General features: G+C 45.7%; 4 protein-coding genes, 1 long non-coding RNA gene and 1 other non-coding gene across 9 annotated transcripts in view; 5 read left to right on the forward strand and 1 right to left on the reverse strand.

Annotated features, from left to right (window-relative positions):
- LOC128109711 (uncharacterized) overlaps nt 1-4,089 on the reverse strand; it is an 11,786-nt gene extending 7,697 nt beyond the window's left edge. For both annotated transcript variants that reach the window (XR_008217911.1, XR_008217910.1), the window contains exon 1: nt 3,779-4,089. This is a non-coding gene — a long non-coding RNA (uncharacterized LOC128109711). The remainder of the gene's footprint in view (nt 1-3,778) is intronic.
- LOC128109709 (NADH-cytochrome b5 reductase 1) lies at nt 3,602-9,664 on the forward strand. The gene is made up of 9 exons (XM_052737005.1): nt 3,602-3,733; nt 3,971-4,120; nt 4,267-4,339; nt 4,820-4,926; nt 5,336-5,465; nt 6,127-6,210; nt 7,669-7,754; nt 8,429-8,528; nt 8,857-9,664. Exons 1-9 carry the CDS (start codon nt 3,719-3,721, stop codon nt 9,027-9,029), a joined length of 918 nt encoding a protein of 305 aa, XP_052592965.1. The 5' UTR covers nt 3,602-3,718; the 3' UTR covers nt 9,030-9,664.
- A 2,683-nt stretch (nt 9,665-12,347) lies between these two features.
- Adipor1 (adiponectin receptor 1) lies at nt 12,348-33,733 on the forward strand. Of its 2 annotated transcripts, none has more exons than XM_052737007.1 (8): nt 12,348-12,481; nt 20,232-20,465; nt 23,156-23,272; nt 23,908-24,079; nt 25,923-26,109; nt 30,269-30,456; nt 32,396-32,589; nt 32,888-33,733. In XM_052737007.1, the coding sequence occupies exons 2-8, from the start codon at nt 20,325-20,327 to the stop codon at nt 33,014-33,016; spliced, it is 1,128 nt and encodes a 375-aa protein (XP_052592967.1). In that variant the 5' UTR covers nt 12,348-12,481; nt 20,232-20,324; the 3' UTR covers nt 33,017-33,733. The 2 variants fall into 2 exon arrangements, with proteins under 2 accessions (XP_052592967.1, XP_052592969.1); XM_052737009.1 differs by lacking the exon at nt 12,348-12,481 and adding an exon at nt 12,583-12,885.
- A 23,297-nt stretch (nt 33,734-57,030) lies between these two features.
- Nucleotides 57,031-93,961, forward strand: Klhl12 (kelch like family member 12). 2 transcript variants are annotated; one of them, XM_052737010.1, is made up of 12 exons: nt 57,031-57,161; nt 60,007-60,245; nt 65,155-65,308; nt 67,813-68,030; nt 74,775-74,924; nt 80,060-80,174; nt 86,306-86,412; nt 88,022-88,217; nt 90,151-90,309; nt 90,587-90,685; nt 91,923-92,109; nt 92,389-93,961. In XM_052737010.1, exons 2-12 carry the CDS (start codon nt 60,051-60,053, stop codon nt 92,513-92,515), a joined length of 1,707 nt encoding a protein of 568 aa, XP_052592970.1. In that variant the 5' UTR covers nt 57,031-57,161; nt 60,007-60,050; the 3' UTR covers nt 92,516-93,961. The 2 variants fall into 2 exon arrangements, with proteins under 2 accessions (XP_052592970.1, XP_052592971.1); XM_052737011.1 differs by having other exon boundaries at nt 57,043-57,161; nt 60,045-60,245.
- A 2,115-nt stretch (nt 93,962-96,076) lies between these two features.
- Rabif (RAB interacting factor) lies at nt 96,077-111,854 on the forward strand. The gene is made up of 2 exons (XM_052737012.1): nt 96,077-96,249; nt 108,330-111,854. The coding sequence occupies exons 1-2, from the start codon at nt 96,124-96,126 to the stop codon at nt 108,573-108,575; spliced, it is 372 nt and encodes a 123-aa protein (XP_052592972.1). The 5' UTR covers nt 96,077-96,123; the 3' UTR covers nt 108,576-111,854.
- Nucleotides 98,194-98,263, forward strand: LOC128110204 (small nucleolar RNA SNORD19). The gene has a single exon (XR_008218159.1). It is a non-coding gene; the product is annotated as a small nucleolar RNA SNORD19 (small nucleolar RNA).
- Nucleotides 111,855-123,951: the final 12,097 nt, after the last annotated feature.

The raw sequence follows: 123,951 nt of genomic DNA on the forward strand, positions 1-123,951 counted from the left end.
CCCTAACCAGAATCATAAAGATAATGTCTCCCCGTGCGGCAGAGGTTGGGCAGGTTTAATAGCGGTCCTCTTATAAAGTCAGAGCTTTCCTTAGATTAGCATGACTCAGCCATGATGCAGGCCCTCTGTGTGAGCAGTGCCCATCCAAGCCTCAGTGAACCATCCCTCCCTAGATTCCCCCCCTGGGACTGGAGGGCAAGGGGAATTGTTGTCTGTAGTGTCTGCTCCACCAGGGAAGTCTGGCATGTCTGCCCAACAGTTAGCTCCCTGGTGTTCAGGGAGTGCAAGACTTCTTCACTTACCAGCAGCAGTGATTACATTTTCTTTTGTGTATTTTTCCCAGAACCCTTTCTTACCTCTTTATCGTTCGTACTGTTCAAGGCACTTAGGATGCATCAGTAAACAGAGACTGTCCCCCCCCCCCCCCCCAGGAGCATGCGTACTGAAGAGGGAGCAGAGATGTTAGACAGATATGTGAGGGTGTTCCAGAGGAGCTGTAGAGGTTTTCTATCAGGGGAGCGAGCAGCACAGTGTGCTAAAGTAACAGATGGAAGCCAGCCCCAGCACTCAAGGAAGAAGCAGGCAGATACCTGTGGGTTCGAGGCCAGCCTGGTCTACATAGTAAATTTCAGGTCAGCCAAGGCTACATTGTGAGATACCCCCCTAAGAAAAAAAAGTGAATTAAATTAAATCAATACATTGATTACTATTAAAGTGATTGAAGGAGGATGGAGGTGGAAATGAGATTAGTTAGTTAGGATGCAACTGCAGGAATCTGCAGAAAATATGGAGATGCCTTGGCCAGAGCAGTAGCAGTGGAGGTGATGAGAACTGGTTAGATGTGCTTTGCCATACAAGGGTCCTATTTTTGTCTGAAAAACAAAGGATTGAGACTGTAAAGTAAGAAAGCACAAAAGAGCTTTAGAGGTGGTAAAATTATCCTATATTGCCGGGCGGTGGTGGCGCACGCCTTTAATCCCAGCACTTGGGAGGCAGAGCCAGGTGGATCTCTGTGAGTTCAAGGCCAGCCTGGGCTACCAAGTGAGTTCCAGGAAAGGCGCAAAACTACACAGAGAAACCCTGTTTCGAAAAAAAAAAAAAAAAACCAAAAAAAAAAAAATTATCCTATATCTTGATTGTGGTGATTACACAAATCTATACATGCTCTAAAATTCATACAATAATACATCGAAAGCCTACTTTAATGTATAACCATTTGCAATTATTGTATGTGTGATAGTGGCATTATGGTTCTTTTTAGTGCCTTATCTTTTCAAGGTATTCGCTAAAATATTTAAGGGCAAATTATATGAAACATGGGGTTTGCTTAAAAATGATACTGGAAGGGCTGAGCAAATCAAATTGCCCAGTGAGTCAAGTGCTTGCCAGGCAGTCGTGAGAACTTGTGTTTTTCACCAGTGCCCGGGGGAAAAATGGATGTGGTAGTGTGTACCTACAGTCCCAGCTCTAGGAAGTGGAAATGAGAGGATCCTGGGGCTTACTGTGCAGCCGGTAGGCACAGGTAACCAAAGAGTTCCAGGTCCATTGACTGACCTTGTCTCAAAAAATATGGTAGAAGTTGGGTATAGTGGTGAACACTTTAAGCCCAGCAATTGGGAAGCGGAGGCACATGGATCTCTATGTAGACCAGGCTGGTCTCGGAACTCACAGCGATCCGCCTGCCTCTGCCTCTGCCTCTGCCTCCCTACTGCTGGGCTTGTGCCACCACTGCCCAGCACCCAACTATTTATTATTTTTAGGGTTTTCAGGGAGAAGGGGTCCATGAGGTGCTGAGTCAAATCATTGTTTAAGCCAATATAATGATGTTGTAGGGGGGATATTGAAGGAAAGCTTCAGTTCCCCCTTCCACACAAAACAAGGTCTCTTTTTCAAGGCTCCTTTGGAGGAGGCAGAGAAGGGTAGTGGTGCTCCACCATTAGAGTACCGAGCCTGGTGAATATGTGACCTATGGAATGACTGGAATGACCTGTGGGGTCTACAGGATGGTTAAAATGGGATACTAGTCAGGCTGCTACTCCCAAAAGACATGGAGGTTGGGCATGGTCTTGTCAGCCCTTTGTGGTTACGGCCTACTTACCTGAAAGGCCTGTTTTCCTGCCTATGTGACATGACAGTTGGGAGCACACAGTATGCAGGATAAGCCAGTCTCACATGCCTGATCCAGTGGTCCTCATTGTGTGCCCCTTTGACTGTAAGTACCCTCTCCTCTCGTTCTGTATCTCTCCCTGCTGCCACATCCCACCCAGGAAAAGGAGGAGGACCTGGAAGGAACCTCTACAGACAGAACCAGGCAGTGAAAAGGTCAGTGATGGTCAGCAAGGTGGGGACGTCGGGGGCTCCAGTGACATTCTCAGCTAGCCCAGAAAAAGGGAACAAAACTTTTCTTGGATCACTCGGAGTTGACTGGAAACCAAGACTTCATTGTCCCCAGTGCCCTGAAGGTGTTCATTTCTGATGTCGGTAGTGTCATGTATGGGCCTTTCATCCATCACTCAAACAGCAAGTGTCACTCACTCTCTTTGGGAAACTTGTGTGTGAGAGAGCATGTTCATCTTGGCAAATGTGCAGCCCCAGCGGCTTCTGGCGTCCATTTCTAATTCCTGTTCCATGTTTACGACGTCAGCAGAGCTGTGTCCTAAACCCTCATGGAGCCTTGGGGCTATCTTCTGACTTACAGCAGTGATGCTATCCAGTTAGCATTCTGCCCTCTGACAGACATTACACTAAAGACAAGCACATCTCAGCGCGCCTCAGAATAACCTTATGAACCAAATACCCAAAGATTACAAACTATATCACCTACTGATGAAGAATGCAGAGGAATGGAGTAAGTTGTCGAAGGTCACAGGGCCACTAGGGGCTAGAGGCATAATTCTTGTGTAGTATTACCTGCCTTGGTGAGGACCCACACGTGGTGGGAAGCTTGACTTGAAGCCCTTGCTTTTTAAAATACATTTGTTTTATTTTTGTTTTGAGTATGAGTGTTTTGCCTCCAGGTATGTATGTTTGTATGTGTGTGCACCGTGTGTGTCATGCCCGAGGATGCCAGAAGAGGACACCAGAACCCCTAGAGTTAGGATGACAGACGGGCTAGTATATGGGTGCTGGGAACCCACCCAGGGTCCTGCACAAGAGTGATGAACTCTTTAACTACGAAGCCATCTTCCAGCCCCTCTCGACTGAATCTGATGAACTGATGTCGTGAGCAGAATCAGTTGTTTTGTTTGAAGGACTAGGAAATGAAGTTGCCCTGCCACTTTTCCTTCCTGAAACATCAGGCAGACAGTACAATTGTCTGGCAAGGCAACCGGCTGGGAAAAAACCAAGAATTGCCATCTGATGACTTCCTGTTCTACTTTAAGCTTGTCTCTGGCTCAACACTCCACTTTCCATGAGGTTTTCAAACCGGCCAGAAGATTTCTTATCACTCGAATTAGCCTGGCTCCATGTTAGACAGAACTGTCATCCCTTCCCTTTGGGGTACTGTAAGTGGTGGAGGAGACCAGAAAGCTAGAAAGGAGTGGGTTGGGACGGCCTAGCTAACCGCATCCTTGGACCACCCAATCCGTAGGGAAGAGGCGGGCCACACGGGCCCTCCCCCCATAGACCACGCCCTGGAGAGCTCCGCCCCCGGGCCCGCCCCGCGGCGCATTATGGGATCTGTCAGCCCCACTGGAGCGGGACGTAGCCCTAGGTCATGGGAATCCAACCGGTAAGACCCTTGTTCGGTGCCCTGAGCCCGGGGTCCCCGCCTCACCTGGTTCTGGGCAGTCGGCTCCACGGGGCTGGGCAGCCCAGGCCTGGATGCCGGGGTCTCGCTGCACCAGCTGCGGGTTGGGGACGCTACTCCGCTCACTTCTGTGGCTTTGGCATTCTCTCTCGCTGGAGCTCGGAATCTTCATCCCTGGTCCCCCACCTACCCCCTCCCCGGCTCCTCCTCTACCCGTAGAGCCCGGTCCTGCTAGCCTCTCTGGGGGTGGGGCTGCTGACTCTGTTCGGACTGGCTGTGGGTACCTATCTGGTTCGAAGATCCCGCCGGCCGAAGGTCACTCTCCAGGACCCGGATGAGAAGTACCTGCTGCGATTGCTAGACAAGACGGTACGTTGTGAAGAAGGTGGATAGGGTGGAGAGGGGACCGAAGTTCCCCTACTTTGAGAGATAGCATCCACGGGGTGGTTGGATTGCTCCAAGGGACTTGGCAGACCAGACCTGCTTGATGAAACATCTTGTCATCCATCCTCTAGACTGTGAGCCACAACACCAGGAGGTTCCGCTTTGCCCTGCCCACCGCCCACCACATTCTGGGACTGCCTGTGGGTAAGGAAAAGGGAGTGGGCTTCTCTCCTTGGCATCCTATGAGAGCGAGTCACTGCTTGGCTATTTTCCCTGTACACACCATTCCCCTTTCCTCATTTGGCTTGGAATCCTTCAGCCTGTGAGAGACCACTCCTTTAGGGTGTGGCTTCTGTGCCCCTAGACACCTCTAACCTCCAGCAGCCCTCCCTCTTTCCCGTAGGACTCGTCATAACCCTCCTCCCACCCCAGCAAACACTCATTTCTTCCCACTGTGCAAAGCCTCTGCTCACCTGCTGCTGCTAAGATCCTGGCGGTAGCGGAGGGAGTTTCCCAGGTGGGAGGAGGCAGGAACTACTGCTGAGGGATCCTCCCCGAGAGACAGTCCCTTGGACCCACATCGGGAAGCAAAATATCCTTTTCTCTCAGATTTGGGTATTTTTGAGAGGTGGCGGGGACACAGCACATCCACAGCAGCTTATGTAACTCTCCCCATGGTTCCAGGCAAACATGTCTACCTCTCTGCCCGAATTGATGGAAGTCTAGTCATCAGGCCTTACACTCCTGTCACCAGTGATGAAGACCAAGGCTATGTGGATCTTGTCATCAAGGTAAGCGTAGAGAAAAGAAACCACAGGGCTGGGAAGATGGCCTACTCTTTGGGTAAAGCCCTTGCCACACAAGCCTGAGTTGGTATTCTCCAGCGTGTATGCAAAAGCTGAACACAGTAGCCCATGCATCTGAAATCCCAGCATGCCTCTGCTGGGAGATGGGAAATGGGTGCCTGAGAACTATCCACCATAAACTCGGAGTTTAGGGACCCAACTAGCCTTTCAAGAACAAGAAAGATCCTGTCTGAAACAAGATGAAAGACACACATCAACATCTGAGGTTGTTCTCCGACCTCTCCACCCTTGCTGTGGCAGGCATGCGCACACGCATGTGTGCGAACACACCCACTGCACGTGTGCACACACACACACACATTCACACACATTTTCCCCCTCTCTGCATCATCAGGTTTATCTGAAAGGTGTGCACCCCAAATTTCCTGAAGGAGGGAAGATGTCGCAGTACCTGGACAGCCTGAAGATTGGGGATGTGGTGGAGTTCCGAGGGCCGAGTGGGTTGCTCAGTTATGCTGGGAAAGGTGATTATCTGTCCTTTCCTTCCTGCTGCCTCACTTCTGTCCCTGCAGTCCCCGGTACAGTCTGTTTGTGGGCATGCTGTGTCCCCAAAGTACCTATGCTACTGAAAGGCAGGTTTCACCTCGTTCACCAGCCATGGCGGCCAGCTGTGGAGATTACCAAACCTCTGCTTCTCCTTCACTCCCTCAGAGTCTTCCCTCTGGCTAAGAACCTAAAGAGAAAGCTTTTCGCCCTTCCCAAGGGAACAGCTGGGTACTGTGCCATCCCCCTGGTGAGTCTCTGGACCACCAGGGAAACGAAATTCACTCTGGCACCATGCCTACCACCTTCACCAGGGAGCAGTTCTCTGCCAGAGGGTCTTTGCTCCACACACCTTCTCTTGCCCTCACTTGGCTCTGAATCTTGCAGACAGTGTGGGACCACTGGGTTTCTTTGGGGTGTGGCTTCTGTGCCCCTACTCTGAGAACTGATGGGAGGCAGACAGCCCAGCCCCTCTGTCCTTCACATGTAATTGTCAGGGCAGGTTTAACTCAAACCTCCGCCCAAGTCCCAGGATCAGATTTCATAGCAGCTGCTAAAACAGCCTAGGGCATGTTTTCAATTCTGCGTTTGTTTACTTAGTCGGAGTCTGAACTGACTCTAACCCTTCACTTGACTTCTCAGGGAATTTTAACATTCAGTCCAACAAAAAATCTCCACCGGAACTGCGAGTGGCCAAGAAATTGGGAATGATTGCTGGTGGGACAGGTCTGTATTGCTGGAGGGATACTTTTGCTTATCATTGCTGGGTTTTGCTATGCAGATTCCTATGTGATCTCAAGTTTTGTGATAGAGGACAAGCCATTAATCAAGGGACCCCCATCACTGCCTAGACTTCCCCAGTAGCTGAAATCATAAGCAAGTAGAAACAAAAATATTTTTTCACAGAATGGGAGCAATAAATCAGGAGGGTTCTCCACAAACTGAGTGGATTTAATGACTTCGAGAGAAACAGGTATGAATAGCTGAGGAGGAAAAATCCAGGCCTGGTGGTACAGGCCTGTAATTCCAGCGACTTGGGGTTTGAATCAAGAGGATCAAAACGTTTAGAATCAGCCTAGGCTACATACAGAAAAACAGAGTTCTAGCCCAGCCTGGCCACTTTAGTGAGCACGGTGGTAGAAGAGCACTTGCCTAGCATGTTGGGTGTCCTAGATTCAATCCTCTATATCACACAAAATAGACTACTACAGTACCACCATCTGTTACATACCCACTACTCTGTAAGCAGGTAACCGCGATCCCTTCTCATCTGCAAATGAGGAAATGGATATTTCCTAGAACTTAGGTTTCCACAGGGGTTTTTTTGTTTAGTTGGTTTTGGTTTTTTGGTTTTTAGAGACAGGGTTTCACTGTGTAGCCCTGGCTGTTCTACAGAATGAGACCAGGCTGGCTTCTGCCTCCCAAGTGCTGGGATTAAAGACGTGCACACCACCACTGCCCAGCTACCACAGGGTTATTTAGTTAGTAATGGCCACAGTCAGGATTTGAATCTGACTCTGCCTGATTCCAAAGAACATGTTCTTACCCTCTATAAGCAGTGTTCCAGGACTCTTTTTTTTTGGTTTATCGAGACAGGGTTTCTCTGTAGCTTTAGAGCCTGTCCTGGACTAGCTCTGTAGACCAGGCTGGCCTCGAACTCACAGAGATCCACCTGCCTCTGCCTCCCAAGTGCTGGGATTACAGGCGTGTGCCACCACCGCCCGGCAGGACTCTTATCATTGAAACTGAAGGGATGGTAGTGGTCTGTGATCTATGACTTTTTTTTTTTTTTGGAGGCAGGATCTTGTTATGTAGCTCTGGTTGGCCCAGAATTCTCTCTGTCCTCACAGAGATATGACAGAGTGCTGGGAATTGAAGACATGTGCTACTGTATCTGGCCTAATCTATAATGTCTGTGTTCCTACCCCCAAGAGACTTTCAGAGCAAGTGTCTTAGATTGAGTCCTTCAAAGGGCTTCTACACTGTGTTCTTAGGTGAATGTTAAGGCCCAGAAATGTAGGGCCTGGTGAACATGGAAGTGGAGGCCGAGGACTAGGACTAGATACAACAGGAAAACACAGGGAGTGTGAAGGATAAGCCTTGAGATGGTGGAGTTGGCCAGCGAAGGAGCTGGGCCAGAGCGGGGAGAACACATCTCACTATGTATGCGGTGTCCTCGTGCAGGAATCACCCCAATGCTGCAGCTGATCCGGGCCATCCTGAAAGTCCCCGAAGATCCGACTCAGTGCTTTCTGCTCTTTGCCAACCAGGTTGGTTTGCTTTTCTCAGGCCCAGCACTTTCAAGTTGGCTGTGTGAATAGACAGGACTGAGAGAGAGAACTGGCCCGGTGCCTATTGCAGTGTCTGTCCGGAAGCCCCTCTGGGAATACAGGGTTCTCTGTCACCATAAGAAGGAAAGAGGGGGACCGGCAAGAAGAAGATGCAGATTTGGTTTCCACTCCCCGCATGGCAGCTTACGACCTTCTCTCTCTCTCTCTAGTTCTACAGGGTCTGACACTCCCTCCCGGGTTCCAGGAGCAATGGGCGCCCATGCAATGCACTTACATACATGTAGGCAAAATACTCATAAAATAAAAATAAATAAATACTGGGAAAAAAAGAAAGAAAGAAAAGAAGGAAAGGAGACCTAATATTAAGCCAAATCTCTTCCCTGCCTCCCAGGGGAAGCAAGAGAAGATGGAGGTGTCTCCTGCTGAGCATAGGAACCTGGGCCTTCTTGGTCAAATACTCCTTTGTAATGTGTAAATGAAGGTCACTTCCTGATCCTTAGCACCTACGTGCACTGCCAGGTCTTCACTCTTCCTAGAACCTGAGCATGCTTTAGCTTTCCCTTTCCTTCTCGGTTAGAAGGTTGTCATAGCAAAGGCCTTTCCTGATGGGGGCCGGAGGGTTCCAAGACTCTGCTTCCCCATTTGCATTTCAGACTGAAAAAGACATCATCCTACGGGAGGACCTAGAGGAACTGCAGGCCCAACATCCTAACCGGTTTAAGCTCTGGTTCACTCTGGACCATCCTCCAGAAGGTATCTTGTCATTTCTGAACATCCGGATAGTCCCTCATTATCTAAATCAAGACCTTGCCCCTCTGCGAGTTCTGGTTTCAGTAAAACAGACCCCCCCACCCCGACACTGCCAGAATCCTAAATCTGTGTGCACAGACAAAATGATCTCCTGATCCCCCTCCTCGAGGCTCCTGTTTTTCAGGTGGGTGGCGGGATATGGCTATAGTGGCCACTCCAACCTGAGGCCTTCTCAGGAGCCCCTCTGGGTCTTCCCAGTGGTCTGTCCTGGAAACATCACCTTCTCTTGCTGACATGGATCGGAAGCATATGTTCCCTTCCTATACTCCAGGTTGGACCTACAGCAAGGGCTTTGTGACTGCCGACATGATCCAGGAGCACCTGCCTGCTCCAGCAGATGATGTGCTGCTGCTGCTCTGTGGGCCACCGCCTATGGTACAGCTGGCCTGCCATCCTAACCTGGACAAGCTGGGCTACTCACAAAAGATGCGATTCACCTACTGAGCGTCTCGAAGCCTCCCTGATCCCATGTGTGCATTTGTCCCTCGTCAGTTCTTGACCACCATGAGGCCTCCTCGTGCCTGGGCTGAGAGCATCAGCCTTTGGCGTCTCAGCCTGGAACCTGGATGCTTGCAGAAACGACACTCCTCTAGCTATGGTAGAGGCAGGTCAGGCTGAGTCACTCCCTGGAAGCCTCCCTCACCCTAATCTCCATGTGATAAAAGGTCCAGATGAAGCTCACAAGGAGCAGCCTCTTCTGTAGGGCCAGAAAGAAGGGAGTATATCCATTTGTCATAAGGCTGTCTAGTTCCTGAGAACATCCTGGGCGCACCGTCTTTGTGTCTGTGACGAGAGGAATGGGAAATGTACATTGTGCTCAATATTCAGCATTTCACCTACTACTTATGTGAGTACAGGTAGAGTGGGGCTTAGAGATATAGTCCTATGGAAACTGAAGGAATTATTTCCCAGAATTCTAAACCTCAGAGAAAGGGGTCTGACTATGTGTTTGCATGTGTGTCTCTCAGCCCCAGCCCAGGTTAGCACGAAATGTATACCCACAACTTAAGACTGCTGCTTGTACAAGAAGTCTCTGGCTGTTCAAATAAATGGAGCTGAGGCCCTGATGATCTCAAGGAGTCATTGTGTCTGGGGTCTTTGTCTCCTGATGCCTGAGGACACCGGAAGGGAACGGCTCCCAGCACAGCATCTCCTGGGTGTTTTAAAGAGCTTCTGAGGAGTTGTGCCATGTGCTGAAATGTGAGCCGCCACCAGACTCAGGGCTCATTCCTGCAGCTGCCCTGCAGAGCCACAGCCCAAGTCCTCCCTGGAGGCTTTAGGGGTGGAGGGAAGAAAACACGGCGAGAGGGAGCTTTTAGAGTATGGATAGCCCACCACCTAGTAGTCCCTTAACTTGGCTGGTCTTCCCCTCTTTCTGTGGGCCTGCCTTCACATTATTTACCCTTCAGGGTACCCAGCATACAAAACAAAGGATTGCCTTTCCATTTGGAAGGGACATCTGTCCCTTTAAAAAGTAACTTGACATCACCAGCTCTGAACAGATTTGGTGACTGGACAGAGTTGGCTTCTCCCAGCCCCATCAGTCCTAAATAGCCTTCTGTGCTTGAGAATTCAAGATTCAATCTACTCACTCCTCCCAGGACAGGACTAAGTCAGCACTTTGGCCTCTTTCTTAGTCTCATTGGGAGAAAACAATGCTTTGGATTCAGTGGGGAGGTCAATTTTGGGTTTTTTTTTTTTTCATTTTATTTTATATGTGTGGGCGTTTTGCCTGTATGCATGTCTATGCACCACATGCATGCAGCTCCCAAGAATACCAGAAGATAGCATCAGATCCCATTGTAACTGGAGTTACAGACATTTGAGAGCTGTGCTTGTGGGCACTGGGGATTGAACGCTGGTCCTCTGGAAGAGCAGCCAGTACCCTTAACTGCTGAGCCATCTCTCTAGCCCCTCAACATGTTTTTCTGCATGGAACTGGGTGTCTGCCTCTGGGGCTCCTGACAGAAGATTTATGAGGCCCTCAGAATTCACACACACACACACACACACACACACACACACACACGCACACGCACACGCACACACACACACACGCACACACACACACACCCTAGTGGCAATAGAACAGATTCTTCAGTAAATTTTGTTGGTGTTATTCCTTCTAATATATCTCGATTAAGTAGTATGTGTGTGCCACTGCTCTGTGAGCCACCTCACCTTCGGAAAGGAAATTCTTGGGAGGATTGTTGAACTGATCGAAGTAGCCCAGCAAAGACAGTTTCCTGTATGGAAGCTTACTAGTCCTTTTGTGCAGAAATGAGTGCAGACATTTATTAAGGACCCATCATGTGAGCGAGCAATGTACTCTGAGGTTACAGCTGTGACCAAGGAGAGTTGGTGGTAGATTTTTCTCCCCCAAACTCCTCCAGATAGACAAATAGCAAATCATCTCAGCACATGGTGATCAACTCTACTGCAGAGGTGTAGGGTCCTAATAAGAAGGAGTTGAGAAAGAGTCAGAGGAGGAAGAATTTATGTCTTGTTAACAGATATGTACCAGGTACCATGCTAAGAATTCTGACTGCATTGCACAATGTAATCCTTACGATAATCCTGTGAGTTGAAGATTAAGGATTTGCTGAAGGAAATACGGCTGGTCAGTAGCTGGGAGAGCCTGAAGCTGAATTTAGGATTATCTGCAGCCAAAGCCAAACCTAGAACTGAGCATTGTAAACTGCTTGGATCTTTTGGAAAACGGTGAGGGAAAGGCACTCCACAGAAGGATCCGAGTGCAAAAGCCAGAGGAATGAAAGAGAAGGCTGGCTAGGGAAGGAAACGGGGTCTACATGAACCCAGAGACCATGCTTTTAAACAGAACAAAATTGACTTCACTCTTCTGGGGCAGCCATCTAGCATCCGGACACCTTTCCCAGCACCTAGAAGCGTATTAGAGGTGCATCATTCTTTGGCGTGTAAGAAAATGGACAGTCCTCAAATTCTATATTGTGCAGTTCAGCTGCGGCAAGAAATACACCCTCTCTTGTCTTCCAGGTATGCCCTCTGGGTCACATGGGAACATGGACTGGAGCGGAAAATTGTCAAGCTAGGCTTGTTTGAAACAACTTCTCCTTTTCTGAGAAATAACAGGAACCAAAACTCAAATCCAGTTGAGTGCCAGACTCATGGTAGTCATTCCATAAATAACATACAGAAGGAAGAGGGGTATGGCGCGCGCGCGGTGGGGGGGGGGGGGGGTGGGTGTTAGGAAATTGGATATAGAAATGAAGAGTTTCGGGGTTGTGTATGGCGGCGCACGTTTGTAATCCCAGCATTCGGGAGGCCGAGACAGGAGGGTTGCCACGAGTACGAGGCCAACCTTTTCTTAAAACGAAACAAAAAAGTGTTTCGGTGCTAGATATGCAGTTCAATGGTACAGGGCTTGCCTAGAGGTTCAATTCCTAACATCGAGGGAAGGGAAAAAAAAAAAGTGTTTCGGAGCTGAAAAGCCGGGAAGTGGGGTGGGAAATTCAGCATTCCTTCCCAGGGTCCGCTCTTACTCTCCGGGCTCCCTTTTCCATCACGCGCGCAGTGTGTGCCCGGAGAAGCAGCTTTTGCAGTTGGCCAGCGTGAGGCCAAGCTGCGACAGCGCGAGCGAGCTATTGGTTCGGAGAGCGGCGAGGCGGGGCGTGCGCGGGAGCGCGCGGGTGATTGGCACGCGCAGGAATGCCTGGATCGGAGCGGGTGGCGGGGGGGGGGGTGAGGTAGCGCCGGGAAGGTGACGCGGCTGCGGAGGTGACGCCGTGCGGTCGCGCGGCCCTTCCGGCGCGGGCAGGGCGCTGAGGATCGGGCGCCCCTCGGCCGCAGGCCACCTCCAGCGCCGCGGGATGTAGCGCCCGGGCCCGCGGCCCCCAGCAGAGGCAGCCGGCCCGGCCGTAAGTGTCCCGTGGGCGGGCGGGCGGGCGGGCGGGACGCGGGCCCTGCAGGCTCAGGAGGGGACTGCCCGGGAGTGGCCCGCCCCTGGATCGCTGCTCACCGCCCGGCCCTCCGAGAAGTCCGCCGTAAACATTTCCGGCCCCTCCCACCGCGCGCCGCCTCCGTTCGGGGGGCTGCTCGCCGCGGTCGGAGCCCGGCAGTCCTGGACCAGCCGCGCGGGAGACGGCCGCGTTCCAGCCCTGCTGGCGACCCCCGGACTTGAGCCTGCGAGTTGGGTGCGGGAGCACCGGCCCCCGGTGGCCGGGATCCCCAAGGCCCCACCGCCATCCGCAGGTCAAACGTGACGGGGATCCCTCCTGGATAGGGTTGGAGGGGAGGTTGATGGACAGTCGACAGGCCTAAGGTAATACTCAGCTAGAATGTAAACAGATGCTGAAAGTGTTGGGAAAGAACTCAGATTTCATGTCAGAAATCTGGGGTTGATAGATGCTGTTTCGTTTGAGAATTTGCGTCTTCTAGCACTTGGTTTTAAGAAAATAAAGTGGCAGTCCCTCAGTTTCTGGTGCTTCGTGAGTGAAGAAGAAGAAGCTGGGCGAATTTCAGTTTACACAGTTTCAGATGTCAGCGGAGCACTAAGAAGCCACGGGATCTGCTCTATTAATCAGATTATTTCCCTCGAGTATTTAGCAGACGGGCCAGAGAACCCAGCAATTGCATTGCCGTGGTAAATCAAACGAAGATGGTAATGGGTAGCTCTTTTCCAAACCAAAGCAACGTTGGGATGTGTTTACTGCCTTTGCCTTTGATAGTGCCGGGCAGGCAGTGATGGTGTAACCGCTGTTCCTGGGGCTTTATAGCAGCAAAACACTGCCCGGAACTCAGGACGGCGCTAAACAGATTGCAATGTCAGGGTTCCCGGCTTGCAGCCACTACACATCTTTATTCCAGAAGTAGTTTCCGTGTCCCTGTTTTGTGTTAGGTCCTTGAGAAATCAGTCTTTAAAAAAAAAAAAAAAAAAAAAAAAAAAAAAAAGCTGGTGTTATCTGCGAAGTATTGGACTTTGGTGTGGACCTTCACAAAACTGTACCCACTTGCAGAGTAGAAATCTCAAGTGGTGTTCACAGTAGCCCAGAAATTACACGATTTCTGAGGAAGAAGCAAGTGACTACTCCCTGCTTGTGAGAGAGAATGCTGGGAAGCAGCCCCCACCGCGGACGGACACAGCGCGCCACCTTAAATAGGGTGTTGGGCTAACTTCTGTCTCTTCGGGGTGACCTCATTTTGTTTTTCTAAGATTCCCTGATGGAAAAATGGATTGTTCACTGCGCTGGGTGCCATGCTTTTTCATGCCTTGTTTAGATTACTGTGCCTCCCTGGAATGCCCTGCTACTACTATCTATACCCATCAAATCTTAAAATACTTCTGCAAAGCTTTCTTGATCGTTTCAGCTAAAGGGACGCTTTTCTTCTCAGCACCTGTTAGCTCTTAGCTTTATGGTGATGCTATTGGAAAGCAAATTATCCAGTAGACATCCCCTCCCCCTTGGTTCTTGGTTTTCCGAGACAGGATTTCTCTGTGTAGCCATGGCTGTCCACTTGCTCTGTAGACCAGACTGACCTCGAACTCACAAGAGATCTACCTGCCTCTGCCTCCTTGAGTGCCACTACGCCCTGCTAATATTTTTAATTTTTAAAAATGTTATATGTACAGCTGTTTGGTCTGCATGTATATGTATGTGCACCATGTGCATGCCTGGTGCCCACAGAAGATGGGTCGGATCCTTCAGAACTGTGAGCCAGCATGTGAATGCTGAGTGTTAAACCAGGGTTCTCTGGAAAGCAGCAAGTGCTTTTAACCACTAAGCCAACACTCTCAACTGGCTTACAGCCCTCAGTAATCCCTTCTCCCTTCTCTCTCTCTCTCTCTCTCTCTCTCTCTCTCTCTCTCTCTCTCTCTCTCTCTCTCTCTCTCGTTTTTTTTCGAGACAGGGTTTCTCTGTGTAGTTTTGGTGCCTGACCTGGATCTCACTCTGTAGACCAGGTTGGCCTCGAACTCACAGAGATCCGCCTGCCTCTGCCTCCCAACCACCCCCCGGCAGTACCCCCTTCTTAGAGGTGGTCAGTAACCATGCCAAGCTTCTTACTCTGCCTGCCTTCTCTCTGTAGCCAGAACTGTACGTTCTGTAGTACTCAATAGATATTCTCAGACTAAAGGATAGAATTTATCCTTTGTTTTAGGCCAGTAAATATTCTCTGCTTCTGGAGGAAGTAGTGTAAAGCCAGACCGAGACTCTTTGACACACCCCTGCTACATTATCTGCCCATCTACTCGTCACTCTGAGGAGCTGTGTCATCTTCACATCTAGGAGCTTTATTCAGTAACGTGTTTTTCTTGTCTGGTGCTGGTATTCAGCAAACTTGTTACATTTTGTCCTTAATGTCCCTTTGTCCCCAATCTGCTCATCAGACAGTTCTCATCATGCTGACTGAACTTAGTCCCATTCGCTGCTCAGAAACGTTGGGGGTATGACTAATGTTTATAAAGGTTGTAGCAGTCTTGAATTGCAAAGATACGCTCGAGCCAAACCAGTTCCCGGTGATTGGCTTTTCAGCAAGTACCTGCCAGTTTCCTTGTGCTTCAGTGGGGCTTTAGGGGCGCATAGTTTCAAGTGAGTTTGGGGATAGATGGTTTAAAGTGAATTTGAGGGTGCACGGTTTAGAGTGAGTGCTATATTGTGCTTCTGTATCGACCAACTATTTGTAATGTGCTCGATTTTAAAAAGCAGCTGGAAGGGCATGGTACATGCCTGTAAGTAATTCCAGCATTCGGGAGGCTGAGGGAGGAGGATTGCCAGAGTTTCTAGACCAATCTAGGTTACATAGGATGCCCCAAGCCAGCCAGGATTGCCTGGCAAGACCCTGTTTCAAGAAGAGTTGGGGTGGTGACATGAAAGTCCCCCTTATTGTTCCCTGTGCTCCTCCTCCTCCTTTTGCTGAGTCTTTAGGAAAGTTTACCCATCTCTGAGATTAAAGAAAGGCTTCGTTTCTTCAGTTGGGATAGCTTTAACTGGCAGAGGGCTACAGAGGAAGTTAGATTGTGACTTGCTTCCCCTTCACATTCTGAGTCAGTGACACTTGGCATCAAATAGAAGAGCTAAGGCCCCAAAACTGTAGTTTGGTAATGTCAAACATTGACCTTTGCCTTGACTCATTTTTCCCCAGTAGAGCTGTGAAATTAACCTCCCTAACAAAGACTGGGCGGAGGAGAAGTGGGTCTCTGTCTGGACTGCCAGGCTGGTCTTTCTCTAGCATGACGAGAATCGAGCTGCATACACAGACCCAACTCCCCTTCATACTCTCAGAGAGTCTAAAGCCTTAGGTCAAATCTGGACCCTTTGAGCCTTTGACTCCAGGGAAAGTGTGTGTCATAGCTTGGAAAACTTGGAAACTGCTTCAGAGAATAAATTATCAAAATCTCTAAGGGAAACTCTCCAGCTAATTGGGCGGTGATTAAAACTCAACTTTTTCTCCAAGTTTGGTGCTGGATTATCTTATTTGTAGGAACACAAATACCTCTCCTTCTCCAGAGCTTTACTCTGTAATAGCTTACATTTATCCAGTTGGGAAGCTTAGTGGTAAAGTTTATTAGCTTGAGTTGAAGAAATCCCAACAAAAATGCACTCTAGTTGGCTCAATTATAATTTGCTGTGTTGGGTGTAGCCCTTTGAGAGGAAAGGTGTTTCCTCTAAAATGCATAAGGACATAGAGTGTGGGCAGAAAGTTGTACTTCTTCTTGGCTCTCCTGGGTCTCCTGGAATCGGTCTAACACCTTAGGGGTTTGTGTTGAATTTAAATTGACAGAATAAGATGCTTGTAATTTCCTGTTGTTGGTGCGTGGTTCACCATACAGCAATGTTATTTTCAGGGCCTAGTGTTACTGCTCTTTTTTCTTTCCAGACCTCAGATCCCTCTCTCTTCCTTTCCTGTCTCTGTGTTGCTACAGTTTAGAAGACCAAACTGGACAATGGACTTTTCTCACTATGCTGTCATGATCTCCATTGACCTCCATTGTATGTACAGTAATGCATGATGATATGTTTTGTATGATGAATTGTAGCTGATGGCTGCGATGTGAGTTAGTTGGGATGGCTGTTAGGTTTAGAGACTCTGGGTCTAAGGAGATGGGAGGGGCTGGGAGCTAGTGATGGAGGAGCTGGACAGAATCGGTAGAATCAAGTGATTTGGAAGGAAAAGAGAATAAGACTTTGTCCAGTGGATTTGAAGTCACAAAACTTTTCTGGTCGATTAAAGAAACCAGTAAAAATACCATGTTGGATTCTTTTTCTGATCTTTGGACTCTTATAGTACAACTTAAAGCTTGTATTATCCTTGTGTTTCTTGTGGAATATTTGAACAGCACTCAACTGAATTAAGTGTGTGACCATTCTGTTTAAAGAGTTCTCTTCCTGCACTGTTCTCCTGGAGCAGTGAGATCATGTCACTTAATGTGGACATGTCACAAATTAACTTAAGCCATCTGATTATGCCAACAGTGATAGAACTTCTGTTTTGCACAGGACCTCATACTACTAAATATGTTTGTTAAATATTTGATGACTCAGTTGCCTTACTCTGAGGAAAAGGATAAGAGAAAGCCCCGCAGTAGAGGAAAAAGGCACAAACCTTAACCAGTGGAATAATGATAAATCATATGTTTGTTGGCTGGATTGTACCCCCTTCATTCGTTTGGAAATACAGATTCAGACCAAAACTGTGGATCTGCATCATTTTAGGACTCGTGTGTGTTATTATTGTGTTCCAGAATGCAAGTGCTTTTGTTTAGTTTCTCCCCGGTTGCCTGCTGCAACTGGTAGTTTAGTGTGCCCTTCTTTTCAGACTTCTCAAAGATGACCAAAGCTATTTGTTGGTTTGTTTGTTTGTTGCTCAATGTTACGAATTAATCTCTGAGGACTGTTTATTCGGTAGGACTTCCCTTTGAGGAAGTGCGTTTTGAGGTCAGCAGTTAAGATTTCCCAATATTTCTTTTCATGTGAGTTGCTTATCCGCTGAGGTTTCCAGGGGCCTCCAGTTTCCTGTTCTTCTTGAGCTCAAGTGTTGACTGTGACTGTGTATGTTGGCAAATGTCTTGTCACAGTCTTGCCCACTTGAAGGAGGAGGAACTGGCTGTGTTGACATAAAGGTGTGCTGTATAGTGAGTTATTGTTTGTGTCTCACTGGGACTAGATTTGACTCTTTCAGCTTTGCGTGTGTGTTAAGCAGAGGATGATGCATGAGTTCTGAGGATTGCCTTCACCTGAGGGCAGATTAAAATACTAGTCAGGCATCTCCAGAACCAATAGGAGGCAGGCAAGCAGGTAGGTAGGTACAGGCATTTGATAGGGGGAATTAGCCCACATGAGCGTGGAGGTTAACTCTCCAAATAGACCATCTGCAAGCTAGAGGACTAGGGAATCCAGTGGTGTCATTACCAAATGAAGGCTGAAGGCTTCAGAACCTGGAGGCCCTTGGTGCTTGTCCCAGAGTCCAAAGGCCAAAGAACCTAGATTCTAAATGTCTGCAAGAAGAAGCTTCCATCACTGAGAGAGAACACTTAAAATTTATTTATTATTTATCTACCCATCTATTTATTTATTTATTTGAGACAAGGTAGAACTGTGTAGCTCCTGCTGGTCTGGAACTCTATGATGTAGACAAGGCTGGTCTTAAATTCACCCAGATCCACCTGCCTCTACACACCCCCCCCCCCCCCCCCGCGCCCCCATGCAGATTAAAGGTGTGCAACACCACACTCCCTCAAAGTTCTCTTTTCTTCTGTCTTGTTTTGCCTGGGGGGCAGCCAGTTAGATGATGCTAACTCTCATGGGTGACAGCAGATCTTCCTTACTCGGGTCACTAAATCAAATACCAGTGTCTTCCTGAAACCCAGCACCCCAAAGAATGCTCTCCCAGCTATCTCGATGCTCCTTAATCCAGTCATTGATACCTAAGATTAACTATAACCTACATATGCCTAATTATAATCTCTGGGAGGGAATTGCGATTACTCTTGGGTAAAAACTGGTGCAGATGCCAGAGGTGTTTGTTTATACAGTGAGCTGCCATGGGTGAAGCAGTATGTCTTTGGGGAATAGTTGTGTTTACTTCTCCACAAGAAAGAGCCAGGCTCTTAAGTTTAAATTCCTCTACCATCATAAACCCACTCTGCTTTTTCTGCATTGTCCTGTGTTAATATTCTGGCTAGGGCTGTTGCTATAAGTAACAAAGGTCCTTGTCTGTGGAGAAGGAAGACTTGGTCATTTACAACGTAGTAGAAATCTTTGGAAACATTCCTTTCCCTTTTTATATTATTTATATCTCCCTGAGGCCTAATTTGAAAATACTACATCAAGTCCAATGCAGAAAATCCTAGAATGTTTGAGAGTTTTCTGAGAAGACTGAATCTGATTTTCCTAAATGATCTTGTATGTCTGTATCTAGTTCATAAAAAAGTAATTTGAGTGGGGCTTAAGTTTACGGGCTGTGGTGGTTGGGACATGCTCTTGCGGAGCTGGTGGTTAGGTATGTGTGTGGCAAAGGGCGAACTTGGGGTGCCTCCTGTTTTCAGCTTCCTGCTTCCAGGTAAGTCACTGTCTGCTGTTAGAGAAGTGTGATGGAAGCTGCTATTGGAGCCTTGAACCCAGACTGGACTGTATTCTTAAAAACACTGTAGCAGATTTTGCAGAGGAATTAACCAATGAGTGTGTGTGTGTGTGTGTGTGTGTGTGTGATGCAAGGCATATTTATCCAAATATTTGTAGATAAAGACTAAAGGCCAAATGAATTCAGTTATTTAATCCATTACTACGCCTGTGTGATCTTTTAGTAATTGTAGCCATGTGTGTGTTTCACTTAAAAAAAAGTTGGGGAGGGGTTGGGCATTTAGCTCAGTGGTAGAGCGCTTGCCTAGCAAGTGCAAGGCCCTGGGTTCGGTCCTCAGCTCTGGGGGAAAAAAAGAAAAAGAAAAAGCTAGGCCTGGTGGCACAGGCCTAAAGCACTCTCAGCACTCTGGAGGCAGGGGCAGGTGGATCTCTGAGTTGAAACCAGCCTGGTCTACATATCAAGTTCCAGGCTAACTGGAGCTACATAGTAAGGCTGATCTCAAACCTCCCTACCCCCTGGCCCAAAGAAGAAACTAGATTTAGTAAGTACACTGCAGTAGCCAGCTGGACAGTACCAAGAGTACAGTCTACAGCAAGTCTTGGTATTCTTGTTGTTAGTTTCACATCTAGGCCTCTCATGGGGAGACGGGGTTTGAGGAGGGAGTGGTAGGCATTACTGTCCTCGCTGAATGGGCTCCGTTCCTGTGGGAGAGCCTTTTCAGACTGGGTACCCACTTCGTGGTGATGACAGTTTGGTATAGTAACAATAAAACCTGTGATGGCAAAGAAAAGTAGGTGTTACATTTTTCATATATGTGTGTGTGTGTGTGTGTGTGTATGTATATGTATATATGAGATCATATATGTATATAATGAGATTCTATATGTATATGAGATTTTATATGTGCATATATCTGAGATTAGAGTTTCTGGTGAAGCATAATATTCTAAAAAAGACAGTAGATTTCATTTAAACAATGAGCTAGCCTTTACAGTTAGGGAAGGGTGAGCTGACTAGCTGTGTCGTATTCAGTTAGAATTACAGAAATGAATTCCATGCTGTCAACACCCCTCACGTTCTTGTTTGCAGGTCCACCATCACAGGAAGATCTCTGCCCCCTGGGGCCGAGAGACCCCAACCTTTCCTCAAGCTGAAGCTGCAGGGTATTGAGGTGGCAGCCAGATGTCTTCCCACAAAGGGCCTGTGGTGGCACAGGGCAATGGGGCTCCTTCTAGTAACAGAGAAACTGACACGGTGGAGCTGGCTGAACTGGGACCCCTGCTGGAGGAGAAGGGCAAACGGGCAACCACCAGCCCAGCCAAGGTAAGCTGTCTTCCAGAATTGTTCCCGCCCGGTACCCTCCTGAGCCTCTTCAGCATGTTAAGATCAGTGTACCAGACTCTGCTGACTCCCCATGGGAGGGCATACCATGTTGGAGGAGGGAATGGGGGAATGGGTTGGGGCGAAAGCTGGAGGGGCTGGAGGAGGGAGGAGAGGGGGAATCTGTGGTTGGTATGTAAAATAAATAAAGAATTCCTTAATAAAAAAAAAAATTAAATCCGCCGGTTGGTGGTGGCGGCGCACGACTTTAATTCCAGCACTCAGGAGGCAGAGCCAGGTCGATCTCTGTGAGTTCGAGGCCAGCCTGGTCTACAGAGCAAGAAATGTTGTCTCGAGAAAAAACAAAAAAGAAAATAATTTAAATTAAGAAAAAAGAAAGATCTCATCTTACTCCCAGAATAACCACAGTTCCCTGGGAACGGCTCTATGCGAGTCTTTATCGCGCTGACTTGTAGGTCTCTTTGTTTTTCTCACTGTGAGCTTTCGGGAGTTAATTCCCCAAAAGAGCACCAGTCCTTTTGTAAACTCAGTGTTCGGCAGAAGAACTGAAGTAAAATAATCACTAAGTGAACATGAATTAATGTAATAGAAGAAAACTCCTTCAGCTTTGACTAGTGGAAATCTTTCAGGTAAAAGGATCCTAGAAGTAACCAATCCAGAGGTGATGTGGAGACTCCCTGACACACACCTCTCTTGTTCCTAGTCCTGGAACTCACTCTGTAGACCAGATTGGCCTCCAGTTCACAGAGATCCTCCTTCTTCTGCCTCCCAAGTGCTGGTGGACTTTTCTTTTTTTAAGGCCAGTACTTTCCTGGGAACTGGGTATGGTAACATATGTTGGTAATTTGAAAATTTGGTAGGCTGAGGCAGGATGATTGCAAATTTGAGCCTATCTTGGGCTCTACAGACCTTTTCTCAAAAACAACATCAGCAACAGGAATTGCTGTGCTTAGTCGGGTGTGCGGCCCACGCCTGTGATCCTTTAATCCCAGCACTTAGAAGGCAGAGGCGGACAGTCTTTGTGAGTTCCAGGACTGCCAGGGCGACGTAGACCCTCCTTAAATAATTAGTAAGTGACTGTTGCTGCGCTGGGTGTACTTGATTGGCCTAGGGATGAGTGGACCAGTTTGGAGGCCCCACATGCCTGAGAGCTGCTGTAGATTCAGAGTGGTTGACACTTGGACTTTTTAAGAAAATATGTGGCCGGGCGGTGGTGGCGCACGCCTTTAATCCCAGCACTCGGGAGGCAGAGCCAGGTGGATCTCTGTGAGTTCGAGGCCAGCCTGGGCTACCAAGTGAGTCCCAGGAAAGGCGCAAAGCTACACAGAGAAACCCTGTCTCGAAAAACCAAAAAAAAAAAAAAAAAGAAAAGAAAATATGTATTTTATGAGACAAGGGAGTGTGTGTGTGTGTGTATTGCACACACCACATGCATGTAAGAACCTGTGGAGGTTTGAATAGGGCATCAGATCCCCTAGAACTAGAGTTACAGGCAGTTGTGAGCTGCCACGCCGGTGCTGGGAACTGAACCCCAGTCCTCTGGAAGAGCAAATAAGTTTTCTTAACCACAACGCCGTTTGCCCTATTTTTATTTGTTTTTGTTGTTATTTTATGTAGCTCTGACTGGCCTAGAACTTAACTAATTTACCGTGTAGATGAGACTGGCCTCCAAAGTCTCAATGATCGACCTGCCTGCCTGCCAGTGCTGGGATTAAAAGTGCGAGCTATCACCCCGGCCACAGCTGTCATGACAGCAGTCCCAGCGTAAGTGACCAGAGAGAAGCAAGTAACAGTGTCCGCATAGTCACCAAGGCGGCGGCGGGCTTTCGGTTTGTTTTGAAAATTAGTGGACTGGAGCTCAGTGTGATGGTGAGGTTTCAATCCCAGCTCTCAGGAGGAGGAGGCAGGTGCATCTTCCTGGGTTGAGGGGCCAGCCTGGTCTATATAATGAATTCCAAGCCAGCCAGGGCTACATATTGTAAGAAACCCTGTCAGAGTGAGAGAGGGGGAGAGGAGGAGGGAGGGGTAGATAGATAATTATTAGATAAAAATAGTAGACTGGCAGATAAGACTGTTTGGGAAATTGGGGGAAGTTGTGGACTACTTGTCCTCCAAGAGATGGGGGCTGGCAGGATGGCTCAGTGAGTGAGGTGCTTGCTGCCAAGCCTGAGGAGCTGAGTTTGATCCCTGGAACCTACATGGTAGAAGGAGAGAACCAACTCCCTCAAGCTGACTTGAGTTCTGTATGCCTTGACATGTGTGCTCATACACACACACACACACACACACACACACACACACACAAATAAATTTAAAAAAATGCTTTAAGAGAACAGGTACAAAACATCTAAGGCAACATGTGCCTGTAATAATATTGAAGTAAATGAGATTAAATTTAAAAAAAAAAATCTAGGGCTGGTGTACTAAGCCTGTGTCCTTCCAAGGCTAGTCTCTGTCAGTCTGCCTCCTCTGTGCCCAATAGAACTTTACTCTGGTATTGACGAAGCGTGAATCTCAGGCAGCAGTGTTGTGAACTCAGTGTGTTTGGGAGAGGAGGCACTGCTTTACAAGGAGGCTGGGTAGGATGCCGTGACTTTGAGCTCCTTTGGATCTCCCCAGAAACGGTCCAGGTTAGGAGGTGAGGTCTAGCTCATTGTGTTGGTTGTCCTTAGGCTGAAGAAGAACAGACATGCCCGGTGCCTCAGGAAGAGGAGGAGGAGGTGCGGGTGCTGACACTTCCTCTGCAGGCCCACCATGCCATGGAGAAGATGGAGGAGTTCGTGTATAAGGTGCAGCCTAGAGCTGGGAAGGGAAGAGTGGGGGAGGAGGGGATGGGGGCGGAGCAGGCTTGTCTGGGATGTTTCCAACTGGCAAGCTTACCTGGGGTTGAAGAACATTTGCTTGATGACCTGATTTCAATCCCTTGTTCCTTGTGGTAAAAAAATGAACGATTCCCACAAGTTGTCCTCTGCTTCACAGGCCCACTCTTGAACATGTCTGAACACATAGATGCATACAAAATAAATACATTTAAAAAAGAAAGAAGAAAGAATTCCTGCTTTAAAAGATGTAGTATTAGCCCAGTAAGAACTGAGAATGTAAATGGGGGCAGAGGAGCAGGAGACAAAGGGTCTCTCTAGGAGAACATCAGAGGAAGGATTTGTCTATAATTTGAAAATTCAAGGAGCCTAAGGAGGTTCACCATAAACTGGTCAAAATATGGTCAATACCCCGATAGTCCCTTTTTTTTTTTTTTTTTTTTTTATTCTGTCTTTGGTATCTCCAAGTCTAGGCTTATTTTGCTGTGACTTGGGACCATCTGAAGCCTGAGTGACAGCCTCCTAGACAGGTTCTTCTGCAGTGCAGTATCTCAGAAAACCTGCTCTTCACTGTGGCCCATCTAAAGGTGCTGTGTGTATTGTAGGTCTGGGAGGGACGCTGGAGAGTCATCCCATATGATGTCCTTCCGGACTGGCTGAAAGACAACGACTACCTGTTACACGGCCATAGACCACCTATGCCCTCCTTTCGGGCTTGCTTCAAGAGCATCTTCCGCATCCATACAGAAACTGGCAACATCTGGACCCATCTGCTTGGTGAGTGATTTAGATGAGGAAAATACACAGTTTTTATTGACAAGTGCTATACCACTGAGCAATATTCTCAGCAAGAGCTCTAGTCTTCAATTAGTGGTAATGATGCACACTGTAGCAGTTTGAGAGAAAATGGCCCCATAGGAATGCCACAGGAAGTGGCACCATTAGGTAGTGTGGCCTTGTTGGAGTAGATGTGGCTTTGTTGGAGGAAGTGTGTCACTGGGGGTGGGCTTTGAAGTCTCAAATGCCCAAGCAAGGCCCTTTGTGACACTCTCTTCCTGCTGCCTGCCAGTCCAGATGTAGAACTTCCAGCTCCTTCTCCAGTACCATGTCTGCCTGCATACTGCCATGCTTCCTACCATGATGATAATGTGAACTGTAAACCACCCAATTAAATGTTTTCCTTTATAAGAGTTGCCGTGGTGCCTGGTAGTGGTGGTGTGCACCTTTAATCCCAGCACTTGGCCTACAGAATGAGTTCTAGGACTGCTAGGGCTGTTACACAGAGAATCCCTATCTTGAAAAAAAAAAGAGTTGCCATAGTCATAGGTTCTTCACAGCAATAGCAATAGAAACTCTAACTATGACACGGAGTCTCACCATGTAGCTCTGGTCAGCCTGAAACTCCTATGTAAACCAGGCTGGACTCAAACAGAGATCCCAAGTGCTAGAATTAAAGGTGTGTGTCTTAGTTGGGGTTTCTATTGCTGTGAAGAGACACCATGACCACAGCAACTCTTATAAAGGAAAACATTTAATCGGGGCTGGCTTACAGTTCAGAGGTTCAGTCCACTGTCATCGTGGTGGGAAGCATGGCAGCATGCAGGCAGACATGGTGCTGGAGAAGGAGCTGAGAGCCCTACATATGGATCTGCAGACAGCAGGAAGAGATTGTGAGCATGACTAGGCCTGACTTGGGCATCTGAGACCTCAAAGCCCACCCCCAGTGCCACACTTCCCCCAACAAAGCCACACCTGCTCCAACAAGGCCACACCTCTAATAGTGTCATCCCGGGTGAGCCTATGGAGCCATTGTCTTCCAAACCACCACACCAGAGACACAAACAACAAAAAAGGAATTCCAGTCTTACTTGCTAAGGAATTCTGTAGTGTTTGTCCATGGGGAGAAATAAAGTTTCTCTGAATAATTGATATCAGGAGTCTTGCCTTTAAATCACTGTTGACCTTAATTGACATTTGCTTGCTGCTCTTTACAACAGAGTAGAAGCCCCAAAACAAGGGAAAATGGTACCGTATGTCCTATTGGATTCCTGGTAGAACATTCATGTGGTGGGAACTTGCCGCTATAAAAACAAAATGCCAACATTTCACAGAATGTTATTTTTGTGGCCTGAGAATGTACGTTTGCTGATAGTATGTTTGCCTGTCTTCAAGAAGCCCTGGGTTTGATTCCTGGCATGATTACACTGGGCATGGCGGCACATGCCTGTAATCCCAGTCCTCAGGAGGTGGAGACAGGAGGATGGGAAGGATCATCCTTAGCTACACAGGGAATTGGGGGCCAGTCAGAGTTACATGACACCCTGTCTCAAAAATAAAATGTCTTGCTGGGTGGTGGTGGCCCACGCCTTTAATTGCAGCATTTGGCAGGCAGAGGCAAGTGGAGCTCTGAGTTTGAGGACATCCAGGCCTACACAAAGAAACCTTGTCTCGAGAAAATAAGAAGAAGAAAAATGAAATGTCTTTGTTTGGGTTGGTTTCTCGTGCTGATGGCAGTTCTCATGGCTGGTTCTCCTGGGTGACTGATAGAAGCAGCAGCTGTCACAGCGCAGACATTCCACTTTTCCTCATGGGTTTTGTGTTTCCTTTTTTCCTTGTGCAGGTTTTGTGCTGTTCCTCTTTTTGGGAATCTTGACCATGCTCAGACCAAATATGTACTTCATGGCTCCCCTCCAGGAGAAGGTGGTTTTCGGGATGTTCTTTTTGGGCGCAGTGCTCTGCCTCAGCTTCTCCTGGCTCTTCCACACCGTCTATTGTCATTCAGAGAAAGTCTCTCGGACTTTTTCCAAGTAAGTTGAAAGGACAGCAGTAGTGGGGACCATGTGCATTATTGTCACATCTTGTCCCAGTGCCGAACAGGTGCTTGAGCTGCTCTAACGATGACTGAGCCCCTGGTGTCCCCAAGGGAGTGAAGTCTTCTCTTCTGTTGTTATGACAAGATGATGAGGTTTTTCTTGAAAAACTTCATGATAAACTTCCCACAGCCTCCTCAGCAGATGGAAACAATGCTGGACTGTGTTTTCTACTGAGACAGTACTGTCTTTTGTGAAACTTGAGGTGTCGGTGGGTTGTCTTCAAGGCCAAGTCCATAACTGTAGCTTATCTTTGTATTGGCTCAGCCAAAGTCGCGTGTGCAGGCAGTCTGTGCTTCATACGGCTAGTGCTCTTCACCCCCACCCCCGGAAAAGCTTATCTTTGTTGGCCAGGCATTACTAGACCCATCAGACCAGCTGCCTGTCAGGCGCTGTTGATGTCCCCGGCTCAGCCTGGGGATTTGTTTACTTGAGTGGTGGTGGTTGTTCCTGCTTTCTTAGTAAGGGTGGTAGATGATGTCATTTCTCCCGGTAACACCAGTGACTAGAGTACATCGTTATTACCTTGGTCAGTGCCAAGCAGGATGGGATGTACCTGTGTTCTCAGCTCCTCGGCGGGATAAAGGAAAAGACAGGTCTGGTAGCCAACATTTGTAATCTCAGCCTCAGGAAGCTAAGGCAGGAGAATTGCTTTGAGTTTCAGGCTACCCCAGGCTACATAGTGAGAGTTGGTCGGATGGCTCAGTGGATAAAAGCATTTGCCACGATGCCTAATGACCCAAGTTTAATCCTGGGAGCCACATGTAGAAGGCAAGAAAGAACCACCTCTGACCTCCATACTCAGGCGATAGTGAACATACACACATATACACAGTAATTTAAAGGGAAAAGTAATGTGAGAAACCCAAGGATGTCTGGGGAGAAGACTTATTTATTAAGGGATGAAATGGACCACACCCTCACAAATACAAAAATGAAATGATGCCATTGCCTCTTCATCTCCCAGAGACAGATGGGGAATGCTCCAGACCAGTTCACTGAACCATGCATCAGGAAGCCTTCCACGTCCAAGAGGTCTCTCAGCTCCAGCCCTCTTCCCTGTTAAGAGCTCATGGAGGCAGGCGAGAAGCACCGCCTCTATTGGGCCACATAGCCCAAGGTCATGGGTGGAACGAATTCCCACTACCCTTCCCCTTTTTATCTAAATAAGAAGGTTCTAAACCTAATACAAAACTATAAAACTATATTCAGTAAGAACGATTATCAAGTATTTTCCAGGAGAAAGAAACAAAACAAAAGTGGAACTACAACCAACAAGAACCTTAAGTAAGAAACATACTAAATGTCCAGATCATAGGTAAATGGCAAATTATAGAGATTACTCCAAAAGCTGTCCTATCCTGAAGAATCTAAATCTAGTACCTGATATGCTCTTAGCTAAGATACGAATTGGTTACAACTGTAACCATCTAGTCTTCAATCCCATCAAAGACCTGAGAAGAAAAATAATATTACCTGGGTAAACAGGAAATGCAAGTAAGCAACTTCCGAAAAAATGCAAGAAACGACAGAGACAGCTGGCTGCCTGGACAGTCACCCAGAGTTTCTCTGCAATGCTTGGGCATCCACTTGGCTATAGACCTAGAATATCTGACAGACCATTTTCAGAAGCAGGATATTTTGAAACATTGTCCTACCCTGTCTTGGTAAGGTTCAATAGTTACTTTTCCTTGTGTCCTGCTCATCTGGAATGAACAGACTGCTTACTGTCAGCAGCTGAGGCAAGGGCAGTTCTTTACCCAACAGCCATTTTTTGCCGAGAAGAAGACAAACTCCATATGGAGTGTCTTTAATGCCCAACATCCTCTTGGGAGTAGATCGATGCTACCAGGAGCAATCGTGTCTAACATCAACAGAATTCTAAGTTATCAAAACATTTAAATGCCATATTTTCTAGGTCTATGACATGTTTGAAGATCACCTATCTATCCAACATGTATTTCTGTGTACCTAGAAAACCTAACTAACATGATTATAAGTATGACAAGCGTGGGTGACTATTGACCTGTAATATTATCAACCTGAAAAGCTTAAAGACTAAGGCTTCACATTACAAAAACAATCTGTAAACAGATGTGCAGTATAAAGACAATGACCTTGAATTTGTGACAATATACAAAAATATCTTTTTTTTTTTTTTTTTTTTTTTTTTTGGTTTTTCGAGACAGGGTTTCTCTGTGTAGCTTTGCGCCTTTCCTGGAACTCACTTGGTAGTCCAGGCTGGCCTCGAACTCACAGAGATCCGCCTGGCTCTGCCTCCCGAGTGCTGGGATTAAAGGCGTGCGCCACCACTGCCCGGCTTATACAAAAATATCTTAATCAGAGGTAGAAATGTATAGTATAATTTGGCAACAATATCTTTAATATGTATCAATATACAAAATAGCCTAAACAGGTAGAACATACATACAGTATGACAAATGTAATTTTATATTTGCATCAATATACAAAATATTTCAAATAGTAGGAACATAAGTACAATATGACAAATATAGTTTTGTATTTGTATCAATATACAAATTATCTTAAACAGGAATAGAAAAATAATTTTACATTTGTATCAATATACAAGAATCCATACCAATGCAAACTATCTAAAGCTGGTAGTTACGGATTTAGTTTATAAGTAAATACAATAATCTACCTTATTATAGTTCTCTTTTTTCTTTTCCAAAAGAGAATCCTGAGTCTAAACTTTATTGTTCCACCCCCAACCCTTTTACAACTTATAATTACAACTTACGACCAACCTCGAGCAGATGACAATTATCCATAACCCTGAAAAAACAAAACCTGTTGGAAGAGGGGGGCATCGTTTTCTTAAAATTGCTTCCTGCTGTGTAGGGAACGACAGCTTCTGTGTGGGATTCCGTAAGAAAACCAAAACAATGGTTAAGTCTCATAAGGACTAGCTGTAATGTTAGTAGCCAGTCTCAGAGTAATGGGCAAAGCTTATATAAAGTTCTGGCTAGAAGCCGGGCGGTGGTGGCGCACGCCTTTAATCCCAGCACTCGGGAGGCAGAGCCAGGTGGATCTCTGTGAGTTCGAGGCCAGCCTGGTCTCCAAAGCGAGTTCCAGGAAAGGCGCAAAGCTACACAGAGAAACCCTGTCTCGAAAAACCAAAAAAAAAAAAAAAAAAAAAAAAGTTCTGGCTAGAGGTGTAAGATGGTGGACCATCACAGCCACCTTGGAATTGTCTTGGGCAGTTTGTAGTCCAAAGCCAATCTTTGAGTAGTATTTATCAGCTTAATAGCATCATTACGAACCATAAGAACAGGAGAAGTGAAAGTACCTTACACCAGGCATGGTGGCCATAACTGTAATCCCAGCACTCAGGAATAGAGGCAGGAGAATGAACTACACATTGGAGACCAGTGTAGGCTACCTAACACAACCAAAATCCCCTATGCTCTTAATCTAAGGGTTTTGTTTTCACAACTCCATCAGATTGGGGAAATAACTCAGAACCCTTCCTGAGTGTGATGCTGAGAACCAGCTGGATTGTGGCAGAATTTCTAAAAGTGTCTTATGCAGCCCAGGATGGCCTTAAGGTCTCTGTGTAGCCTTGAACTCCCCATCCTCTCCCCTCCACCTTCCAAGTGCTAGGATTATAGGTGTGCTCAATACACCAGGCTTTCTTAGAGAATTTTTTACTGGAAGGTAAAATGTGCTTAACCTTGTGGAGTCGGGAACTACAGAGTGAGATCCAGGACAGCCAAGGCTAAACAGAGAAACCTGGTCTCAAAAAACAAAGACAAACAAAAAAATGTAGGTTTTATTGAGAATTTCATTCTTGTATACAGTGTGTTCTGATTCTATCTATCCCCCACTCCAGCTTCCTTCCAGACCTTCCCCGGCCTGTCCTCTCCCAGCTTCATGCCCTCTCTTTTTTTTCTTTCTGTTTTGTTTTCAAATGGTCCGTTGAGTCCAGTTTAGTTCCCAGGATAGATTGTGGGGAAGGTTGAGCTGGAGAAAGTCAAATCTGGGTGCAGATGAAAAATAGTAAACTGCAATGAGCCACAGGAATTCTTCATTTCTCCCATTCATGCGCTTGATTTTTGTGGCTTGTTTTTAGACTGGACTATTCAGGGATTGCTCTACTGATTATGGGGAGCTTTGTCCCCTGGCTCTATTACTCCTTCTACTGCTCCCCACAGCCACGGCTCATCTACCTCTCCATCGTCTGTGTCCTGGGCATTTCTGCCATCATTGTGGCACAGTGGGATCGGTTTGCCACTCCTAAGCACCGGCAGACACGAGCAGGTGAGTAGGACTGACTGGGCTTGGTGCTGCATGCCTAATCCAGTGGTTCTCAACCTTCCTACTGCTGCTGCCCTTTAATGCAGCTCCTCACATATGACCCCAACCAGAAGATGATTTTTGTTGCTACTTCATAACTGTAATTTTGCTCCTGTTATGAATCACAATGTAAATATCTAAGTTTTCCAATGGTCCTAAGTGACCCCTGTGGAAGGACTGTTGAACACCACCACCCCACCCCCCACCCCACACCCCCCACCCCCCACCCCACACCCCACCACCCCACCCCACACCCCCACACCCCACACCCCACACCCCCCACCCCACCCCACACCCCACACCCCACACCCCACACCCCCACACCCCCACCCCACACCCCACCCCACACCCCACACCCCACACCCCACACCCCCACCCCACACCCCACACCCCACACCCCACCCCCCACCCCACACCCCACACCCCACACCCCACACCCCACACCCCCACACCCACACCCCACACCCCATACCCCACCCCACACCCCCACACCCCACCACCCCACCCCACACCCCACCACCCCACCCCACACCCCACACCCCCCACCCCACACCCCGGAAGGGGGTTTTGACCCAAGATTGAGAACCACTACTCCAATCCCAAGTACTCAAGAGATTGATGTGGCTGGATCAGAAGTCCAAGGCCAGCCTGATGACCCTGTCTCAAAGTAAAAGATAAAAGGGCTGGAAAGAATAGTTCCAAGGAAGAGCATTTGCTTTTTGCCTAGTATTTACCCTAGTCTAGGGTTCAGTCCCTGGTACTAGAGAGGGAGGAGAGAGGAAAGAAAGGGGGCTGAGCAGGTAGGAAGACATGTTGTAAAGCTCAGAGGTGTTAGACCATGGGATGAATCAGCCCAACCCTATTGTTTTGTCTTGGGTTTTTTGTTTTTTTGATTTTTCGAGACAGGGTTTCTCTGTGTAGCTTTGCGCCTTTCCTGGAACTCGCTTTGTAGACCAGGCTAGCCTTGAACTCACAGAGATCCGCCTGGCTCTGCCTCCCAAGTGCTGGGATTAAAGGTGTACGCCACCATTGCCTGGCATGTGCAGGTGTTTTAATGATCCCTTAAAAAAAGATTTATTATTTATGATTATGAGTGTCTTAGTATGTATCTGTGTATGTGCCCATGGAAGCCAGAAGAGAGTGTCAAATCTCGTGAAGCTGGAGTTCCAGGCAGTTGTGAGTCGCCTAACCTGGGTGCTGGGAACTGAACTGGGAAGTTTCTGGAAGAGCAGCAAACACTGATACACACTGGCCATCTCTTCATCCCTTTCTATGGTTTTAGTGGCGAACCCGCTCTCCTGGCTGTGGAGCCACTGAGCCCTAGCCATCTATGATCTGTACCAAGTCAGAGATGAGTTTTGAAATAACCTTTTGTGATTTTTCAAATTTTGTTTATTTTGAGAAAGGCCTCACTAGGTAGCTCTGGCTATCCCAGAACTCAATATGTAGACCAGGCTGGCCTGAAACTAAAAGAGATCCACCATCCTCTGCCTCCCAAGTTCTGGGATTAAAGGAGTTCACCACCAGCTAGTCCCACCCCCCTTAGTTATTTATTTATTTATTTATTTATTTATTTATTTATTTATTTGTGTCTGTGTGTGTGTGTGTGTGTGTGTGTGTGTGTGTGTGTGAGTGAGTGAGAGAGAGAGAGAGAGAGAGAGAGAGAGAGAGAGAGAGTCTGTGTCTGCCATGTGTGTGCAGGTGCCCACAGAGGCCAAAAGAGGGCATAGGATCCCCTCCACCCGCAAGAACTGTCTGCTGTTAGTCATCTTTGCCTAAATCCCCTAAACGTGTACTATTCATCAGAAAGTAGTTGCTTTTCATAAACACATAAATTCCAGATTCAAATCGGAGCCTTCCACATAGCTCTCTCCTGCTTGACAGTCATGTCTGTTCCATTCAGGAGTGTTCCTGGGACTTGGCTTGAGTGGTGTTGTACCCACCATGCACTTTACAATCGCTGAGGGCTTCGTCAAGGCCACCACAGTGGGCCAGATGGGCTGGTTCTTCCTCATGGCTGTGATGTACATCACTGGAGCTGGCCTGTATGCTGCTCGGATTCCTGAGCGCTTCTTTCCCGGAAAATTTGACATATGGGTAAGAAATGACTCTTAGCAGGGCCTGGGATGGGGAGGGACTGACCCAAGGTCAAAGCTCCGAGGAAAAGGTGTTAAGCGATTTTGGTCGTGAAGCATTTGACTGTACACTGTGTCTGAAGGACGAGGATAACCAAAGTCAACACTGGTGTCTCTCTGGTAGTTGTTTATAATGTTCTCTAGCGAGCATCCCTTTTGTGATATCAGACAGTTCTTAAGCGGAAACCAGAAGAGGCGAATGCTTCCTCCGGCTCCTCCCCATCCTCCTAATTTAGGTGGGTCTCTGTTTATTCCTACAGTTCCAGTCTCATCAGATCTTCCACGTCCTGGTGGTGGCTGCAGCTTTCGTCCACTTCTATGGGGTCTCCAACCTTCAGGAATTCCGTTACGGCCTAGAAGGTGGCTGTACCGACGACTCCCTTCTCTGAGCCTTCCCACCTGAGGGTGGAGGAGGAACTTCCCAAGTGCTTTTAAAAATAACTTCTTTGCTGAAGTAAGAGGGAGAGTCTGAGTTGTCTGTTTCTAGAAGAAACCTCTTAGAGGATTGAGTACCAGTCAGCCTCAGCTCACTGTCACAGCCACCTGGCAATAAACCTCCCCTTTCCATTCCCTGGCTGGGATCCACTCCTCAGCAGGCCCCTCAGCAAGGACTACTGGTCCTTCTGGGATAGGACTTTGAAGCTCATGTTGAGATTTCACCCATTCCTCCAGCCATTTTGGGGAAAAAAATTATGAACTGGGATTCTTCAGAAATTATGTTTTGTTTTTTCTTGAAGAAAATATCCCTCCCTTACCCCCATCCTTACTTTGTAACCTGGCTGATAACAGGCCACCCATTTTTGTAGCTCACTTTTCAAAAAACAATTATAACCTGGTCCCGTCTTTCTAGGGCCTAGATCTGCTTATATGGCAGGACAGACGAAGTCACCGCCTTGATGTAGCCCGGCTAATCATGGAAGTATGTCCAGGCTTCGAGTAACTTGAGTTTAAAACCTTTTTTTTCTTGGCAGAGTAATGTAAAATTAAAATGGGGAAGATATTTAATATTTAATACTAAGCTTTAAAAAGAAACCTGCTATCATTGCTATGTACCTTGATGCAAAGACTATTATGATAATAAAAGAAAGTACAGACAACGCTTGGCATTCAAAGAGTTAACGTGTATTGTCTCAAGTGCTTGCTCACAACTCCAAGGAATTGAGGCTTATGATGACTCCAGCTTCTACTGAGACACAAATCTGAATTGTGCTGACAGACATACGTGGTCAGGGAGTCAGCACATTTCGGTTGCCAGCCTCTGATCTCCAGTACAACTTACACCACACAGACATCGGGGAGGAAAATGACTGTGCAGGCTGGGGCTGCCCCTCCGACTGGGAGAGTGTTTGCCTGTTACGAGACTGGTATTCATGAGACTCTGTCTCAAAGATAAAGATCATTGTGCTATAGTAGTACTGAATTATTATAAGAGTCTCAAAAGTGTTGAGATATGTACACCCTAGAGCTTGAGTGCTAGAGAACGCTTCGTCAGTTCAGTGTTAGACATTAAAAACCAGGGAAGGGTGACATGCTCTTGTCATCCCGGAGCTGGGGAGACAGACAAGTAGATCACTGGGCCTCCCTAGCCAGCCAGCCTAACCTAACTGGCTAGTTGCAGGCTAGAGAACCTGCCCTCTCTCCCCCAAAAGTGGACAGTGCGTGAAGAACAACTCCTGAGGTGGCCGTGTGGCCTGCATGTCTGTGTCCCCTCACACATAACCCACCCACAAACGCCTACCTCGTTTGTTGTGATTGTCCCACCAAAGGTGATTTATGTTCTCTGATACTTTGTGAATTATATTGAACTTGACTAAGGGCTTCTGTTCATTGGGTACGCCTGTAAGCTATAGTAATTCTCAGCAAATAAGCAGTCAACAGAGAGCCATGGGTTACACAGTGTGTTCACTTTAAAGTTGGTACAACTGAGGACAAATGATCTTTTGAAGAAACAATTAGCCGGGCATGGTCATGCATGCCTTCAATCTCAGCATACCAGAGGCAGAGGCAGGAGGATCTCTGTGAATCTTAGCTAAGACTACATAGATCCTCTCTCCCAAACAAAATAAAAAAATAGAAAAGAAACAATTCACGTAGACAAAGAAATAGAATTAAAACCAAAAGGAGAAAGGTGGACACGGTGATTTGTGCCTTTCATTCCCACAACCAGGAGGCAGAAATAGGTGGGTTGCTATAGATTTAAGACTAGCTTGGTCTCCATACTGAGGCCTTGAACTCACAAAGATCTGCCTGCCTCTGCCTCCCAAGTTCTGGGATTAAAGGCATGCACTGACCTGCCTCCCAAGTTCTGGGATTAAAGGCATGCACTGACCGCCCAGCTCCAAGTACCAATTTTTAAAATTTTTTTTTTTGTGTGTATGTGTTTTGTTTTGTTTTTGGAAACAGGGTCTCACTATACAGCCTTGGCTGGCCTGAAACTCACTATGTAGACCAGACTAGCCTTGAATTCATAGGGACTCATCTGCCTCTGCCCCCGAGTACTGGGATCAAAGGGGTGCACCACCACCCCTGGCTAATTTTTAACATATGTTTTTAAAGGTATGCCCTTTATTATTTTTAGCAAATTTAGCTTGTTCTCAAATAGTCTATTATGCCTCCAAAGAGGTATCTTTTGGCTCCTGCATTGGGTCAGTTTGAATTTTAAAAAAGCAAAACAAAAACCACAATCAATGTTGCCATCGGAATCTGGTTGTTTTGTGTGATTTGGATAAAGAGAACCTGGAATTTTGGTGTATCTCTAATCAGAGTCAGTAGAGCAGTGTTATGTGGGAGGTGAAAGTATTACAGGGCCTGGAAAGAACCGGCAGTTGGAGCCCTTGAAGCTGAAGGCACATGCGGTTGTGATGAGCTGCCAGGCACGGTGCTGGGAACCAAACTCAAGTCCTCTTGAAGAGCAACAAGCGCCTTTAAACAGTGAGCAGCCTCTCCAGCACCCTGAATAACTGAATAATTCTTTGTGACATAATTTTTCCTACTGCTTCAATGGTACTTTTTCTGACAAAGGAAGATTCAACCCAATCAGAAAACATGTGAATTTAACACTGAGATCCATTTTTATCCTTATCTAGGAAATATTTGGATAAAATCTAATCATCAGGCCGGGTGGTGGTGGCGCACGCCTTTAATCCCAGCACTCGGGAGGCAGAGCCAGGCGGATCTCTGTGAGTTTGAGGCCAGCCTGGGCTACAGAGTGAGATCCAGGAAAGGCGCAAAGCTACACAGAGAAACCCTGTCTCGAAAAAAAAAAAAAAAAATCTAATCATCAGGTATCAAATAGGAAAGGGGTAACACAGAAGTCTTGTTCTTCAATTCAGTTTTTTAAAATGGGAAGATAAGAACTTAGTGTAGGTAGAAAGTTGCGCTGTACCTCTGTGGTGGTTTGAGTAGGAGTGGCCCCCATAGGCTCACACATTTAGATGGCTGGACATTAGAGAATGGTGTTACTTGACAGGGATTAGGAGGTGTGGCCGTGTTGGAGGAAGTGTGTCACTGGGGGCAGGCTTTGAGGGTTCTGGAGCTCAAGCCCGGCCCAGTGTCGCTCTGTATTCCTGCTGCCTACCGATCCAAATGTAGAGCTCTCAGCTCCTTAATCCCGGTTTTTAATTTTGACCTAAGAAATTGTTTTTTACTTTTTATTTTGAGAGAGGATGTCACTACATTGACCAGGCTGCCTTTGAACTCACTCTGTTGCCCAGGCTAACCCTGCATCAGCCTCAAGAGTAGCTAGGATTACAGGTGTGCACCAGGGATTTTTTTTTTTTTTTTAAAGTTGGTCTCACTATGTAACTCGGGCCCAAAACCCTATGTGGACCAGGCTGGATTTGAACTCACAGAGACCCACCTGTCTCTGCCTCTGGGATCATAAGTTTTATCTTTCACTAATGTTTTTACAGCCTATTTGGACTTTGTAGTTTTACCCTCACCCTTTCCATTTTTGGGGGAAAAAAATTCCTTTCCTTTAGGATAGAAGTAGTTTATAGTTTAAAAACCCTTTCCCTCCAAAAGCATTTTTTATTTTAAGAGGTTCTCTTGCCGGGTTGGGGATTTAGCTCAGCTCAGTGGTAGAGCACTTGCCTAGCAAGCGCAAGGCCCTGGGTTCAATCTCAGCTCCAAAAAAAAAAAAAAAAGAGGTTCTCTTGCAACCCAGACTGGCCTCAAACTTGCTATGTATTAAAAATGGCCAAATGTTGGGATTACAGGCATCTTCTGCTACAATCCGTTTATAAAACTTTTTTTTGTTGTTCTTTTTTCTTAACAAAGTTACTATATTTTCATAAAAATTTATATCTGCAACAGGCAGAAGACATTAACATGGATGGTGTATGTTCGGTTGGGAGAGTACCTGCGTAGCGTGGATGCAGTCCTAGGGTCAATGCCCAGTACCACATAAACCGGGCATGGTTTCTTGTAGGCATGCTGTCTGTAATACCAGCACTCGGGGGCTGGAGAGATGGCTCAGAGGTTAAGAGCACTGGCTGTTCTTCCTAGAGGTCCTGAGTTCAATTCCCAGCAACCACATGGTGGCTCACAACCATCTGTAATGAGATCTGGTGCCCTCTTCTGGCCTGCAGGGATACATGCAGGCAGAACACTGTATGCATAATAAATAAATAAATCATTAAAAAAAAAAATACCAGCACTCGGGAGTTCAGATGTAGGTGGATCAGAAATCAACAAACTTAGATTCATTGATTGAAGATTTAAATCTTACATAACAGGCACTCAGAAATGGACCTTGCTCAAAAGCACTGACTTCTCATTTGGGTTCACAAAACAAAACGAAGCAGCCTTGAAGTCTGGCGTCTGTCTCCTCCTGTGTTTTTCTTTTTTCTCACAGGACATTTCCTTAGCAGAAAGATGTGTTTCTATCCCTCTGAAGGAGGTGTTTGGATAAAATCTAACCTGTTTGGATGTGATATAGTTAATATGTAAGCACATTAACTCACTGAGTTGCCGGTTTTAATGAAAACATGAAGGTAAATAATTATCTTAAACCGTCAGTCATCTTGGACTCCAGGGACAGCAGAGCTTTCCAGGATAGACCTTCCCTCATATGTGGGCAATTATCTGTGAAAGTGCCACTGCGTTCTGAGACAGAAGACGTCTTTGAGAATCATCTTGTCTCCTCAAGCAAAGGACTTCTTCTGGCCTTGCAGAACAGGAACTCAATGATCAAGACCGTACCTCGACTAAGGCTCTCTCAATTATGTACACCTCTTGACCCTTGTCCCATTTTCTTTTTCTCTACTCAAATTTAAAACTCACATCAGTACCTCAAAAATGGACTTGGGGACCACTGGCCCCCTCCATTTGTCCCTCCCAACATTGCTATATTGATGAAATTTCCTCTTTGACCCTCAGTATTACTCAGCTCCTTAATTGGCACATTGAGACAGGTGACCAAGCCCAGTAGGGCAGTCAGACCTGGAGATTGTGCCCTAAAATTCATATCACAGATCACATTACAAAGTGAAAGGATTTGGACTAAGTCTATATGAGTGCTTAATTACTTATAAGTCAACTTGAGTCAAACCTTGTAAGTAGAGTTTTCCTGTCCTGGGAGCCACTTCCAAATTACCACACAGAGGCTTGTATTAATTGTAAATGCTCAGCCAATAGCTCAGGCTTATTACTAACTAGCTCTTACAACTTAAATTAACCCATTTCTATTAATCTACATTTTGCATCATGGCCTGTGGCTTTACCTGTCCTCCAACATATCCTGTACCCTCTGGCTCCTGGTAACTCCCCTGACTCCGCCCTCCTTCCCATCATCTCAGTTTGGCTTTCCCACCTAACTTCCTGCCCAGCTACCAGCCTGTCAGCTTTTTATTAACCAACGAGAGTAATACATATTCACAGTGTACAGAAAGATTATTCCATGGCAAAACCTTTTTTGGGGTAAGGGTACTATATCATGTGAGCATACCATATAACATGCCAAGACGTAGTATACAGATACAACAAAATGAGCTACCCTTTATGTTAAAACTTGTAAGAAAGATGAAGGGCTAGAAAGATGGCTCAGTGGTTAAGAGCACTGACTGGGGCTGGGGAGATGGCTTAGAGGTTAAGAGCACTGACTGCTCTTCCAGAGGTTCTGAGTTCAATTCCTAGCAATCACATGGTGGTTCACAGCCATCTGTAATGAGATCTGGTGCCCTCTTCTGGTATGCAGGCATGCAGGCAGGCAGAACACTGTATACATAATAAATAAATACATCTTAAAAAAAAAAAAAAAGCACTGCTCTTCTAGAGGACCTGGGTTCTATTCCCTTCAACCACATGGCAGCTCACAACTGTCTGTAACTCCAGTTCCAGGATACCTGACACCCTCACACAGACATACATGCAGGCAAAACACCAATGCACATAAAATAAAAATAATCAAAAAAAGAAAGAAAACTTAAGATGAAGCAGGGGCTGGGAAGATACCTTAGTTGGTAAAGTCCCAGAAGATATGAGTTTGAGCCCTAATATCGATGTAAAAAGTAGGACACAGAGGCACAGAAGTAATCCCAGTGCAGGGGAGGTGGAGACAGGTGGATTCCCGAGACTCACTAGCCAGTCGTCTTAGCCCAACTGGGGAGCCATAGCTCCCAGTGAGACTCTGTCTCAGAAAACAAGGTAGATGCTCCTGAGGAATGACTTTGGGCCTACACACACAAAATGAAGTAAAGTCATTTAAAAAGGAGTGTGAATCTAAATTTATAACAGATTGAAACAAATTAAGATTATCTGCTCATTTAGTCAAACTCTAGATTACGTAAAATCAACAATTCCTATAAATAGGGAGCTTGTGGAACAATTGCATCAGATCACAACGCACTCAGTAGAAACAAAAACACATTTCTTTAAAACATAAAGGCCCCAGTGAAATGGGGGCCAAAAGCTGGTGCTTGTTGTGTAGACATAGACTAATATCTCTCTGTTTTAAAGAGCTAATCAAGGCCAGAGAGGTGACTCAGTAGGTGTTGGTGCTTGTACACAGGCCTGGTGACCTGAGTTCAATTCCATCATCCACCCAGGCGGCAGGAGACAGCTGACTTCAGGACAGACAGGTATTATGGCTTTTGTCCTGTGCATGGATTACTAGAGAAAAGAGTAAGGAAAGAAGGTAAAGCTGGGGGGCTGGAGAGATAGCTCAGTGGTTAAGAACATGTATTGTTCTTGCAGAGGACTTGAGTTCGATTCCCAGCACCCACATCAGGCAGCTTACAACTGCTTGTAACTCCAGCTCCAGGGGATGGCCCTAACCTCAGGTACATGCACATATACAGATATATACACGTGTACAAATAAATAATAATAAAAATATTTTTTTAAAAAAGATGGTAAAGCTGAAAGGCAAGGAAGACAGATGAGAATAGAGTTGAGAAGTTAGATTCCCCAAAATTTATCTTGAGTTTGACACTTCTAATTTTTTTAAACGTTTATTATTGGGGGTGGGGGGTGCCAGGGCACAGGTGTGGAGGTCAGTTCTTTCCCACCTCTGAGCTTCGCATGCATTCCCTGGCACAGGGTGCCTAAAGGAACACGCAGACAATGAAGCAGCCAATCAGTAGAGCTCATCCATGAGAGGAAGATCCCTTTACAAATGGAAAATTTCAGTACAGGTCAGGATGTCCTATTAAACATATTTTTAGGTTTATTTGTTACGGTAAGTTATGAGTGCCTTACCTATATGTATACATGTGTGCCACATGTGTGCAGGAGCCTGCGGAGGTCAGAAGAGAGCATCAGATCTCTTGGAACTGGAGTTACAGGCCGTTGTAAGCTACCATGTAGGTGCTGGGAACTGTAACTGGGTCTTCTGCAAGAGCAGTAAGTGTACTCAGTCACCAGGCATCTCTCCAGCCCCAGGGAACACTATTGTGTAGGTCTATAGGGTGGTCAGAAATTTATCAACAAACCCCAGAGTGCTGACATGGCTCAGGAAACCTCATAATCACATTTTAGCCCAGTTTTTGCCCAGGGAATTTAGGTAATAGCAAAGGCATTCCCCCCTCTTTAAAGAGGCCTTAGGGCTGGAGAGATGGCTTAGAGGTTAAGAGCACCGAGCACTGACTGCTCTTCCAGAGGTCCTGAGTTCAATTCCCAGCACCCACATGGTGGCTCACAACCATCTGTAATGAGATCTGGCGCCCTCTTCTGTATACATAATAAATAAAGAAATCTTTAAAAAAAAAAAAAAAAAAAAGAGGCCTTAGACCGTTTTCCACTGACAGAAATTTGTTCTCTTTATGGATTACTAGTGAAAGAGTGAAGGAATGGTAAACCGGCAGGCAAAGGACAGACGGCAGTAGAGAAGTTAGATTCCTCAGAATTCATCTTCAGTTTGACACAACTTCTAATTTTTAAAAATATTTAGTGGGGTGTGTCTTGGCCACTGTTCTATTGCTGTGAAGAAACCCCCATGACCAAGGCAATTTTTTCTTTTTCTTTTTCTTTTCTTTTTTCTTTCTTCTTTTTTTTTAATCCTAGACAGGGTTTCTCTGTTTAGCCCTGATGTCTTGGAACAGACTCTGTAGACTAGGCTGGCCTCGAATTCAGAGATCCACCTGCCTCTGCCTTCCGAGTGCTGGGGTTAAAAGTGTGCGACACTCCTGTTCAGATTGACCAAGGCACCACTAAAAGAAATTATTTAGCTAGGGGCTTGTTTACAGTTTCAGAGGCTTAGTCCATTATCATCATGGTCACGTGATAGCAGGCCCGATGGTGGAGAACTGAGCATGTGTGGAGGCTGGAGGGGGTCAGGGGAACATAACTGGGGCTCTCTTCCCAAAATCACGCCATACTCACCACTTCCCACTTCGTCTCTCCCTCTCCAGAGAGTTGGTAAGTTTGCTGTGACCTTGCAGCTCTCACAGTCTCCAACACCGCTACCCCCACTTCCCACTCCCACCTCTGCAGCTGCAGACCCCACTAGGGCCCAGACCCAAGACAACCTTGAATTGCAACTTTATTTTTATCAGTGCCTGGTGGCATCTACCATGTGGGCTAGGTGCTTTGTTATCAACACTCCCACATCCCCAGCTTATGAGAGCATGAAGCCCCTTTGTTCCCTGGAGCTGGAGGGTCTGGCTCCCCCTTTAGGGTCCCATCGCTATCTATGGTGTGGTTCTGTAAACTCTCCTAATGTTCCAAAGCTGAAGAGACTAGAAGGCTATTTATTTCTCTTTAAGACCCCAGGCATGCTGTCCATGATGGCTGTCTCTGCTAATGAAGCTCTTTCTGAGTCCTGAAGTCCTGCTCTCTTTGAAGGCCTTAGCATGGCTGCCCGTGGCCATGATGCTAATAATTCTAATAAAACTTACCAGAAGGGCAATTTATCTGGCTTACTTTCCACAAACCTGTAACATCTTTAAGTCCATTGCCCTCTGCCCTATTTCCCAGAAACAATGTTTCTCACTGAACCTGGAGCTCACCATTTTTCTGGCTGGCTGGCTAGGAAGCCCGGTACTCCTCCTTGCTCCCTCCACCTGCAGCTCTAGGGTTATTGCCAGACTTCTAACCTTTTTTTTTTATTTGCTAGGGATCCAAACTCAGCTCTTCCTCATTGGGAAATCTCCCCAGTTCCAATATCTCTTTTTGCATACAGTCTCTAAAACTTTCATTTCTTTTTGGACAGGGGTTCATATACATATTTCATAATTTCTTATTTCTTTTTCAGTTCCAGTTAAAGTCGGTTGTACATTCACTATAGTTTGCTTTGTTGCCTGGGACTTGTAGCTTAGCACACACAAAACAATCAAAACTGGTTTATGAATATCAAATACTCCCCTTGAGAAAAACATAAGCCAAGCATTCCTTCAAATATTTGCAGGTTGAGTTGCCCTAATTACCAAAGGCAAATGTAGCTACTGTGCGGAAGCGTAGCCCCGCCCCCTCTGGGATGCGTGAACCTTCTTCGAGTTTGTTTCCCATTATTATCTCTTTTCTTTCTAGAAAATTGCAACCTTCTGCATTAGCTGGGGGGATTCCTGTGTGGGATGGGATTTAAGTGCTATTTCAGAACTAGTAGGTCTCTCATGTCTCACCCAGAGGTGGCTCCTTCCCCAGGGTCGTGGGTTTGTCCTACACATGCACAGCACTGTCGGGGGATCAACGCAGCAATAACTGTTAGAGTATAGGTGAGAAAGTTACAGACCACCATGTATAGGAAGCCCAATTAGTTCGTTATCTTTGGCCAGTGACCAAGAGGGAGCTAAAGCCTCAGAAAGACTCTTGGTGCTTTAGTTCAGGGGTACAGTAATTTTTTTAATGGTTTATTTTTAGTTTATGTTCATTGGTGTTTTCCCTGCATGTGTGTCTGTGTGAGGGTGTCAGATCCTCTGGAACTGGAGTTACAGACAGTTGTGAGCCACCCTGTGGGTGCCAGGAATCGAACCAGGGTCCTCTGGAAGAGCAACAAGTACTCTTAACCACTGAGTCATCTCTCCATTCCCCCAAAGAAATTTTCGTTTTGTCTTGTTTTGCTTGTGTTTTGAGAAAGAGTTTCTCTGTGTAACAGTCCTGACCATCCTGGAACTCACTTTGTAAAACAGGCTGGTGTCAAACTCAAAGATCTGCCTGCTCCTGCGTCCCAAGTGCTGGGATTAAAGGTGTGTGCCACCACTGCCCAGCATGGGGTACAGCATTTTTTTTTTTTTTGGTTTTTCGAGACAGGGTTTCTCTGTGTAGCTTTGCGCCTTTCCTGGAACTCACTTGGTAGCCCAGGTTGGCCTCGAACTCACAGAGATCCGCCTGCCTCTGCCTCCCGAGTGCTGGGATTAAAGGCGTGCGCCACCACCGCCCGGCGGGGTACAGCATTTTTAAAGTCAAAAAGACCACACAGACCAATTACATCTGACCCTAGATGAGGGTCAGAGTAAACTTTCAATATATGCTTTGGCAAGATATAGTAGTCATTTCGCACATAACATGACCATTGATTTTGATGTATACCTTTACCAGTTATTGTACTTTGTTTAGTTTGTTCAGACATTAATGATCTGGACCATGGTTAGGGTCAGGGACAATCCCAAATGTGCTGCCAAGGAAGTCATGGCTGCTGGAGTGTAGAGAGCTGAGAAGCGTCTAAGCAGACACAAAACGGAGTCAGGACGACAAGATGGTCTTACCTTAGTCATTTCACTTTTCCCATTTCTTTTACTTTTGAGTCCTTGATTTTTATGGAGAAGGTACTGGGTAACAATCAGTTAAGCAGGGCCTGGTCATTAAACCCAGGAGGAGGACAAGAGTCCATGTAGCTTGCTATGACACCAGGGATTGTTGGTCTATTTTATTGATCATTTATGAGGGTCAACTGTTTTTCTTTTTAATCTACAGACATAATTTTATTGGCTACAAAGCGTTAGGGTGCAGAAGGGATTAAGAGTCAGACGCTGTGGTTGGTGGTGGCTTCTCATCATGGGGACAATCTATGACGTCAGCCAGCATGGCAGCTGTGTCATCTTGCTCCTTTTCCTGGGGACTTGCAGCTCCTGCTTCTGTCTCCATGTCTTCTTCTGCAGGGGGGGTGGCACCCTGTCACTCCCACCCCCAGTCAGGGGCCAGCTGTTATTTGGATGCACAGTCAGGAAATCATAATTTCTTATAAACCTGTTATTTTTAGACACAGCAAAGCTAGTAAAATGCTGTGTCATACTCCAGTCCTGGTGAGCTGTTGCAGTTAGCCCTACAGGAAGAAGCATTTGACTAATTTTACCATGAGTCCACAGAGAGAAAAGGGCCTCGTAACTTCTGTCTCCAAGTATCCGCTGTTGAACTTCTTAAGCTTTATGCATCAGAAGGCACACTGGCTTCCGAGCTGTGACTGGAGCAGGGCTCCAGAGCTGGTCCCCATCCTCTCTGGAAGGTGACTCAGAGAGCCTGGTCTGGGTGTACATTCACAGACCAGGTCTCTTCCTCAAGACCATGTTGTTTTCTGTACACAGCTGCGGTGGATCCACAGGATAACACATGTCTTTAAATGGATGTCCATAGTTGAGCCTGCTGTGTTGACTAGTCCTGTGACAGAGCTTCTATCTCATGGTATTTAAAACTGTCTTGGGGAATATAAAGAACCAGGTAATTGCCTCTCAGCCCTGGAATTAGCTTTTGCTAAAAAGAAGAAAATTGAAATCTAGGGTAGAGGGTGTGGCCAATTGAACTAGTATGCAGGTCCCATAGCAGTTGGTTGGCAGGCTTGGGTACAAGCTTCCCCTGTTCATAGCATCCTCAGATGTCAATTAGGGAGACATTGGGTGCGGAGTAATTGTTGCTTGCCTCTCTGTTGTTTGAGACACTTAGGATGTAGGTGCAGACTCTAAGATGATCCACTGGGCTAGAGTCCATCCCTGGTCACATGAGAGATGAGGAGTAATTCATCTTCCCTATATATGAGGAGGAGATTTTCCTGGTCAGGGCTGCACAGCTGGAGAGCAGGGCAGCAGATTCCTGGTGTGTCTTGTCTTCCCCTCCATCTAACCCTGTAACAAGGCTAGCATGCAGTTTACGATGATAGGATCTGTGTCCATCCAAGGGAAAGAGTACTACTTAAGACTGGTCATGTCTGCCATGTAAGTGAACTGTAAATTCAGTCCAGTTTCCTCGAGCATTTAAATGTTCATAACCAGTTTTTAAATACATCTGATTTTGAATATTATTTTATATTAAACAAAATTTAAGTTTACTTTAAACTTGTTTTGAGTTACCTGTTTTAGGCTTAACTTTGACAACATCTACAGATGTCTATATATATATAACAGGAGTTATAAATTGATCTCCATCTAATCTTGTTTCTGTAAATAAGTAACATTTGTGTTTAACGTGACTACAATTCTGAGCACATTAAACACATTAGGTCTTTTTTTTTTTTTAAGATTTATTTATTTATTATGTATACAGTGTTCTGCCTGCATGTATCCCTGCAGGCCAGAAGAGGGCACCAGATCTCATTACAGATGGTTGTGAGTCACCTTGTGGTTGCTTGGAATTGAACTCAGGACCTTTGGAAGAGCAAGCAGTGCTCTTAACCTCTGAGCCTTCTCTCCAGCCCCCACATTAGGTCTTTTATAAGGTGACTAATCATTAACTTTTATGTCTTAATTGTTTTTGTTCTAAAAATTTACAATAAATTATTAACTCATAAGATTAGGATTTTATAATTTTATCTCTTTTAACATTTTGAGCCTTAGTCAGGTGGTACCTTCAATCCAAGCACTTGGGAGGCAGAGGCAGGTGGATCTACTTGAGTTCAAGGCCAGCCTGGTCTACAGAGTAAGTTCCAGGACAGCCAAGACTACACAGAGAAACCCTGTCTCAAAAAAACAGAAGAAAAAAAAAAAGATTTTGAGCCTTAAAGATTACATTATTGAATTGAAGCTCTTTTAGCATCAAAATAAACTTTAAGCCATAGACACAGTCCATGGGGGAACTAGTTTTGTTATGACTCATTTTCTCCCAATGGTTAAAGCTTAACAAAGTTAGCAAAGACATAAGTGATTAGACACACAGTTTAGTTAGCCATATATTTGTAAGTCACTTTTTGATACCATGAATAGATCATAATCTTAAGAATTTATAAATATTAATTATCAAGCATATATTACCCTGAAGTCCCATCCCCCGCCAACCTTGTATAATGTTCTCAGACCTTCTGCAACTTGACTTTAAGCTTTTGTGGTATTTTGTCCTCATCTCAAAGTGCTCTCTAACAGGCCGGAGCATGGTAAACATGGCGCTGGCAGGTTCTTCCTTTTCCCAAGCCCTGAGCATGCTAAACCGTTAGATCACTTTCCTAAAGCTAGTCCTCAAGGTCTATCCCCTCATTTGGCTGCTGAATCATGCCTGAAACACCAAGGTCTGACAATCAAAATTCATTATTTGCCTATACTGGCTAGCCTGTCCAATCAGTACTTACCAGTTCACCCTAGCACAGACTTCTCCGTTTCTCCTTAAAAACTCACTTAGGCAGAAGCACCTGCTGATTCAGAGGTATCACCCCCCACCCCCACCCCCCGCCAGCCCCTGCTTGCCACTCCAGGTAATACATCTCCTTTGTGCTGAGAATTTGGTGTCTGGGTGTGTTCTGTACTGACTCTGAAGGCCCAACCCTTACCCATCTGTCATATTTTTTCTTAGGACAAAATCTTATTTTATCATACAAAATCCATCCTTATCCAAAATGCTTCTAGTTATTTTTACCAAAAACATAGCTTCGTATTTTATATCATTTTAAATATTTTATGCTTATTTATTGTTTTTTTAAAGAAGAGTTGAAATCAACATGACATATGGAAGCAAGCTAAGATTACTTGTACACATACTTTTTGCTATGAAGCTTTTTGTTTGTTTGTTGAAACTGGCTCTTACTAGGTAGCTCTGGTTGGCCTATCACTTCAATAACACTTTATATGTGGCTCATCAGCAGACCCAACATGACTCCTCGCAACCCAGGAAGGGGTATATTGTCTTGAACTTTGCTGTGAGGACGATCCTGGGGAATTACCTGTGGGGGTGGGAGAATGGAGCAGATAAATGGGGCAGGCAATAGCCTCATGCAATAGCCAGCTTTATTCAGAACATCAGACAATTTATACTGAGGGTTCAGAGAGGTCACCTGAGTAACATTCTCATGAGTTCAAGCTGTATACAATCACAAGGACAAGCTGCATATGCCAAAAACATGTTTTTCCATAGAGGCATATAAAGGGTATTTTAAACATTTAATTGAATAACATCAGCAAGCAATAATGAGTAATCTGAAGTAAACTCACTCCTATCTGCTACACCTGGGAGGAACCAAACAGCATATTCCAAGAAAAATTCTGCGTTCTGAGGTAACAAGACTCTTGTCTCGTTTTCTTGGAGTTTGCTCACAAGCACTCAGAAGTCTCCTAATACAACTCCATTCTTGGATGGTGTTCCAGCAGAGGAGAAGGTGGGGAACTTACCAGCCTTGCCAAGGCAGAGTGGGGCAGTTGACCCTGTCACAGAGCCAGGTGGGTGGCCTGACCCAGGACAAAGGCTTGGGAGGAAGTTTTTTTCAAATGCTTGGGGCTGGAGTGGGCAGGCCAAATTCCATCTCCACCACCTGTTTTTTAGTAGAGTAGAGCATTGGATGACAACCTTTTAATATTAATATTTCCCAAACCCAAATGACATTTAAATCTCTGTAATACTGAACCCAGTGGTAGTGGGTGGGGCGAGCAGAGAGCAAAGAAGTTTGCTTAAAGATAAGAGATTTTCAAGAGTGGAGAGTGGAGAAAGCTCAGAGATGACAGATTCTGGATCATTGGCTTGTGCGGTGGCAGAAGTTGTTACAGTCTGTGAGAATTTGGAAATCGAGTGTGCCTTCTTTGGTCATTGAGACTGTATCTAGTTTGAACTGAGGCTGTTTGCAGTAAAACAGTGTGCCTAAATGGAATCTCTGAGTCCAAGGAGGGTAAGAGATTAGAGAAGGCAGGGAGGAGACAGTGAGTCTAATTCCCAATGGGAGCCCACGGTTAGAGACAGAGCAAGTTCCCAGGAGTGAGTGAGAGATGGAGCAGGCGGAAAGGAGACATCCTTAAAAGGGCAGCAGTAAAAAACTTCCAGGAGCAGAGCAAGGTGGAAGTGAGAGAGGCTTAAGGGCCACTGTAGGAACGAGACACAGGAAGGCGAGGGGTAAGTGCTGTGGTGACATCCCTAAAGGGAAAGAGGTGCATCAGAGAGATGCCCTGAATCACGGTGGAGAGATGTCCTTGACATATGAGGGTGTCCAGGAGGGCATAGGGAGACTGCCTGGCACACAGGTGCGACTTTTGTTGAGTAGGTTCCAGGAGCCAAGAGAGACGGAGAGACCCGATGATACAGACAGAGCAGGTGAGAGACAGTGGTTAGAGTAGGTGGAGGACAGAAACAGCTGGAGAGATGGACTCTAAAATTTTGGAGTCAAATATAGTTTGTAGGGTCAATATGGGTTGTAGGAGCCCAGAGAAGTAAATGATCCACACCCAGGAGGGTTAAAATGTGCAATGTGCAGCCGGGCGGTGGTGGCACACGCCTTTAATCCCAGCACTCGGGAGGCAGAGCCAGGCGGATCTCTGTGAGTTCGAGGCCAGCCTGGGCTACCAAGTGAGTTCCAGGAAAAGGCACAAAGCTACACAGAGAAACCCTGTCTCGAAAAACCAAAAAAAAAAAAAAAAATGTGCAATGTGCTTCAGTTACGAGGGGCAGAGACCTTTAGAAGGGGCCCACTGTTCTTCTAGGCTTTGGCACCAGATGTAAGTGAGGGCTTACCACTGGACTAGACCACTCCATGGGTAGAAAGAAAGGCTTATTGGGGATCAAACTGCCAAAGCTATCTCTCTGGGTGGGAGGGGGCAGAGAGAAGAGCAAAATGTTGGAAAAGGAGATTTTATGACAATCATCAGGGTGGGGAGTCTTTGAGCTGATACAGGCTGTTTGGACTGAGAACTAGATGCCCTTGCCCAAGGTCATTGACCTTTGAGGGTGGATTAAGGGGGATTCCTGGCAGATTAAAGAAGGTTCCTGGTGCTGGTGGCCACGTCAGAGGAGCAGCAGGTGGCAATTGAAGGTGTCAGCCCACCAGAGGAAACTCTCTGATGGGTCAGTCTCGTTTAGGCAAGGCCACAGGACTGCAGATCTCAAATGTCTTTTGCTTCTGCTGTGCCTTTACATGTTTGCTGTAGCTGTCTTTCTCTGGTATCGGCATGGTGTGAATGGGTGTGGGGAGATCCCCACTGCCTGTGATGTAGTGTGTTTATCTCATGGAAACATCCCATTCTTCTGTGGGCATTTAAACCTGTGGATTATTATGAAGATGATTTCTTCATAAGCTGTACTGTCTAAATAATAATAATAATGTTAGGGGGCTGAAGACATGGCTCAGTGGTTAAGAACACTGACTATTCTTCCAGAAGACCCGGGGTCAATTCCCAGCACCCACATGGTGGCTCACAACTGTCTGTAACTACAGTTCCAAGGGACTGGACACCCTGACACAGGCAAAACACCAATGCACATTAAACTAACATTTTTTAGTTTTTATTTATTTTTAATAGAGTTTTGATGATTAAAAATATAAACAAGGAAGTGTCACACTGCTACAATACATGAGTTTCTATTGAGGAGCCATATAGACTGTGGCTTAGATTAATGATTAAGGAAAACAACTGAGTCCCAGCTAGCATAAATTCTTCTAACCTTAATGTTAGGAGATGTGTTTACAGGTTTTGAAGTGCATCACAGCTGAAACAAAGTTTTGAAAATAACTTAGTTATTTTAGAGTTAGAGTTAGACTAAGATGTTTTTGTCAAATAGCTTTGAGGTGAAAAACCCAAGAAGATAATCTAAAGTTTTAGAAAGGCACATAGTTGAATGAGGAACTCATTAATGTCGGGGAACAAGAACAAAGCAGCCCAATTATTACTAGCTGATGCACCTTTCTTGCTAGGATTGATTGATGACCAAAGGTGATGATTAATTCCTTGTACCCATTTCTGCCCTCAATCTCCTGATGTAAGAAACTATTGATGAGTGGGTATGTACCCTAAAGATTTAAAGTAGAGCTGACTGATTCTTTTTCATATATAAAAGTTTAGGTTTGTGATTTCTTTAAGATTCCTTATAAGATTACCTTTCGAGATAAGTAATAAAATAATTGGCCCTTTCTTTGTAACTGCAAAATGCTGCCTGCCAGTAAAGGACCTGACTGAGAAGAACACCTTGCTTGTCCACATGGTTAATCTATAACGAGTTGCTTGAGTATGAATGTATGTGGGTCTTGGGATAATTTGTTCTTCACCTGTAATACCTAAAATGTTTAATCGCTTGAAAAATAGACTGTAACCACGTTGCAATTCCTATATTTTCTGAAAAACTTTGTTGGGGTATATAAGCTGTAGAAAAACAGTATGAAGAAGAAAGAGCACGGAAAGAAATGAGAAGAACAGAGGAGCATAAAGAAGGAAACCATCAAGAGAGTGCATTAGTGTCTTTTTCCCTAACCCCCTCAGACAGAAAAGTCCAGTACATGCAGACGCTATGGATTTCCCTTCCAGCCCTGAGCTGCCTGGAGGCTGGCCCCTCAGGCAGCGATACCCTGGTAAACGGAAACCTGTCTTAGGCCTCGGTTTACCCAATAACATTCCTTTTGTTTAGTTGGCCACAGTTCTTCACTTAGGGCATTGTCACCAGCACTGTCATTTGGGGGGCCACCTTAGACCTAATACTCAGTGTTCCCTGTCCACCCTGTGGTTATCGGGGATCAGACGGATCTTGTCAGGCTTTGTAGCAGGTTCCCTTATATATTAAGTCATCTTAACAGCCCTAATTTTTCTTTATTTTATATGTGCGTGCCTGTTAGTGTATATGTGAGGGTGTACACATGTCATAGCAAGTTTGTGGAGATCAGGGGACAGCTTACAGAAGTCAGTTCTCTCTTTCTACCACATCTCAGGGATGGAACCCAGGTCATCAGGCGCAGGAGCGAGCTCCCTCACCTGCTCAGCCATCTCACCAGCCTCCCCAGTTTTCTCTTTAGTTCTATACTAATGGTTTCCAACTCAGGTGCCTTTGTAGGGTCTGAGGAAACGCTGAAGGAAGACCCCAGACTCAAATAGTATGCAAGAACAGAGAGCATTTATTATATCAACATGCATATGGGGTCGTTCACCTGTACAAAACGGCGATGACCCGGAAAGGGATGTGCAGGCTCCTTTTAAGCACAGCTAAGCAGAGTTTCAGGGTCAACTACATAAGTGGTTAAGCAAGCAGCAGTTACATTGGTCTATTTGTAATCGGCTGAGGTTTAGTCTTACAGTTTTTGGACACATCTGCTTAAGCTTGGACGTGACTCAGAAGGGGCTGCTGGGTTTGTCCTTGAGACACTGTGCGGCTGACTCAGACCCTCTGTGTTTGTCCTCTCCCCGACCCTGAACGTAAGGGTCTTGTGGATAAATGGCCCTTTGATGGAAAAGACACCGTTTGTCCTTCTCACAGAGCTGGAACCTGAATTCAGTTGTGAAAGTGGGAGCGTTTAACCCCTTCACCTTCAGAAGGACAATCTTTTTTTTCTAAAGAGCCAGGATTGGTGCTCTGAACCAGACCATTCTGATTTACACTTTATGTTGTAAATCACTGGGTGTGATGACACATACCTTTAATTCCAGCATTTGGAAGGCAGAGGCAAGCAGGTCTCTGAGTTCTAGGCTAGTCTGTTCTACATAGTGAGTTCCAAGTCAACCATGCCTACATAGTAAGAGCTTGCCTCAAAAAAAAAAGTCTCAGATCACTTAAAAATTCATTTTCTAATTAGAGTATTTTCCTTTGTTTTATAAGAATTTCTAACTGGTAGGAAGAAACTATGGCCTTCTTTCTCCAATTATGTATTTCCTATTCATTCACTTATCCCTAAATTCCTATTTATTTGTTACATGGTAGGCATTATACAAGTAAATGATGACGTTGGGTAGTGGTGGTGAGCACCTTTAATCCCAGCACTCAGGAGGCAGAGGCAGGCGGATCCCTATGGGTTCAAGGCAAGCCTGGTCTACAGATCGAGTTCCAGGACAGCCAGGGCTATACAGAGAAACCCTGGGGGTGGGGGTAAATAATGACAGAACATGAATTATTTTAAAGGCTAGGGATAAGCACTAAGAATCAGACTCTATCCCTTTCTTATCAGTAAATTAAAAAAAAAGAGAAACTAACTATAGCTTAGTTAAACTCTAAACTATAGGTCACCTGTGACAATCTTGTCAATTTCATGGGATCTATAATCACCTAGGAGACCAACTTTTAGGCTGTCTGGTCTGTGAGTTGTGTTTCTAGAGAGGTTTAACTGAGGTGTGAAGCCCCACCTTGACTGTGGGAGGCAGATCCCATGGGCTGGGACCTAGGACTGAGTAAGAAGGAGAAAGCAGGTGAAACTCACCTTCATCTCTCTCTGCTTCCTGATACTGATGCAACTTGAGCAGCTACTTTACACTCCTGCTTCCAACCCTTCCTTGCTGTGACAGTGTCCCCTAAAGCTGGGAGCTACAAGAAAGCCTTACGTAGATTGCTTCTGGCAGGCATTTTGTCATAGCAATGAAAAAGGAAAAGCAAATACCACACTATCCATTTTATATTTTTAGACAGGGTCTCACGTAGTCTAGGCTGGTCTTGAACTCACCATGTAACTGAGAGTGACCTTGAACTTCTCATCTTTCTGTGTCTACCTCCCAGGTGCTGGAATTGCTGGCATGTGCCAGCATGGCCAGTTTATGCCAATGCGAGGGATTAAATCCAGGGTCCTATGTGTGCTCACTCTACTGAGCTATACCCCCAGTCCATTCATTTTCCGTTAAGAAAAAAACAGAACCTCAGAAATGATGCAGGTTTTTGAGAATGATGGGACCTTTCACTGACCAACTTCATGACCCAGTAACCTAAGATGCTGGGCACTTATGGTCACCAACGATCAACCTGGGACAGTGCTCTAAGATTGTTGTCTAATGCAAATGGAGATTAATGGTGTCGACTCATGTGGGAGTACACAAAGTAGAAGCAGGCTTTAATAAGAATTTTTGCATAAAAGTGGAAAAATGAGAAACATAAAAAGTCAGAGAAACTCCCAAGACTGAGAGGGGTTTCCAAGAGAGGGAGGAGCTGCCCAACTCCATTGTTTAGAGTCCCTCCCCACCTTAGGGAGATGGTAGAAACTGGACAAAAGCTGAGGAAATTTCTATCAAGATTAGTTAATTCTGACTGGAGAGATGGCTCAGCAGTTAAGAGCACTGGCAGCTCTTCTAGAGGTCCTGAGTTCAATTCCCAGCAACCATCTATAATGGGATCCAATGCCCTCCTCTGGCAAGCAAAGGAACATGCAGACAGAACACTCATAAACAAATCTTTCAAAAAAATCTTTAAAAAATTAAAAGGAACCATTTGTTCTTTCAGAGGAACAGGTTTGATTCTCATCACCCACATGGTGGCTCACAACCATCCATAACTCTGGTCCCAGGGGATCTGATGCCCTCTTCTGATCTCCTTGGGCACCAGGAAGGCACATAGTGCCAGGCGCACAGGCATATATGCAAGCAGAACATTCATACATAAAATAAATCTTTAAAGAAAAGCCCACAAAACAAACTAAAAACCTTAGCTATTCTCTGGGCTATAATGGGCCAAGTCAGCAGAGGGCCCCTCTATGCATGCCCCTCCCCTGCCCCAGACCCAACCAGAGAGATGATGCTGTTCTCTAGCTGCCCACACTTTTAGTCTATTTCTGACTTGTGCTATTAGTTGGTGGTGCCCAACCTTGCAGGTGTCTTGCTGGCTGCTAATTAGACTATGTTCTCCTTGTCCCCACATTTACACAACCAATTCATACCTTTTCCACGGCAGAGAGTTAGCTCCATCATAGCCCTGACGAAGCAGCTGTACTCTTTCTTGTTTACCTCATACTGAGTGCCTTGTCTATAGGATGGTCTGAGTAGTCCCCTAGGTAGACACTATCATTAGCAGCCATCTTTACTTACATTTTAGTCTATTACAATTAGCAACATTAGCAGGAGAGTATAGGAAAGGACACACGTGTCTCACATCTGTTCATCAAGGGCTGCGGGGGGGAGGGGGGAGGGACACACGGGACTAGCTGGCTTCTCTTCCCTGGCCCAAAGCCCTGTCCTTCCTGGTGCATGTTTAGCTTGGCTGCATCATCCCAGCTACAAGCTCTCTTCCTCATCTGCCCAAGTACTCTGGACTCTGCCATCATAACTCTTAATCCTTTTAACTGCAGACTCTGTTTTCATTGCAATGTATGTGGGTGATTTGCAGTTTTTGCCAGGGGCCCTTTCCCTGTCCTACCTACAGAGAACAAGATCCTGCACCATACTGGAAGCCTTAGTAACTTATATTATTATAAATGGTTAAGACCCAAAGAAACTCTCCACCCTGCTACCTCCATCCCTTTTGGGCCTCTCACATGCTAGCTTCATGCCCAACTTTTGTGGTTATTGTCTTTGGGACAGAATTTCCCATACAGGCCAGGCTGCCCTTGCATTTGCTCTCTCCTGCTTTAGTCTCCCAAGTACGGATTTACATGTGTAATGCCCAGCTCTCAAAGAAATTCTTGAATAACTTGTGTGTTTTTTCTGCTTGTCAGGAAAGCATTTGCCTAGATGAAAGGAAAAGGGCAAAGTTTTCTACAGGAAATGTGGTGATATTGTGTCCCCCAATATGTTGTGCATCCTAATAAACTTATCTGGGGTCAGAGAACAGAACAGCCACTAGACAGACATAGAGGCCAGAAAATGGTGGCACACACACCTTTTGTTGGTTTTAATGCAGCCAGAAATTCCAACATCTTTAACCCTATTACTTGGGAGGCAGAGATTCATCCAGATCTCTGTGAGTTCAAAGCCACACTGGAAACAGCCAGGCATGGTAACACACACCTTTAATCCTTGGAAGTGATGGCAGGAAGCAGAAAGTATATAAGGTATGGAAGTGATGGCAGGAAGCAGAAAGTATATAAGGTATGAGGACTAGGAACTAGAGGCTTTTAGTAGCAGTTCAGCTGAGATCCATTCGAATGAGGACTCAGAGGCTTCCAGTTTGAGGAAACAGGATCTGTAGTGGGTAGCCATTCCAGCTTTGATCTGGAAGTTCCAACCCCCCATTGAGGCTTCGGCAACTGTCACGCCTACAAGGCGGGGCCAAGGGAGGCACCTGGAGACCCAAGATCTGGATGGGCCAGCACTCTCTCTGTTCCTGGACCCTTGACGGTGGAGGTTGACCGAACAGAGCTCCAGAGAACACTGCTGGACTGCGATACACCTTCCCCAGACCCCACGACCTACCTATCCCTTTTTTGTAAGTTACCCACTAAATAAATCTTCCTTCTAACTATGTGGAGTGGCCTTAATAATTTCACCAATAAGGATCAGCTGAGGAGTTGGTAAGGTGAGGTTGGCTGTAGCTTGTTCTGTCTCTCTGGTCTTTCAGCATTTACCTCAATACCTGACCCCAAGTTTGTTTTTATTAATAAGACCTTTAAAGATTCGTGTTTACAGGGAAATGCTTATCTGTAAAGGCAGAAACAGTCAGAGAAGGTCAGGAGAGCTATGAAATACTTTTTTGTAATTTAAACATTTTATGCGTATAGATGTTTTGCCTGTATGTATGTATTGCACCATGTATGTGCCTGGTGACCAAGGAGGTTAGAAGAGGGCACTGGTTCCTGTTCTAGCTACCTTAAATTCATTTCATCTTGTAGTCTGGGGTCCAGATTAGGTGGGGAGGCACTCCTGCCTGGGGACATAACAAACAGTCCAATGTCTAGGCTACAAAAAAACAATCAAAATATGTCTATATTAATCATTTTAACAAATAAATCCAGAGTGCCCTCAATAGAATTTCTATCAGTAATGCACTCCATCCACCATACTTAAAGTTCGGGAACAATTTGGGATCAGGAAGATATGACACGAAGGAAACACTACGTAAAACTAAAAAGCTGCCCACCTAACTACACTTTATTATCCTTAAGAACCAAATATTAGCTGGGTGTGGTGGCGCACGCCTTTAGATCCTGAACTCGGGAGGCAGAGGCAGGCAGATCTCTGTGAGTTCAAGGCCAGCCTGGTCTACAGGACAGCCAGGACTACACAGAGAAACCCTGTCTCAAAACCAAAACCAACAGAACCAAATGTTGTACAGAGAAAAACTGAATAATCCAACTGGTTATTCATACAAGCTAAACCAAGGAATATCTTTCCCTTCTCAGTCACAAGGCAAACTCAAAATCAACGAGAAGCAAAAATCCCTAACAACTTCAGCACTAATGCGTGACACGGTGGTGAGTCAGGGCAGCAGAGGTGACTACGGTGTCCTCTTTGAGAAGGTCCTCGTTAGTTTCCCTCATTGTCCAGTTTCTGGCAGTACAATCAATCCACAAGTTCCTTCCCCTCGGCTTGGAGTGAAAGAAGTAACAGCCTCATGGTGACAGGTCCACTTAGGACCCAGAGGCTTGTGGTCCCCGGGCATTGAAGGTCCTCCCCACGATGACAGGCAGCCTGATGGATTATTCACAAGCGACCTGGAGAATTTTGAAGTTCGCGTGGGCCAGCTGAGTGTGAGGGGGACGCAGCCTACGCAGCCGCCTGCCGTACCGCGTGGGGACCGCCAGCCTCGGGCCCTTCGCCTCGGGCCCACGCGCCCGCGCGGCACGCCCCCCTCTGTCCACCCCTTCCACTCTCTCTTCCGCGTTTTCTGAACCCTCCGGTCCGCAGGGCCTCCCGGCTCGGAAACGCCCTCGCGTGACGTAACCTAGGCGAGCCCCGCCCCTCCCGCGGCGTGACGTCATCACGCCGCGCGGCTGCCGAGCTTGGAACCTGGGGTAGGACGGAAACTGCTCCGCAGCGGCTGGTCCGGGCGGGCGGCGGCGGCGGCGGCGGCGGCGGCGGCGGCGCTGCTCCGGCTGCTGAGCCGCCTGAGAGCCCCCGCGCCCAGCCCCTCCGCTCGGGCGGCCACGGAGCCCAGGTGAGTGGGTGCGGCCGTGACACCCGACCGTCCCCCTCTGCCCTCAGCCCGGGGCGCGGCCTTCCCCCGCAGCCCCGGTGACCCCCCGGGTCGGGAGGAGACGCGGTGGGGCGCCGCAGGGTTAGCGCTGCCTTCTCGGCTTCCCCCGGAGCAGCACCTGCCTGCCCCGGGAGAAGGTTTCACCTGGAAGGAAAGAATTCAGCCGAGAAACAGTTAAAGGAGAAGTTTATTTAACAAAGCAAAGCTACACACTCCAAAGATGGGAGTGGGCTTTCTCGGAAGGCAGGTGGGAGCAGCGCGCTGGGGTCTGTGTTGTGGGTTTTAAAGGTTTTTTTTTTTTTTAAAGAGAACTAAGGAGGTGCATGATATATTCGTGCATAGAGGTAAGATGACACCCTTTCCCTCCCAAATTAGAGTGGACCTCATGTCCCCTTGAAGGATATTCCTCCCCCCACCCCCGCCCCCAGTAATCTTGAAAAAAAAAAAATCAAGATGCTGGTGTCGAAAACGCAATACATTGTAATGAAGCCAGTCTTTTGAGGATGCAGACCCTTCTTTAACGAACCTGTTGGCAATTTAAGTACTCCGGTGCCTTGGTTTCTCACACAGTGGGAATATCCCAAATACAACTTCACGGATGCTTCGCCACAGGGGTGCATGCTGTCTATGGAAGGGCTTAGTGCAGCATGGTTGGTTTCCTTGGTTCTGGCGTTAAGTTCCTGCTAACCAGGAGACACAGTTACCAAGATACAGATGCAGCATTCCACGATTACCGCCTGTCTAACTCCTTGCCTACCTAGGTCGCTCTAATATTTGATAATGGTAAGCTTGGCGTTAGCAGGGAAGAACTCCATTATTTTTTCCTCTTAATTTTAGTCTTCTAGAATTTGATGCCCCTCCCCCCATTCAGAATGGAACCCCTCTATTCAGATATTAGCAGAAGTTCTAGAATATGCCATTTCTGAAAGGAGACAAATGTGTTCAGGCTTTGTGCTCGGAGAAAGGTTGTTAGCCTGAGGTTACTGTAAGTTTTGACACCAACCTTGAGTTCCGATCACAGGGCGAATCCTGTAGTAAGACACCAGGAAAATTTCATAATCTTACTGAGAATTCAGCGAATCCCTAGAGTTTCTTGCAGCTCACAATTGAAACTATGTTGATTTAAGGAAAGCTTTTAAACAGAAACCATTTACTTCAGAGAATCATCCCCTTGTTTTGTAAAAAATAGATGTTGCAGAGTTGTTGGTGGGAGGGTTGAGAGTGCTTTTGATGTAACTACACGGAAGATGAGAACTTAGAACCTCAGTTTTACTTTTCAGAAACTATGATTGTGAACTTGGGAAGAAGAGTTTCTTTTCTTGGTGCATTTCAGAAAGTTTTGCATCCCAAGTAAAAGATTGTTCTCATAACCACCTCCATCGCATGCCCATAGTATGACTAAAGTCTGTCCACTCAGGAAAGTATTCCTCACACTGCCTTTCAGATACATAATTATTCAGTAGATGCATACAAGTGAACTTTGCAATTCTGGCCGTGAACTTTGCAATTCTGGCCGTTCTCTGATACCCATAGGGAATTGGCTCCAGGAATCCACAGATAACGAAATCTGAGTGTGCTGGTCTGTGGTTTGGTTTGGTTTTTTGAGATGGAGTCCTGGCTGGCTTGGAACTCATTGTGTAGACTAGGGTGCCCTCCAGCTTGCAGCGGTCTGTCTCTGTCTCCTGAGTGCTTGGATTCCAGGGGATGCACCAGCACACCTGGCTCTGAAGGTATGCAGTGTACACCAAGGCAGTTCATACCTGAAATAATAAAGTTGTTTTATGCTGGTTAGTTTTGTGTCATCGTGACACAAGTGTGGTCATCTGAGAGGAAGGCACCTTCATTAAGAAAGTGCCTACAGAAGATCAGGCTGCAGTCAGGCTGGTAGGGCATTTTCTTAATGAGCGATTGACGGGGGAGGGCTTAGCTCACTGTGCCACCCCTGGGCTGGCAGGTCCTGTGTTCTATAAGAAAGTAGACTGAGCCAGCTAGCCGGGTGGTGGTAGTGGAGGGAGAGGCAGGCAAATCTCTGTGAGTTCAAGACCAGCATGGTCTACAGAGTGAGTTCTAGGACAGCCAGGGCTGCACAGAGAAACCCTGTCTCAAAAAACCAAAAAAGAAAAAAAGAAAAGAAATTGAGCAAGTCATGAGGAACAAGCCAGTAAGCCACCCCTCCACGGCTTCTGTATCATCGCCTATCTCCTGGAGTATCAGTTCCCACCTGGTTTGAGTTCCTACCTCTTCTTCCCTCAATGGACTGTGAATCAGTATATGTAAGCCAAATAAACCCTTTCCTCCCCAAGTTGCTCTTTTTGTTTTTTGAGACAGAGTTTCTCTGTGTAATCCTGGCTGTTCTAGATCTCACTCTGTAAACTAGGCTGGTCTTGAACTCAAGAGATCAGCCTACCTCCCAAGTGCGGGGATTTAAAGGTATGCGCCACCACACCCGACTCCCAAGTTGCTTTTTTGATCATGGTATTTTAACACAGCACTAGTAACCCTGACTAAGATAGTATTGTTTAGGGAAAATAATAAAAGTCTGTACATGTTTAAAATCAATACTTTACTTTTGAATCTTTTGATCCTTGCTTGGTTGAATGCAAACACGTAGAACTAGTAGAATTCAGAGGAAGAAGACCTAACTTATTGATGTTGATGTTAGCTAGATTGTGATAGTGCTGCCAGCGTCGGGAATGCTCTGTACTCGTGGAAGTTTGTGTTTAAGGAAGCCCTTTTTTAGTTCCTTAATTTGTAAAGCTAATTGTGTGTTCAGTTTCCCACTTCAAATATCTCTTTTCTCTTGTAGCTGCATTGCCCAAGGATTCCTTTGTTCTTTCTTCCTAGTGCTTGATGGGCGGCATTATGGCCCCCAAAGACATAATGACAAATACTCACGCCAAGTCCATCCTCAACTCAATGAACTCTCTCAGGAAGAGCAACACTCTATGCGATGTGACATTGAGAGTGGAACAGAAAGACTTCCCTGCCCACCGGATTGTGCTGGCTGCCTGCAGTGACTATTTCTGTGCCATGTTCACTAGTGAGGTGAGTGCAAGTCACCGCTGCATAAGTGAAGTCACATAGGGAACCCTGTAGTTCTCTCATTTCAAGGAACAAAATAGCACGTGTGGGTGACTTGGCTGGTCTGTCTGACCAGCCAGGTGAGTGTCCCTTTCTTTCTTCACCGTTCGTTGTGTGTCTTCTGAAGGGGCTGCTCAGTCGGAGAAGATGATGTTTCCCAACAGAATACCATTCTTTGGTCAAGAGTGTAGGAGCTCTGCCCTATTAGAACTTCCAAACAAGCTTTCAATCAATCAATCAATCAATCAATCAATCAATAAACTTAAAACCAGATATAGTGGCCCACACTTATAATCCCGACACTTGGGAAGCAGAAGGATCATCATAAATTTGAGGCCAGTGTGGGCTACAGAATAATACCCATCTCAAAAACAAAACAAAAACACTTAGCAATAAAAAAAATAGTTTGGTAAACTAGTGAATTTGTATAAATTTGTATAATGTGTTAGTTAAATAGGTAAGCTCTGAATAAGATGTGTAATGGCTTCCTCTTTTAAATTACCAATAATCGTAGGAAATGAGTATTCCTTCCGCCAATGTAGATTTCAAATGAGGAGAAGAGGGGAATTTAATGAATGGCTATGCAGTATTAAGTTAGCCGGGTGTGGTCGCACATGCCTGTAATGCCAGCATTGGGAGGTGGAAACAGGAGGATCAGGAGTTCAAGGCTGGCCTCATGGTGAGACTCTGTCTCATAAAAACTAAAATAAGGGCAGGGATCTAGTTTAATTGATCAAGTGCTTGCCCAGCATACACAAAGCTACAAGTTCAAGACCATCCTTGCCTACATACAGAGTTTTAGGCCATTCTAGGCTATATGAGACATTTTCTCCAAAAACAAAATTAATTAAAACAAAACAAAACAGGGCTAGCAAGGTGGTTCAGCAAGTAAAGACACTTTCCACCAGACCTGATGAACCCGATTTCAATTCCTGGGACCCACATGCTGGAAGGAGAAAACCAACTCTGGCCTGTGTGTGTGTGTGTTTGTGTATGTGTGTGTGTATGTCTATGTGTCTATGTACATTTGAGATGGCTAGGCCTGTAAAGGAGCCAGATGTGACACATGAGTTTGGTCCCCAGAACTCACATAAAGGTAGAAGGAAAGAACCCACTGGCCTCCACCCATGCAGGGCATGTGAGTCGTGAAAGAATATAAAGCTAATGGGTTTTCTAGTTTTAACTATGTCATGGGTTTTTCTTTCTGTGTGGTGAAATAGTGAATCAAAATGTATAAAGCCCTAAGGGAAGTGCCACATCTTCAGATGGCCATCCTGACTGTGGAAGCTCACTGAGAGAGAGAGAATTGGGGAGCAGGCAAGTGTTTGAGGGACTCATCTAGCTGTGTGATACTTTTGTTTGTGAGCTCATTCCAATAAAGTGTTTTTAAGTTTCTACCAAGTAAAAATAAAAATATTTGAACAAGTCTTTATAAATATTTTAAGTTTAAGATACATGAATAATTATTATGTATTTAAACTTAGACATAAATTATTTCATTATGCTGACTTTTTAGTTTTTTGTTTTTAAGATTTAAGAAAAAATTGGGGACTGGAGAGATGGCTCAGTGGTTAAGAGCACCGGCTGCTCTTCCAAAGGACCTGGGTTCAGTTCCCAGCACTCACATGGGGATCCGATCGGTACCCTCACACAGAATATATATGGGCAAAACACCACTGCATATTAAATAAATGAATAAATCTTTAAAAAAAAAGATTTAAAAAAATTTGTGTGTGTGTGTGTGTGTGTGTGCGCGCGCCAGCATGAATTTTATGTGCATCATGTTCAAGCCGGTGTCCTTAGAGTCCAGAGGATGTCAGGTCCCCTGGAACTAGAGTTACCGTGGTGTGAGCCGTCTGATGTGGTGCTTCAGGAACAGTAAGCACTTTTAACCATCTCCAGCCCTCTGGTTGGGTGTGTGTGCTTCTGTCTTTGAGACAGAATCTCACTATATGGCCCAAGTTGGTCGGAAATACTCCATCTTTCTGCCCCAGCCTCCTCAAGTACAGAGATTATAGGTGTGGGCCACCCATGCCTGGCTATGATAAGACTCTTTAGAAAGCATCTCTAACCACCAGTATTTTCTTTAGGTAGTACCTGTCACCGTAGTGAAGAAGTAGTCGCTAGAACCAGATAGGAGCGGAAGTATGATAATAATAATTATATTTATGGGCCTGGGTACAGTGCCAAGTTCATCATTCACCCTGGGAGTAAATATTACATTTCATTTTACAGATGAAGAAGGGTCTCAATAAATGTCTTGCCCAAGGTCACAGAGCTTTGGAATGCTGCATGCAGATGGGCTCTGCCTCTGCAGCTTGTGACTGTAAAGCCTAGTTCTTAACTCCTTTGCTCAGTCATAAGGCTGGTAGGTGAAATAGAAAGCTCTCAGGTCATTCTGGCTAATCCAGGCTAATTTAAAAACTGTCTTGAGCTGGGCGGTGGTGGCGCACGCCTTTAATCCCAGCACTCGGGAGGCAGAGCCAGGCGGATCTCTGTGAGTTCGAGGCCAGCCTGGGCTACCAAGTGAGTCCCAGGAAAGGCGCAAAGCTACACAGAGAAACCCTGTCTCGAAAAACCAAAAAAAAAAAAAAAAAAAAACTGTCTTGAATAATGCAACAGCACAGATCTCTAGCCTATACTGCTCTCCATGATGTCTGCCTCCCCCCCCCCCCCCCCCCCCCCCCCCCCCCCCCGAAGCATTGGCATTTAGCTGGGTGGTAAGGGGTGTTCACCACAAGTGCTGAGTGTGAAATGGGCTACGACTGCCAGCTGCTGATTTGTCTGTCCTGTTTGCTGTCATCTTGCAGAAAGTCTGTCTGCACTGTTTTTTCAACACCAAGAAATTTGTAGTCTTGGAAAATAACTCATTTCTTCTCATACACAATTCTTTTTCTGTTTTAAACAAGGCTTCTCTGTGCCTGTCCTAGAACTCCTGTAGACCAGGCTGGCCTTGAACTTGGAGATGTGCCTCCCTCTACCTGGGATTAAAGACAACGTGTATCACTAATGATTTTTTTTTCTTCATGTATGGGATTGGTTTTGTAAAGAATTTGTTTTGTTACTCTCTGGGCTAATGGAGAATTCAAAGATGATAAAGCCGTTTAATTACTAATGGAAATACATAGAGTGTTGTAATAGGAGTTGGTTGTGTGTGTGAGAACGCACGGGTGTGAGTGTGCTCACCCTTGTGAGGCCATTGCCACTTGTCCTCCTTAGTAACCCTCCACCTTACTTTTTCAGACAGGGTCTCTCACTGAGCTTGCTGCTTGGTTGACAAGTGAGTCGTGGGATCTGCCGGTCTCTGCCCTAAGGCTCTGAGGTCACAGGTGCCTTTTCAATATTTTGAAAAACCACCAAACAGCTGAGTTGTGCTCTAATAGGCTGATTTTTTTTTTCCCCCCGGTTTTTCAAGATAGGGTTTTTCTGTGTAGCCCTGACTGTCCTGGAACTCACTCTGCAGACCAGGCTGGCCTCAAACGCAGAGATCTGCCTGCCTCTGCCTCCTGAGTGCTGGGATTAAAGGCCTGTGCCACCACCGCCCGGCTTGCATTTGCTTTTGATAAAGGATGTCACATCCAGCCTAGAGCATCTCTAGCTCACTGCAGTTCTGTTGCTCCTCCCCCAGGCTCAAACAGTTAACAGAAGAGCCCCTTACAGTGGTCTGCATGCCCCTTTTCCATCCTGATGGTCTCTGAGGTCAGATGAGAGGAATGTGGTAATCTCGGAGGAGGTTGTAGCTATAAACCTCAGAGTCCTGTTTCTATTTTATCCACACATGGTGGCAAACGCTTGTAATCTCAGCCCTCAGAAGTCTGGGGCAAGAGGGTGGTTACAAGTTGAAGGGCAGCTTGGGCTGCACACTGAAAACCAGGCCAGCCACAGCGACCTAGCATATGGGTGGTAGGCAGGAGAAGAGAGATAATGCTTTATCATCAAGGCACATGGACACTAGTGGTAGCTTTATGAAACTTTTGTATTCTGTTCTCTAAGACATCTATGTTGGTTTTAATATGGAATCAGGTTGTTAATTAGTCTCTAAAATATTTGATATTCTACTGTTCACTCCTAGGGATACAGTCAACTGCCCACTCTATTTGCAGATTTACAAATATATACCATACTTGCTATATACAAATCAAATAAAATAGATGATTATTTAAACATTTTTAAAAAAAGATTTATTTATTTATTATGTATACAACATTCTGCCTCCATGTATGCCTGCAGGCCAGAAAAGGGAGTCAGATCTCATTATAGATGGTTGTGAGTCACCATGTGGTTGCTGGGAATTGAACTCAGGACTTTGGAAGAGCAGCCAGTGCTCTTAACCTCTGAGCCATCTCTCCAGCCCCCTGATTTAAACATTTTTATAATATTATTTTATGAGTGTTTTGCCTACATGTATGACTGTGCTTTATGTGTGTGGCTGTTGCCTGTGGAGGTCAGAAAATGACGTCAGTCCACTGAAACTGGTGTTACGGATGAGTGTGAGACACCATGTGTGCTGGGAATTGAACCCAGGTCCTCTGGAAGAGCAGCCACTAGTACCCTTAACCACTAAGCTAGCTCTCCAGCCCCAGACTATTGTTTTTAAAAGATGTGTATTTAGCCGGGCGGTGGTGGCGCACGCCTTTAATCCCAGCACTCGGGAGGCAGAGCCAGGCGGATCTCTGTGAGTTCGAGGCCAGCCTGGGCTACCAAGTGAGTTCCAGGAAAGGCGCAAAGCTACACAGAGAAACCCTGTCTCGAAAAACCAAAAAAAAAAAAAAAAAAAAGATGTGTATTTAATTAGTACCAGCATCCCTTTAAGCTCTTAGGCTTAGATTGTGGAATTAAAAGTACCATTCTTGTCTACCTCACGACTTTTCAGCTTTCAGAGAAGGGGAAGCCATATGTTGACATTCAAGGTTTAACTGCTTCTACTATGGAAATTCTGTTGGACTTTGTATACACAGAAACAGTACACGTGACAGTGGAGAATGTTCAAGAACTGCTCCCTGCAGCCTGTCTACTTCAGCTGAAAGGTACAGTTGATAAAAGGTGTCCTTGTTCATGACTCATTAGCCCTGGAAGTGTTTTTCATTGATGTAAAATTAATCAAGAGACTTTCAGAGACCTGTCTAGAAGCATGACTTTTGAATCTTTGAGCATGAAAGATCAGATGTATTTAAGAGCAGTGCAGAAGAATCTCTCCAGATATGAGTATTTGGCTCTTGTAAAAGAAAACGTTTAAACTCTTTCTGCTTTTGACAGTATGGAAGAGCCAGGTGTGGTGGCTAAAAGTAATAATCCCAGCACTTAGGAAGCTGAGACAGGAGGATTGTGTGAGTTTTAAGCCAATTTAGTCTATAAAATGAGACTATGTCTCAAAACCAAACCAAAGGACTGAAGAGATGCCTCAGTGGTTAAGAGCGTGGGCTGCTCTTCAGGACAACCTGTGTTTGAGTCCCAGCACCCAGTTGGTGCTGTACAACTATTTGTAACTCCATTCCAGGGAATCTGGTGCCCTCTTCTGGGCACCAGGCATGAAAATGGTACACAGATACACATGCAGGCAAAGCACCCATACACATAGGATAATTAAACCAAACAAACAAAACAGAAGAATGGAAAATACAGGAATTTCCTTAATATATACATACATACATGTGTACCTACATAGTACTCATGTAAGAATTGCCCAAAAACTGATAGCATTCATTGCCTGGAGAGATACTGTTTACCTTGTTATTAGATGGCTGTGGGCATGGAGAGGCTAAGAGGACTTGTCATTATAAACCTTATTATATATTTAAGTCTTGGAATCATGTAAAATATCTTTTTAAAAAATTTATTTAGGTTTATTTTTATTAATTTTTTACATGAGTAATTGTTATGCTTGAAAGTATGACCTTTGGTGGCCACAGAGATCAGAAGAGGGGGTCAGGTCCCCTGGAACTGGAGTTACAAGCAATTGTGAGCTGTGTTCTGGATGCTGAGAACTGAACCTAGATTTCTTTAAGAGTGTCAAGGGCGGTGGTGGCGCTCGCCTTTGATCCCACACTCGGGAGGCAGAGGCAGGCGGATCTTTGTGAGTTCGAGGCCAGCCTGGGCTACAGAGTGAGATCCAGGACAGGCTCCAAAACTACACAGAAGAAATCCTGTCTTGAAAAAAACCAACCACAAAAAAAAAAAAAAAGAGTGACAGGTGCTTTTAATGGCTGAGCCATCTCTGTAGTACCCTTGTTTGGTTTTGGTTTTGGTTTTTGAGACAGGGTTTAACTATGTAACTGTGGATGTCTAGGAACTCGCTGGCCAGGCTGGCCTTGAACTCAAGCATATCCACCTGCCTCTTCCTCCTGAGCACTGGAATTAGAGACGTACACCACCATGTCTTACAGAGTTATAAAATTAAGAATTAAGTTTATGCAAGATGCAGTGGCACACGCATTTAATCCCATCACTCAGGAGAGAGATACAGACAGATATTTGTGAGTTTGAGTCCAGTCTGTTCTACATCATGTGCTCCAGGCCAGCAAGGACTACATAGTAAGACCCTGCCTCAAAACACAAAACAAAAAAGCATTGAGTTCATGCACCGCACATTCTTTTTTCCAGTGCCAGGGATTGAACCCAGGGCTTTGTGCATGCTGAGACACTGCACTAGCAGAGCTGCTTTTCTGTTAAGCTACATCCCAAGCTTTTATTCTGAATTCTCTAGTTAGAGAATTGTGGGATGGTTTTCCTTCACTGGAGGGCTTGTTTGTCTGTTTGCTTATTGAGACAGAGTTTCTCTATGTAACACCCCTGGCTGTCTTGGAACTCAATTTGTAGACCAGGCTGGCTTCTAACTCACAGAGATCCACATGTCTCTGCCTCCCATGTGCTGGGATTAAAGTGTGTGCCACCACACCCAGCCTCACTGGAGTTTTAAAGTAAGTTTGATATAGGGATTAGAGAGATGGATGGCTCAGTGGTTAAGAGCTCTTGTCTTCTAGAGAACCTGGATTCAGTTCCCAGCATTCACATGGTGACTTGCAACTGCCCTTAGCTCCAGTTCTAAGGGATCTGTCTGACAAGTATCTCCTTGGGCACTGCATGCCATGGTTCATTTATATACATGCAGACCTAATACTTATACACATAAAATAAAACTAAGTAAATCTTAAAACAAACAAACAAACAAAAACTTTATATGGAGGAGAAAATAAGAAAATTGTAAATTAGTTACTGTTTTTAGATTGGTTCCAGTAGCTAAGAATTTACAGCTTCTGATGGTGTGAGTGTCCTTGAAACTAGGTCAGACTTGCTACACTCATTTTAAAGATGAAGCAGAAGCAGAGATAAAGGACTTTTAAAAGTGACATAGTACATAAGACAGAGATAAATTGAATGCCTTGACCATAAATTTTCTAATTTGTGTGTTAAGGTGTGGAGCCAGTGTTCTGATAGATAACATGTAGAGAAGATATTAAAATCCAAGACTGTAAGACCACTTCACAGTTAGCAAAGTATGCTGAAGTCTGCTCACTGCCTGTGTTTGTCCTAGGTGTGAAACAAGCCTGCTGTGAGTTCTTAGAAAGTCAGTTGGACCCTTCTAATTGCCTGGGTATCAGGGATTTTGCTGAAACTCACAATTGCGTTGACCTGATGCAAGCAGCTGAGGTTTTTAGCCAGAAGCATTTTCCTGAAGTGGTGCAGCATGAAGAGTTCATTCTCCTGAGTCAAGGAGAGGTGGAGAAGCTAATCAAGTGCGATGAAATCCAGGTACAGCTTTGGCTTGCTGTCATGGTGTCTTTAAAACTGGGCCGTTACACATTGCAGAGCAGGGGGAGAGACCATACCATGTTCATATTATTATTACTCCACATTGTAGAGTGACCATACCATGTCCATATGATTATTACTTCACATTGTGGAGTGACCATATTATGTCCATCTTATTATTACTCTACATTGTAGAGTGACCATATCATGTTTATATTATTATTACTCCACATTGTGGAGTGACCATACCATGTCCATATGATTATTACTCCACATTGTAGAGTGACCATACCATGTCCATATTATTATTACTCCACATTGTAGAGTGACCATATCATGTCCATATTACTATTACTCCACATTGTGGAGTGACCATACCATGTCCATATTATTATTACTCCACATTGTGGAGTGTCCATACTTTGTCTATATGATTATTACTCCATATTGTGAAGTGACCATATTATGTCCATATTGTTATTATTACTCCATATTGTGGAGTGTCCATATTATGTCCATATTGTTATTAATCCATATTATGGAGTGTCCATATTATGTCCATATTATTGTTACTCCATATTATGGAGAGTCCATATTATGGCTTCATAATCAAATACCCAGATTGGTGCCAAAGGTTTTAATTTATTTGCATATTTATGAAGGAAAAAAATCTGCCCCTTTTCAAATATATTCATTCCAGTGGTAAACGAATAAGCAGAAATTGGAAATTAGGGAAATTTCTATGCAATACTATATCCACTGGCTGTGTAGTAGTGTCTGTTTGTTGTGTCCAGGTATAGTTAGGCTGAAAATGGGAGCGAGGAATCCAGTAGAGGGCTGATCTGTCTTTGAGGCCTGTAGCTTAAATCTCCAGTGGACTAGATCTTTAGTTAGCAGCTTCTCGAAAGATCCTCAGAGTCAGGTCCTGTGTCATGTGCACCTGTTGAGTTCATTTCTCCAAAAACTGAAATATATTACCAAGCTTCTGTTCTGGGTTTAGATGAGACACATTAGAAAGTATCAGGATTGGTTTAATACTTTTATATGCTGTAGGACAGTTTACTACTTAAAGAAATTCCATGGCCAATCCAGCCAGGCATGCTTTTTCATACCTGTAATCCCAGTACTCAAGAGGCTGCTGAGGCAGGAGGATCATGAGCTTGCCTTGGCAACATAGTGAGACCTTGTCTCCAAAAAAAAGAAAAAGAAAAACACCATAGGAGAAAAGAAATTCTGTGATATACTTTGTGAATCAAATGGATTTTTATGTTTTAAAATAGAAGGTTTTAAGTGCACTGTTACTGAATTTTAGCCAACCTTCCTTTAACAACTGTTGTGAGGCAAAACTGCTGAGACCATGTTGGCAAATTGCTTGCACCTAGAGGGAGTTTATTCCCCAGTTTGACTTTCCTGTCAGCTAGAGAGACACTCTTAGAGATGCTGCTGAGTCAAAAATGTGCTGGTCTTGTTCTCCTGATGGTGCTGCACTTGTATCCTTGTTCAGATGGTGAGAGGCATGGCCACTAAATGTACTCTTCACATTTAGGAGCCAGTAGTTAGCTAGAAAATTATGAGTCTCCTTTTTAAAATTTTATTTTAAATAGAGCCAGGATTCAAGTCCAGGCAGTCAGCTAGATGTGGTGCCACACATCTATAACTCTGCTGTTCGGGAGGCAGAGCTGGGAAGTTCAAAGCTATGCTGGACTACAGAAGAAACTCTCAAGAAACCAACAAAAGAAAATAAAAGGAAAAAATTTAAAAGCTTGGTGTGGTGTGTTGGACCTTTATTTCCAGCACTTAGGAGTGGAGGAAGAGAATCAGTTAAAAACCTTCCTTTGCCAATAGTGAGTATCAGGCTAGCCTGGGCTACATGAGACCCTTTCCTAACAACACCCAAAATAGGCCATGTGTTCTCAAGGCCTTTCTTTTCCCCACTGAGGTGCGAGCTCAGCACCAGGTGCCCAGTTTGCTTCCAGTTGTCCTCATCAGGAGATTAGCACAAACATCAGTCATTTGGGACCTCTTGTAGAATCTGGATAAAATAAGATGGAACAGAAGATCAGAGAGCTGACCATAATCAGGCCAGTATGAAAAACAACTTAAGCATTCTTTTATGTAGTTTTCCTTCCACGTATATTAGGACTGGCCTTTGCTTTTTTCTGGAATGACAACAAAAGATTTTTTTTTTCCTGTTCTATAAACCAGCCCCAAATTGGAACCAGATGTCTTGACTTCCACTTGCTAAAAAGCATTTCCTCTTATTAAATGAAACAGTAGCACCAGGCATGGTGCTGCTAGTCTGTAATTCCGTAACTGACAGTGGGAACGGTGGTATCACGAGGTTCAGGGATTCAAGGTTGTTCTTGGTTCCAAACTGGTCTGGGTTCTTGGACTTCTCAAAAAAAAAGAATATGCAGCAAACTAACAGTGCTTAAAGCAGTGGGAAACAGTGTATCGTAGTGCCTAAAACAGCATGGGCTTCACAGTGAGACTTAGAGCATTTGTGATGTGTTACCTGCTGGTTAGCCTTTCTTTCCCTCTTCTATAAAATGGAGATAATGTTAGCACTTCCTACATTGGACTGTCTGTCTCAAGCATTAAATGACGGTGCCTTGTCTGACACATTAGAAAAATCTTTGTGAAGAATACTTATTTTTCCCCGTTATGAATCATTAACTTCTCTGCACATTGAGTAGTTTCTCTGCAATTTTAATTTACTTGTTTTTAAACAAAAGACAATTTTCTTAATAATGGCTATCCTGCATCCTCCCCAGCTTCTGTCAGTAAGATGGATTGCCTTGATCTTCCACGTACTTGTCCAGAATTGCCACAGCCGAGTCTAGCCTATTGTGCCAGAGAAGACTTGAACCCATCTTCGACCTCCTAGCCCTTCTGAGTGTTCTCCCCTTGGTCATCACAGCAGTTTTTTGTTGGGGTTTTTTTTTTTTTTTAGATTTATTATGTATACAGTGTTCTGTCTGCAGGCCAGAAGAGAGCACCATTTCTCATTACAGATGGTTGTGAGCCACCATGTGGTTGCTGGGAATTGAACTCAGGACCTCAGGAAGAACAGTCAGTGTTCTTAACCTCTGAGCCATCTCTCCAGCCCAGCATTTTTTTTGTTTGTGTTTTTTTTTTTTTTTTAAACAAACATCTCTGTTACTGCCCTGCTTGAAACAGGACAGCAGTACCAAATGATGACCAGCAGTCTGGTACTTACCTCCACCTCTGTCACCACCCTTCTTCCTTTCATCAGACGAGACAGCTAAAATGTCCCCAAGTGCCAGTTCTTTATGCTCTGTTCAGTGCTGTCCATTAGAAAATTCTTTCAAGATGGATTGAATTCCCTTGTCTAGTCTGATAGCCACTGGACATGGTTGTTGAGCTTCGGGACGTAGCTAATACAGCTAAGATGCTGGGCTCTGTTTATTTTAGTTAAATGCCACTCCTGTGTCAGACAGGACAGCTGGTCCAGAGCTTCTGGGTGCACTTTTTTTTAGAGTGCTCTTGGGGATTTTGAGATAAGATCTTAGTCTACATCTCTAGCTGGGCCTGAACTCACTACGTAACAACCCTCCTGCCTCAGCCTTCTAAGTGCTGGTATTATCAGTGTGTGCTGGCACTTCTGGCCCTTTGAGTACTCTCTTTTTTATTCTTCCTGGCTATTTGCTACTTGTTTGCCAGATTTCAGCTTACTACTTCAGGGAAATTTTCCTGACTTATCAGCCTGTTTAATAAAAAATAAAAAATAGCCTTTTACTCAGCCTATTTAACTTTGGCACAGTTGACTGCACCTTAATCTGATGCTATTTCAGCCAGCAGTTGCAATTCCTGGCAATTGCTTCCCTGGCAGTGCCTGGCTGCTGAGGCCCCAGCCTGGTGGGAATTCTGTTCCTGCAGGTACCAGCTCTGTTGCTGCCACTAAAGGTAGCTTTATCTGAATCTCTACCATACTATTTATAAATAAGACTAGAGATTTAAAGGCTGGGATCAAAACCTGCTAGCTCAGAGAGGCTGAGTAGCAACAGCTAACCTTCTCTCCTTGCTGGAGTCTTCCCAAAAGAGAATGTCCTTCTGCTCCACCGAAACAAAAAAGAAATCATGCCATTCCAGATCCCTCCCTACTGCTTCTGGTGTGTCTCTGTCTCTTCCAGATGCCCTCTGATGCTCTGTGATTACCTTCTGTCAACTAGTTGCTAACTCAGCCTCCTGACCCAAGGTTAATTTTACTTAACACAAATGCAAACTCTGGGTTCACCGTGTGATTAAATAGACCCTAACATTTCCCCCTTTTTTTCTAAATAAAAAGGAAAGGTTTTAATTCTGACACAGTAAAACTATGTGCAATAAGAACAATTATCAAGTAAGGATTACATTCACAATGTCCAGTCCATTTGTATGTGGCAAGTTTAGAAAAACCAATCTATCCTATCTTAGTGAGTCCAGAGTTTGGTGCCTAATTCACTTTCTATCCTAACCCCAAGCTATCTTTTTAGACCTTAAAACATTTTCTTAGATAAACAATTTAAGCTTTTATGTTTCTCAGCCTTATACACTTTATACTTCTTTTGTGAGTTTCTTTTCTAAATTTGGTAACAAGGAAAACTGTAACTATAGCCATCTTGTCTTCAACTCCATCAGAGACCTGAGAAGGATCTAATATTACCTGAGTAAACAGGAAGTAAAGAGCAGACAACTTCAAAAACTATAGAAAGGACAGAAGCAGCTGACTGCCTGGACAGCCATCCAAGGTGCCTCTGCAACACTGGGGTGTCCATCTTCAGCCTATAGGCCTAGAATATCTGACAGTCTTTTCTGTGAAGCAGGAATTTTGAAGAACTGTCCTACCTCATCTTGGCAAAGTTCAGCAGTCACCTTCTTTTGTGTCCTGCTTGTCCAATTTAGACAGTATATTGTCAGCAGTCAAGGCAAGGGCAATTTCTTGCCCAATGCTAACTTTGCCACAATAAAAGTTAACTCCATATGGAGGTTCTTCAATGCCCATTATCCTTTTTTGAAGTAAATTGATGCTACCAGAAGCAGACATGTCTCACTGTCATGAAAAGCCTTAGGTTTTTAAAACATCTTAAATGCCATATATTCTATAGGTCTCTGGAGTGTTTGAAGACCACCTGTCTATCTAAAAATGTATCTGTGTTTAACATTGAAAAAATACCTAACATAACTACAAGTTTGATCATTATAGATGACTACTAAACTGTATTTCTTAATTACACATTTTTAAATGAGCTGCATAGGTAAAATACCTTAAACAAGAATCAAAACATATATACAGTGTAACAAAAATAACCTTCAGTTTGTATCAGTATGCAAAAATACCTTAAATAAGAGTAGGCACGAGCCGGGCGGTGGTGGCGCACGCCTTTAATCCCAGCACTCGGAGGCAGAGCCAGGCGGATCTCTGTGAGTTCGAGGCCAGCCTGGGCTACCAAGTGAGTCCCAGGAAAGACGCAAAGCTGCACAGAGAAACCCTGTCTCGAAAAACCAAAAAAAAAAAAAAAAAAAAAAAAAGAATAGAAACATGTATAGAGTGTGTTCTGACAAAATTTACCTTAAATTTGTATCATTACACAAAATCCATACCAATGTAAAATACTTGAGATTTATAGTTGCTCTTTAAAGTGGATTCAATAATCTACCCTTTTATCCTGTCCTTGTTATTTTTGTCTCAGCTCTGCTACTTTCCTATATAATTTTAATCACAACAAGAGTATAGTAATTAGTAGTTGGTGGTCCTCACCCATAATCCCAGCACTTGAAAGGACAAGATGGGTGGAGAAGATGAAGGCCGAGTCTGGCCTACAAGGACTGTGCTTGATTCACCCCTGTTCTGTGATCAGCTTCAGTGAAGGCAGTGCTTGGCACTTAGTAGTTCAGTGCATGCATCAAATGAAGGAGCATGCCAAGACATGTCTGCTTTCCAGAGTACCACAGTTCCGGGGGATTGGTGTGCAAGGTGGTGTTTTTGTTTGCTCTCATCGAGTCACAGCGCTTTGAAAGATGCCTCAGATCACACGTGCCCAGAAACTGCTGAGAGAGCACAGGGCCGACACAGAGGTGTCTGCTTCAGAAAATCCCAGCTGTTCTTACACCTATTGCTCTTCTAGTGGCATAATACAGACTTTAGAGGGTGTGTCTTTATCTATTTGCCATGTATAATCTAAGTTCCTCCCCACACCCAAAAAATGTATATGTATACACACACACACACACACACACACACACACCCCTATATATCTGAAACTATATATCACAAACAGCACAGAATCTAATACATAATAGTTGTTTAAATGCTGACTGACCATACTTTGAAAGCTGCAGCATTATGTTTGATGATAAAGTGAAATTCCTGTTTCAGAGGCAACTATGAATACAAATTATTTCAATTTTAATTAAGATAACAGATTTCCTCTCCCATGTCAACTGAAGTTGCAAAAATGACTAAAAAAAATTCAAGAATGGATACAGTTCTGAAAGGAAGGCCAACATGTGACCAATGGTTTATTAAATACTATCTGTCTTAGTTCTTTTTAAGTTGCATATAATTCTCTTCCTGTATCTGAAAAGACTTTTCCCAGAACCTCCACACTTCTGGAAGATGGGAAATAACAGTAATGGAGGACAGGGAGCAGAAAGGAGAAAGTAAGCATGGTTGTTTTTAGTTTGTGGGAAACTTCCTAACTGGGAAGGCAGAAATCCATGACGTGCAATTACTCATTGCAGGTGGATTCTGAGGAGCCAGTCTTTGAGGCTGTCATCAACTGGGTGAAGCATTCCAAGAAGGAGCGAGAGGAATCCTTGCCTGACCTCTTACAGTATGTTCGGATGCCGCTGCTGACCCCCAGGTACATTACAGATGTGATAGATGCTGAGGTAAGTCATGTGAGGCTCTCGGTATCCGGAACCTCCACTAACTCCGCAGCCTAGTGTGCCTAATCAAAAACCAGTAGTTTCCCTGCAGCAGGAGTGCTGGAGAGGCAAAGCTGGGAACTTCCTAGGCAGAAGAAATGTTAATTACTTAGCAAGTCAGGCTTCTGTCACAAATGAAAGTCCACAATTTAATTTTGTGCTTTGCTGTCTTTTTGTTTTATAATGGACTGTGTTCCCTCCTCTGTTAAACATAAATTGCCATAAATTGCTCTGAAAAAAAAAAGACAGGAGTTGCTTTGCTTAGCAAATCATGCTTTTACTTCTAGTAAATCTGATTTACTTAGTTTGATGCAGTTGAGCTTTCTGTTGTTTTATAAAAGTATTTCTCTAACTTAAGTTCTCTGTGATAATGTTTTTATAATTTATATGTACTGCTGCTTAAGGACCAGCCTCCAGCAGCTCAGATATTGAGGGGGAACCACAGAGTCGGCCAACTATAAAACTATAATCACTCAATTTGACTTTTCTATCTGAGGAAGTAAAACTTAACTCTCTGGGGCTGACAAAAAAGGGAAACACATACACACACACACACACACACACACACACACACACACACACACACACGTGTACTTGCACATCTCCAACAAGTCAGGATCTCACCTAGGGTGCTGATGAATGGCAAGCCTTCAGCAGGTCAGAGAAACTGAAGAGACGCAGAGCAGGTGGACAGACAAACAGACACACGAGGACTTGTCTGAGGGCCAAAGCTTAGTTCTTCATTTTATTATTCTTACTGTTGTCTGTTCTACTCTGTTCCTTTTCTGGTCTGTTTTTCCACCCTGAAGTTTTCCTCTTGTCTCTTGATGTCTTCCTTCTAACTTTCCTTCTACAGCTTTCCTGGTGTTTTCCTTCTCTGTGTCTTTATTTTTCCCTTACAGCTTATATACCCCAGTAGAATCTTTCAAGCAATATAAAAATTACACCATGACTACATACTATTTTTCAAGTGAATGATTACAATGACTACAAGTAAAAAACAACATGTTTTCCATATCCCTTACATGGTTAAACATTTTATGTATTATAGGTGAAAAACAAATTATTCCCAAGAACCCACAAGCAACTTCTTATAGATTAACAGAATGTAAGCAAGCAAGATATTTTTCTCACCCAGTTCTTTTATTGACAGGCTGCATTTTAAGGTTACAAAGAAAGGATCAATTTATTATTTGATAATAATAATTATTATCACTTTAATACTTATTGCAAAAGATTTTATAAGGAATCTTAAAAGAATCACAAATCTAAACTTTATATATAAAAAAGAATCAGTCAACTCTATTTAAATCCTTAGGGTGCATACCCACTCATCAGCAGTTTATTTTATATCAGGAAGCTGAGGGCAGAAATGAGTACAAGGAGTTAATCATCACCCTTCATCATCAACCCATCCTAGCAAGAAAGGTATGTCAGCCAGCAATAGCCAGGCTGTCATTGTTCTTGTTTCTTGACCTCAATGAGTCCCTTGCTCAGCTATTAAAAGTGTGCCTTTCTAAACTTCACATTGTTTTCCAAGATTTTCTATCTCAAAGCCATTACCAAAGTCATCTTAACCTTAAGTCATTATTTAAGGCTTTGTTTCAGCTCTAATGCACACACAAACCTGTAAACACATCTCTCAACATTAAGATTTATAGAACTTGCCGGGCGGTGGTGGCGCACGCCTTTAATCCCAGCACTCGGGAGGCAGAGGCCGGCGGATCTCTGTGAGTTCGAGGCCAGCCTGGGCTACCAAGTGAGTTCCAGGAAAGGCGCAAAGCTACACAGAGAAACCCTGTCTCGAAAAACCAAAAAAATAAAAAATAAAAAAAAAGATTTATAGAACTTGAGTTAGCTGGGCTTCTGGGACTCAGTTGTTTTCTTAATTATTAACCTAAGCCATGGTCTATGTGGCTCCTCAAGAGAAACTAGCTGTGTGACATTTCCTTGTTCTGTTTTTCTATCTTGTGCAGCACTTGTTTTATCAGGGTCAGTGGGGGTGGGGGAAATCATCTCCATAATAATCCACAGGTAATTTGCCCCATAGAATGGGATATGTATATGTATATCCATGAGATAATCACACTACATTAAGGGCAGTGGGGATCTCCCACACCCATTCACACACCAGGCCAGATACCAGAGAAAATGGCAGCGGCAAACGTGCAATGAAAGACACAGCAGTAGCAGGAGACGTTCTGGGGCCAAGGCTCTCAGGGCCTTGCCTGTCAGAGATTCACCCATCAGCGCTTTGCTTCCTGGGGGCCCGATCCCCTGAAGTCAGTTGCCACCTACTCCTCAGATGTGACCACTGACATTTATGTGTATACCATCTGTGTTATCTGGACTGCTGACATGGTTTACTTTTCTTTTGCTGTGATAAACACCGTGACCACAGACAACTTGGGGAAGGCAAGGTTTATTTGGCTTGCATGTTAGAGTCCATCGTCAAGGGAACCCAGGGCAGGAGCTCAGAGCAGGAACCTGGAGGTAGGAGCTGAATGAAGCAGAGACCATGAAGGAACACTGCTTACTGGCTTGCTTCTATTGCTCAGCCTGCTTTCTCATACAACCCAGGACCACCACCTGTTCAGAAGTGGTGCCCCCCACACTTATCCAATCTGATGTGGGCTGTTCTTCAGTTCTTCAATTGAGGTTCTTTCTTACCAAGTAATTATAGCCTTTTTTTTTTTTTTTTTTTGGTTGTTCGAGACAGGGTTTCTCTGTGTAGTTTTGGTGCCTGTCCTGGATCTCACTCTGTAGACTAGACTGGCCTTGAACTCACAGAGATCCGCCTGGCTCTGCCTCCCAAGTGCTGGGATTAAAGGCATGTACCACCAACGACCGTCTGTGATTATAGGTTTTATCAGATTGACACAACTGTGTTTTGGCAAGCACTGATTTATAACATAGGTAAAGCCCAGTAACTGAGTTACTTCTTGGCCAAGACCTGGTCATTTTGAAATTAATCATAAAAAATGGTTTTTTAATTGTTCACTTTACAAAATTTGCTAGGTCTGTTGTGGTGAAGGCTTGTAATCTCAACTCTTGGTAGAGGGAGGCAGGAGGATCGATAGTTCAAGGCTAGCCTAGGCTAAGTGAGACCCAGTCTCAAACAAATAAACAAAACATAGAGGGGACCCCCCCCCAATAAAAAAAGAATTTCAGGCTAGTTAGTGTCACATCTCAGTTCATTTTCTGCTCCTTATGGTTTCTTTCTTAGAACATCTGTGTGTTAGTTTCTTGTTCTGATGAAATAGCTGACGAAAGCCCCTTCAGGGAGAACAGGTTTGCACTGGGTACAGTGAAAAGGTGGAGTCCGTCCTGAGGAAGGCTTGGCAGAAAGCATGGAGCCCTGGGTCACAGTGCATCCACAGTCGGGAAGCCGAGAACGAATGCCGGTGCTCAGCTGCATCTCTCCTTTTTGTTAGGGTTGGACCCTAGCCCGTGAGATAGTGTGGCCCACATTAAGGGTAGGTCTTACCTCTTCAGTTAAACCTTTCTGGAAACACCCTCACAGACACACCATTGGTGTGTTTTCTAAACCAGTCAGGTTGATCGTGAGGATAACCTTCACACCACCCTTCTGGCTAGGTCTTTACATTGTGCTTTGGTACATAGGTTCTGGAGCCAGAATCAGGCTGTAATCCTAAATCAAGCATTCCTGTATGGCCTTGAAGGAGATGACCTCAGATTTTTTTTCCCCTCTGTGCAGCACGATCACCTACCTCATACATTGTTGCCAGTATTCATATGCGAAAGCTTTTAGAGTCATATCTCTTACAACAATATTTGCTATTATTTATTTTCTTTTCCAATACATTACTGAAAATATCTTGGAGTCAAGCTTATAAACAAGAGCTTATATGAGTTGGAGATCCTAACAGGAAACAGATGGTGTGCTCCAAATGGTACAGGTTTAAGGAAGGCTTACTTATCTAAAGGAGCTGTTTACAAAGGTATAAATTTGGAGAAACAGCTCTCAGTCTGAATAGCCTGGGTGGAAAAGTGGTTATCAGAACCTGAAGGAAAAGAGCAGGTAGAATCACTTGAGGAGGCCTTGAGAGGAGCCTTGACCTTCAGTAGGACTCATCCCAGCTAGAAGCCAGTGTGCAGATGTTACTGACAATATTTGTATGGGCCAATCTTCTAAACCAGAGAGCAAATAGAAGAGGGTACAGAGAGTCTATGGGAGCAGATGCTATTAACAGAGTTTTGTTTTCTGTGTGGTATATGTGTGTGTACATAAGCATGCACATGTAGGCCAGAGGCCAGTCTTGGGTGCTGTTCCACAGACCATCTGCCTTGGTTTTTGAGATACGGTCTCTCACTGGTTGACCTGGAGTTTCTGATTGGGCTGGCAACAAGCCCAGGGATCTGCTTGTCACCCTGCTAGTGTGGGTGTCACTCGTGTGGGGTACCATGTCTGGCTTTTATGTGGGGTCTGGTGATGGAACTCAGGTCATTGTGCTTCTGTGCCAGGGAATTTACCGAAGTGAGCCGTCTCTCCAACCCCCATAGAGCACTGTGGGATGTAGATATGGGAGCTGGGCTGATGATGAATGCATGCCTATAGTCCCAGCACTCAGGAGGTGAAGGCAGGAGCATCGCCTGTTTAAAGTTATCCTAGGCTGTGTTGTAAGTTTGAGACCAACCTGGCCTACAGAGACCCTGGCAAAAAGAAAGGATGAAAAGGGGGAAGAAGGGGAGGAGAAGAGTAGGGAAGGAGAGAAGGGTTCGGGGAAATTATTCCAGAAAAGACATATTTTTCCAAAAGAGAGAGAGAGAGCATGTGTCTTGTCTTTTTTAACAGTGTCTTACTCTACATCATGCTGGCCTAGAACGCAGTATGTAGCCCTAAATTGGCCTTGAAATCTCAGAAATCCTTTTGTCTCAGCTTGCCAAGTGCTGGGATTACAGATGTGAATTACAGATGTGCTGGGATTACAGAAAGGAAGCATGCTCAGCTTCCCTTAAAATGTATACTAATCGATATGTACTTGTGTCTACATAAGTAAGTCTTCTTTATATGTGTCATTTTGTTCTTACAGTATTATAAATTTCCTGTGTGTTCACTCCTGTCTTCTGTATTTTAGCCTTTCATCCGATGTAGTTTACAGTGCAGGGATCTAGTTGATGAAGCAAAGAAATTTCACCTGAGGCCTGAACTTCGGAGTCAGATGCAAGGACCCAGGACAAGAGCCCGTCTAGGTAAGCTGGTGTTCCTAGCAGAATGAGGGGACATTTTCAACTACGTTTTTCAGATGGTTTGATATAGCTGGAAATAACATCTGTAATGCATACAAGGGACTTGTCTGGTTGTTTTGTTTTGTTTTGTTCTGTAGCTGAGGACCCAGGGCCTTGTACTTGCTAGGCAAGTGCTCTACCACTGAGCTATATCCCCAACCCCAGGACTTGTTTCAGACCTGCTTTTAATCTTTTTAGACATGTCACTGCCATTTTAAGTTTTTATATTTATATTTTTCTTGCTTTGTTTTTAAGATTTATTTTATTCATGTGTATTTGTGTATTTGTATGTATCTATATGAACGTCTGCCACATGTTTTCTGGTTTCGAAGGGGACCAGAAGACAGAATCAGACCTCCTGGAGCTGGAGTTACAGGCAGTTATGAGCCTCCTGATGTGGGTGCTAGGAACCAAACTCCCCTGAAAGAATAGCATGAGCTTTTAACCACTGAGCCATCTCTGTAACCCCTCTTTGTTGTTTTTAGTGGGAAATTCTTCCCATTTAAAATTTTTTTGTTTTATTTTATTTTATGTATGTGGTTATTTTGCCTGAATAGAGAATGTCTGTGTATCATGGAGGCTAGAAGAGGGTGTCAGATCCTCCTAGAACTGGAATTCCAGACGATTGTGAGCCACCATGTGGCTTCTGAGAATCAAACTTCTGTCCTGGAAGAGCAGCCAAAGCTCTGAATCACTGAGACATCTCTCCGCCTCCAGTGTTTTTTAATGTCACAAATCTGTTTGTCTGATATTAAAATACATAAATACAAAAAAACCACCCCAAATTCCACCACACAGAGGTACCTATTTAAAGAGAAAGGCGGAGAGAGGGAGAAAAGAACTGGGTTTGAGAGATCACCTAGGGTGAAGAGCACTTCTGCCCTTGCAGAAGACCCACATCAGACGGCTCACTACCACCAATAACTAGTTCAGAGATCTGAGACCCTTGTCTGCTCTCACAGACACCTGCACACTTGTGCTGCACATAAACTCATGCAGGAACACACACATGCATAAATAAAAACATGCGGGGTTGGAGAGACGGCTCAGCGGTTGAGAGCACTGGCTGCTCTTCCAGAGGACCAGGGTTCAATTCCTAGCACCCATGTGGCAGCTCACAACTGTCTGTAACTCATTACAAGGGACCTGACATCCTCACACAGGCAAACAAAACACGAATGCACATAACATAAAAATAAATAAATCGTTAAAAATATGTAAATACAATTTTAAAAATATAATAATATTTAAAAAACATATGGGCGGTGGTGGCACATGCCTTCAATCCCAGCACTCAGGGAGGCAGAGGCAGGTGGATCTCTGTGAGTTCAAGGCCAGCCTGGTCTGGAGTTCCAGGACAGCCAGAGCTATACAGAGAAACCCTGTCTTAAAAAAAAAAAAAGCCACAAAAAAAGAACTGTTAGGAAAGGTATTAATTCCTGCAGGATGACAAAATGTAATCTGTATATCATGAACTATATACAAAAATACAGATCGCTGCATATGGATTAAGGAGTAGAGAAAAGTATGAAAACAGGTTATAGGAAAGTATTGGTTTAAGTTCTATTCCTTTTTTGTTTAATTTGTTTTGTTGGGCTCTCACACTTGTAGCCCTGACTAGCTTAGAACTCGCTGTGTTGACCTGCTGACCTTGAACTCAAGCAGTCCTGCCGCAGCCTTCTAAGTTCCCGGCTTACAGGCATGACTCACCACACCCATTTTCTTTTTCTAATTATAATTTCTCAGTTATACAAGTAGTATTAAATATGTTCATATTACTGAGCCAAGGGGAAAATTATATGAACCAATTACTGCCTTTATCCTAAGTGTTCTTGGTGTAATGGGGGGGCAAGGGGATAATTAGGATTGATTCCATTATGTAAGGAAGAGTGTTTACCAGAAATTGTTGATATTTAAAAAAAAAAAAAAAAGATATACACCCCAAGTTCCATCTGTAGAGGAATGAATGGTTAACTGGATTAGAGTACAGCCGTGCAGTGGGGTGTTTTAGAACTATGCGAAACACTGAGTCATGTATGCCTAGCTGGGACTTTTTCATTTCTTTATTATCTGTTGTGCACACACCTTGGCAGTCCACCGTGTGTGGAGGTCAGAGGACAGCTTACAAGGGTCAGTTTTCTCCAAATGGGTCCTGGAAATCAGACTTCAGGTTCTCAGGCTTGGTGGTAAGTGCCTTTTCCTGCTGGGCCAGCTCACTGGCCCCCGCTTTTTCTTTTCTTTTTTTGAAATAGAATCTTGTTCTATAGCCCCATCTGACCTAAAGTTCTTAGTTCTCCAGCTTCCACCTCTTAAGTAGCTGGACCACAAGCCTGTGCCACCAAGCACCAAGCTGTGCTGGCTGCACATCTAAGGGAAAAATAACACTGTCATTTTCAAAACAGGAGTGCTAGGCGTGTAGCTCAGTGATGGAGTGCTTGCCTCGAGTGCCTTAGGTTTGATCCTCAGCATTTAAAAGGCAGATGCTCTTAAATACTTGTTTATAGAAGCAAAGACCCAGCCTTTAGCAGGATTACACCATAGATGGAATGCAAGGGTAGTTAGCAATTCACCTTTAATTGGCATACCTCAGCATTATTCCAGTAAACATATGGCTACCTTTGCTATTTGAAATATAATAAGTCTAGAGTCTATAGCTCAAAATAATAATGAAGATTTATGTATTTTATGTGTATGAGTATTTTATCAGCATATATGCCTGCATGCCAGAAGAGGGCATCAGATCCCATTATAGATGGTTGTGAGCTACCATGTGGTTGCTGGGAATTGAACTCAGGACCTCTGGAAGAGCAGCCAGTACTCTTAACCTCTGAGCCATCTCTCCAGCCCAAAAATAGTAATAATATTTCTAGAATAGTACATGAGCAGTGATTGAACAGGAAGAACTGGCACTAGAAGGTGTTCTGTGTCATTTGACCTCTGTTCCTAATTTCTATTATATTTATATTGTGGTTTATTTTCATTCTTCTCTTATGTGGTGATAGGGATCAAACCCAGGGCCTTAGGCATGCTGGCCAAGTGCTGTTCCACTCAGCTGTATCCCTCACCTCTCCTCGTAATTTTGTAAATTCTCTAGAGACCTGCTCTGTGGGTAGTGTTCTTTCTCTAAGCCACTGGTTTTTTATCCACATAAAGTAAGTTAAGTTCACTCACTAGGGTGCTTTTGAATATAGATGGTATGTTTTTTTTTTATGTAATAACATTCATTAATTGCTTATTAAATTGAACTAAAGCCAATGAAGATTTTCATGAGCCAGGAAGCACAGAAGATTCTCTAGAGGTTCATTTTCTTCGTTTCTTTAAATATTTTGCAGATCAGAACTGTCAGAAAACTGCCTATTGCTCTGACCTTGAGGAATTAGACTTAGTTTTATGTAATTCTTAGCTTTGAGGAAATTGCTGAAGGTATTTTTGATTAGATTGCTTTTGATTTTTTAAAGGCATGCACCAGATTACACATAAATCTTGCCAGGTGTCCTAGACATGCTTTTCTCATCAAGAATTTAAAGACCTGGCCTGGCCTGGTAGTGTAGGCCTATAATCCCAGCTACTCAAGAGGCTGGGGCAGGAAGGATTTAAATTCAAGACCACACTGGTCTACCTAATGAATTCAGACACTCTGTGTCCCCAGATACAAGTTCAGAAATAACTGGAGATGACCGCGGGCACTGGTGACGCACACTTTTAGCCCCAGCACTCAGGCATAGGGAAGGGAATCTATGAGTTCAAGGCCAGCTTTGTCTGTTGAGAGAGTTCCAGGATGGCCAGGGCTACAGAAACCCTGTCTCAAAAAACCAAACCAAACAAACAACAGCAACAAGAAACCAACTGGAGATGTAGCTCAGTGAGAGAGCACCTGCCCAGCATATGTGAGGGCCCTGGGTTCAGTCCCAAGTGCCAAAAAATAAAAGATAAAAATCATCGGACACCGGGTGTGGTGGCAGGGGATCTCTGAGTTTGTGACCAGCCTGGTCAACATAGTGAGTTCCAGGCCACCTAGAACTACACCAAGAGACCTGTTCTCAACAACAACAACAAAACCACCCGGCATAGTAGTGTATACCTGTGTTTCCAGTGCTTGAGATGTTGAAGCAGGAAAATCACAAGCTTGGGGCTATCCTGAGCTACATACCTAGACCCTGTCCATCTCCTTCCTTCCTACCTCTCCCCCAAGAAAAAGGTTTTGCTGGCTGGCTGTTACTGGAATTTAACATTGCTTACCTTGTTAGCTGTCTTATCTTTTTGGATGTGAGCCTAGCCTAGCCTTTAACAGTTAAGCCATCTCTGAAGTCTGAGTGACAGTCCCTTAAAATAGGCTCTGTCTATGGAAAATAGTGACATCCTTTATAGCAGAATTTGAGGCCCAGTGATCCAGATTCCTCACCATGTAAATCCACGAAATACCTAAGTAGGTAGGCATGGTGACACATGCCTACAGTCTCCAACCTTGAGAGGTAGAAGCAGGGTGGTGAGTTTGAGACTAGCCTGGGCTACGTGACAAAACTGTCTCAACCAAAAACTAAAGTGACTCATCCTGACGTCTGTGCCCAAATTCTGCTGTGAACTTGACTATTTATGGAGCTGTTTTAGGTTGACAGACCCTGCTGTCATTTTCCAGGGTTTGCAACAACATCTGTTTCCTGTCTGCTTTTGGTTTTCTATACTTTACAAGCTACCTGAATGAAGTCACATCAAAAGAATGTTGTGGCGTTTTGTTGTTGTTGTTGTTTGATTGGTTTTCTTTATTTTTGAGACAGGCCAGGCTAGCCTCGAACTCACAGAGGTCTGCCTGCTTCTGATATGGTTTGTTTGTGTTGTTTTTATTTATTTATTTATTTATATTTATTTATTCATTTATTTATTTATTTATTTATTTTTATTTTTCGAGACAGGGTTTCTCTGTGTAGCTTTGAGCCTTTCCTGGATCTCGCTCTGTAGACCAGGCTGGCCTCGAACTCAACAAAGATCCACCTGGCTCTGCCTCCCAAGTGCTGGGATTAAAGGCGTGCGCCACCACCATCCGGCTTGTTTGTGTTGTTTTTAAATGTGGGAATTACATAGTGTAACATAGGTAATGGCTGAAAAATCAATGGAAAACTTACTGTATTTTTCTCATCATATCCTTATAGTGTCATTTAACATGTTTTAGCCAGCTGTGAGGTGTACATGGTGAGGTGGGAGAATCACTTGAGTTCAGGAGTTGGAGACCAGCCTGTGGAACACAGTGAAACTTGGTTTTTCTTTCTTTGGGAATTGAAAGAGGTGGGGGTGGAGAGGAACCAAGCAAAACAGGTTAACTGTCAGGCCTGATACTTTCCATCAGTCCCTGGTCACCTCTAACACTGACATGACGTTTGTTGTTCATTTTTTTCAGAGACAGGGTTTCTCTGTGTAGCCCTGCCTGTCCTGGAACTTGCTCTGTACACCAGGCTGGCCTCGAACTCACAGAGGTTAGCCTACCTCTGCCTCCCGAGACAAGCCAGGCGGTGGTGGCACACGCCTTTAATCCCAGCACTCGGGAGGCAGAGGCAGGTGGATCTCTATGATCCACTCGAGGCCAGCCTGGGCTACAGAGTGAATTCCCAGACAGGCTCCAAAGATACAGAGAAACCCTGTCTCGAGGAAAAAAAAGACAGCAGTATAGGACCACACACACACACACCCTCAAATACATGGATACACAGAATAAAAATAGATACCTTCCTATTACACAGCCCTATTTTAGATTATTTTCCAAGCAAATACTAAGGCATCCTAGCTCGGCCAGGTGGCACAGGTTTGTAAGGTAACTGTGGGAAACTGAGACAGGGCTGCAAAGTTCAAGGCCTGCCTGATTGTGCATGGAGTGAGTCCAAGGTCAGCCCGAGCAACTTAGTGAGACCTGTCTTGAAATAACAATTGTTAGTTGTGGGGTAGGAATGGTTACAGGTTAGTGGTAGAACACTGAGGCCCTAGGTACATACCTAGGGCCACCAAACAACGTCCATAACCTATTTGAACCTTTCTACTTACATTTCCCTATAAGTAGTTACCCAGCCAGGAGGAAGTAACCTGCCTTTTCCTGCCTTTGTCCTTAGGAGCAAATGAAGTGCTTCTGGTGGTTGGGGGCTTCGGAAGCCAGCAGTCTCCTATTGATGTGGTAGAGAAATATGACCCCAAGACACAGGAGTGGAGCTTTCTGCCAGTAAGTCATGGTGGAACCATTTTCAGCAGAGTTTAAATGTCATTGGTTCCTGATACTAGATACTAGATCATAAATGATCAGCTTTCAGAGTAGAAAAGCTTCAGACAGCATAAGGTCCCTTATGGACATGTTGTCTGTATAGTTAGGTATCCAATAAATGGTTGGCTTGCTTTTCTTTGGGTGGTAGCGGTTGTTTCTTGGTTTTTTACTATTTCTTACTTTTTTTTTTTTTTTTTTTTTTTTGGTTTTTCGAGACAGGGTTTCTCTCTATAGTTTTGGTACCTGTCCTGGAACTCACTTGGTAGTCCAGGCTGGCCTCGAACTCACAGAGATCCGCCTGGCTCTGCCTCCGAGTGCTGGGATTAAAGGCATGCACCACCACTGCCCGGCTTACTACTTTTTTTTTTTCTTAATGTATGTTCACACATGTGAGCATGCTTGTGCCACAGCATGTGTGTGGAGGTCAGAGATCTTTCAGGGATCAAACTTAGGTCATCAGCCTTGGCATCAAGTACCTTTACTCACCATCTTGCTGGTCTTTTTTCTTTTTTTTTAAAGACTTATTTATTTATTATATACTCAGGATTCTGTCTGCATGTATACCCACTTGCCAGAACAGAGTACCAGATGAGTGCACCAGATGTCATTACAGATGGTTGTGAGCCACCATGTGGTTGCTGGTAATTGAACTCAGGACCTCTGGAAGAGCAGCCAGCAGCCAGTGCTCTTAACCTCTGAGCCATCTTTCCAGCACCACCACCCCCTTTTGAGACAAAGTCTCACTATGTAGCCTGGCTGGCCTCAGACTTACAGGCTTTCTTCCTTTCTCAGCCTCCTTAGTGCCAAGGTTACACATGTGAGCCCCGCAACTGGCTTGTTTTTTGAGCTAGGGTCTTGTTGGCTGATAAATGCTGGCATTATAGGCATGTATACCACCACCACACCCAGCTTAGTATAGACTGAACAGCTTGTGCCGTTGCTCATGCTGTACGACTGAACTCAGGGTTGTTAAGTCGAACTGAAGTGGTAAGTTTGTATCTCCCTTCAGTATCTCAGTACTGCGTAAACAAGAACCATCTCTGAGGAGACGTACTCTGTAGGGTATTTCAGTCCTGGCTCTCAGATTAGCAATCTGCCAGTACTTTTCCTATGGAAGGATATTCAGTCTTTTAGCTAGTGCCTAAAGAGAAAAGACAGCAGGAAGCCATGAAGTCTTCTGTAAACCTTGGAGTGAGGCAGAAGGATTTCGCTCTGTAGGCAGTCACCGTCCAGCCCCTTTGGGATGAACCTTAGCCAAAAGTAGGTTTCTGGTGACAAGGAAGAAGCAAAGAAGATTAAAAACAGGATGCCGGGCGGTGGTGGCGCACGCCTTTAATCCCAGCACTCCGGAGGCAGAGCCAGGTGGATCTCTGTGAGTTTGAGGCCAGCCTGGTCTACCAAGTGAGTTCCAGGAAAGGCTCCAAAGCTTCACAGAGAAACCCTGTCTCGAAAAACCAAAAAAAAAAAAAAAAAACAAAACAAAAAAACAGGCAGGGTGTTGAAAGAAAAGGTAAGGGCTGGAACTTGTCCAGCTGAAATGCTGTATTTCTCTTCTCTCCCAAATCTGTAGAGTATCACCCGAAAAAGACGGTATGTAGCCTCGGTTTCCTTACATGATCGGATCTATGTGATTGGCGGGTATGATGGCCGTTCCCGCCTCAGTTCAGTGGAATGTCTAGACTACACAGCAGATGAAGATGGAGTCTGGTATTCTGTGGCCCCTATGAACGTGCGACGAGGCCTTGCTGGAGCTACCACACTGGGAGGTAGGTCTGATGACAAATGGTGTTTTCGTCTTCTTTCAGCTGGATTGTGTCCTTAGCTCTTGTACTGTCTGGCAGGAGCGTGGCATATGAGGAGAAGTATCTGAGTTCAAATGCTCATTCTTGCTTTAGATATGTCAGGGTAACTGACATGCGCACTATTTGTGGACATGTCAACACTGGCTAAAGTTGACTCTTCAAGTTCTAGTGTACTATATGGTAGTAGACACTGGTTATAGTTTTATAAACTCCATTTGGTAGTCTTCAAATGCTTTTAAGTATGTCATCATATGCCATTTTTCTTTTTTGGTTATTTTTGCATTTTGTTTCTGTTTTTCTTTCTTTTTTTCCTCTTGAAACGGTTTCACTATATGATAAAGCTCAGATTGACCTTAAACTCATAATCCACCCACCTCTGCCTCAGCCCTACTTAGTGCTGGGATTTCAGCACTGTGTGTCACCACCCCTGGCCTTCTGGCTTACACTGGGTTTTTGTTGTTGTTGTTGTTTTAATTTAGGCGGGATTCACTAAATACTCTGTGTAGCCCACCCTGGTCTCAAACCTGTGGTCTTCGTGCCATACCAGGCTTTATTTTGTGTGTGTGAGTGTCGTAGCTCCATTTTGTGTATGCACCGCATGACAGCAGTGCCCCAGAAGCCAGGATAGGTGTCACATCCCCTGCAACCGGAGTTACAGACTCTTGTGACCCACCATGTAGGTGCAGGGACTCGAACCTGGGTCCCCTGGAAGGGTAGCGGATGCTCATAACCACTGAGCCATCTCTCCAGCCTCCATACCAGGCTTCAAGTGTCTTGGTTGTACTGTGTTTCTTGCTTCTGAGACTTAACTGACTTACCACGTAAGGGGAAAATGCTCAGAGTACAAAATATACTTTTACAATAATGTCCTTAGGTAGTGTCATACAGTACCATATACAATGCATATACATAATGGGAAATTTAGGAAATAATTATAAAAGTCAATTGGAAGAAATACCAAGAAACTTATTTGTTTGGGATAAGATCTCATGTAGCTCATGCTGGCCTTAAACTTAGTCTGTAGTCAAAAATGGACTTGACCACAGCCTACACACCCCCAAAAAAAGAAAAGAAACTGTCTAGACAGGAAGCCATTGAAGAGAGTCCTTAAAATTTGTGATAAAAGGGCTGGAGAGATGGCTCAGTGGTTAAGAGCACTGGCTGTTCTTCTAGAGGACCTGAATTCAATTCCCAGCACCCACATGGCAGCTCACCACTGTCTTCTGTAACTTCAGGATCCAACACCCTCACACAAACATACATACAGGCAAAACACAAATGCACATAAAATAAAAATAAATAAATTTGGTTGGGCGGTGGTGGTGCACACCTTTAATCCCAGCATTTGGGAGGCAGAGGCAGGTGAGTCTCTTGTGAGTTTGATGCCAGCCTGGTCTACAGAGTGAGTTCCAGAACAGCCAGGGCTGTTACACAGAGAAGCCTTGTCTTGAAAAAATGAATTAATAAATAAATTTTTGAAAAATTTTAATAAAGGTGCTGAAGTGTAGCTCTTCACAGTTGATGGCTTCTATCAGAGGGCTGGGGAAGGACTCGGTTTTCTTTAAGGGACTGGCCACTGGGAATTTGACCATTTGCCAATGAGTATATGGGCAACACAAATTGTACCTGGTGTATTTTTTTTTTCTTAAGTTTTTTTCAGGGGGCACAAGGGTGGAAGGATGAACCTGGGAGGAATGGGAATTGAGCATGATCAGGTACAATGTAAGAATGACTTTGCAGTCCTGGTCCTCCTGCCTGAATCTCCCCAGGGCTGTGATTACATTCATGTGTGGGTCCCCCCTCCCCCATCTTAACAATGGGTAATGGGTAATTGGTAGAGACAGTGGTTCTTAGACATTTCTCATTCTTAATAGACTAATTTGTTCATTCTGAGCAGATATGATTTATGTCTCTGGAGGCTTTGATGGAAGCAGGCGTCATACAAGTATGGAGCGGTATGACCCAAACATTGATCAGTGGAGCATGCTGGGAGATATGCAGACAGCTCGAGAGGGTGCAGGACTAGTAGTGGCCAGCGGAATAATCTACTGTCTCGGTATGAGTCTGGGGTGTGGGATGGAGAGAGGCATCAGTTTACCAGAGTTAAGTGCATACACTTGCGTCAGCAAGAACTCTGGTCTGTCCCAATATGTTGTCCATGAACAGGATTATGTTTTTCTTGTAAGCAAAATGTGGGGTGTTTGGTATTCTTTGAGCTGGAACTCTGGAAGAACTACACTGACTCAGTTGAATTACTCACAGAAGGCCAGTTCAAACAAGCCTGAGCATCTCCCTTTCTTCCTGGAAAGTTCATTCTTTGCTCTGTCTTTCAGGAGGATATGATGGCTTGAATATATTAAATTCAGTTGAGAAATATGATCCCCATACAGGACACTGGACTAACGTTACACCCATGGCCACCAAACGTTCTGGTAAGACCAAGTCTCAGGCGGGATCACAGTGCCAACAGTCCTGACGTGTACAGCGGTGGTTTGGGTACAGGCTGGGGTGTCGGTGGGGTGGAACTGTGTAGTTCTCACTGCACCAGATTCGCTGTACATATTCGCTGCACATTCCTCTCTCTTTCACCTCTTTTTTCTAACTCTTAGGACAAAGATAGTTTAAACTTGGAACTAGATGCAAATCTGAGGACAGGACAGACATTCTTACTCACTCTTTAGTACTTTTTTCTATTCTTGCATTCTTGTCTGTCTAGCATAATGTTGTATGTGTAGGACATGGTTAAATAAATGTTTCTGTTGTGCTGAGTTTTGTGTCTTTGCTTTTTTAACTCTTTGGAATTGGTTTTTGTTTTGTTTTGTTTTTCCCTGAGACAGGGTTTCTCTGTGTAGCCCTGGCTATCCTGGAACTCGCTCTGTAGCCCAGGCTGGCCTTGAACTCAGAGATCCGCCTGCCTCTGCCCCCTAGTGCTGGGATTAAAGGCGTGCGCCACCACCTTGCCTTCCTGGACTTTCTTTTGAGGGTCTTACTGTGTAGTCCTGGCTGGTGTACAACTTGCTGTGAGGTGGTCTTCCTGCCCTGGCTTCCAGTTACACCACCACATCGATGTTTTATTTTTAAGCTAAGATCTCACTGTATGTAGTATGTAGTGCACACTGACTGGGGTTGCAAATGTGTGCCATACATCTGATAAATAAACGGCAATAAATCACCTAAGATCTCTTAATACCTAAGAATGAAATCTTTTTTTTTTTAATTCTGAGAACTGCACACAGAACCTTGCATGTCCTCGGCAAGTACGCCACCGTAGAGGTACGTCCCCACAGCACCTGAGAGCTCCTGATAGGGAATAGGCTGCGATGTAACAGAGCGAACACTGTGCACAGCCATGGCCGTGTCCTCTGCTGCTTCCCATTGCTAACACCTTTTCCCCACTGCTCTGTTCAGCCGACCGAAGAGAGATGGACTGTGAGTGAGTGAAAGCAAACAGAGAACCGTGTCAGTCTCTGGGTTATAATTTCCAGTCCCAGCCAAAGGGTTTACCAAATGCGTGCAGTAACATTCGCTGTATCATACTCTTCTAGGCCTGGTTTGCTTACATCTGCGTCCCTCATCTTCCCCACAGTTCAGCCGTTGGTGACGTGTTTCGTCACTGGTTCAGATGCTCGGCTTAGGCCGTTCATTTGCTTCTCCTCTCTCTTCCCCCAGGTGCTGGAGTAGCCCTACTGAATGACCATATTTATGTGGTGGGCGGTTTTGATGGCACAGCCCACCTCTCCTCTGTTGAAGCTTACAACATTCGCACTGATTCCTGGACAACCGTCACGAGTATGACCACTCCACGGTGCTATGTAGGGGCCACAGTGCTTCGGGGGAGGCTCTATGCAATTGCAGGGTGAGAATTTGGAAAGTGGGGTAGAATCCTGTATCCAAGGGGAGAATCCACGTGATTCAATCTCCGTTTTGGAAAGAGGCATAGTGTGTTGTGGGGGAACAACTGCTGGGGCCGTTTTCACTCCTACCCCGGGTGCTGGGACTTGAACCTGGCATATGGTAGCAGGTGCCCCCTTGCTGAGCTGTACTACCAACTCCAGGGACAGGACTACTTTAAATGCAGGACTGGTATGTAAAGAATGACAACCTCTTTCTTTCTTTTGTTTTTTTTCCCACTTAGATACGATGGGAATTCTCTGCTGAGTAGCATTGAGTGTTACGACCCTATCATCGACAGCTGGGAAGTAGTGGCCTCCATGGGAACCCAGCGTTGCGATGCTGGGGTGTGCGTGCTTCGAGAAAAGTAACTTATTGAACACCAGCTGGAGCCAATGAGTACTCCAAGGAACAGTTTGTGGGAGAATCAAGGATCCTTTCCAGAATGTTTCTATCTCACTGTGTGCACGGGGATTACAGGCACCAGTGCTGTGACGATTGTACTTGTTTGAACACACACTCCTTCGCAGTGGTACTGTTGCTCAGAAGGGTGGGTAACAACAGGTACTCAAGGGAAGAGTGCACCTTTGGATGTGCGAGACCTGAGGAGCATTTGCTTCCTGTTCCTAACTTATCAAGTGCTTGGGAGGACGAATGGATGTGTGTGTGTGTGTGTGTGTGTGTGTGTGTGTGTGTGTGTGTGTGTGTGTTGTGCTTCATATATTGTAGAGAATTAAGGTGAGTATGGCCTGCTAGGTGTGGGCATTGTCCATCCTAGGTGATTGGAAGGATATCAACTACATAAGCTTGGTAAAATGAAAGTCATTTCCTTCCCCCCCCACCCCTAGAAGCAAAAATATCTTTTCTAAATACAAAGGTAGCTCCGGCCACCACAGTTCCCTTTCTGGAGGAAACCAAGAGATCACTGTTAAAATTTGAGAGGCCAAGAGGAGAGATTGATGCTATTCTCACTTAGGGGGACATGGTTGGTGTAGAGATTTGAAAAGTGACATGAACTGAATGGAATGTGAGTGAACCCAGAAGATCACTGAAGTGTAAACTGGAAGGCTGGAGAGGACATGCTTGACCCCAGGGTCTTTCTAATGTACCATCTTGGCACTGGAGACTGAGAGATTAACAGTGGTGGTGGGGGGGGGGGGGGAGGAGTTAGAATAAGAGATGCTGTAAGTGTGCAGAGTTCAATCTACCTGTGGCAAACAAGTACCTGTGACTTTACAGCCGTCTTAGTCCCTGCCAGGCTGGTGTAGCCGTGGCAGTGTTTGTCTTTGACTGGGTGAAAGAGCAGCTTGGTGGTGACTCAAGTGCTGCCACATGACTACACTTCCACACTATTTATTCGGGGCTGGGGGGGGGGCTGGGGCCTGCAGCCTGGTACCTGAGGTTCCTGTCACTGCCCTGTTGTCTGAAGGGCACACTTCTGCTAAGGAGTGCTTACTGCTGCTGCGGCATGTGCTACATTCAGTTCTCTGCCGCTACATTTCCCAACCTGTCTGGAGAGTGGCTTGTATTCATCCTGGGACCGAATAATCAAGGACAACTGAGACTCTTTTGTTAGTTCCCGTGCCTCTGCCAACATTTCCGAGCTGCCCTTCAAGGCTCCTCTGTGTCATAGGGTGAAATCCTTGCATTATTGGTGCAGCAAGTATGGGAATGTGGTAGCCTAAATTGGGTTGCATTTTATTTTCCTTTGCTCTGGAATTCCACTTTTCCCTCATTGCCCTAATTGTGTGGCCTACAGAGTTAATTTCCTTTGTATTTTTTTAAGAAAATATTAAAAATGGACTGTCTCAAATGGCTTCAAGAGAATTTGTGGCTGGTGCTGCCTTCAGCAGACATGTTGGAGGACAGGATAAAGAGCAGCTCCTGGCCTCGTCTTCCCACCTCTTTACCGTGTGCTTGCTAATGAACTCTGCTGCTGCTTTGGTAGATTTGAAACGTCAGTGAAGTGCTTGCCTGAATTTGCCCGATTTATTGGTCCCTTTCACACTTGGAATCTACTTGAAAACAAAAGATAAAAGAGCCAGGCAGTTGTGGCGTACACCTTTAGTTCCAGCACTCAGGAGACAGAAGTGGGCGATCTCTGAGTTTGAGGTCAGCCTGGTCTACAGAGCAAGTTCCAGGACAGCCAGGACTACACAAAGAAGCCCTGCCTTGAAAACCCAAAAGATAAAAGGAATACAGAAGCAACAGCCTTGAGCACATTTTAGCACCCGTGTGAACTGTAGGTTTTCCATCACCCCAGGAGTTGTCTTTGTTTGATTCATTGAATGGCGTGTGATCATACAAACACCTGTGCAAGGGCCTGCCGCACAACTGCAAGACTTCTTGAGACAGCATCTCACTGTGCAGCTCTGGCTGTCCTGGAAACGCCTGTGTAGACCAGGCTGGCCTTGAACTGGAAGAAATACACTTGCCTCTGCCTCCCCAGTGCTGGGATTAAAGGCATACTCTACCATCCTCAGCTAAAACCGCAATACTGTTGGTCCCAGAGCCAAAGGAAAGCAGGACAAGAGGATAAAGTCCTTCGGCCTATCTGGCAGATGGATTGTACCTGCTAATCGAACCACAGCCTTTCTGTCATCAGCTCTTTCTGAAATTCAGATGTGACCATGGCAGTACTTAATATACATCCAATTATTGGTCAATATTGAAGTTGTGTCCTCAAGTTCCATAGATTCACATTTCCTGTACTAGAAAGTTCAAATTTCTTAACATGCATCAGCTCCATGGTGCTGAGGGGCTTATTCCACTATGTTGCACTTCTACGACAGTCTTTCTTCAGTCGCTGGAGAATGTGACCTCATTCTGAAGTCTTGCTCTCCTGACAATCCTAATTTCTAATAAAAATGCCACCTGGTGGGGGCTGGAGAGATGGGCCAGTGGTTAAGAATGTTGATTGTTCTCTGAGGATGTAGGCTGGGTTCCCAGCACCCACATGGCGGCTTACAACACTTAACTCCAGTTCCAGACATGTGGTGCCCTCTTCTGACCGCCACGGGCATCAGCACTCACGCTACACTTACATTCATGCAGGCAAAACAAAAATGTTAAAAAAAAAAAAAAAAAAAAAGTCACAGATAAAGACCTAACTCCCTAAACAGAGCTACTCCCTAATCCATGGTTCATTGGCAGCACTTTGTTATTGTCCTATGAGATTAGAGTCTGCGACCTTCTGGGGCTATATTATCACAATACACAATTCCAATCATGTAATGTGGAACTAATGAAGCGAGCCAAGGCTGCGCATGTTAAACAATAAGGTGGCTTAGTTGCTTTTCATTTTGATGTCCTTCTGGTCTTGGGAAGCTTATAACTAGAATTAATAGGATACAAAGATCAGAAAGTTAAGAGTCGTGGCTTTGGAACGCCCTGTTCGTTTGTAGACTTTTGTAGACACTGCAAACTAACCTTATCTTTGCCTTCTTCGTGCACTGTGCCTGAGGGCAAACCCTCAAAGATGACGACTACGTTTTCAAAAGCACTGTAAAAAAACGCTTTGGTGCCTCATAAATGTCCACTGTTAGACACTAGGCTTAAGATCTCCACGCAGCTTTTCCAACACGAAATATACTCCGCATTCTACATGGCTTGCTACGTAGGAAGCGAGTGTATGGTAGCTATATCTTGTTGAGGTGTGGTCTGAGCCGGATTGTCGAGGCAATGAAAATGTTCGAGAACTAAGTGGTAAGGCAGCCATAGTGGTTTGCCTAGGCCACTATTACGGGAGGCGCGGCGACCAGGTGGATACACAGAAAAAGGATTTGTCACAAAGTCATGCTGACACTTCGGGCCGGCAAAGAAATAAAGGCGCCTGCGCAATAGAGTCCAGACGCCTGCGCAGAGGTCCAGCGAGGGGCGCCCGGCGCCCCGCCCCTGCGGAGCCGCGCCAGCGTAGTTCCGGGTGAGCGGACCCAGACCGCGCGTGCGCCGTGGTGGCCCATGCTGTGGCGGCGCGGCGATGGAACCGGCTGAGCTGCAGAACGAGCTAGTGTCAGCCGAGGGCCGGAACCGGAAGGCGGTGCTGTGCCAGCGTTGCGGCTCTCGGGTGCTGCAGCCAGGGACTGCTCTTTTCTCTCGCCGACAGGTAGGGGAATACGTAGAGCTGATTAGGTTTACTGTCCCGAGCGACCGGCGGCTGGAGACTGGTCCGGGCTCCCAGGTTTCCGGAGACCGCGCCCTTCTTCGCGCGTCTTAACCCCGCCCACCTTCGCGAGGCCCCGCCCCGCGGGTGCGGCTGGCGACTCGGACCCCAGTGGCGGGGCACGGTTGCCCGACCGCCCTGCACCTCTCTCTGCAGCAAAGCCCTGGCTCAGCGGGTGCACCTGTCTCGGGCGGCCCACCTCTCCCAGGCCTCGGGTACCCTGCGCGAGCTGAGGGAGGGAGGAACCCCAGCCCCAGCTTCCTGGAGCTCTGGCCAACGTGCTGCGCCTCGCAGGTGTATCTCCGGCCGCCGCTCGGTGTCGCCCAGGGCACCTGAGAATGACTAGATTCCTGTCCCACCGCAGCCCTCACCCATCTTTAGTCCCTACTTTCTGTCTCATTTGCTGCTCCTCAAAGGAGCTCCAAAATCAAGTAGGACTCTGTGTGTGTGTGTGTGTGTGTGTGTGTGTGTGTGTGTGTGTGTGTGTGTGTGTTACAGCCTTGGCTGGCCTGGAACTCGCTGTGTAGACCAGGCTGGCCTCGTACTCAGATCCACCCACCTTGTTCTGCCTCCCCAGTGCTGGGATTAAGGGCGTGCACCATTTACACCCCGCCTTAAAGTAAGGTTTTTTTTAATAACCTTCTTAACATCACCCCATTGAGGAAATTTTTTTCTAAGCTTTTGTGTGTGTGTGTGTGTGTGTGTGTGTGTGTGTGTGTGTGTGTGTGTGTGTGTGTAGCATACCTACTTATAGGATAGTGCAAACTAATTTTACTCAGACCCTTACTATATAAATGGTCTGTGAGAACATGGGGCCAGTGTTATTTCATGTCGTTGAAGGATTGATAATGAAGTGCTATGTACTGTAACACAGCAGAATCCTTTTTCTAAAGAAGGAAAGGGGGGGTAGTGTCTCCCTTGTCCTGTGTGTTTTGATGATTTTCTGTAGTTCTATTTTAATAGGAATTCTGAGGGCAGGAATTAGAGTTCTCCGTTTGTTTTATAAAGTTAGGGGCCTCGTGGAGGGATGGAACTGACCGTGGCCTTGCATCCTAACCTGACCACTTATTACCACTGGAAGAGGTGCTGAACCTCCATGAGCTTCCACTTGCTCATTCTGAAAAAGTGAGGATGGTGAGCAGGCCGGCGTCTGTGGAAACTGAGTGCTGTGCCTCTGGTGCGGTACAGAACCGAGGCTGGATTTTAGGTCAGTTCTGGTATCCTTTTATGGCAGCTTGCCCGCTTTTGTAAACTGACAGAAACTTAAAGGTTGGGTAGTGGTGTGTGGTGGTGAGTGCCTATGATCCTAGCACCCAGGGCTACACAGTGAGTTCAAAGCCAACAGGGATACATAATGAGAGCCTGTCTATTCATTAAATAAAACTTTTTAAAAAATCAAGAAGTTCCTTAAAGGAATTTTATAGTTTATATATAAAGTTTTTGTTTCATACCTTTTATTTTATTTTATTTTTTAAGATTTATTTATTTATTAAGCATACAGTATCTTGCCAGCATGTATGTCTGCAGGCCAGAAGAGGGCACCAGATCTCATTACAGATGGTTGTGAGCCACCATGTGGTTGCTGGGAATTGAACTCAGGACCTCCGGAAGAACAGCCAATGCTCTTAACCACTGAGCCATCTCACCAGCCCATTTTATACATTTTAAATTGATGTTTTATAGGAGGGAAACTAGAAGCAAATTGAATTATATGTTAGAGTTTCTCAACAGAGCACCTTTGCAGAGAACAAACTATTTGTAACACACTCTTCCACTGGATCTCCAGCGAAGCTCTTTGATCATTACCCTGAATTGTTGAGAAGCCGCTCTCAGGTTAGTCTAGATATCTCAAGGCTGATATCGTCCCTCTTAGGGATGTCCTTCCTGGAGGAGAATATCTGAGCAGTCTGATTTTCACTGCAGACTGATAAGGTCCAAGTCTGACCTCAACATAGAAAAAAATAAAAAAGAAGCAAACAAATAAAGATACCCTTCCAGGGCGGGGCAGATGGCTCAGTGGTTAAGAGCACTGGCTGAACTTGAAATGCAGGTCAGGTGGCTCACAACTCTTCGTAGTTCCAGGGGATCCAACGCCTTTTTCTGCCCTCTGTGGGTACCAGGCATGCATGTCATATACATGCATACATGCAGGCAAAACACTCCTAAAGTAAAAATAAATAAATCTTTAAAATTAAAAATAAGGTCCTTTTGGCCTGGCAGTGGTGGTGCATCTCTTTAATCCCAGCACTCAGGAGGCAGGGGCAGGTGGATCTCTTGAGTTCGAGACCAGCCTGGTCTACAGAGTGAGTTCCAGAACAGCCAAAGCTACACTAAGAAACCCTGTCTCGGGGAAACAAAATCAGGATCTTTCATCTCTTAAGTGAACCTGGAGAGAGGTAGGACGTAGGAGGAATGCTTAGAGGTGGCCCACAGCGCTCTCATTCCACTCTGTAGGGTACACTAGTACAGTCTCTGGACGGGAAAGCTATGAAAGCCAAACCATGTACCCTACCTTTGATGTGATGTAGAGCCCGGTGATGACTCTGCCTTCCATTTCATAATCTAAGGCAGTAGGTTTTTCAACTGGGAGAGAGTTTGTCTCCAAAGCAAAAAGTCTGGAGACATACATAGATACTTTTGGTGGTAAAAACTGGGAAGGGATGCTGCTGACATACAGTAGGTGGGAGTTAGGGTTGCTGCTTAGAATCCTGGGGTGCCCAGGCCAGCCCTCACAGCAAAGAATTCTTTGGCCCAAATTTTCAGGAGTTCCAAGGTCCAGAAACCCGGGGCCTACATCGCAAAGTTCTAACACCTCAGCACCTACCTCAGTTGACCACCTCCTGGTACCTGTGGCTACTTACACCGCTGGACTGAGGCCCTTGTCCTGTCCACATGTGTGTATGTATCTCCTTTACCTAGACTGTGTACATAAGTAAGCGCTTAGGAGATATCTGGACTTAATGAATAAAAGCTATTAGTCTGGTGTAAATAGTAGGTTATTTTTGATATACTGGATCAATATTTTATAGTTTTATTAGTCTTTTTTTTTTTTTTAAAGACAGTCTCAGGCTGGAGAGATGGCTCAGAGGTTAAGAGCACTGACTGCTCTTCCAGAGGTCCTGAGTTCAATACCCAGCAACCACATGGTTGCTCACAACCATCTGTAATGAGATCTGGCACCCTCTTCTGCATACACAATAAATAAAAAAATAATAATAATAATAAAAAGACAGTCTCATGTAGCCCTTGTGAACTCCCTATGTGACTGAGGATGACCTTGAACTTACAGTCCTTCTGGGTTACAGGCGTGTACCACCACCCCAGTTTATGCTTTCCTGAGAGTAGGACCTATGATAGACTCCATGCCTGTTTGGCAAGAACCCTACCAGTTGAGCCACATCCTGCTCAGTATTCTGATTGGCACCTGTTTTCAGCATGTGATGTGTGTTCTTTTTAGTCAGAGAATTGGTTTCATATATAAATTATTCTTACCCTTGAAGCTGGTGTGGGATGACTAGTCCTGACTCTCAGTACCAATTGCTGTCCTGCTTTATTTTCTACGATATGATAAAGACCAGGCCAAAAGGCACTCGGAGAGGAGGGGGCTTATTTGGGTTACACGTCCTGATCACTGTCCATTATTGAGGGAAGCCGAGGCAAAAACTAAAGCATAGCAAGGAACTGAAGCCGAGATCATGAGGGAGCTTACTAGCTTGCTTTCAGCATTCTACCGCTCCCACAGCACGGCCCATTTAAGGTCTGAGCACTCAATGGCTTTTCCAACGCAAGGTTCCAAACACTTCCACAGTCCTCCCCAAAACAACATGTTTATCACAGCAATAGCCCGGGTTCTGGTACCGACTTCTGTCCTAGTGTGTCTGCTGTGGCTGTAATAAATACAACCAAAAGCAATGTGGGAGGGAGGGAAAAGTTTATCCCACCGTAATAGTTTACAGTTCATCATGGAGGGAAGTCATGGCCGGAACCTAGAGGCAAGAACCTGGAGGCAGGAAGTGATGCAGAGTCCATGGAGGAGTGCTGCCTCTGGCTTGCTCCCCCATCCTTTGCTCGGCCTGCTGTCTTATACAGCCCAGGCCTGGGGTGACATTACCCACAGTGGGCTGGGCCCTCCCACATAAATCGTCAAGAAAATGCCCCCACACATTTGACTGCAGGCCCATGTGGGGGAGACATTTTCTCAATTGAAGTTCCCTCTTTCCAGACGACTCCAGCTTATGTCAAGTTGACAAAAAACTATCCAGTACACTTCAGATCACAACTGTTTTAGATTTCAGAGGTGTGATTTTGGTGGTGGTGGTTGGGGGGTGGGGTGGAGGGAATCTTTCAATTACACAATGAAGTATTTTAGGTTTGGGAGACAAGTCTAAACATGGAATCTTTTTTGCATCATAAAAATCCTCCAGTCCACAATAAGCTGAAGATAATTTGATATATTTTTGGTGAGCCTGCATTTTGCCCACAACCCATCGTATGACATTAGGTGTGGAATTTTCCACTCACGTCCTGGCCGTGCTCTAAAAGTTTCAAACATTGGAGCATTTCAGATGGGATTTGGGGATTGAGAAACTTATATGTATGCACCTGGAACTGGAGTTAGGGAGGTTGTGAACCACTGTGTGGCTTCTGGGAGCCGAACCTGGATCCTCTGGAAGAGCAGTAAGTGATGCAGCCCCTGAGACATGTCTCCAACCCAGATTTCTGAACATCTTAACTGAAGTTGTTGGTTAAGCTAAGTAGAGACACCCAGTTTAAAATGTAGTGTGTTTTAGAAAGTTTTAAAAGTTTCCCTTAACCATGGGGATAAATCCTCCCAATGTGAGTGGAAGCTCGTGGTCAAGTAAGGATACAGGATCAAAAGGAAGGCTGAGCCAGGTGCCACAGAGTCTTCAATGGCAAGAGCGGCGTGGCCAGAACTTCCTTAGGTGACCGTGGTGGGTTCCCAAATGGTAGAAACCTTGCAGAGGTAATAAGGTCGTCGGCTGCTAGGAGCAAGAGGAGCATCTCTTCCTCTCCAGGTCTGACAGGTGTAGACTGCTGGAGCATGGCTGTGCTCTCCTCACCAAGAGCCTCATTCCTGTGTAAAGAAAAAGGGAAAGTCCGTGGAGTTTGGAAATTAGAAGATGATACTGTAGAAGAGAGACGTTTGGGGAAGAGCAGAAGACTGGCTTGTAGGAAGGAAAGCATAAACTGTTGGGGTGGAGTGGAAAGAAGACTCAGCACTTACGACACCTGTTGCTCCTGCATAGGACCCAGGTTCAGTTCCCAGCACCCACGTGGTGGCTCACAACCATTTGTGACTCCAGTTCCGTGGGCTCCAATGCCGCCTTCTGGCATCCACTGGCACCAGGCATGCACAAACGTGTAGACAAAATACCAACACACATAAGATAAAATTTAAAATCTAAAAAAAAAAATTTAAAAGAAAATAATATTGGGTTAAGCATATTGGAGGAGAGGACCTGAGGGCAGTAACCAAGACTTATAAAACTAAACATGTGCCGGGCGGTGGTGGCGCACGCCTTTAATCCCAGCACTCGGGAGGCAGAACCAGGCGGATCTCTGTGAGTTCGAGGCCAGCCTGGGCTACCAGGTGAGTTCCAGGAGAGGCGCAAAGCTACACAGAGAAACCCTGTCTCGAAAAAAAAAAAAAAAAACTAAACATGTACTTACAAACGAGCAGCACTCTGGGGCATTTTTCGCAGAGAAGTGAAAACTTACATTCGCCAGGCAGTGGTGGCACACGCCTTTAATCCCAGCACTCGGGAGGCAGAGGCAGGCGGATCTCTGTGAGTTCGAGGCCAGCCTGGGCTAGAGTGAGTTCCAGGAAAGGCACAAAGCTATACAGACAAACCCTGTCTTGAAAAGAAACAAAAACAAAAACCCTTACATTCATGTCAGACCTGTAATGAATGTGTGTGGTGGCTGCACTATACAGCGCCAAACTGTGGGCAGCACAGACATCTTTCAGGAGGGGAATGGAGTACTGTTCAGCAGTAGACACAGATGAACTAGGCTGTTCTTTTGGGTTTGTCTTGAGATAGCATCTCATGTCACGGACTGGCCTCACATTGACTCTGTAGTGGAGGATGACCTTCAACTCCTGATTCTCCTGCCTCTACCTCCCAAATGTGGGGATCACACTGCCACAGCCAGCTTGATCCAGACAACTTGAACGAATCTGCAGAGAATTCTGCTGGTGAGAAAGCCAAAGAAGATGATCAGCTTGATGAATCGATTGGTGTAGCATTCTCTGGCTCCCCCAGTCTCCGTTCACTTGACATAGTCTCACTGTGTTTGGAAGGTTGGCCAGCAGTTCTGTTACCCAGACTGGTCTTGAAGACCTCCCTGCCTTGACCTTTCCAGGGCTGGAATACACCATCACCAGGCCCCCTTTTTTGCGGGGTGGGGGGTGGGGCACAGAGTTTCTCTATGTAGCCCTGGAACTCACTTAGTAGACCCAGGCTGACCTCAGACTCACATAGATCTGCCTGCCTAAGCCTCCCAAGTGCTGGGATTAAAGTCAAGGGACACACCGCTAGGCCTTTTTTTCCTTTTTCCTTTTTCTCTTATGTGAGGCAGGGCTCATGTAAACTCTGTTGGCTTTGACGCCTTGTGTAGCTGAGGGGGGGACCTTGAATTCTCAGTCCACTTGCCTTCACCTAAGTGCTGGGATTACAGGCGTGGACCACTAAGCTCAGCTGATATGGTGATTTTGTGCATGCCAGACAAGCAACTCTATAAGCTGAGAGTTTGCCCAGGCCAGCCTGGAACTCATGATTCTCCCACCTCAGCATCCCAGTAGCTGGAACTGTAGGTGAGCACCACTGTGCCCAGGTCTGTAGATGGAACCATCTACACAGGTCTGTACAACTTATTTTTGAGATAGATAGATGGATAGATAGATAGATAGATTTTTTTTTGTAGGTTTCTCTGTGTAGCCCTGGCTATCCTGGCTGGCCTCAAACTCACAGAGACCCATCTGCCTCTGCCTCCCAGGTGCTGGGATTAAAGGCATGCGACACTACACTGGACCGTGTGTAACATTTTTGAAATGAGAGAATTTCGGAAATGAAGAAGGACTCAGTGGTTGCCCTCAGATGGGATTGAGGGGCAAGGTGTTGTTGATGAATGTGATTAGGAGAGAGCAGCAGAGCTCTTGTGACGGGGCTCTTCGCTATCCTGACTGTAAAGGTGAACAAATCGTTTAGAACTGAATAGGCAGGCAAGTGAGCACAAGCACATGGGGAACCCAGGAGGCTGAGGCAAGAGGATCAGAGTTCAAGGCCACCCTGGGCAACAGGCCCTTAAATGAAAAGCAACGGCGACACTCAGGAAGCTGGGGGGATCTGGATAAGATCTCCAGAGTGAATCAGTTCTTGTACTCTGACTGTGAGAGCTACCCCAGCTGTTCAAGATGTTATCTTCAGGGAGACAGTAAAGGCTCCAGGGATTTGTGTTACTTCTGTTTGCTCTGGTTTTGTCTTTTGCGACAGGGTCTCACTATGTAGTCATGACTGTCCTGGAACTGTGCCTAGATCAGGCTGCCCCAACTCACAGAGAACTGCCTGCTTCTGCCTCCCACCCAGGTGCTGAGATGAAAGGGCTTGGTTATTTCTTAAAAGCTTATGCTTATTTGTGTGTGTGTGTGTGTGTGTGTGTGTGTGTGTGTGTGTGTGTGTGTGTGTTTGTGTGTGTGTTATGCACATGTATATAATAAGTTCTAGCAGATTGCAGGAGCAAGCACCAGGTCACTTGGAGCTGGAGTGACAGGGAGTCCTGAGTCACCTGAAGTGGGTCCTGGGAACCAAAGGAATGATTATAAGAATAGCAGGTGCTCTTAGCTGCTGCCAGGCTCTCTCTAGTCCTTTTGTGGGTTTTGTTTTGTGTGTGTGTTGGGGTGGTTGTTGTTGTTGCTGCTGCTGCTGCTGGCTTTTGAAACAAGGCCTCACTGTGAAGGCATCACTGTGTAGCCCTGGCTGACCTTGAACTCGAAGTGATCCACCTGCCTCTGCTGAGACTAAAGGTGTATGCCACTATGCCAAGCTCCTTTGTGTTACTTCTTAAAACTAAATGTGAACTTGTGAGGACAGTAAAAGAAACAAGTCAGCCATAAAAGGACATATGCAGTATGCTTCCACCTACATGAAATACCTTCTTCTTTAGGCCAGCGAAGGGAGAGTAAGGAGGGTGGGTGAATAGGGAGACACTTCTTCAGTGGGACCAGAGTCTCGGTTTGGGAAGACGGGAAGGCTCTGGTGACATGTAGGCGGTGGTGGCACAGTCATGTGAACATTCTTACGTACTGGACTGTACACAGAAAAGAAGGCAGTTAAGTGGGGCACTGGAGAGATGGCTCAGCAGCTAAGAGCACTTACTGTCCTTCCAGAGGACCTGAGTCTGGTTTCAGCACCCACACTGGGCAGCTCACACCCCCTCTAACCAGCTCCAAAGGATCCAAGGGCTTCTTCTGACCTCCACAGGCATGCACACAAGTGGCATTCATTGACACACATACACATATGTACACATAAATAAAAATATGTTTCTTGAGTGGTGACTTGTCTGTAATTTTACCACTAACACATACACACACACACAATCAAATGGAACATGAATCTCAGCTATGTAAAGTAGTGTTGTTTTAATATTAACAATGTGATTATTAGTCCCCCTGCCCAGACAAAGAGATTGGGTTGGCTGGCTGCTCTTTGAGGTTAAGGAAAAATCTGCTTATCTAATTGAATGTGGATTTTACTGTGAGATGTTTGGTTTATGAGCTGTGCTCTATTTACATGCCAACGTTTCATGTGATGGGCAGTTTATGTTTTTTCTTTCATTTGTTTTTTTTTTTTTTTTTTTTTTTTTAGATTTTAGCTTCTTGGCAACCTTTAAGTTTTTTGTTTGTTTATTGAGACAAAGTCTCACTATGTAGCTTTGGCTATCCTGGAACTAACTCTTTAGACCAGGCTGGCCTTGAACTTACAGACATCCACCCACCTCTGCCTTGCAAGAACTAGAATTAAAGGCAAGCCCCACAACATCTGGAATGATTGATGACTAAGCTTGTCAATTTGACTGAATTAAGAGACTCCTAGGAGCCAGGCCTTCAATCCCAGAGTGAGAGCGAGTTCCAGGACAACAGCCAGGACTACACAGAGAAATCCTGTCTCAAAAAACCAAAAAAGAGAGAGAGACCTAGGAGATTAATAAGGAGTCTCTCAGGCTCTGTTCTGTGAGGGCTAGCCAAGGAGGGCTCTGATGATGGTTTAACCCATTGATGGATTTGGATCTGCGCAGACTGTAAGGAGGGGTTGGAACGGTTGTGGTGGAGGGTGGGGATGGGTGTTGCGCTTGGTTGTCTTGTCCTGCCCCTTCTTGTGATTACCTCCTCTGCTTCCTCTCCCCTTTGATGTGCATTGCTCTGCCTCTGTCCACATGATGATGAGCTCAGACTGTGACCAGTCCTTGATCCATTGATTGCTCCTGCAGAGGACTCAGGATTGGTTCTCAGCACCCATATTAGCTCACGGTCATCTGGAACTCCAGTTTCAGGTGATCTATTGCCCTTTTCTGACCTCAGCAGGCACTAGGCACACACATGGTGCATATACATACATGCAGTCAAAACATTCATACACGTAAATAAACAGAAGGAGGAGGAGGAAGAATAAGGAAAAAGAAAAAGCTGAGCATGGTGCAAACCATTAATCCCAGCATTCATGATGCATAAGCAGGCAGACCTCTGAGTTTGAGGTTAGCCTAATTTACGTGGTGAGTCAGGTCAGTCAGATCTACATAGTAAGACCCGCCTATCAGAGAGAGAGAGAGAGAGAGAGAGAGAGAGAGAGAAATATGTATGTATGTATGTATATGTTTTGCCTATTAATCAAAGTACTCAGGGAGCTGTGAGGCAGGAGGATCATGACTTGAACAGCTAGGGCTATAGCAAGACGCTGTCTCAAAATAAAAGTATTGTGGGTTTGCTGGCGTTGCATTTTGCAGTAGAAAATATGCATATTACCCACACAGGAAATGAAAGCAACTGTTTGTATGCATGTGCACACATGCACCGAAGGCTTGCTCTCTCCTAGGAACTGAGAATATAGGTAGGTTGACGTTTGCAAGTTCTTGGGGATAGGAGCCAGAGAGATGGCTCAGTTCTTATGAGAGCACTTGCTGCTCTTCCAGAAAACCTAAGTCCTCAGCACCTGTGTCAAGTGGCTCACAATCGCCTGTAACTAGTTCTAGGTAATCCGACGCCCTCCTCTGGCCTCCACAGGCTCCCCAAACATAACATGGCATGCACTTAAACACATGCATACACAAATAAAAGTTTAAAAAAATCTTGAGGATAGCACTTCAAATTCTAAAATTAGATTTCCTTTTTTTTAAATAAGATAAATCCAATCCAGGAACAAATAGATATTCTCATGGCGAAAGACAAACAAGAAATTAATGAGACACTTTTAGGGGCTGGAGAGAGAGCCCAGCGGGTAAGAGCACTGGTTGCACCTACAGAGGACCCTGGTTTGATTCCCAGCATAGATGCTCTAAACCAACTATCACTCCAGTTCCAGGGGATTCAACAGACACACATGTGATGCACACATATACATGCATGTGGACAAACATTCATACACATAAAATCTAGTAAGACATTTTTCAGAAAATGTGATCATAGTATGAGGAAACTGTCAGGTGTGATGAATACATTCATATCTTAAGTATGCTATTTTCATCAGCATGTACATGTGTCCAGATGTGGCAGACTGTGCACTTTAAATATGTGCTGGTTATGCAACAGTGATTCTTCTTTAAAAGCTCTCTTTTAAAAATAAAATAAGTCATGTGGTGGTGGTGCACACCTTTAATCCCAGCACTCGGGAGGCAGAGGCAGAAGGATCTATGAGTTCAAGGCCAGCCTGGTCCACAAAGCAAGTTCCAGGACAGCCGGGGATACACAGAGAAGCCCTGTCTTGAAAAACAAAACAAAAAAAATATTTAAAAACAAAAAAACACTGACTGTGGGTCAGAGACTTCCTGAGACTGTTGTTCCTGAATACCAACAAGGGACCAGCCACGCCAAGTCTGCAGGCAGAACCATCTTATTGCTTGTTGAGGAAGCAGGGCGGCCAGCCGGTGTGGCTGATACGCCGTGAAGCTAAGGGGAAGCTAGCTCATGCAGTGCCTTGGACTCCATGGACGGTGAAGCAGAGAAGCCGCCTGCCCAAGTGCCTCTCCCATATCCCTTAAGACTCAGAGCAAACCCCCGGGTTCCCTCTCCCGTCAGAACCTGATGCTGAGCTTGGTGGTCATAAAGAAAGAAGAGGGCACTGACTGGTCTCACAGTGACGTCATCGCAGGGCTGGATTCAGACAAGCCCGAACACTGGATACGATGGGACAGCCTGAGAATTAAAGATGAATGGGAAGTTCTGGGCAGTGGTAGCTCTTCGGTTTCCTCTGTGTGTGTTGGGGATGGGTTGTTAGAGTTGTGCAGCCAGTGAAGAGGCCCTCGTATCTGGTTTGGCCTGCGATTGGAAAAGCGTCACGGGAAGGGAAGGAAGGGGCAGGCAGAGGACAGCTCTGAGAGCAGAAGCTGTTGGCTAGTGCTGCGTGGTTTATGCCCATGCAGCTGAGTCAGTAAAGACTAGAAAGTGGAAATTCAAGCAGAGAACCAGGGCAAGCCAGGTGGGGTGGCAGCACGCCTTTAACCCCAGCACCCAGGAGGCAGAGGCAGGCGGGTATCTATGAATTACAGGCCAACAAAGGTATGGAAGAACACGTCTCAAAATAATGCCAACAGTGATAATAGTGACAATCAAGGCAGGCACCGGAAGAGCGTCCGAGTGTGTGACCTAATGTGATGGCTACTGTCTTTTTTTCTTTTCTCCCAGTCCAGAAAGCTGCTAGGCATCCAGGTCGCGTGTAAGTAGAGTGGGAGTGAAGAGGTGACCGGACTCAGTCCAGCTTTTACGGTTCTTATGTTCTCTCCCCCTGCAGCTGTTCCTCCCCTCCATGAGAAAGAAGCCAGCTCTGGCTGACGGCAGCGACCCCGACGGTGATCTCCTCCAGGAACACTGGCTGGTGAATGACATGTTCATCTTTGAGAATGTGGGCTTCACCAAGGACGTGGGCAACATCAAGTTCCTGGTCTGTGCGGACTGTGAGATCGGACCCATTGGCTGGCACTGCCTGGACGACAAGAACAGCTTCTATGTGGCCTTGGAGCGAGTCTCCCACGAGTGACTGAGGGGACTCCACGCCAGCTGTAAAGCTCTGCCCACCAGAGCCGACGCTGAACCTGTGGTGGCTGCCATGCCGGCAGCCTTCTCGGTACTAATACAAACGATAAGCACCGGTGTTTGCCCTTGAACTTGCAGAGGGCCGTCCTGCTTCCTTCAAGCCTCAGTGCATGCCTCCCACTTAGTCCTCTGTGCATCACAGCTGTCCTAACCCCCACCCCCGTTTTGGAACATGGAAGAACTCTACATGTGTAGTCTGGTCCTTGGCACTCCTCCTGGATGCCGTCCAGGGCTCCCTTCCTGCTCAGCAAGAGCAGCGGTCAACTTTTTAGCCACGGTAACAGGAAAAAACGCTCACTTGCTATTAGTTGAAACTCCACCTTTTTCTCATTCAAGAAGCCCGGTGTAATGGGCGCACACCTGCAGTCCTACCTCTTGGGAGGTGGAAGCAGGAAGATCAGGAGTTCAAGGCCAGCCTCAGCTACATGGTGAATTCTAAGCCAGCCTGGGCTATGTGAGACATCTCAAAAGACATAAAGCATACAAGTATTTGAGAGTGACTTCGTTGTACTTGTCTATAGCAATTTATTCTTTTTAAAAGTAAAACATTTACAAATGTCAGTGTTTAAACCACTAGTGAGAAACACATTACTTTAGACATGTTTTCAATGCTGTGTTTGAGACCCTTTGTTCCAGGTTGATAGTGACATTTGTAGTGAAGATGAATGTGGCCCTTCTTCCCGCTGATCTTGACTAGGTTTCTCTTTTCATTAGGGGCCTCCCTGCTTCAGCTTCCATTGTTAACCCTAAAGGAACTCAGCCCTGTTTACCAGGCTCTCTTGGAATCGGAGTGGAGGGTGGAGGATATACCAAGGATTGCTTAGCCGAATCACCCCTGGGTTTGTTAGGGAAGATTTCTTTAATGGCTGCTGTCATCATTCATAAATGTAGGTTGTAAGGTCCTCAGGATTTTGGTTCACTTGGACTGTCTGTACCCAGGATCCAAACCCTTTCTATGGAGATTTCCATTGTTACGGGGTTGGTGCCACCTTTCCTCATTAGCCAACTTAAAACTTCAACGTGATTTCCAGTTATTTTATCATTTCTCTTCTGGAGTGACCGGGTAGTTTAAAAGGACTCTGTATAAGCAGTTCAACTACTTTGCCATCATCCCTTCCTCTGGGGACTTAACATTGGAGTGTACAGTAAGTAGAGACCCTGTTATTCTTATAATACCAGCAACCTGGGGGTCAAGGCAGATCAAGGTCAGCCTCAGTTACATATCAAATTCAAGGCCATTCTGTACTGCTTGAGAGCTTGTCTCAAACAAACAAAAAACAACAAATAGAAGTTGGAAAGATGGCTCAGCAGTTAAGAGTGTTCGCTGCTCTTTCAGAGGACCTGAGTTCAATTCCTGGCACCTCCATCAGGGGGTTCACAGCTGCCTGTAAGGCCTGTTCAAGGGCATCTGCACTCTGGCCTCTACGGTTGCCTGCACACGTGTGGGGTGCATACAGAAAAGCAGACACACACACACATAAGTAAATGAAAATTTTACAAATTAAAAAACAAAAGTTCCAGCGAGGCGGTGGTGGCCCACGCCTTTAACCAGCAGCATTGGGGAGGCAGAGGCAGGTGGATATCTGTGAGTTCAAGGCCAGTCTGGTCTACAAAAAGCAGGTTCCAGGACAGCCTGGGCTGTTACACAGAGAAACTCCCTCTGCATCTGTTTCCTGGCTGTTCCTTCCTCACTGAAGTTTCTTAAAGTACAGGCCCTGGGCAGTTTTGCCAGCACCCTGCACACTTAGGTGGCTTTCACTCAGTCTGAAGGGGCTCTAGCGGCAAAGGAGAGACCATGTTTTCCAAAGAGGTGAGCACACCTTAGAATGGTGTTTTCAGGAAAACAGCCAAGGCTGACCCGCTGGGGTCCAGAGGAACAAAACAAGCAGATGCCTCTAGGGACACATGAACCTTCACTTCACAAGTCAGAGACCTAAACTGAACTAGGCTTTTAACTCCCGCCCCCTTTTTAAACCACAGAAAGAATACATGTTAATTGTATATCAAAGTAAGAATCAGTAGCCAGGTGGTGGTGGCGGCTCACGCCTTTAGTCTCATCACTCAGATGGCAGAGGCAGGAGGATCTCTGTGAGTTGGAGGCCAGCCTGGGATACAGAGTGAGTTCCAGAAAAGGCTCCAAAGCAACAGAGAGAAACCCTGTCTCAAAAAAAAAAGAATCAGGCCGGGCGGTGGTGGCGCACGCCTTTAATCCCAGCACTCGGGAGGCAGAGCCAGGCGGATCTCTGTGAGTTCGAGGCTAGCCTGGACTACCAAGTGAGTTCCAGGAAAGGCGCAAAGCTACACAGAGAAACCCTGTCTCGAAAAACCAAAAAAAAAAAAAAAAAAGAATCAGTATAGAGTTCTCATTAACTCACACTTCCACTGGGCAGGTCTTGCCAGTGGTAACGTGTATAACCTCAATGTCTTTCTGTGTGCAAACATGTAGTTTCCTAAACAAATATGAGAGCATACTGTACTCTTTTATATCTTGTTATTTTTTATTTAACGAAAGGGGAACGTCTTCCTTATCAGTAGACGCCCAGCCCTGAACACGGTTGCCAATGCTCCTTGTGTTGCTGGGCTATAGTTCCGGTGATCCACGTTGTGTTGCCTCCAGCTGCTCCTGACCGTGACACGGCATACAGGGTGTTAACTCTATTTCCGGTCCTTGGCGTGCATTGTAAGGAGTGCGGTTGCAGGGTGGGCATGCTGTGGACACATTCTCCACAGCAGCCTTATTTGTCCACTCCTTCAGCAGTGGGAAAGAGCACTCAGTTTTCTGCCCCTTACTAATGCTGGGTATTCTTTATCATTAAGAAACACTTGCAGCTTCTGTAAGTATCTTATTGTTTTATTTGTACTTATTTCTGGTTAAAAAAAAATTATGGCCACATTCTTGTTTTTGTGGGGTTTTTTTTGGGGGGGCGGTTTCGAGACAGGGTTTCTCTGTGTAGCTTTGGAGCCTGTCCTGGAACTCACTCTGTAGACCAGGCTGGCCTCGAACTCACAGAGATCCACCTGCCTCTGCCTCCCTAGTGCTGGGATTAAAGGCGTGTGCCACCACCACCCAGCTAAAAATTTCACTGGTGTGAAATCCAGTTCTTTCTTTATTTTTTTTTCAACTTGTTTTTTCAAGAACTGCCAAATGTTGTTGACCCAGTGACTAAAAAACCCTGAACTACTGCTCTTCTTTTTCATTTAATAAAGTCATTGAAACGGTGAAGTTTGGGTCCTGTCTGTCTTTGGCAAAACACGTAACTTGTGCAAAGCGGAGGAAAGCTGAGTCCTGAGCAGCGGTGGTTAGCTTCAGCTCTGTCGACGGGCTGACCCGTCACTTAAGATGGTCTACCTTCCTTGTCAGCCTCCCACCCCTTGACGGATTAATGACATGGAGCATTAATAAGACATCTTGCTGAATCTCTTTGGAATTGATCTTTTCTCCATTAGAGTCCGTTTTAAAATCCCATGTCTTACAAGTCGGGCATGTGAGATTTTAATTGCTCTGTCACATCTTTCTCATGAATCCTAGAGATGCCTGCTCCTGCCTCCTGAGTACTGGGAGTAAAGGCGTACACTGCCACACGGGGCGCTGTTTCTTTCTCCCTCTCTCTCTTTGAGACAAGGCCTTATGTATCCCAGGCTGGCTTCAGAATTGGTGTTGCCAAGGATAACCTTTTACTTTGCTACTTCCAGAGTGCTCACTAGAGCCTGAGCACGCTAGGCTAGCTCTGTACCAGACGATCTACATCTCCAACCCTGTAATTGCTTTTTTGAAAATGTACATTATAGACGATAGCACATTTTTAGTTGTGTGTCTATGATGTCCAGTATTTCCCTAACTTATATAATTCATAGACTGTTTTGTGAAAACTCTCCTTTTGTTTTTTCCCTTCTCATTGTTTGCTAATAAATGAGCTTGTTTAAAAAAAAAAAAAAAAAAAAAAAAAAAAAAGATGGTCTGTAAACAGCGGCACCTCTCTGTTCCTCTCCTGTTTTTTTGTTTTTTTGTTTTTTTTAGATTTATTTATTATGTATACAGTGTTCTGCCTGCATGTATGTCTGCAGGTCAGAAGAGGGCAACAGATCTCCCCAGATGGTTGTGAGCCACCATGTGGTTGCTGGGAATTGAACTCAGGACCTCTGGAAGAGAAGCCAGTGCTCTTAACCTCTGAGCCATCTCTCCAGCCCTGTTCCTCTCCTGTTACAGGGCCTCTGGAAAGTACTTGCAATTCCACCGCTGCTGCTTGCCTTAGGTGGACAGAGGTAACCAGTGGTTGCTGCTGGGAATATAGCATCTGTTGTGGCTGTTCACTAGAGAAGACTGCTCAGACATGGCTTTAAGCCAAAAAAAGTCATTATTAGCTGGCCAATAGCACAGCCTTCTTCAGGGTGAGCACAAAAACCATATCCTGAGTTGATATACTTCTTTTAAGAACAGTTAGCCAAGGCCGGGCGGTGGTGGTACACGCCTTTAGTCCCAGAGCTCAGGAGGCAGAGCCAGGCGGATCTCTGTGAGTTTGAGGCCAGCCTGGGCTACAGAGTGAGTTCCAGGACAGGCACCAAAACTACACAGAGAAACCCTGTCTCAAAACACCCCCCCCCAAAAAAAAAACCAAACAAACCAGCCAGGGGGCTGGAGAGATAGCTCAGTGGTTGGGAGCACTGGCTGCTTTTCCAGAGAACGTGGGTTCAATTCCCAGCACCCACATGGCAGCTCACAACTGTCTGTGTCTCCAGTTCCAGGGGATCTGACACCCTCACACGTGTACATACTGGCAAAACACCAATGCACATAAAGTAAAATTAACAACAAAAACAGATGGAGGTGGAACTACAGAAGCCAAAAGGCAAGGTTAGTCCATTTAGAGACTTTCCTGGAACTATGAACTTTGATGGATTAGGCCTTTGTTTTAGTTTTGGCAGGTGGTGCTGTCTACATGTTGATTTTACAGCCTGAATGGTACTTCCACCATGGAGTCAGCTGTGCTAAGGTCTAGAGACCTGCTCAATAAGGTCTGGGGCCCTATTACAACATCCTGCAATTCCAGGCTGGATGTGCAGGTCCTTGGTAAGACATCTGTGTATCATGTTGCAGTCTGGCTGTAATACCTAGCAAATAACAAAATCCCTGCAGTTCCAAAGTCAGGTGCACCTGGCTTTGCCAGGGCCCATTTACTTCTACAAAATTGTCGTTTGAAAACATAGAGGGGCTGGAGAGAAGGCTCAGAGGTCAAGAACACAGGCTGTTCTTCCAGAGGTCCTGAATTCAATTCCCAGCAACCACAAGGTGGTTCACAACCATCTGTAATGAGGTCTGGCGCCCTCTTCTGGCCTGCAGGGATACATGCAGACAGAATACTGTATACATAATAAATAAATCTTTAAAAAAAAAAAAAGAAAAAGAAAAGAAAACACAGAATCGGGTTGGAGAGATGGTTTAGCAGTTAAGAGTGCTTGCCGCTGTTGCAGAGGACCCACGTTAGTTCCCAACAACCATACGGTGGCAGCTCACAACTGTCTGTAACTCGGGCTCCAGAGGATCTGACACCCTCTTCTGGCCTCTTCCAGGACCAGGCAAGAATGTGGTACCCAGACAGACATACATGCAGACAGAAAACACATGCACATAAAAACAAAAACAACCTCACAGAATCAGCTGGGCATGGTGGCCTTTAATCCCAGCGAACGTGAGGCAGATGCCTGCGTGGTCCACATAGTAACTGCTGGGCCATCCAGGTCTACATAGTAAAATTTAACAAAACAACAACAAAAAACAGAGGTGGAAATACAGAAGCCAAAAACCAAGGTTAGTACATTTAGATACTTTCCCAGAACCATGGACTTCGATGGATTAGGTCTTTGTCTTTTTTTTTTTAAGTGTTATTCTACGAAGCTTATCCTGTAAAAAAGGTCTTCTCAAAAGACTGGAAAATCAGTTTTTTCTCATCCAATCTCGATAAGGTGATAAGGAAAGGAAAGTGGACTGTAGGCACCTTCTTCAACTGTGCTGACGTGTTTGCATTGGTAATTCTCTTGTAAAAGCGTATGCAGCCTTGGCCCTGGTTCAGAATGGGAAGTAAGGCACACCTAGGTGCTCACTATTACTTTGGCCCCTTCCCCCACCCCCACGCCCACTCCTGAGGACTGATCCACACAGGACAACTTGTAGGGGTTAGTTATCACTTTCCAGGCTTGGTGGCAAATGCCTTTATCCTGAGCCATCTTGATGGCCATATGTTGACACTTTACTACTCACTGGACAAGATATTCTCGTTCCTACAAATTTTGTCCATCTTCTTTTGCCCCTCCCTTGATCAAACTAACGGTGGCTATCGTTTTAGTTCATATTATCCTATGTCTGTATGGTAGAGGAGGATGGAGGATGCATGCAGCTAATGGGTATGTATCGGCTGGTCAGGATGCCCTCCATGTCTTCCATTCCAGCTGACCTTCGGATTCTGGTGAGGTGGAAATATTTTGGAATATCTTAAGTTCCTGAAGAGTTGTGTGGAAGTAGTGTGTTTGCTGTGGCCCAGGAGCTGCCATCAGTGAGGTGAGATACAGGAGACGGCTGAAAACATGGCTCAGAGGGTAAAAGCACTCCCCTCAAAAGCCTGACAGTTGGAGCTCGATCCTGAGAACCTAGAGGAGAACCAATTCCTGAAAGTTGTCTTCTGGCTTCACGTGCACTCTCCCTAATGGACAGACACACACACACACACACACACACACACACACACACACACTCACACGCGTGTGCACACAAATAAAATTAGATTTATTTAAGAGGTAAGAAGCTGGGTACAGTAGTAGCATGTAGTGGGTAGCCATTCCAGCTTTGATCTGGAAGTTCCAACCCCCATTGAGACTTCGGCAACTGCCACGCCTACAAGGCGGGGCCAAGGGAGGCGCGGGGGGCCCGAGATCTGGATCGGCGGGCGCTCTCTCTGTTGCGGGACCCTGGACTGGAGAGGTGGACTGAGCAGAGCTCCAGAGAACACCGCTGGACTGTGATACACCTTCCCCAGACTCCGCGACCTACCTATTCCTTAATTTGTAAGTTACGCCATTAAATAAATCTCCTTTTAACTACGTGGAGTGGCCTTAATAATTTCACCAATAGTAGCACATAAATTAATCACAGTGCTCTGGAGGCAGAAGCAGGCAGATCTCTGTGAATTAGAGGCCAGCCTGGTCTCCATGATGAGTTACATGCCAGCCAAAGCTACCTAGCAAGGCCTTGTCTCAGTAATAATAATACAAAAGAGAAAGAGATGAGAGATAGGAAACTTAAGCTTGGAGGCAGTTCAGACAACATAACTAAATCCATAGACCCTTAAGAGGCTTAGTTCCCACTGGTTGGATGTAAAGAAGTGTGTCTCAAGAGAGGGTGGTGTGATTTCCACAAGTGACACTGTGGATGCCCATCTCCAATAGTCTGGGCTACAGCTAACTGTTCAGCAGGAAGGGAAGGACGTCCTTAATTGGCTGACTCTACTGGCAGGCACAGCCCGTTTGAGGGAGAGATGACAGGATTGAGTGGATTGTTATGAATTTGCACAAGTGGGGAACCCCCAGATGGCCAGGCCAGGATATCCCACGTGTGAGGGAAACATGCTGGGCAGATGCCGGGGTGGGGGGTGGAAAGTCATTCACACCCAGGCGCTGCATCCACGTGGAGAGTTTATTATAATAGATGAAGAGAAAGAGGAAAGAGAGGGACAGGAAGAAAGAGAAGGGAGAGAAAGAGGAGGTGTGGCGCCTCGTGGGGGGGAGAGAGAGAGGAAGGAGAGGGGTTTTTCCTTAAAATGAGGCTTTCCGTGTCAGGATGCAGGGTGGCGACAAGGGGCGGGACTTCAAAGGGCGGGTCAGAATATTAACATGGAAGACTTCAGTTTGTTTTTTATAAAGGTTTATGACTTCTTTTTTTTGTTTCTTTGTTTTGTTTTTCGAGACAGGGTTTCTCTGTGTAGCTTTGCGCCTTTCCTGGAACTCGCTCTGTAGCCCAGGCTGGCCTTGAACTCACAGAGACCCTCCTGCCTCTGCCTCCCGAGTGTGCGCCACCACCACCCGGCAAAAGTTTGTGACTTTAAGCTTTTTTTTCCCCCCAAGACAGGATCCCACATACCCCAGGCTGGCCTCAAACTTGCTTTGCAGCTAAGGATGACCTTGAATTTCCAATCCTCTGCCTTCACCTCCTAAATGTTGGTGCTGAGCTACATCCCCAGCCAGAAGCTCCCTTTTCTTTCTTTCTTTCTTTCATTCATTCATACATACATACATTTGTTTATTTAGAGACAAGGTTTTCCTGTGTTACCCTGGCTATCCTGGAACTCACTCTGTAGACCAGGTTAGCCTCGAACTCAGAGATCCTCTTGCCTCTGCTTCCTGAGTTGTGATTAAAGGCGTGCACCACCACCACCCCACTATTATCATTTTGAGACAAGACCTCACCATGTAGCCCAGGCTGACCTCAATCTCCCCTTCCTCTTGCTTCAGTCTCAAGGGCTGTGATGACATGCGTGTACCACATGCCCAGCTTTCTTTTTATTGTTAGCATTCCTGTCTTCAGCAGAACACGGCATCTGTGACTTACTTGTTAGGGGCAATGACAGGCGCGGAAGCACTCACCTGAATGTTCGTTCATCCATGAGCTCTTGCCTTAGTCCCTAGCCATATGCCTCCACTTCAGAACTGGCAGCCTCATTCAGCCCAATTCTTTGAAGTCAAAGATTTTCTTTTTTGGGGGAGAGGGGGTGCAGAATTTGAAATTAACCTATACATCCTGGATTTTAACCTTCTTGAATTACGTGGACAAACATTGATGTTTAAATATTTCTGGACAATTTTTAATAGCTTGGTTAGTCTTGTGGGAAGATGGATGCAGGAATCTAAGCAGCAACTGGTCTAATGTCACAGTGACTTTGGATCTTCCTGTGTGTTCAGTTGGAAGATAACCCTTGGCCTCCTCCCCCGCCCCCATTCCAAACCCGCCCTTCTCAGAAAGCCCACCTGGCCGCGGCTCCTTCCCTGAACTGCTCAAGACCACACCTACATGGAATTTAAGCTCCGGTCCCTAGACTTGCCATATGGTTTCTCCTCCTCCCTCCCTCCCCCACCTCCCTTCTGAGCGGCTTGAGAGTCACCCGGGGGCGCTTTGCTCATTAAACCTGGACTTTTAATTTGTCTTGATCTGGCCTATTGCATCGGCGGAGAAACCTGCTGCTACCAGGGATCCAAAAATACTTACCACTGAGAAAGTCATTACAACTGCAGACTGTCCTCTAGCGATTCAAGTGTCCAAGCCTGACTGCATAATTTCAGTGACAGATGCCTTGGGCTCCTCTTGAATGTGTTACACAAACGTCCAGAGTACTGTGGCGGTGAGATGTGCAGTCATTTGATAAAACAAGTACCTACCAATTAACCCTCCCAAGGCAGTAAAGGGTCTAGTTTATAATGCATAGGTATTCTCAGCTACCTGGAGAAGGGCCCCGAGCTCGAACAATTAAGGACTCACCCCTGGGGGGGGGGGGGACATACAAATAACATCTGGTCTGAGTCACCAGGACGGAGCAGCTGCCTCAGTCAAAGGGAAGGCTAAAATCCCATCACCAACACCTGCAGTGTTATTTCTCACACCTGCCTTCTCACCCCCACACCCTGCCCTTCTCCATCTGGTCCCACCTTGCTAGCTCGCCAGGCCCGCCTTTCTTTAATACCTCGTTTTTATTTCTTCTCTAGTGCTTGCCAAAGAGTCTCAACCAACCTCCTAGGTTTGCTCACGTTCCGAATGAGCTCCGCGGTGTTATTGGGGTAAAACCCCAAGGAAAGGACAGAACGAAGGTGTGCCCCCTAAGATTGGATCATCTGGGCACATTCCCACGGAAAGGAAGGCAGTCGCAGGCCTTTACAGATTGCTTTGGCGACACAGTATGCGGCCACACAACAGCAGATGGATTGGCCGGGTTGCAGACGGCCCAGCGCCATGCGCAGGGCGGCCACCGTGTGCCCAGTGGTGGCGCAGCGCGTCCGTGGGCTGCCGCGGTCCCCCGCGGTCCTCGCCTAGCAGGAGCCGTGATTGTGCTGCGCGGGAAGGATGACTTCAGGGCTCGAACCCAGGATCCCGCACTGCTCCGCCTAGGGGGGGTTGCGGGGGGACCTTGAGACCGCCTTTGCTCGGCTCTCCTCGCCTAGGGACCTGGGGGCACACGCTGAGGGCTCTGAGACTGGTTGCCCCAGTTCCAGACCCCCTGCGCCATGGAGCCTTTGTCTAGCCAGAGCCTCCGCGGCAGGTTCACGCCCTGCGATCCCGGAACTGCCCAGAACTTCCCAAAGTTCCGGTGCCTGGAGAATAGTGCTCTTTGCTCTCTACTCTTTGGTGCTGAAGGACTTGGGTCCCTCTGCTAAAACTCTACAGCAGGTCCCCGTCGCCCATTGGAATTTCCCGATCCCCAAGTATATTCCAATCCCCCTCTTAAAGGCTCTGAGGCTGTCCTACAGGATAGTTCCTACGACCTTGAAACCGCTGCTTCGGCCCTGTGTGTGGAAGGTCCTCAGCCTGGTCAGATTCTGTGCGCCAAATGGCTGGTTAGTGAATTTCCTCCTTTCATGTGAACCAAACTTTAGGATAGCTTTGAGGAACTTGGGAACAGTCCGATTTGCCATTAAAGACTTTTCAAAAGCACCAACATTACATCAAATTGATACAATGTTACAAATGATCCAAGCTTTTAAAAATAGATTCTTTCAAACCATGTAACAACACATGCCAAGTATTACATGCAATCTAAATATGTACAAATAACGAAAACACAGCCACTCTGTCTCAAATGCTTGCCAGTGAAATATTATACTATGTAATTTTGTGACCCTTTAGGGGGCTGACCTGGCCGCTGTGATTGACTTCATTCCAGCCCAGTATTGGAAACCTATGACCTCCTAGACAGACTAGGGAAACCGTAACACCTGGGTGAATGCTTGGTCTGAATTTCTTTTCTGACAAAATAGTAAATATAAAAGGACACCAGTGACCTGAAGTTCTCTGTAAGGAACGAGTTGACAGACCCTGGAGACTTTCCTAATGATCCCTCATTTCTGCTTGGCACTTTTTGTCCAAGAGCGCATGGTCACAAATATTAAATGACAGTTAAAACAAGACTTTTGACAAGGTGTGATGACAGGCAGAGGCAGGATTATGGGAGCAAGTCTGAGGCCAGCCAGAGCTAGGCCTTTAGATCCTGTCTAAAGCCAAACTAAACCCCTGATCCTCTGGAATGGGTGTTAGGGTGAGGAATGAGAAGGAGGTCTAGAGAGGTGGCTCAGAGTGTCGCTGTGCAAGCCTGAGGAGCTGAGTTCAGATCCCCATCATGTGTCAGTAACCTCTGCACCGTGGGGACTGTCCCATCTGTTTTCATGTCAACTTGACACAAGCTGGAGTCATCTGAAAGGAGGGAACCTCAACTGAAAACATACTCCATAAGATTCAGATGTAGATGCTGGCCTGTGGTGGCACACGCCTTTAATCCTGGCACTCGATGTAGAAGCAGGGGAATCTCTAAGTTCGAGGACAGCCTGGTCTACAGAGTGAGTTCCAGGACTACAAACCCTGTCTCGGGGGGCCGGGGGGATTCAGATGTAAGACATTCCACCCCCTCCCACGCCCCACCCCCTCAGGGTTTCTCTGTATAACAGCTCTGGCTGTCCTGGAACTGGCTTTGTAGACCAGGCCAGCCTCAAACTCACAAAGATCCACCTGCCTCTGGTAAGGCATTTTCTTAATTATGACTGATGGAGGAGGGCCCAGCCCATTATGAGTGGCGCTATCTCTGAGATGGTGGTCCTGGGTTCTGTAATAAAGCAGGCTGAGCAAACCATGGGAAACAAGCCAATACTCCTCCATGGTCTTTGCATCAGCTCCTGCCTCCTGGTTCCAGCCCTGTTTGAGTTCCTGTCCTGACTTCCTTCAGTGATAAGACTACAATGTGGTAGTATAAGCCAAATAAACCTTTTTTTCCCCAACTTGCTTTTGGTCATGGTGCTTCATTGCAGCAATAGAAACCCCAACTAAGACAGGGACTGAGACAATGGATTCCTGGAGCTTGGTGGCTTCCAGCTTAGCTTCTGGCTCAGTAAGTGACAGTCTCAAAGGAATAGGGTGGAAAGTGGTAGAACAGGACACCCTGTGTCCCCTGGCTTCCTTGTGGCCACAGGTACAAGCATACAGCCATACACATGTGGGCATACATCCCACATACATACAGCACACACACACACACACACACACACACACACACACACACACACACACACACACACGATGTTTTTAAAAATGAGGTGGGCAGTGGTGGCACACCCTTTAATCCCAGCACTAGGGAGGCAGAGGCAGGTGGATCTCTGTGAGTTCGAGGCCAGTCTGGTCTACAGAGTGAGATCCAGGACAGGAGCCAAAACTACACAGAGAAACCTTGTCTCGGGGGGGGGGGGGGGGGGGGGGGGGGAATCTAGGCATTGTAAAATGTACCTCAGTGAGGAGAGCTGAAAGGTGTGATGGGTGTTCTGGCCTCTGTGTGACCCTTGCCTGTGAAACCAGCCTGTGTGGAGCTCTCTCACCTGTAGGAGGCAGTGACAGGAGACTGTGGGCAGATCTGAAGACTGACTGTAATTTCTTCAGTCCTCACTTGATCTCTCCCCTTTGGAATGTGGAGGAGACCTCTCCTGGGCCCAGTGCTGGAAGCTGGAGGTTCCAGGTAGACCTGTCTTGGCATACAGGACTCTGCACTTGCCAGTGACCACAGAGGGAACACAATACAGTAGCATTTGGTTGGTTGGATTTAATTTTCTCTGGTTCCTATCTTCCAAGACCCAGGCATACTAACTCATTTGTTGTTGTTGTTTTGGCTTTTGGTTTTCGAGACAGGATTTCTCTGTGTATCCTTGGCTGTCCTGGAACTAGGTCTGTAGACCAGGCTGGCCTCCAACCCACAGAGATCCTCTGCCTCTGCCTCCAGAGTGCTGGGACTAAAGGTGTGCGCCACCACCACCCGGCTCACTGTCTTCTGAAGTGAAAGAAAGTGAGCTCCGGGAGGTTGTTTGTCTCTGAGGATAGGAATGCTTTAAAAAGAGAACCCTGCCTTTGAGATTTCAGACCAAACAATAAATACAAGACTTCAGCCTTCAGGGAAGAAAAAGAAGGGCTCTTCTTAAGAACGGCTTTTCGGGGTTCCTTCCTGCTCCCTACATGCTCACAGCATGTCACTCTGCTCTGTTCCCCCACCAGATTGAATGCATCCCTGTTCTCCCGACCAAGCTAAGGTGCAGGTGGGCATGCCTGCTGATATCAGGGGCTCCATGGCCTAGAGCTGGACCCAGCCCATGACACCATGCTGACAGGCAAGATCCTGGGGTGCAGACAGGATTCCTTCAACACCTCCTTCAGTCAGACAGTCTGGGGAGCATATCCCCCCCTCCAGACTGTTTTTGTGGACCTGGAGCCTGCTGTCACCGCTGAGGGGGTAGCCCATATTTCTTGCCAACCTGGAAATCAGTGGGCACTTCTGTTTAGGGAGAAAACACTTAGAATGCAGGCAATCCTTCGCCAAGAACAACACCAGGACCTGAAGTCTATGGCTTTTGTCTAGAAGCTGAGAGTTGGGAGAAAGCAGATGTGGGGATGGAGTGGGGGAATGGCATGGGGGAGGGTTCCTGGGCTTTGCTGAGAGAGATATTAGTTGCTTGTTCTGCCTAGAAACCCCAGATGTTTGAGTCAAGGGGGAGACCTGGTATGAAGACTGCAGTAAGGAGTGGGTGAAAATAAAAATCTTAGCCTTCCCTTTCTTCCCACTCAGGCTCTTGAGAGTAACATGGCCCGAGGAGCTGGAGTCGAGAGCATTCCTGACAGCCCCCTGCTTAGCTTTGACTAAAATGCGTCTTCTAACAGGATCGACCTGTGTGAACTTGGTCCTCTCTTCCCTTCTGCATCTGAAGTTCTGCAGTTTCTTGGCAACTTTACCCTTCCCCCATCTTTATAAAGATGATGTTTTAGGTGCTAAACTGTGGACTGGGTTTTCTACTTAATTTTTTTTATTCAATACTAAAATAAGATTCCTCTGAACACTGATTCCTCCCCCAGCTAATTGGAGTGTCTGCAATCAGAGAGAAGGGACTGTTAGAACAAGCTCTCATGTACCCCAGGCTGGCCTCAAAATCACTATATAGTGAGGATGGCTTTGAACTCTTGATCTTCCTGCCTCCACCTCCCAAGTGCTGGAACTACAGATGTTCGCTGTCGTGCTCAGCATAGGGAGTGTTAAAGACGCCTCAGACTCCCTCTCAGCTCCAATGAGAACATGGATTTAGAAGTAGACCTATGGACCAGTTGGTGCACACCTTTAATCCCAGCTCTTGGGAGGCAGAGGCAGGCAGATCTCTGTGAGTTCGAGGCCAGCCTGGGCTACAGAGCGAGTTCCGGGACAGTCAGGGCTATACTGAGAAACCCTGTCTCGAACTTACCGCCCCCCTCCAAAAAAAGAAGTGGGCCCATGGAGATCAGCATGTCCATCACTCTGCTGTGCCTGTCCCATGTCACAGCAAAGCTTGTAGGGCCTAGAGCCCTCTCAGGAAACGAGATTAGTCCCTTTTGCCTTTGCCTTTCTCCTTCCTCTTAAGATGGAGTAGGAGCTGGCAACTGTTGGCCGCTCTTCCATTCTGAGCAGCAAGAGCTGTGCCCAGCCAACAACTGTGCCCATGGCCATGTACCATGGAGGAAGAGATTATCAGTCTGGCCATGGAATGAATCTGAAAACCGGTGCACAGAACCAAGTGTCCCTGGCACCAGCAGGAGGTCACTACATCGGCAGCCCTCCCTCCCTGGCTTAGAAGATTACTATGTACAGGAAAAAGGGACACCACACCGCTTGGGGCTGATGCCGCAGACGTCATTCCTCTGTCCTTTCTGTCCGCCCAGCTTCCCCTAGGGGGAGCTATGTGTCCTGCTTGGTGTGGATTTGGGCTTGGAAGCTTGAATAACCTGCTCTGCCCTGAGTTCCCGGGCTCTCGCTTCTCTTCTGCTGCTTGCCTGTCTATCTGGCCCAAACCTTCTCTGAACTTTGATCCATTTCTAACAGCCCGCTTGTTGTTCTTGGACTCCGTGGATCCGTCCAGCTGGAAGAGCCGCCCTTAGCTCTTAAGTACTTTTCCAGTTTGCTCCTCACAGTCTGAGAGTGAGGCCAGCTGGGAGCCAGGGCTTTGGCTCTGCTGCTCTCTACAAGGATGGTGCAGACAAGTTCGGCTGCTTCAGTAGAAACTAGGGCCTCCGGGAT

This window comes from Peromyscus californicus, unplaced genomic scaffold (assembly GCF_007827085.1).
Source record: "Peromyscus californicus insignis strain IS unplaced genomic scaffold, ASM782708v3 Scaffold_14__1_contigs__length_90479793_seg_2, whole genome shotgun sequence".
NCBI classification, from domain to species: Eukaryota; Metazoa; Chordata; class Mammalia; order Rodentia; family Cricetidae; genus Peromyscus; species Peromyscus californicus.

What these genes read in the sequence shown, in the direction of transcription:
- Adipor1 (XM_052737007.1), top strand. Translation starts at nt 20,325, where the DNA reads ATGTCTTCCCACAAAGGGCCTGTGGTGGCACAGGGCAATGGGGCTCCT. An exon ending in GTCTCTCGGACTTTTTCCAA is followed by an intron (nt 26,110 to 30,268) that starts GTAAGTTGAAAG and finishes GCTTGTTTTTAG; the next exon opens with ACTGGACTATTCAGGGATTG. An exon ending in CCGGAAAATTTGACATATGG is followed by an intron (nt 32,590 to 32,887) that starts GTAAGAAATGAC and finishes TTATTCCTACAG; the next exon opens with TTCCAGTCTCATCAGATCTT.
- LOC128109709 (XM_052737005.1), top strand. An exon ending in TTCTGCTCTTTGCCAACCAG is followed by an intron (nt 7,755 to 8,428) that starts GTTGGTTTGCTT and finishes TTTGCATTTCAG; the next exon opens with ACTGAAAAAGACATCATCCT. An exon ending in TCTGGACCATCCTCCAGAAG is followed by an intron (nt 8,529 to 8,856) that starts GTATCTTGTCAT and finishes CCTATACTCCAG; the next exon opens with GTTGGACCTACAGCAAGGGC.
- Klhl12 (XM_052737010.1), top strand. Translation starts at nt 60,051, where the DNA reads ATGGGCGGCATTATGGCCCCCAAAGACATAATGACAAATACTCACGCC. An exon ending in CAGGACAAGAGCCCGTCTAG is followed by an intron (nt 80,175 to 86,305) that starts GTAAGCTGGTGT and finishes CTTTGTCCTTAG; the next exon opens with GAGCAAATGAAGTGCTTCTG. An exon ending in CGGAATAATCTACTGTCTCG is followed by an intron (nt 90,310 to 90,586) that starts GTATGAGTCTGG and finishes TCTGTCTTTCAG; the next exon opens with GAGGATATGATGGCTTGAAT.
- Rabif (XM_052737012.1), top strand. Translation starts at nt 96,124, where the DNA reads ATGGAACCGGCTGAGCTGCAGAACGAGCTAGTGTCAGCCGAGGGCCGG. An exon ending in CTCTTTTCTCTCGCCGACAG is followed by an intron (nt 96,250 to 108,329) that starts GTAGGGGAATAC and finishes CTCCCCCTGCAG; the next exon opens with CTGTTCCTCCCCTCCATGAG.